General features: G+C 51.4%; 3 protein-coding genes across 10 annotated transcripts; 2 read left to right on the top strand and 1 right to left on the bottom strand.

Moving 5' to 3' along the window:
* The first annotated feature begins 21,411 nt into the window (after window positions 1-21,411).
* Window positions 21,412-54,270, top strand: GAREM2 (GRB2 associated regulator of MAPK1 subtype 2). Of its 2 annotated transcripts, XM_084829546.1 has the most exons (7): window positions 21,412-21,526; window positions 31,303-31,443; window positions 43,230-43,360; window positions 45,671-46,840; window positions 51,196-51,359; window positions 53,292-53,768; window positions 53,805-54,270. In XM_084829546.1, exons 1-7 carry the CDS (start codon window positions 21,412-21,414, stop codon window positions 54,187-54,189), a joined length of 2,583 nt encoding a protein of 860 aa, XP_084685672.1. In that variant the 3' UTR covers window positions 54,190-54,270. The 2 variants fall into 2 exon arrangements, with proteins under 2 accessions (XP_084685672.1, XP_084685671.1); XM_084829545.1 differs by having other exon boundaries at window positions 53,292-54,270.
* Window positions 54,271-55,580: 1,310 nt separating this feature from the next.
* Window positions 55,581-99,121, bottom strand: HADHA (hydroxyacyl-CoA dehydrogenase trifunctional multienzyme complex subunit alpha). Of its 2 annotated transcripts, none has more exons than XM_084829547.1 (20): window positions 99,029-99,121; window positions 87,066-87,107; window positions 80,632-80,702; window positions 79,479-79,612; window positions 76,079-76,217; window positions 75,653-75,772; window positions 75,441-75,543; window positions 74,301-74,423; window positions 74,034-74,152; window positions 72,054-72,110; window positions 70,603-70,712; window positions 70,069-70,203; window positions 68,909-69,080; window positions 66,499-66,585; window positions 63,413-63,553; window positions 62,864-62,932; window positions 62,038-62,233; window positions 59,911-60,025; window positions 58,933-59,078; window positions 55,581-58,284 (listed from the first exon to the last, which is right to left on the bottom strand). In XM_084829547.1, exons 1-20 carry the CDS (start codon window positions 99,111-99,113, stop codon window positions 58,139-58,141), a joined length of 2,310 nt encoding a protein of 769 aa, XP_084685673.1. In that variant the 5' UTR covers window positions 99,114-99,121; the 3' UTR covers window positions 55,581-58,138. The 2 variants fall into 2 exon arrangements, with proteins under 2 accessions (XP_084685673.1, XP_084685674.1); XM_084829548.1 differs by having other exon boundaries at window positions 80,632-80,698.
* Window positions 99,122-99,432: 311 nt separating this feature from the next.
* HADHB (hydroxyacyl-CoA dehydrogenase trifunctional multienzyme complex subunit beta) lies at window positions 99,433-119,160 on the top strand. Of its 6 annotated transcripts, none has more exons than XM_084829550.1 (16): window positions 99,433-99,497; window positions 100,863-100,937; window positions 101,985-102,026; window positions 103,398-103,494; window positions 103,683-103,727; window positions 105,103-105,202; window positions 109,669-109,756; window positions 110,638-110,825; window positions 111,582-111,762; window positions 113,226-113,347; window positions 115,310-115,389; window positions 115,517-115,564; window positions 116,399-116,486; window positions 117,600-117,674; window positions 118,204-118,368; window positions 118,603-119,160. In XM_084829550.1, the coding sequence occupies exons 2-16, from the start codon at window positions 100,871-100,873 to the stop codon at window positions 118,636-118,638; spliced, it is 1,422 nt and encodes a 473-aa protein (XP_084685676.1). In that variant the 5' UTR covers window positions 99,433-99,497; window positions 100,863-100,870; the 3' UTR covers window positions 118,639-119,160. The 6 variants fall into 6 exon arrangements, with proteins under 6 accessions (XP_084685676.1, XP_084685680.1, XP_084685679.1 ...); XM_084829554.1 differs by having other exon boundaries at window positions 99,433-99,619; XM_084829553.1 differs by having other exon boundaries at window positions 99,433-100,027.
* The last annotated feature ends 1,581 nt before the right edge of the window (window positions 119,161-120,741 follow it).

Below are 120,741 nucleotides of genomic sequence, written 5' to 3'. Positions count from 1 at the left end.
ATCTAGCTTTCTGAGGTAAAACGTGAAGTATCTACTAACCTTTGTCTAGCAAATGTCAGGCCAACTACTATCCCCCCCCCCCACATAGTTATTGAGGTTTATGATATGGAAGAGTTAATTGCATGCACTAGTTTTCTATGGAGGATGATGTGGCTATCGTCTATCTTTGTGTATGACTATGCCATGCGGTTCCCAAATCTACAGCCATTAATATGAATTTGGTTTTCTTTGCTGCTCCAGGCAGATGACTCAGTAGCCTAGTAAATATTTAAAGTGGGGATGGGCGGGGGGAAGAGGGCAGGTGACTTGAATGATCACACCCCTAGAACGCTCTCGTCTGTGTTACATTCTTCACAATAAAAATCCCTTGTTTACAAGCCTGGGCAATCGTAACTTCTTTCAACTGATACTGAGGAATGGCAAGGAAAAACAGCATTTTTAAAAAATGGTGCGAGCAGACAAGCATTTGGGGGGCCTGTGGAGATGGGACTTGCTTTTCCAGTTTGCTGCCTTGCCTCTTATTCTAAGCTCTGCTAGAAATGCAAACAAGACACCTGTGTTGAAACAATGCAGGGGTGTCGTTCATTTCTGGAGGTGCTGGGACGAGGGGTCAAAGGCTTCTTTTGAGGCTCATGCTGAATTGGGTGCCTTGCTGGGACAGCATTCTTTCCACTGTTTGACCTGCCTGAAGCCACGGAGGACTTGTGCAGCAGAGTCTCCCGCAAACTCCTCCTCCTCTTCTCCCTCTCCACCCCCCGCCCCCAAATGTACTCCCAGATGTGAGCTTGAGGCTGAACATTTTGCATTTGTTCTTAAGAAGTTTCCTCTATGAGTTAAATCAGCTCATGATACTAATTTTAATTGTAATAAAATGAAAGTGTTTGGGACTCTAGCCTTGATCTGGTGCACCTGCATAGTAATTCCTCTCTCCTTCCTCTTGTGTTTGGCAGTCTGTCTCTTACTGTGCTTGTTAACCTTTCCCAGCTGAATGGCTGTTAAAGCAAAGGCAAAAACCCATGGACCTGAAGGGACAAATCAGTGCAGTTTTGTTCCTCACATATTGATGTACTGATTAGTGTTGTAAATAAAAATGGCTACCTTTTCAGATCTGCACTTTCTAACATTATCAAAAAAGGGAATATGGAGTATGCATCAAATTTTTTGTATAATCTTTGTTTAAACGTGCGCTTTTTATTTGCTTTCTGGGGCTTGGCCCTCCTGTATGAGTCTCTTTAAGATCCTTTGTAAAAGCTGTGTTCATCAAGCAGTTAAATATACAACAGTCCACTCTCTGGTACTACTAGCTAAGAATTCATATTCTACTTAACGAGTTAAATAAACTGAAATATTTCTAGCTGGTCTAGTTTTGTTCCTATTGAAAATGTGGTCTGGGTTTGATTTATTTTCAGAGTCCCATCTTCTATTTAAAGAGGCATAGAGGGCAACATGTGGACAAGCCCTGGGTGCCTGTTCATCATCAGATGGCTGATCTACTGGAAAAAGGCAAAACGAGTCCTGAAAAGCTCGTTTCTCAGTGGCGCACATGCAAGACAGCACAAGGCCCATTTAGTTGGAAGTTTGGCTTCCCTTTTGGTTGCACAGGCAGGAAGGGCTCCCTGTCTCATGGCAGAGCCTTCTGAGGTGGGAACACATTCCACTTCTTTGCACTCAAGGAACTCTTGGACTAACCCACAGTGGAGAGGGACAGCAGACATACTTATGGTACCTTGCCCATGACACATCTCAGTGCCATCATAGGAATGTGTGGCTACTTCATTAAGATCATTGTTGCCACCAACTACCCCTATCAGCTCTTCAACTGTCAGTCCACATCAGTTTTCTCTGCTTGTTGCCCTGATTACTTCACAGTTAGCCCATTATCCAGCAACCTCACCCTCTGCCCCCATCCTGTGGAAGTGCTTGGTCCCATATTATAGCTGTACCCCAAGACCAGCACTCCTTTATGAATATACAGTGGAGGTGAGGAATCGATTTCAGGGATTAGACCTGATAGAGTGCCTGAGGAACTATGGATGGAGGTCCGTAACATTGTTCAGGAGGCAGCAACTCAATCCATCCCAAAGAAAAAGAAATGCGAGAAAGCAAAGTGGCTGTCTGATGAGGCTTTACAAGTAGCTGAAGAAAGAAGGGAAGCAATAAGCAAGGGAGAAAGGGGAAGATATATCCAACTGAATGCAGAGTTCCAGAGAATAGCAAGGAGAGACAAGAAGGCCTTCTTAAATGAACAATGCAAAGAAATGGAGGAAAACAACAGAATGGGAAAGACTAGAGATCTCTTCCAGAAAATTGGAGATCTCAAGGGAACATTTTGTGCAAAGACGGGCATGATAAAGGACAAAGAAGGCAGGGACCTAACAGAAGCAGATGAGATTAAGAAGAGGTGGCAAGAATACACAGAAGAACTATACAGGAAAGATCTGAATGTCCCTGATAGCCATGATAGTGCGGTCACTGAACTTGAGCCGGACATCCTCGAGAGTGAAGTCAAGTGGGCCTTAGGAAGCATTACTAATAACAAAGCTAGCGGAGATGACAGTATTCCAGCTGAGCTATTTAAAATCCTAAAAGATGATGCTGTTAAAGTGCTGCACTCAATATGCCAACACATTTGGAACACTCAACAGTGGCCACAAGACTGGAAAAGGTCAGTTTACATTTCAATTCCAAAGAAGGGCAACGCCAAAGAGTGTTCAAACTACCGTACAATTGCGCTCATTTCATATGCCAGCAAGGGTATGCTCAAAATCCTACAAGCTAGGCTTCTGCAGTATGCGAACCGAGAACTACTGGAAGTACAAGCTGGGTTTTGAAAAGGCAGAGGAACTAGAGATCAAATCGCCAACATTCGCTGGATCATGGAGAAAGCAAGAGAATTCCAGAACGTCTATTTCTGCTTCATTGGCTATGCTAAAGCCGTTGATTGTGTGGATCACAACAAACTGTGGTAAATTCTGAAAGAGATGGGAGTACCAGACCACCTTACCTGTCTCCTGAGAAACCTGTACGAGGGTCAAGAAGCAACAGTAAGAACCGGACATGGAACAACTGATTGGTTCCAAATTGGGAAAGAAGTACGACAAGGCTGTATATTGTCGCCCTGATTATTTAATTTATATGCAGAGTACATCATAAGAAACACCGGGTTGGATGAATCACAGCTTGGAATCAAGATTGCCGGGAGAATTATCAACAACCTCAGATACGCAGACGATACCACCCTAGCGGATCCTTGGATCCTCAAGTTCTGAACAACTTTCACCCAGTCCCAAATCTGCCATTTTGGGGCAAGGTGATAGAGCGGGTGGTGGCGATGCAGTTGAAGGCACACTTGGAAGAAAGCGATTATCTAGACCCATTTCAGGCGGGCTTCAGGCTTGGGCATGGGACAGAAACAGCCTTGGTCGCCTTGGTGGATGATATGAGGAGGGCTCTGGATAGGGGTGAATGCTCCTTCCTTGTTCTCCTTGACCTCTCAGTGGCTTTTGATACCATTGACCACGGTATCCTCCTGGACCGCCTGGAGGGGTTGGGCATTGGAGACACCGTATTGCGGTGGTTCCGGTCCTTCCTCTCCGGCAGGTACCAGAGGATAGCACTGGGAGAGGAGGTTTCGGACCTGTGGCCGCTCGCTTGTGGGCTGCCACAGGGTTCCATCCTCTCCCCGATGCTATTTAACATCTATGTGAAGCCGCTGGGGGCTATCATCTGGAGGTTTGGGGTGCGGTGTCATCAATATGCGGATGACATGCAGCTCTACCTCTCGTTCAAATCTTCACCAAGGTGGGCCGTAGAATCCCTTTCCAAATGTCTGGAGATGGTGACTGGCTGGATGGGGAGGAATAAGCTGAAGCTGAACCCTGACAAGACTGAGGTACTTTTGGTGGGAGACAAGAGGAGGCTGGGGGATGTTGACCTGGTGTTGAATGGGGTATGGCTACCCTTGAAAGACCAGGTCCGCAGCCTGGGGGTCATTTTGGACTCCCAGCTGTCCGTGGAGGCTCAGGTGTCAGCTGTGAGCCGGACAGCGCTGTATCAACTCCATCTGATACGGTGGCTGTGCCCCTTCCTTCCCGACCATCGGCTCCCATCTGTAGTACATGCCCTGGTCTCCTCTCGTTTAGACCACTGTAATGCGCTCTACGTGGGGTTACCCTTGAAGACAGTTCGGAAGCTGCAGCTGGTACAGAACGTGACGGCTTGCCTGATTAAAGGCAGCCACCGGCGAGATCACATCACTCCAGTGCTGAAGGAGTTGCACTGGTTACCAGTTGTTTTCCGGGCCAAATTCAAGGTGTTGGTTTTGACCTTTAAAACCCTATATGGTTCCGGCCCAGCCTATCTTAAGGAGCGCCTCCAGCAACACCAGACAGGCTGCTTAACAAGATCAGCCTTGGATGGCCTTCTCTCTGTCCCATCAGCCAGAACAGCTAGACTGGTGGGAACGAGGGAGAGGGTCTTTTCTGTGGTGGCCCCCACTCTGTGGAACTCCCTCCCTAGGGAATTCCGCCACGCCTGCTCTTTAATGAGCTTCCGCCATGCATTAAAAACGTGGTTGTTCAGACAGGCATTTGTGGTGGGGTCGGGTATTTTAGAAAATGTTTTTATTGTAGAATTTTATTGTTTTAAACTGTTTTATTATATGCTGTACATTGCCCAGAGTGGCCGGGTGACAAGCCAGATGGGCGATTAATAAATTTAATAAATAAATAAATAAATAAATAATGGCAGAAAGCGAAGAGGATCTAAAGAGCCTCTTGTTGGGTGAAAGTGAAGAGTGCAAAAGCTGGTTTGAAACTCAACATTAAAAAAACTAAGATCATGGCATCTGGCCCCATCACTTCCTGGCATATGGAAGGGGAAGAAATGGAAGCAGTGACAGATGTTATTTTCTTGGGCTCCAAGATCATCGCAGACGGTGACTGCAGCCATGAAATTAAAAGACGCTTGCTCCTTGGGAGGAAAGCTATGGCAAACCAAGACAGCATAGTAAGAAGCAGAGGCATCACTTTGCCGACAAAGGTCCGTCTAATCAAAGCTATGGTTTTCCTAGTAGTAATGTATGGCTGTGAGAGCTGGACTATATGGAAGGCTGAGCACCGAAGAATTGATGCCTTCGAACTGTGGTGCTGGAGAAGACTCTTACGAGTCCCCTGGACTGCAAGGAGGTCAAATCAGTCCATCCTAAAGGAAATCAACCCTGACTGCTCACTGGAAGGACAGATACTGAAGCTGAAGCTCAAATATTTTGGCCACCTGATGCGAAGAGAAAACTCCCTGGAAAAGACCCTGATGCTGGGAAAGACTGAAGGCAAAAGGAGAAGGGGACGGCAGAGGATGAGATGGCTAGATAGCATCGCTGATGCAATGAATATGAACTTGAGCACACTCAGGGAGAGAGCGGAGGACAGGAAGGCCTGGCATGCTATGGTTCATGGGGTCACGAAGAGTCAGACACGACTGAATGACTGAACAGCAGCAACAACAAACACCGGCACAGGGCAAGAACAGTAAATGGTTGGTAGGGCAGCGTACCCTCTGCCTCTGTCAAGGACCAAGTCCTCCAGCAACCACACCACTGTTCCCAGGTGCCCCAGCACCATCACTGCTGCAAGGGAAGCACCTACTAGGATGCTGCTTCATAGCTACAATCCTTTGTCCCTTTCTAAAATTTGAAAAAAGGTTTCCAAAGTTATAAATGAAACTCATTACACATAAGATTCAATCCCCAGTGTCTCCTGCCAGGGCTAGGAAAGAATGGTGTCTGAAGCCCTGGAGAGCCATTGCTGCCAGTCTCTGTTGACCGTACTGGGCTAGATGGATTAAGGATCTGACTCAGTAGAAGGCAGCTTCCGAGGTTCCTAATATCACTGCATAAGGTGAGTGTGCGAGGTACATCTACTACATCATGATTTCACAAAATATATCAATTTTTTTTAAAATGTTACTGGAGTCTACATTTATAATAGGATAATTTTTTGAACATAATATACCTCTGGTCTTCATATTTCCTGGAAATGTTCATTAGTTTCTGATAAAAGGAGTTAAACTGATTGCTTTCTTAGCCGCTCAGTTTTGTTGGTTTGGAATGATGATCTCTAGTGTCCTATACGGGTGCATCTTGCTGCGTTAATGGAGGAAGTTCATTAACAGGTTGCATATGCATAATTCAGTGGACATGTGTTCTAGAGGAAGCTGCGGTTGAAACGGGACATAGCCACCATTCTTCAGTAGCTCTCAGCTCTCCTACAATCAGAACTGTGTTTGTCGGTGCAATTGTTCTCTCCCCAGCACATGTCCAGGATAAGCTACCAAGATGGAGACCAGTTGCCCTCCGTGGTTGATGTTAATTGAGATGAAGGGGTAACATCTGGCCACAGTTGTCACTTTCAGTGCAGCTTCTTGCCTAGTACGTGTGTTCTTACCGCACTGTGGCATTTGTTTTTCTACTGGAAAATCTGGTGGTGGGAGGAGGCATCGTTGCCTTCGTTGGCGAAGGACGTCCATGGAGATGGTCTCTGCTTCGCTGTGGCAGCCCACCTAGGGGAGGAGGCCCTCCCATTCGCTCCAGCCTCCCTTGGGGGTGGGCAGGAAAATGACTCTCGAATGCTTCAGTTGTCCCAACCCAGCAGCTGCCTGTGGGGAGACCGGGGGGGGGGGTGTCACTGTGGGAGACGCCTTCCCAGTGCCAGCTCCCCAGTCAGGGTGGGAAAGGCAAGCTCAGAACTGAGGGGGGCTGAGGAGCCAAAGGGAGCAATAATGAGAGGGGAAAGGGATGGACCCATGCTGTGCCTCCCCACCCCAAGTTCATCAGCCTTCGGTTAGTATTCAACAGCTGCTGCTACCTTGGGTCCCGTCTTTTAGCATGGCCAAGCAAGGGAGCGACTGGCTGTGGCAATGCCCCCTTCCAAGGATGGCTGGCAGCCCTGTCCAGTTGCAACCCCTGCACGGCTGCCACTGCCTCTCGAGCAGCCCCAGAACTCCTTCCATTCTGTTCATAAGAAGCAAATCAAGTTTCAGTTCTGGTAGTTTTGTGAGCGTTTCTGCTATGGCCAGGGCCTTCCTGGAGTGATAAAGCAAACCCTGCCTGTTGTCCCTACAAGGATGAGACTGATGAGCTGCAGAAGGGAAGCAGAATTCTCAAGGGCCAGCAGCAGCTCCCCTATGGGGGAAGGCTACAACATTTGGGGCTGCTGTTTAAAAATAAGCATGGCGGGAAGGAAGTGGATACTGAGAAGTTCCCCCTTCTCTGCTCTCATATAATACTAGAACCCAATGGGGTCATCCAATAAAGCTGAATGATGGGAGATTAAGGACAAAATAAAATACTTCTTCACACAAGCACATAGTCAAACTATGGAATTGGCTACCAAAAGATGTAGTGATCACTGCCACTTTGGACAGCTTTAAAAAGGGGTTGGACAAATTCATAGAGGAGAAGGCTATCAATAGCTACTAGTCAGGATGGCCATATATTACCTTCAGTATCACAGGCAGTGCGCCTCTGAGTGCCAGTTGCTGGGGAATATGAATGGGAGGGTGCTGTGGTGCTGGTTGGCCATTGTGAACAGCATGCTGGACTAGGGAGCCCTGGCCTGATCCAGCTTCAGGGCCCAGTTCTACCAAGGATGCCCTCTTCACACAAGAGCTAAAGACACTCTAAGGGGCACTCGGTGGCTTCTCCACAATCAGGAACTTGCTTTCCCCAAACGAGGCTGCATCTATAGGGGACACCTATAACCACCACATAGCCTGGTCTTCCTGAATCTGGTGCCCTCCTCATGTGTTAGGGACATTGGAAGCTGCCTTATACCGAGTCAGACCCTTGGTCCATCTAGCCCAGGGCTGTTGAGACTGACTGGTAGCAATGGGTCTCCAGGGTTTCAGACTGGAGTTTTCCAGCCTTGCCCAGAGATGCCAGGATGTTAGCCTGCAACTCATGTAATTCCCAGTCAGTCTGGCCATTTGGAGGGCACAGGTTGGGGAAAGCTAACATAATCCATCACAATTTCATACTTTGTGGTCATAGTTCACTTGTGAGGGATGGGGGACGACCATGTAAAAATTACACACATACCAGTAGAGATGTGTGGATTTTGTAAAATGCATTCTGTCTGCATGTTGTGAATTATCCGATGCCTTTCATTCTGTCGTCCGCTCATTTATGGAATCAGATTTTTTTACAATTTCCCAAATTTGTGCAAATTGCATTGCAAAAATGAGCAAATCCTCCTCCAAATGTGAAAATCCCTCCCCCCAAATGTGCATTTTTATGCTTTAGCTTATGGGGAAAATGCACATTTTTGGATGGGCTTTTTATTTCATGTATTTTTCTACGACTAAATTTGCATAAAATTCTGGAAAGTTAAAAACTAGTCAGCAAGTCTGTGGAATCTGTGCAATTCAGGGAAAACTCAGTCTGCTGCAGAATCCATGGGTCAGATCCATAGAAATCCAAACTCAATTGATTCTGTTGTGGATTTCTCTGACTTCCTTACATGCCATACACAGATAGGACTGTGTTACAAAAGTGGGCTACATACTTTCTCTTTGGCTGTGCTTTGGCTGCTGGGATTTTAATCCTGCTGCTCGTTGTGCTCTGTTTTGTTTCCCATCATTTTAAAAGTGGAGGTGGTGGTAGTAATATTTGTTTAATATAATATTTATTTATTTAATTTATTAATCGCCCATCTGGCTGGTCACCCAGCCACTCTGGCTGATGTACAATAAAATAAACAGTTTAAAACAATAACAATCTACATTAAAAAGAAATCTGTTTTACATACAAAAAATATTAAAAATCACAGACACACACACACATATATATAATACAATATAACATCACAAAAATTGAATTTACAGTAACAAAGGTAAGATTAAAAGAAACAATAAAAAGACAGTAAAATGGAGCAGCAACATGAAGATCAGTTATAAGCCAGCAAAAGCTTGTGTGATAAGCCTGTTTGTAGGAGGTGTTTAAAACACAAAGTCAGACAAAACCGTCCGAAATCATCCAAAAATCCAGAATCATCCAAAATCACACTTTTTTGTATAGCCTCTGAAGAAGGCCCAGAAATATATGGTACAGGGCCGAAACACATCGAGCTACTCTGAGGAATAAGGTAAGGTGTCCCCAGCCAGTCGTGTCCGACTCTAGGGTGCGGTGCTCATCCCCGTTTCTAAGCCGAAGAGCCAGCGCTGTCCGAAGACGCTTCCGTGGTCATGTGGCCGGCAGGACTGAACACCGAGGTGCACGGAACGCTGTTACCTTTCCCGCCGAAGTGGTACCTATTCATCTACTTGCAATGTCTTGCTTTCGAACTGCTAGGTTGGCAGGAGCTGGGACTGAAGACGGGAGCTCACTCCGTCACGCAGCACTCGGGTCTCGAACTGCTGACCTGCCGACCTTCCAGTCTGCAGTTCAGCGTCTTAACCACTAAGCCACCGCGGTCCCACTCTGAGGAATGCCCCCTCCTTTTTCTTTTTAACATCTTGGGACTTTGTCTCTCCTTTCCACTGTGTGGAATTTAAAATGTACCACATTTTCTGCCTCCTGAACTGTTTGGGGGAGAGGGTGGGTGCCGCTACTGAGAAGGCCCACTTTTGAGAAGTTATGCTGGATGTGCCCGATCTCGTCTGATCTTGGAAGCTAAGCAGGGTCAGCCCTGGTTAGTACTTGGATGGGAGACCGCCTGGGAGTCAGGCTTCCTGCATGGAGCAAGGGGTTGGACTCGACGGTCTTGTAGGCCCCTTCCCACACTATGATTCTATGATACTTTCTATGTGGCACGGTTCTGTCAGTCACGGAACGGTTGACAAGGTCTCCTCTGAAGATCTTGGGGGTGGGCTGGGTGTATATAGGGGAAGGCTGTCTGCCAGGTGTCCTGGTCCTGAGTTATTTAGGGCTTTTCATGTCAATAGCAGAACCTTGAGCGTGGCTCGGTAGCTAATAGGCAGCCAGTGCTGTTCTTTTAATGCAGGTGTAATGTGTACCTGGCTGGGTGCCCCACTGAGCATCTCTGTGCTAGCTGCAGCTTTTGAACCAGCTGCAAGGGCAGCACTTTAAAAGTGTACATGGAGCTAGGTGAGCCGGAAATATTAAATTTACCATACTTCATAAATGTATCAAGTATGCATCTCTTCTTTCCGCCAGCAAGCTCAAGATAATGTACTGGGGGGTTCCAAGAGGTCTCCCATGTACACGTTGACCAGACCCGTTTTATTTATTTATTTATTAGATTTATTAGCTGCCCATCTGGCCAGCTGGCTGGCCACTCTAGGCGGCATACAATATTAATAACAAATTTACATAATCAACTGAACAAAACAACATAACAAAACAACACTAAAAACTCTGTTGTTCAGCCGTTCAGTCGTGTCCGACTCTTCGTGACCCCATGGACCACAGCACGCCAGGCCTTCCTGTCCTCCGCTCTCTCCCGGAGCGTGCTCAAGTCCATATTCATTGCATCGGTGATGCTATCTAGCCATCTCATCCTCTGCCGTCCCCTTCTCCTTTTGCCTTCGGTCTTTCCCAGCATCAGGGTCTTTTCCAGGGAGTTTTCTCTTCGCATTAGGTGGCCAAAATATTTGAGCTTCAGCTTCAGTATCTGTCCTTCCAATGAGCACTCAGGGTTGATTTCCTTTAGGATGGACTGATTTGACCTCCTTGCAGTCCAGGGGACGCGTAAGAGTCTCCTCCAGCACCACGGTTCGAAGGCATCGATTCTTCGGCGCTCGGCCCAAATGCCCCCCTGAACAGCCAGGTTTTTAAAGCCTGGTGCCTGATGGCCCTGTCAGTATTCAACTTTTCTGCAAACAGCCATACATGAACGTAGGAAGCTGCCTTGTAGGGAGTCCGACCAGTGGCCCATCTAGCCCAGTGTTGGGCGTGGTGATGGGCAACAGCTCTCTGGAATCTCAAGCAGAGAGAGGGGGAATAAATTTCCCCTCCCCGATCATTTCCTTTACTTAGAGATAAGTTGCATTACTCCAATAAAACTTGACCTCCAATAGAACTATAGTGGAATTGTTCTTGCTGCCTGCAGACCTGCAGTTAGACAGCAGAGGGTACTGTTCTTCCATTTACCACGAGGCAAGGTTCTGTGCTGGAACATCAGAAGAGCCAGGGTCCGTCTAGTCCAGCGCAATGCGTTCACGCAGTGGCCAGCCAGATTCCTCTGGGAAGCCCACAAGCAGGACTGGGGTGCAACAGCCCATGTTACCCAGCAACTGGTGTACATAGCAACTGGTGTTTTTGCTGCAACAGGCTAACAAGCGCAGCTAGCAGCTACGGTTGTTGTTGTTCAGTCGTTCAGTCGTGTCCGACTCTTCGTGACCCCATGGACCATAGCACGCCAGGCCTTCCTGTCCTGCGCTCTCTCCCGGAGCGTGCTCAACTCCATATTCATTGCATCTGTGATGCTATCCAGCCATCTCATCCTCTGCCGTCCCCTTCTCCTTTGGCCTTCTGTCTTTCCCAGCATCAGGGTCTTTTCCAGAGCGGTTCCTCTTCGCATTAGGTGGCCAAAATATTTGAGCTTCAGCTTCAGCATCTGTCCTTCCAATGAGCACTCAGGGTTGATTTCCTTTAGGATGGACAGATTGGACCTCCTTGCAGTCCAGGGGACTCGTAAGAGTCTTCTCCAGCACCACAGTCCGAAAGCATCAATTCTTCGGCGCTCAGCCTTCCTTATAGTCCAGCTCTCACAGCCATACGTTGCTACTGGGAAAACGATAGCTTTGATTATACGAACCTTTGTCGGCAAGGTGATGTCTCTGCTTCTTACTATGCTGTCTAGGCTGGCCATAGCTTTCCTCCCAAGGAGCAAGCGTCTAAATCCTACCTCCAAACCATGCTATCTGTGCTGGAAACAATAGCCAAACTAGTGTTGATCCCAAACTGATCAGCTTTCAGAACTCAGTGGTGAGGCGTGCCCTAGGGCTATTCTGAGGGTGAACTTTGACATGAGTAGAGGTCAATTCCATATCTCAACTCGGATTATAGCCCATTCCATCCCATGCCTGTTGCACTCTTGCTCTGAAGACTATGATGCTTGCCACACCATAAAAGAGAGCTTCCTTCAGAAAATGGAAGTCTTGCCCAAGTGAGGAAAGCAAAAGGGAGCACAAGCTTGTACAAAGGCAATGCAAGCAGACAATAAGAGATGCCAAAAAGCATTTTGAAGAGCATATTACTAACAACATCAAGGCTGACAATAAAGAATTCTTTAAACATAACAGAAGCAGAAAACCAGCTAGGGAGGCAGTTGGACCACTGGATGACAATGGAGTTAAAGGAGGACTGAAGGAGGACAAGGAGATTGCAGAGAAGCTGAATGAATTCTTTTCATCTGTCTTCACTGCAGAAGATATAGGACAGATACCTGTGCCTGAACTGATGTTTTCAGGAAGGGAGTCTGAGGAACTGAGGCAAATAGTGGTGACAAAAGATGAAGTTCTCAACCTTATCGATAAATTGAAAGCAAATAAATCACCGGGCCCAGATGGTATCCATCCTAGAGTTCTCAAAGAACTCAAATATGAAATTGCTGATCTTCTAACCAAAATATGTAAAATGTCCCTAAGATCAGCCTCTGTACCAGAGAACTGGAAGATGGCCAATGCAACACCAATTTTCAAAAGGGGGATCCAGGAAATTACAGGCCCGTTAGTTTAACATCTGTTCTGGGTAAATTGGTTGAAGCCATTATTAAAGATAACATTAGTAAGCATACAGTCAGGGCCAGAAATATTGGAACAAGGATAACTGTTTTGGCAGTTGGCCTCTGTACACCACCACATTGAAGTTGAAAGGAAACATACCCAGATGGGAGCGAAGTCAGGACTTTCAGCTGTAATTCAAGGGGTTTGACTAAAGTGGGGCACTAACCATTCAGGAAGTACAGCCAGTGGCATACACACACACCCATCATTGGTGGCTCATAAGCAATGGAACAAATGGCTGACAAGCAGCTGCATGGCCAGGTGTGGCCTGTTTCCTGGATGCACCGTGACCAGTCAAGCAGATAAAGGCCTGGAGGTGGTTCTGAGTGTTACATTTGCATTTGGTAGCTGTTCACTGGAACCCCCAACATGAGGTCCGTGGGCATGAAGGAGGCCATCATTAGGCTGAGGAAACAAAATAAACCTATCCGAGGGATAGCAAAAACAGTGGGAGTGGCCAATACAACAGTCTGGAACATCCTGAAAAAGAAGGAATTAACTGGAAAGCTCAGCAACAGCAAAAGGCCTGGAAGACCGCGGAAGACAACTAAAGTGGATGACCACAGAATGCTGCTCATGGTGAAGAGGAACCCTTTCACAACATCTAGCCAGGGCAAGAACACTCTTGCAGAGGTGGGTATGTCATTGTCAACATCTAGTCAAGAGACGGCTTTATGAATGTAAATACAGAGGCTTCACAACAAGGTGCAAGCCACTGGTAACGCTCAAGAACAGACAGGCCAGATTAGCCTTTGCCAGCAAACACCTAAAAAAGCCTGCCCAGTTCTGGAATATGATTCTTTGGACTGATGAAACCAAAATTACCTTGTACCAGAATGATGGGAAGAGAAAAGTATGGAGAAGGAAAGGAACAGCTCATGATCCAAAGCATACCACATCATCTGTCAAACATGGTGGAGGCAATGTTATGGCATGGGCATGTATGGCTGCCAATGCAGCCGGGTCACTGGTGGTTATTGATGACCTGACTGCTGATAAAAGCAGCAGGATGAATTCTGAAGTGTATAGGGCTATACTTTCTGCTCAGATTCAGCCGAATGCCGCCAAACTGATAGGGCGCCGCTTCATATTGCAGATGGATAATGACCCAAAACATACAGCAAAAGCTACCCAAGAGTTTCTCAAGGCAAAGAAGTGGGATGTTCTTCAATGGCCAAGTCAGTCGCCTGATCTCAACCCAACAGAGCATGCTTTTCACTTCCTGAAGGCAGAAAGACCCACAAACAAGCAGCAGCTGAAGGCAGCTGCAGTAAAGGCCTGGCAAAGCATCTCGAGGGAGGAAACTCAGCATTTGGTCATGTCCATGGGTTCCAGACTTCAGGCAGTCATTGACTGCAAAGGATTTTCATCCAGGTATTGAAGGCGATCCTTAAGTTTGAAATGATGTTGGTTTGTTCCATTACTTATGAGCCCCCAATGATGGGTGTGTGTGTATGCCACTGGCTGTACTTCTTCAATGGTTAGTGCCCCACTTTTGTCAAACCCCTTGAATTACAGCTGGAAGTCCTGACTTGGCTGCCATCTGGGTGTGCTTCCTTTCAACTTCAATGTGGTGGTGTACAGAGGCCAAATGCCAAAACAGTTATCCTTGTTCCAAAATTTCTTGCCCTGACTGTATAGAAGGACAAGCCCTGCTGAAAAAGAATCAACATGGCTTCCGCAAAGGTAAGTCCTGTCTCACTAACCTTGTAGAATTCTTTGAGAGTGTCAGTAAACATGTAGACAGGGGTGATCCGGTAAACATTGTTTACTTGGACTTCCAAAAGGCTTTTGATAAAGTCCCTCACCAAAGACTCCTGAGCAAACATAGCAGGCATGGAATAAGAAGACAGGTCCTCTTATGGATCAGTACTGGGTTAAAGAACAAAAAGCAGAGAGCAGGAATAAATGGTAAATTCTCCCAGGGGAGAGAAGTAAATAGTGGGGTCCCACAGGGTTCTGTATTAGGACCAAAGCTTTTCAACCTGTTCAGAAATGATCTGTAATTTGGAGTGAGCAGTGAAGTGGCCAAGTTTGCTGATGACACCAAATTATTTAGGGTGGTTAAAACAAAAAGGGATTTTAGAGAGCTCCAAAAGTATCTCTCCGAACTGGGAAAATGGGCATCTAAATGGCAAATGTGGTTCAATGTAAGCAAGTATAAAGTGATGCACGTTGGGGCAAAAAATCCCAACTTCCAGTATAGCCTGATGGGATCTGAGCTAGTGGTGACTGACCAGGAAAGAGATCTTGGGGTTGTGGTGGACAGCTCAATGAAGATGTCAACCGGGTGTGCGGCCGCTGTAAAAAAGGCAAACTCCATGTTAGGCATAATTAGAAAAGGAATTGAGAATAACACTGCCAACATCATACTGCTCCTAAATAAATCTATGGTGCAGCCACACTTGGAATACTGTGTCCAGTTTTGGTCACCACACTTAAAAAAAGATATTGTGGAGCTGGAAAAGGTGCAGGAAAGGGCAACTAAGGGCGCAACCCTAAGTAGATAGGCGGCCACCTTCGACCTCAGAGGCGACCACCTATCCAAAGCAAGGCGGGAGAGGAATGGGGGGGATTGTTCCCTCTGCACCTCCCCTGCCTTGCTCTTTTTCACTGGACAGCTGTTTTCGGCTGTCTAGCAGCAGGGGGGCAGGCTCGGAGAGAAAGCTGCCATAGGACACATTGGATGTGTCGCACATGCAGCTCTGCTCTCCCTGCCCTGGAATGCCCCCCAGCCCCGCCCTCTTTCAGTCGCTCTGCGCTCATCTCCCGAGCGTGGAGGATGGGGCTTCTCCATGCTGCCTCCAAGGCAGAGCAGACGAGTTGGGAGGTCGGTTCTCCGGGAACTGACCTCGGAGTGTGGGCTACAAGGCCGGTTCCCGGAATAGAGCATATCCTATGGCCCGCTAGACAGTGTCTAGCGGGCCATAGGATTGCTCTCTAAAATGCTCAAGGGTCTGGAGCATCTCTGGTATGAGAGAAGGTTACAACAGCTGGGATTGTTTAGCTTGGAAAAAAGGAGGGTAAGGGGAGACATGATAGACATGTTAAAAATTATGCATGGTGTAGAGATTGTGGATAGGGAGACATTATTCTCCCCCTCTCAAACTACTACAACCCAATGGGGTCATCCTATGAAGCTGATTGGTGGGGGATTCAGGACAGATAAAAGGAAGTCCATCTTCACACAGCGTATAGTTAGAACTATGGAATTCGCTACCACAGGATGTGGTGGTGGCTACCAATTTGGATGGCTTTAAAAAAAGTTGGACAAATTCCTGGAGGAAATGGCTACTAGTCCTGATTTATTTATTTCTATACCACCCAATAGCTGAAGCTCTCTGAATGGTTCACAAAAATTATAACCAAAAAGTACACAGTAAAACAGTACAAAAATATAAAAGCATTAAAACTACAATATAACAACAGAACCAGAATAAAGCTAGAATAAAACCTAGCAGCAATGCAGAGATTTAAAATACAGATTTAAAACAGCAAAGCTAAAAGACTAGAAAGCTAAAATACTAAAATGCCTGGGAGAATAAAAAGGTCTTCACCTAGTGCCGGAAGGAATACAACATAGGCGCTAGGCAAACCTCTCTAGGGAGCTCATTCCATAGCGGGGTGCCACAGCAGAAAGGGGCCTCTTCCTAGTAGCCACCCGCCTCACTTCCTTTGGCAGGGGCTCACGGAGAAGGACCACTGAGGATGATCTTAAGGTCCAGGCAGGCACATATGGGAGGAGGCGATCCTTCAGGTAACCTGGCCCCAAGCTGTTTAGGGCTTCAAATGTTAACAGCAGCACTTTGAATCGGGCCCAGAAATGGACCGGCAGCTAGTGCAGCTGGAAAAGTACTGGCGTAATATGAGCTCGCAGGCCAGTCCCTCTTAACAATCTTGCTGCCCCATTTTGGACCAGCTGAAGTTTCCGGACCGTTTTCAAAGGCAGCCCCACGTATAACGCATTGCAGTAATCCAGACGAGAGGTTATCAGAGCATGGATAACTGTAGCTAGGCTATCTCTGTCCAGATAAGGGCGTAGTTGGTATACCAGCCTAAGCTGATAAAAAGTGCTCCGTGCCACTGAGTTCACCTGTGCCTCAAGTGACAGTTCTGGATCCAGGAGCACCCCCAAACTACGAACCTGATCCTTTAGGGGGAGTGCAACCCCCGCCAGGACAGGTTGAATATCACCTAGCTGGGCAGACGAACCACCCACTAAGGGCACCTCTGTCTTGTCTGGATTGAGTTTCGGTTTGTTTGTTTGTTTGTTTATTGCATTTATACCCTGCCTTTTTCCCTCTTGCAAGGAACCCAAGGCGGCTTACATTATCCTCCTCCTCTCCATTTTATCCTCACAACAACAACCCTGTGCGGTGGGTTGGGCTGAGAGTCTGTGACTGGCCCAAAGTCACCTAGTGAGCTTCCATGGCCGAGTGGGGACTAGAACCTGGATCTCCGCTGGACGACACTGAGAAGATGCAGTGCTGGTGGAAAAGAACTGCCTCTTTGCCACCCTCACCACCACAGAGTTGGCTCGATAATGAGCTCTAACCTGTGTTTGGTCAGACTCTGCACGAGTTTTCCTCCACCTGCGTTCTAGCCGTCTCCCCTCTTGCTTCATTGCCCTCAGCTTGGGTGTATACCAAGGAGCTGGCCGGGGATGTTTCTGGGGGGAGGGACGGATTGCCTCGTCCCCCCCCCAGCGGATGGCCCCAGCGGAACAGGGTAAGTAATCCGTACACCCCTAATAATGAGCTCTAACCTGTGTTTGGTCAGACTCAGCACGAGTTTTCCTCCACCTGCGTTCTAGCTGTCTCCCCTCTTGCTTCATTGCCCTCAGCTCGGGTGTATACCAAGGAGCTGGCCGGGCTCTGCTCAGAGGGAGAGGGCGCTTGGGCGCGATCGTGTCAGCCACCCGAGTCATCTTTGCATTCCACAGAGCGACCTGGGCTTCGACAGGAGCACCAGCCATACCAGCAGGAAAATCCCCCAGAGCCCAGATGACCATGTGCTCCCTCCAGAACCAGAGGCAGTGAGCCTATATACACCACTGCTGGGGAACCTGGGCGGGCGGGGTGCCGTTGCACTCCTGCCCTCCTTGTGGGTTCCTGGTCTGCAGCTAGTGGACCCCTGTGTGAACAGAATGCTGGCCTAGATGGACCCTTGGTCTGACCCAGCAGGGCTCTTCTTGTGTTCTTATGGACCGCTTTTACTGAGAAGAACAGAGTTAAAACTATGGAATTGACTACTACAAGTTGCAGCGATGGCTGCGCACTTAGGCGGCTTTAAAAGGGGGTTAGACATATTCATGGAGATAAGGCTGTTGATGGCTGCTACTAGTCATGATGGGAAATGTTGTCTCCAGTGTGCCTGGCTGTGCACCTAATGCATCTCAGCGCCAGCTGCTGGGGAACCCAAGCAGAAGGATGCTGTTGTGCTCCTGTGCTGCTTGTGGGCTCCCCAGTGGGGCCCCTGGTTGGCCACTGTGGGAACAGAATGCTGGACTAGACAGGCCTCTGGTCAGATCTGGCTGGGGTCTTCTTATAGCCTCTCAAGCCTATGAGGGGGTAACTCTTCCAGCTCCTGAAAACACCTGTTCTAGGATGGAGTATAGAAATGTGTTTTCTGAGAGCAAGAGAACAGCAAGAGAACAGAACAGAACCCCAAGACAAATGGGACCAGTCCAAGGGTCACACCAATGGATAGTTAGCTAGAAAAACATATACAGAAAATGAGAAAATACATTTATATGGGCCAAAACGGTGCTGAAAATGATGTATGCAAGCTTTTGAATCACACAGAGCTCCTCCTTCTGTTTTAAATCAAAGCAAAAGAAGGATCTGAGTTCCTTGGTTGGTCTCCTGAATAAACTCACCAGTCATGGGATAAGGGGACAGCTCCTTTGGGGGATCACAGAATCATAGAATAGTAGGGTTGGAAGGGGCCTACAACGCCATCGAGTCCAACCCCCTGCTCAATGCAGGAATCCAAGTCAGAGCATCCCTGACAGATGGCTGTCCAGCCTCGTCTTGAACGCCTCCAGTGTGGGAGAGCCCACCGCCTCCCTCGGTCATGGGTTCCATTGGCGTATTGCTCTAACAGTCAGGAGGTTTTTCCTGATGTTCAGCCGGAATCTGGCTTCCTGTCACTTGAGCCCATTATTCCGTGTCCTGCACTCTGGGATGATCGAGAAGAGATCCTGGCCTTCCTCTCTGTGACAACCTTTCAAGTACTTGAAGAGTGCTATCATCTCTCCCCTCAGTCTTCTCTTCTCAAGGCTAAACATGCCCAGTTCTTTCAGTCTCTCCTCACATTCTTTCCAGTCCTCTGATCATCTTTGTTGCCCTCCTCTGAACCCTCTCCAGTTTGTCTGCATCCTTCTTGAAGTGTGGTGCCCAGAACTGGACACAGTACTCCAGATGAGGCCTACCCAGTGCTGAGTAGGGGGGAACTAGTACTTCCCGGGATTTGGAAGCTATGCTTCTATTAACGCAGCCCAAAAAAGCATTTGCCTTTTTTGCAGCCACATCACATTGTTGGCTCATATTCAGCTTGTGATTGACAACAATTCCAAGATCTTTCTCGCTTGTAGTGTTGTTGAGCCATGTATCCCCCATCTTGTAACTGTGCATTTGTTTGTTTTTTTTCCTAGGTGCAGAACTTGGCATTTATCCCTATTAAATGTCATTCTGTTGTTTTCTGCCATCAGTACTTGGGTAAAGAACAGGAAGTAGAGCAGCCTTCCCCACCTGGGCACCCTGCAGATGTTTTGGACTGTAACTCCCATAATTTCCAGTCATTGACCATGCTGGCTGGGAACTATGGAAGTTGTATTCTGACACATTTGCAGGGCACCAGGTTGGGGAAGGCTGAAACTGAGCATAGAAATGAATGCTCCTGGTGGAGGGAAGTCAGCAGTTGAGTCCCATAGAGATCTGTGTTGGGACTGCTGTTGTTTAACATCTCCATACCTGGAGCAGTGAGGTGGCCAAGTCTGTCGATGATGCCAAATTATTCAGGGTGATAAAAGCAAAAAAGGGGCTGTGAAGAGCTTCAGAGGGGTCTCTCCAAACTGGACAACGAAGCACCAGTGTGAATTTAAAGTGATGCTCATGGGACAAAATAAAGCAAAGCTAATTTCATATATACATAGATGGAGTCTGAACTGGTGTCAGAAGGGAGATGCAAACTGTATCTACCCGTGTTTCTCAGTCTGTGGGACGGGACCCATGGGTGGGTCTTGGTGCAGCAGACTGTCTGGCGTTTCTTTGCATGACTGCCCTGTGCCATGGTGGCTCTGTGCACACTGCGCAGCAGGCTGGGTAGAGAGCAAGGCTAATATTTATAATAACAACAATAATTTAAAAACTGGGAATAAAGAGGAAGGAGTTAAGAGAAGGAAGCTGTTACAGGAGGAAGTGATTGTAAAAGCAGTAGGAGGGAGGGATGAAAGAAACTGGCCGTGGAGGGTAGGGTACAAGTGAAGCGCAAAAGAAGGAGGGGGCAAGAAATGACAGGATGAGCAAGAAGACTTTGAGAGGCATGTGGGGGGGGGGAGAAAAGAAATATAAAATAGTGTTCTCTACTTAGACCAGGGGTCCCTAACCTTTTGGGGTTCGTAGGCACATTTGGAATTTCGAGAGAGAGTCGTGGGCACTCTCACAAAATGGCTGCCGTGGGGGGGCTGCTCTTCCCTAAAGCGGCTGTCTGGTGGGCATGGCCGGTCCCAAAACACTCATTTCCTAGAAGGCAAACTGGCGAAACTAATAGAAAAGTAACTAGCTTGAGAAACTAAGCACTCTGCTTTGCAGCATGGCAATCTCCCAGGCAAAAAATAATTCCAAATAATCTTAAGAAATAAAATTAAAGCCGGGAGGGGCAGGGAGCCTGGTGGGTGCCGAGAGCAGTGCCGGTGGGCACGCTGGCGCCGCCTTGGAAACCCGGGCTTAGAGCCTCTGGCTCGGCAGATCCCTCCCGAAGAGGGGAGGCGGAATCGCGGTGCCCCCAGAGCCCCTGCGGGTGCGCAACCTGAGGAAAGCCGAGCTACGGAACTCTCTGCTGCGAGGAAGAGCCGCGGCGAAGAGCGGAGCAGCTCCCAAAGCGGGGTGGCAGCGGCGGCTCTCCGGAGAGCGCCGTCCCAGCCCGCCCGGAGGCGCTGCCGCGGCCTTCTGCGCGCAAGGCGGCCCCTCGCGGCCCTGCGGGCGTCCGCGCCTCGGGCGCCCCTCCCGGGCGGAAGCGCCGAGCCCCGCCGCGGGAGAGAGGCGGGCGGGCGGGCGAGCGGGCGACCCCGGCCCGGCCCGGCCCGGGAGGGGCGTGGGGCCTCCGTCGCTCCGGGGGCGGGTCTGGCCAGGCCCAGCCCAGCCGCGCCCCGCCCCGCCCCGCCCGCCCGGCGGCCGGCCGGCCGGAGAGGCGAGCGGGCCAGGCATGGTGGCGGCCGGAGGCAGCGCCACCTGGCCGGCTGCGCGCCGGGGCGCCGTGCCCGGGAGGAGCCGGCCCTGCGGGCCGGGGCGGACGCCGTCGCCGCTGTGCTGCCCCGGCGCGTCGCGGCGCCCGCCGGAGGAGGAGCGGCTCCGGCCCGGCTGCTGAGTCGCGGCTGCCGCTGGGCTCGACGGCGCGGGCGAGGTGGAGGGCGATGCCGCTGCGGCGACGGGTCGGGCGGCCAGCATGGAGCGACTGGCGGCGGCGCTGGGCCGCCTGGCGTGGAGCTCCGGCCCGCCGCTGCCGCTCGACCTCATCGTGGCCAAGTGCCGCCTGCCCGTCCTCGTGCGCCCCGGACCCGGTGCGTCCGCGCCCGCCCGCCCGCCCGCCCGCGGGGCTCGGGCAGCCTTGGGGTGGGGGCGTGCTGCGGGAGGCGCCGCCGGAGAGCTCGGGGGAGCCCTTCCCGGAGCCGCGGAGCGAGGGCCGCCGTGGGAAGGGGCGGGGGCCGGGCCGGGCCGGCAGGCCGGCAGGCTTCGGCGCTCACTGCGGCGGAGCTGGGCTGCCCTGCTCTCTGCAGAGCTGCCCACCCCCGAGCGACCCGCCCCGGCGCACGGCCCCTCGAGGAAGCCCCGCGGAACGGCCCGGCGAGGCTCTCGCGCAGCTCCCGGCCAGTTCTGCGCGACTTGCGCAGGCTAGTGGCCCGGGGCTGCGATCCTTAAGGGCCCCCGCGGCTTTTGCTCCGGCGACGGCGGCGTTTTTCTTCGCGGTAAGTCCGCGTGGGAACGGAGCATCCCGGAGGATGCGAGGCTGGATTCAGCGCTCTGGTCCCCGTTTGCGGCGGTGTAACGTGCTTCACACGCGCCGCTATGCTCCGGAGAAGCGCAACAGGTGGGGCTGTGTCGTCCCCCCCACCCGCCGCCGCCGCCGCCGCCGCCGCCGCCGCCGCGCCATGGTGCCCAAAATGTGTTCGCCTTGAAGGCACCGATGGACTCAGCGCGGTGGTTCTCCTGTTAATTTTGCTGGGTGGCAGGATGAGCTCTTGGTGCGCACTTTTTGCGTGGGGGGGGGAGACGGCGGCAGAGGTGTCTGTCCCTCTTTGTGGTGGGCTCTGTTTCAGCGTTGGGGTTCCTCCCACCTCCTGGGTTTCCCAAAAGCCTTCCTGGCTGCTTTTATGGGGCTCTGTGCAGATGTGAAAAGATGTTATGTGATTGGAGGGGGGGGGGCGTTTAATGGTTTTATTGCATTCCCTGGCAACTCTCGGTCCGCCTCCCCTTTTCTCATTTCTGCTCCCCTCGATTCGCCCCCTCCCCTGCCCCGATTTCTGTCCCTCCGATTGCTGGAGAGGGATTGGTTGCAGATGTCCCTGCAAATGCGGGGGGGGGGGCAGGGGGTGTTTCTGTGGCAGGCTGCCCAGGCTGCTTGGGGCTTTGTACACTGTGAGAAGAACAGGGAGTTTAGCCACCAGTGATGCTGTGAATACTAATGGGAGGGGAAACCGGCATGTTTGCCTCCACCCCACCCCCTTGCTTGTGAATGAGATTGGGAGGGGGCAGGGAGGGGAAAGCACCCAGCATTTCTTCTTTCCTCCGCAAATCCCTCCATTGGTGGGGTGGGGGAGCCGAGTGAGCCCTGCCCGCCCCCCTAGCCAGGAGGAGACAGACAGTTGCCCGTTTTCTGCTCTCTGGCCCTCCCCTCCCCACCCTTTGTGCTGTTGTGCTGGGGGTCGTCTTGCAGCCCTGGAGCTCCCACTGCTTTACTTCAGGCAGGCTGGCATCACGGTCTCTGTGCCGCCCGCTGGCTCTGTTGAATCTGTGGATTTGGAAAGGCTGGGAGGGACCCCACGGCTTCTCTGTTCCAAGCTGCCCCGTTTCTTAACTTGGTAGCCATAAATGGGCCTCCAGCATTCTGCTGCCACTCCAGTTGCCACCCGTGTTCTGTGCCGGCAGCCAGCAAGCGTACAGAGCAGTTGGCTTCTTTGGAGCTTTACGATCTGCGTTTCAGCTCATGCAAGAGCCACGAAGGGACAGGCCAGCAGGTCACATCCCCACCTCAGAGCTTGCCTGCCCTGGGCCTGAGAGACTTGAGCCCGTGTTGCTCCAGGCTCTGGGCGGTTCTCATGCCAGCTCCAGGCACTTGACCTAGCTTCCTGTCTTTCTCGTGCCAGCAGCCTCGAAAGCAAGGCCCCCATGGGCCGGAATTAAGGCTCGGCTCTGCCGTGGTTGCTCCATGTTGATGCCATGAGGAAGCAGAGCCTTCCCGGTGGAAAGAGCTCTTGGCGGCATGGCCAGTGCAAGCCTCCTAGAGTGCCATGGGCAGAGAGCACAGCGCAAGGATTGCCTGGAGCGCGAGGAGGGTGCTTCGCAACGGAGGTGGCTTGAGGGGAGGGAGGCACAACAGGTGCACTGGAGTTGGGGCCCACACCTATTCTTTGCAACATCTCAAGTGTGGCTTGGCTCATTTGCTCGAGCCATCTGTTCTGCTCTGAAAACACCGTGCTGTGGCATCCCTCCTCTGCTTGCAGCACACAGTCCTCTGCATTATGTAGGGCAGCCTGCCAGAGGTTCAGGCCTAGGGAGTCTATGGGTGAAGGGATGAGCTGGGATCTCTTGATTCTACAGCTGACCAGGCATCTGGCTGTCCCCTGTTGTGATCAGGATGTTGGTCTAGTCCATCCTTCAACTCCCATAAATCCCAAGCAGCAATGGCCATGCTGGCTGGGAATTATGGGAGTTGCAGTCCAACACATCTGGCAGATGCACCAGGGTGGGGAAGGATGGACTAGATGGTCCTTTCGTCTTGGTATGTTCCTTCTGAGAAGACTGAGGGGAGATATGATGGCGGTCTTCAAGTCCTTGAAAGGTTGTCACAGAGAGGAAGGCCAGGATCTCTTCTCGGTCATCCCAGACTGCAGGACACGGAAGAATGGGCTCAAGGTACAGGAAGCCAGATTCCGGCTGAACATCAGGAAAAACTTCCTGACTGTTAGAGCAATATGACAACGGAACCAGTTACCTAGGGAGGCGGTGGGCTCTCCCACACTGGAGGCGTTCAAGACGAGGCTGGACAGCCATCTGCCAGGGATGCTCTGACTTGGATTCCTGCATTGAGCAGGGGGCTGGGCTCGATGGCCTCGTAGGCCCCTTCCAACCCTACTGTTCTATGATTCTATGATTCCTGCCTTGGTTCAGGCGTTGACCCAGCGCTCCTGGCATCTTCTGCCTTGTTTGCAATGTGTGTAGAGGCCTGCAGAACTTGTCATGTGAAGAAAGATGGAAGGAGTTGGGCTTGTTGAGTGCGAGAGATGAGAAGACCAGGGCCAGACCGGATGGTGAACTTCTGAAGAGATGCCTTGAGGAGGAAGGGGGCCGGGCAAGAGGCGGGGAGGGACCCCCTGTTCTCTTCAGCTGCAGTTTGAGACGGTCATTTTGTGGCCAAACGTTTGGTGGGACAGGAGGAAGGCTGCCCTGCAGACACGAACTATGGCACCAGTTTCCTTGTGGAGCCCTCCTTGTGGGAGGAGTGGTTACCCTGTGCTGGAAAAGCCTCTGCCAGGCGGCGACGCTGGAGAGCGGCTGCCAGTCAGCGCAGACGGTCCCGGGCCTGGTGGGCCAGTGCTGCAGTTTGGTCTCAGTGGCTGCCGGCCCTGACGGCTAGACGCTGCCCCACTGACCGTGCCAGTCGACGGGGGCGTGAGTGGGAGAGTCTGCTGGCTCCAGATCTTGGGCCCCTGGGCAAGGCGCCCTCCACGGCCCCTCCCTCAGTGAGCCCACCTTCTCCCCCCATGGTCTTCAGCTGCTCCTCGTCCTTTTTCTCTGCAGGTTTCCACTTGCTGGCTCGGCGGGCGGAGAGCCAGGGAGCAGGCAGCCTGCATCATCCGCCGCTCCTCCTCCTCGCCACTCCTGCTCCCAGAGCTGGAGGCAGCAGGGGGACATGCAGGCTGCGAGGGGGCAGAGAGGCAGCTCCAGGGCCCCTTGGGAGTGGGCCCCTGCTGGGGGTGGGCCCTCGGCAGGTGCCCAACCAGGCCTGCCCTGGATGCCAGCTGTGGGGAGGGTGCGGTAGCACCCATACCTTGCTTTTGGGCTTCCCACTGGGGCATCTGGTTGGCTGCTCTGGGAACAGAGCATTGGACTGGATGGACTAATCCAACCCTACTGTTCTATGATTCTGTGACTAGTGAGCCTCTGTGCACCACTGCTGGGGAACCTGGGCAGGAGGGTGCTGCTGCACTCATGCCCTGCTTGCGGGTTCCCAGTCAGGAGCTGGTTGGCCACGGTGTGAACAGAATGCTGGACTAGGTGGACCCTGGGTCTGACCAGCATCAGGGCTCTTCTTATGTTCTTAGGACTGTTGGGGTCATCCAGCAGAGCTTTTCATAGGTTCTTTGGTTATGGGGCAGCTTCCTGTGAGGGCTTCAAGACCAGGCTAGGCAAACCTTGTAGGTCATTCATCTACATATCTTGCCTTTCTTTCTGTGGAAAGCCAAAGTGGCTAACAATGGACCTAGAGAAGAATGGGTATAATGCGGTATACACTTCTGCAAAACAGCACCAAGAAAACGTGGGTTGGATTGGTGCAGATAAACATTGCACATGAGGCCGTGGGACTCTGAGCATATGCAGGCTAGGGGAGAAGGCGTCTCCATGCTGTCATGCACTGCAAGCATCTGAGGCTTTGAGTATCCTTGAAAGCCAAAGGGAAAAGGTGGCTGTTTGCTGTGGGCCTCTCCAAGGACATCCAGCTCTTCTGCTTGCTGTGGATGGGTGGCTTCCTGCTCACCTGGCAAAGATGCATCTGGTGCTTCCACTGGCAGCGGGTGGACTGGGTGAGCTCTGGGTGATAAATAACAGGCCTCTTTCAGGGTGGGGGTGCAAAGGCCACGGAGAAACCATTCCAGCGGACAGGGTGGTTAATTATTTTTCTGTGCAAAGTGTTGATGCTTACGAGTGTTGGGGAGGGGCGTTTCTCATTCTGCCACCCCTTCCCTGTGTTTTATGCTTGGCAGGGGGTTAGTTCTCAGCCTGCTGGAAAGGGTCTTTCATCCTGGCTCCCCACCCCCCACCCCTTGCAGTGTCTCCAGTTGCCAGACTTTCAGTTCCCTTGTGACCGACTTGCATCTAAGGAGAGGCCAGAGTAACAGCTTCCGTGCTTTTTGTCTGAGAACCTTGTGGTCCTGTCCCACCCTGCTTTTCTGGTCTGCTGCTGGCTCTGAGCTCCCGTTTCTGAATGCAAAGGAAGAATTAGCGCAGATCTTTTGGGAGAAGCGGGCGCCAGAATCCATGTGGGCGCAGAAAAGAAAGGGGGTGGGTGGGAGAGCCCTCAGGACAGGCTCCTTACGTCTAGTTAGGTAGAGGAAAAGGCTGGACACCTTTGCCACCTACAGCATTCATGCATTTATTTGGAACCAAATGCCCTGGAATCTGTATTTATTCAGTAGTTTTATATTCCACCCGTCTCCCATTCCTGAAAATCATGATACATCAAAATACAACAGTATTTTAATAACAGTATTTAACAGCAGTGATAACTCTCTCTAGGACTGCACCTGAACAACTTTACGTCGGTGTCCAGGTGCCTGAACAAATAAAAATGCCTTCAATCTTTGTCCAAGTGATTGAATGCTGCCTTGGGCTGTGTATTCTGGGAAGCCTGAGTTCAAATCCCACCTTCTTGGCCGTGTGTATGTTGTGCTGTTTCATGTATGGTGAAATTCCTGCATCCGCATAGGAACTTATATGCATATGAGAGAAATATAATTTATGCACAGTGCTTTTAAGGTTTGATTGTCTGCATGGGAGAAATGTGCTTTGAGTGGCACGTGCGCTGAGTCTCTGGAATATGCATGCATGGTGCAAGATGTGCATTTGCCAGCACAATCACTGCCTCTGACAAAACGGGCTGCAGTCCGCGTAAGAGTGAGCCACAGAATGGGTTCGTCTGAAACCAGGACAAACTTCAGCTGCCATCATCCCTCGCCACTGGCTGTGCTGGGTAGGACTGATGGGAACTGCAGTCCAACCACATCTGTGGGCCACATGTTCCTCACTCCTGGTCTGAAAGGATTTGTTTTTAACGGATTAATATGGTTATCCAAACAACCAACATGTGAATCAAGCCTCCCAGATTCAGCTTTTGTTTTCCCCACTCACTTGTAAAATGAACATAGGTGTCACCTTTCTGCCCATGATGGTGTTGGGATGCCAAGCAAAATGAGGTTGTTTGTCTATTGAATGCCATGAATATGTGAGATATTGACCAAAAATTGACTAATAAGTAGTCCTAGGATACTATACGAGGCAAGCTCAGGTGTCTTCCACAACAGCGCTAGGCACACCTGGGCAAAGTGCTCATGGCTGACACTGGGAATAGCCAGTGCCTTCCTTTACAGGGCGGAAACAGGCATCATGGCCGAGAGGCGGTGCCCCTGCCTTTGAGGTAGCCTGATGGCAGGTAGGCAGTTGCCCTCTGTGGGCTGATGGTTGAAGGGCGAAGGGCCATGGAAGGACACTCACCTTTAGATCCCTTCTTGCCTTCAGGACTCCTGCCGGGAAAAGCGGCCACTTCAAGACGCCCACTGGCATTCCACGCTTGCTCCAGGGCCCCTGCTGGCGAGACGGCGGAGAGAGGAGGCACTGGAGGCGAAAATCGTGGCTCCCTGGGCCAGTAGAGGGGTCTAGATGGGCCTTTGGTTGAACCCACGGAGGCAGTTCTTCCTCGGCTCTCGCTGGCGTGGCGTGGTCCTGGCACAGCTGAATTGCACAGGAGCCGCCAGGCTGCTGCTCTCCGGGCGTGCTGCTGCTTCCTCGGCTCCTTTGCCACGAGACCGGGCACATACGGGGGGGGGGGGGGCTGTGTCTGTTTCATAACGTGGTGTTCAGGGTTCGTGAGCCCGTCTGCACGTGTGGCAGGCTCAGGCCTTTGGCCTGGGCTGCCAGCTGCTAGAGCCGTGGGCTGAGCCTGGTTTTCAAACTTCTGGGTGCGGGTGCAGGTGCAGCTGCTTCTGCCGCCCGCGGCCACAGCAGCAGCGATGCAGGCCAGCCCACTCCTTGGTCTTGCTGCCAAGGCTTGGCTTTCACTAGTGACCATCGCTGGTGTGGGTGAGGCGCCGCTTGGGAAGTGGAGCAGCTGTGGCCAGCCTCCTGGCACCTCTTGGCACAAGCCCCAGGGGAGACTGGCCATTTTGCTGCTCCCCAAGAAAGGGCTGGCAAGGGGGATGAGACCGAGGCCTGAAGAAGCCCTCCCTGGACAGATCCATCTGGCTGAGAAAGCGATCTGCCCATCAAACAAGAAGCCCTGGGCTTAAATCTGCCCCACATTCACTGGGCGCCCTATGCCAGCCTCTCTGTCTCTCTCCCTCTCCCCCAGCCCACCCCTCTCAGCCTCAAGCCTGGTCTCTCCAGTGGTGTGACAACATAGACTGACCTTGCGGCAGCGTGAGGTTCCTGGCATCGTGCGTCTGAAGTCCTTCATGAGGTCACATCCGCCTGCTCCCGCTCTGAGAGTGAGCCACTGTGCTGTAGTGGTTCGAGCAGGTGGGGGCAGCGTGCGGCCCTCCGGATGTTTTGGCCTGCGCCTCCCATCAGCCCTAGCCAGCAGGACCAGTGGTCAGGGTTGATGGGAGTTGCAGGCCAAAAATCCAGAGGGCTGCACGTTGCCACCCCCATGGTCCTGATCCCCACTCAGCTGTAAAGCTCCCGGGGTGACCCTTGGCGTGGGTGTGGGTGCAACCTCCCTCACAGGGATTTTCTTGAAGATAAAATGCTGGGGGAGAACTTTTAAACACAAGGCAAAGGCCTTTTCCTGCATGAAAGCATTTTGCCCCTGACTTGTTCATTTTGGTGTTTTTAGGTTAGATTTTTGTATTTGTATTTTAAATTGTTTCATTGTGGTAGTCGGGTTTTATTGGTGTTTCACTAGCACTTGTTTAATATTGTAAGCCGCTCTGTGTTCCTTTTGGAGGAAAGGGCAGGGGGATAAGAATTTTAAATGCCTGCTTCTAAATTTAAGAATTTTCCAGAGCAGAAATGGGGAAAAGAGGTAGCTCCTAGGCACAGATTTAAAGGGATTCTGTTTTGGCCCTCAGGCGAGAGCAGTGGAGTTTCATTTCCAGGGCTGTGCTTCTGTGGGGAAGGCATTCCTTGCCCTTCCTTTCTACCATAGGTTTGCTGTTGATGAGGAAAAACTATTCTTGATGTAAAACAGAGGAAGGATCTGGGTACATTCATACAGATGGTGCCATTTAGAACACCAAAACAGAGCAAACCTCGGAACACCTCAATAATTCAGAGTGTGTAAAAGTGAGCAGCAGTCAAGAGGAATCCTTGAAGTGGCCTTCAGGAATCCTCGGTAGAGAGTCTCTTGGCTTAGCGGGAAGCCCAAAATCCACCTGGGCAGGGCTCCCTCCCTCCTCCTTTGCGTGGCACGGAGAAGGGGGCCCAGGCATTCACCTGCCCACTGTCGCATCGTGAGCGCACTTGCCCAGTGCACATTCCTTTTCAGGGCCAGGCACGGCTTGCTGGCTGCATTGGTGGGCAGGAAGAGGTCCCATTGAGAAATGTGCCCTGGCTCTGCGGGCAACCTGTGTTTCCTCAGCTGCGGCCGCCTGGCATTGGGCCTGCCCAAATTGTTTGCCCACTGTGCCTCCCTGGCCCACCACAGTGGGGCTGGCTTAGCCTAGCTACAGCCCTCCATCACAGGCCCAGATTCAGGTCAATAAAGCGGCTCTTCCAGATGGGCCTTTAGGGCTGCCACTCTGGCCATTGAGCACGAACAAAGGGCTGTTTCCAGGGCAACCGGTCTCTTGGCAGCAGAAGCCTGCCACTCTGTTGGGCTTGGCTGGGGGAGGAGGTGGAAGATGAGTCCCACTGTTTGAAGAGGCATCTGGGGGAGCACAGGGCCGGAGGGAGGCAGAGGCTCCACTGCCGCTCCAGCCACCCAGGAGCGCCCGTCCTTTCCTGCGTGGTGCTCAGATGGGCGTTCGACTCTCCTGCATGTGCAGGGCGATGGGACGAGTGCGCGGTCATGTTCACCGGGCAGCAGGTTGGATTTCGACGTGGCTCTGGTGTCTCCTCTGTCACGCTAGGTTAGTGTCATATGTGGAATTCTGCTGTGAGGAAAGGCAACAACACTCGGGGCTTTTTAGCTTAGAAGGCAAATCCCGGTGCATGATAGAGGTGCATCGTATTACACCTGGTGTGGAGAAAGTGGATAGGGAGAACATTTTTCTCCCTCTCTCATAATACCAGAACCCAACAGGGCCATCCCATGAGGCTGAATGGTGGGAGAGTCAGGCCAGATAAACGGAAGGGCTTCTTCACACAGGGCAGAGTGAAACTGTAGAATTCACTTCCACAAGATGCAGTGATGGCCACCATTTTGGATGGCTTTAAAGGGGGATTAGACAAGTTCATGGAGGAGGAGAAGGCTATCCATGGCTACTAGTCATGATGGCTCTGTGCTCCCTCCAGTATCCCAGGGGGCATGCCCCCAAGTACCAGCTTTTGCACTTATGGCCTGCTTGTGGGCTTCCCACTGGGGCACCTGGCTGGCCACTCTGGGAACAGGATGCTGGGCTAGGGAGGCCTTTGGCCCGGTCCAGCATGGCTCTGCTTGTGTTATTAGATTATTCTTCCACCAGCCACGTCACACTCCTGCAGATGGATGCCCCTGCACTGCTTGAGCTGTTAAGGGGCCTCCCTGGCATATCCGTGTTGCCTCGCTCCAGTCCATCGCCGGTCATGTTATGGCGAGATGGGCTTGTGAATCTCAGCAGGCGGGAGAGCATTGGTTGATGGGAGTCCAAGCTGCCTGCTGGTCTTCGACCTGATAACTCCTGCAGTGAGGCCCTTGTGCAGAGGGACTCTGGCGTTGCACACAGTGCGCCTGGCCAGCTGGGGAGGCGGCCGCCACCTCTGCGCGTGCGCGGGAGCACCTTCCAGCGCCATCTTTACTTACTCTTTATGCCTCCTTTCACCTCGCCAAGGCTGTCCTGGAGGCTCCCAGAATCCTCATGATCAGAGAGGTGAACCGCGGCCTCTCTTCTCTGTTTCTGGTGGGCCGTAGTGCCAGAGAGGTATTGGGGGGGGGGCCCCACCGGGCGGCGACACTGAGCGCTCACACCTTCTCTCATTCCTGCCACAGGAGAGTACGTGGAAGGGGTCAGCGGCCAGGATGTGCTCCTTCTCCACTCCTGCCGACAGTGGACCACGGTGACAGCCCACAGCCTGGAGGAGGGGCACTACGTCGTCGGGCCCAAGATTGACATACCCCTCCAGCACCCAGGTAACAGGGCGGAGAGAAAGGGAGGGGGCGAGGGAGGAGCTGGGTGGCGCCAGCCAGGGGGATGCAGAGACACGGTGTCATTGGCGGCTGCATTTACCTTAAACTAAGACCTTTACGGCCACAAATGGCATCCTGGACGCCATTTGCATCCGCAGTCAGTCAGTACCCCTCAGCCAGCGATACGGCATGGTGGCTGTATTGCCGGCGCTTCAGAACTGGCCCGTGGCTCCGCAGAATTGCTGTGGAGCAGAGCTGGCCAAAGAGGTTTCTGGGAGGAGGAATGGCTTGCCTCCCCCCCATGGGTGGATTCCCCACGGACTGGCAGGTAGGGAATCCACCCATCCCTACACCAGAGTCTATCTGGTCCAGCATTCTGTTCAGACCGTGGCCAAGCAGCTGCCCAGGGGAAACCCACAAGCAGGACATGAGCACAACAGCACCCTCCCACCTATGTTCCCCAGCAACTGGTGCACATAGGCATGCTGCCTGATACTGGAAGTGACATAGAGCCATCAGGATTAGTATCCATGGATAGCCTTCTCCTCCAGGAATTTGTCTAACTCCCTTTTAAAGCCATCCTAATTGGTGGCCATCCCTACATTTTGTAGTGCAGGCTGCAAGGAATTATAGCAGGCAGCCCTGGCCATCCCTGAGGCTTCCAATGACCTACCATTTGGAGGGGCTGATGGTCACCTGCCCCGCCAAGGCAAAGTGGCACAGTGGGGCTGTGTATGGCCTTAACATGTTAAACCTATATGATTACTTAAATTAGACTTTCTCAGTTGTGTTTAGCTGCCATGACACAAAGTGTTATGCTGAAAATTCATTAGTCATAATAAGAATTATGAGTATGTAAGGAAATATATAATATCATTTTCTTTAGCACCATTTGCAGCTTACCTCCTGCAGATTGGTCCAAGATTGGTGCTTTCTTCCTCTTTTCTCCCCCCCCCCAGCTGGTGTTGCACCACCCAATCACTTCTCTCCAAGGCTTGAAATAAGAGTATCCCCATTGTTATGATGTGTGCTTTAATTTACATGGATGTGCATCTCGCATACATGTAAACCAAACACATACCTGAGGTATCTTTCGGCGTTGAACTCTGGGCGCTTAGGAAAACCTGATACCCCAAAAGCCGAGGGAGTCAGAGACCACAACAAGGTCTTTGAAAGCAGTTCTTTGTTTTATTAAAGAATAATTTAAAATGAATTAAAACCACACATCAAGGGAATGAGAACGATACATCAACACTGAGAAGGTTAAGGACAATCAAGCATTTGAAGTCAGTAGTGAGGCTAGGTGTGCTGGAATGCATAGAAAATTGTGTGTGTGCGTGTGTAAAATGGGGTTGATGGAAGCATAACACCTGAAAGAGCAGATGTGACTCTTAGCATGGTGTGTGTGTAGCTGAGGAAGGGGGAAAGTGGGGGAAAGGCCTTTCAGCTTGGGATGATCTGAACAGGAGAGAAACAGACTCTTTGGGGGAGTTGTGAGAGAGTTTGAAGGAGGGGTTAGAACAAAGGCAGGGCTGTTGAAGGAAAGTGGATGAAGAAAGAGCTAAAGCCTAGGAGTTTGGGGGTTTGGTGTGGGGTGGAATATTAGGAGAAGATAGAAGGAAATAGAAGATAATGCAAAGATTTTCCTCTCCTTATCTGCTGACTTGTGAAGTGATGGGAAGCTCTGTTGTGCTTCTTCTCTGGAAAAGAAGGAGAGACAGAGGGGAGGAAATGGGGAGGGGATTGCTCTTCTGAGCAGAAAGGATGGAAGGAATCCTCTTTCCTTCTCTCTGTCTCTGCATAAATCTATGGATTCGGGTTGCTGATTTATCCTCTCAGGATTTAGTAATCAAAATCAAAACAAAACCAGTCTTTCTTCTAAGATTGCTCATTGATGCTAGATGGATTTTTAGGTGGCAGACATAAAGGGAAGGAAGAAGACAATGAGATTGTCTTTCTTTCCTGATGTGAGGAAAGCATGGGAGTTGATGGGTGCACATCTCCAGCTATCACAGGTCCAGGTGAGCAATAGAGCCAGGGGGATTTGGGTGACTCCCTTAAACAAAGGTGACAAAAGAGCAATGTAGGCATGCTTGCTTACACAATATTGGGTTTTCAGGGTCTCACAGCTTTATCTTCATTGAAATCTTGAAATCTTCATTTTTCCTTCTATTTTCTGGAGGTTAGAAATCAGTGTAAAATATTCCATGGTGGGGACTCCTGTGGTTGTTGTCCTGAGGCATGATCTGAAATTTGCAAGTGTTAACGTGGGGGAATTAAGGCAATCAGGGCCAGAAAGTTGCATGCAAGAAGTCTGCAGTTCCACTTAGAATCATAGAATCATAGAATAGTAGGGTTGGAGGGGGCCTACAAGGCCATCGAGTCCAACCCCCTGCTCAGTGCAGGAATCCAAGTCAGAGCATCCCTGACAGGTGGCTGTCCAGCCTTGTCCTGAATGCCTCCAGTGTGGGAGAGCCCACCGCCTCCCTCGTTCATGGGTTCCATTGTCGTATTGCTCTAACAGTCAGGAAGTTTCTCCTGATGTTCAGCCGGAATCTGGCTTCCTGTCACTTGAGCCGTGTCCTGCACTCTGGGATGATCGAGAAGAGATCCTGGCCTTCCTCCCTGTGACAACCTTTCAAGTACTTGAAGAGCGCTACTATATCTCCCCTCAGTCTTCTCTCCTCAAGGCTAAACCTGCGCAGTTCTTTCAGTCTCTCTTCATAGGGCTTTGTTTCCAGTCCCCTGATCATCTTTGTTGCCTTCCTCTGAACCCTCTCCAGTTTGTCTGCATCCTTCTTAAAGTGTGGTGCCCAGAACTGGACACAGTACTCCAGATGAGGCCTAACCAGTGCTGAGTAGAGGGGAACGAGTACTTCCTGGGATTTGGAAGCTATGCTTCTATTTATGCAACCCAAAAGAGCATTTGCCTTTTTTGCAGCCACATCACATTGTTGGCTCATATTCAGCTTGTGATCAATGATAACATTCCAAGATCCTTCTCGCTTGTAGTGCTGTTGAGCCACGTTGAGCAACTTGGGTTGTGCAAAGCCTCAATATCCTGTGGAACTTGCTTTTCTGCTCTTCTCCAAGACCAACCCCCCCCCCAGCCCCCTTCCAGATACAGGCCCTATCTTCCCCAAACAGCAGAATTTTGGGGTACTTTGTAATACTGTCCTAAGTAGCTCTCCAAGTTGGGTCTCATGAGCTTCCCACGCCAAGCCTGAGAGAGCCTCGATAATGGGGAACAGTCACACATTTTAAAGCTTTCTTGCATCTGGGGAGGAAATGTTGTGCGTAGGTGGGTTCCTAAGGCCCACTTCTCCCATTATTTTGAAGAGAACTGCTGCAATGTGGCTCCGTCCCACGCTGCAGAGGCCACAGAAGCAACTCCCACTTGGCCACTCCCCATGTCGGTGTGGCCTCAGCTTCTGTGAAGATACTTCGAGGAAGGACATGATGGCTTGCCGCAGCGCTCTCCACCGGAATGTTACAGATTGACACTAGATGTTGCTTCCTTCCTCCTGTTTGCCTTTTGTTTGCACTGTTTGCATTTTGGGGCTGGGTGGGTGAACTCAGTTGCGTAACCCTTTTTGCTTCGCTGTACAGCCAGCCAGACAGGCGCCCGGTGTGAGTCACTGCTGGCAAAGCAGCCTAGTGGTGTGGTGGCTGTTCCAGGTGGGAGTGGGGTGAGCCCTGAACTGACCCCCTGCCCCAGTTATGTCCAAGCCTGTTTCCAAGGAATAAAATAGCTCAGCCTTCCCCAATCTGGGGCCCTTCAGATGTGTTGGACTACAACCCCCAGTAGTCCAACACATCTGGAGGGCCCCAGGTTGGGGAAGGCTGAAATAGCTCATCATCCCTTTTGTGGCTCCGTGTGACCTCCAGTACCAGAGCCAGTAGGCCTGTATACACCTGTTGCTGGGGAACATGGGCAGGAAGGTGCTGTTGCGCTCGTGCTCTGCTTGTGGGTTTTCCATCTGGGCAACTGTGTGAACAGAACGCTGGACTAGGCGGACCTTGGTCTGACCCAGCACAGCTCTTCTTAGGGTCTTGTGGGGGTGTTAATTCTGCTCCTGATATCAAATCCTAGCCACAGAAATGGAGATCCCTGCAGCCCAGGCTGTGAACCCCCCCTGCGGACAAAGGCCCAGGAGCCCAACAACGTACCAGTCTGGGCTGCTGTCGCTGCTGCCCCGTGTGCTGCCTGGCTAGGGAGGGAGGGATTCTGGCTTGGCATCTCTGGGGGCCTTGGTGGGCCTGGCCGTTTCCTCTCTCAGCTTCTGCTCTGGGGTGCAGTTCTGCCCATTCCTTCCTGCTGGCCTTCAGCCTATTCATCTCTGGAGGGCTGGCTTGGCTGTGAGTGATTCCATGTTCAGTTCTCAGGCGATGTTACACAGGTGGCCGGGGCAGGTGCAGCTTTGCTCCCTTTCTGCAGGTGTAAAAGGGGGAACACCAGTGACCTGCCTTGCAGGGTTGTTGTGAATTTGGAATGCCTCAGGCACAGGCCCATGCTTTCCAAGAGGCCTGTGATGGGGCCTGGTGTGGAAGGTCAGAGGGGGAGAAAGGGCAGCTCTGGCACCATGCTGGACAGATGGTGTGGAGGGGGGAGTGACCGGAGCTGGAGCGGGAATTAGCGGGGCTGAGATCATCCCTGGCCCTTAATGAGCCCACTAAGTGCTTCCCATCTTTGGTAATGATGTGCAAGAATGAATAAATAATGGGCGAGGGTCGGGCTGGGATGGCTAATCGCTGCTCCTCCGGGAGACCAATGGGACAGGAAAGGCGGAGCGGCGTGTGTTAACCTGCTTTGCTGGCCCCATTCATAAAACCGGAGCGGACAGCTCCGTCCTCCGCTTGCAAGAGGAGAGGTGGGACTTCTTCTCCGGCCCCTTGTCAGAAAAGCCTTGCTTCTGGCCAGGAGGCCGGCCAGCGGAGGACACCTTGTCGGAGGACACTCAGCGGAGGACACCTCAGGCTTGGCGTGCCAGAGCCAGCAGGCTGGGGCGCGTCCCGAACGGCAGGCCGATCTGACCCAGCAGGCGCCATGATCCACCAGATGTCCTCTGCACAGGCCTGACTTGGACGAGCAGGTGCCGTGCGAAGGCAACCGTGTCCCTTGGTTTTGGCAAGGCTTGTGCAGGAGAACTTCCCGATAGATTGTGTCCAATCCGCAGCAAGGAACAGCGGGTCTACATCCCGCTTGTGGCAACAGCTCACTGAATGTGCTAAATCTTCTCTCTCTCTCTCTCTCTGGTTTTTATCCTGCCCTTTCCCCAAAGACCTCAGGGCAGCGTCCATTGTTTCTCTCCCCCATGCACACATCCTCACAACAATCCTTTGAGGCAGGTTAGGCTGAGAGATGGTGGCTGCCCAAGCCCCCCCATGGACCGTCATGGCAGACTGGGGATTCGAACCTGGGTCTTCCTGGTGTACATCCAGTGCTCTTGCCGCTGCACCAGTCTCGCTCCCCTTCACGCCCTTTGTCCATGCTGGCTCTGTTAGGGCTACAGTCGGGGTGCGTACACTGCAGCAGCAAAGTGTCCCCTTCCGAAGGTGAAACTGAGGCTCTCAAGCAAACTGGAGAGGGAGGGTTGCAGCATCAGGAGGGTGGCGGCGGCGGCTCTTCCGGGCTAAGTAACGTGAAGCAGGGGAGCATGGGGACGCTGGTGAGCCATCGGAGGGGAAGGCGGTGGTGGTGACCATATCTGGTGGCCTTTCTGTAGGGCTTCTGGAGTGTCCCTGCACCTCACCTACATCGCTTTGGTAGCCCTTACAACGCCTCTGGAAGAGAGCTCGGCTCTGCCGAGAGGAGGCGCGCGGCCGGGTGGAGTGGGAGCGAGCCCTTGCCTCAGGCCCCCAGCACCGTGCGTAGCAGCGGGGAGATCTGGACCGGGGGCATGCTGGGCGTTTGCTCTTGCCAGCTCCGCTGCCAACCTTCTGGGATCGCGCGTTAGAAACAGATCACAGTCGGCCGCTGCGTGGACAGGATGCTGGGCGAGGCAGACCCTTGGCCTGGCCCAGCAGCAGGGCTCCCCCGATGTCCTTGATGTGCAGCAGAAGGGACTGGGGCTGGGGCTGTGCGCCCCAGCACAAACCGCCCCCCCCCCCGGAGAGCGCGCTCTGCAAAGTGCCCCAGCTGCGTCCCTGGCCCCACACTTTGCTTTGCACAAGACACCATGAATTGTCGCCCCCCCAAGCTAATATACTTACAACATGAATGAGGAACGTGAGCCTCATTGAGGCACCAGCTCGCCCAGACTCCTTGGCTGTCACATCTCCAGGTTCCGGCAGGGACAGCAGGAGGGAGTGTGGGAGGCCGAGGTGCCGGGTCGCTCGCTTCCACCCCTGGCCAGGCCATTGTCCTCTTCCCCAGCTGGTGCGTGGACGCCTCCCCACCCCACGCCTGGGTGTGGCTGCAGCCTGTTCCCACCCCAGCTCTGTCTCCAGGACAAGAAGCCTGGGGGCGCCCTGGCCCCCCTCCTCCGTTGTCAGGGCAGCTCCCAGTGTGGGCTCACTGTCTGTATGTCTGTGCTGCCTCCGCTTGGCTTCCTCGTTTGCTGGGGTGAGGGTGCTGCTGAGCAAACAGGGCCCCCGAAGCCATGTTTGCAGATGGAGGTGATCCTGGCCTGGCCTGGGGTGCCGTCTTTCTGGGGAAGGGGGCAGTGACAGCCAAGATGGATGCAGCTGTGGGTCACAGCTGCAAGACCCCTGGAGCAGGGAGTCAAGGCAGCCTGTGCGGGGCTTGATCTGAGCCTTGGTGGCTTCTTTCGGCACAGTGGGCTCGTGGTTAATGGCCGTGATTGGAGAGGGTTATTTTTATTATCCCCCTCCGCCCAAATTAGCATTATAAGGGCCATAGCACCATACCCCTATAATGCTCATTTTACAAAATGATGGGGGGGGGACACCCTTTCCAGTCACCACCATTAACCACCAGTCTACCATGTAGAAAGAAGCCACATGGACAGAAAACTTGAAAGACATTTTGAAGCAGTTGTATTTCTTCTTGTAATTTTTTTTCTTTTTTCCAGGCTTATTTATTTATAACGTTTTTATTCTGCCCTTCTTCCAAGTCGCTCAAAGCCGGGATTTGAACCCGGGTCTCCCCAGTCCTCATCCAGTGCTCCAGTGGCTAGAATGCAGTTCCTATATTGTGGTGGCTTAAGCACCTTCTGGATCTCTCCCTCCCTACGATATAGGGTCTATATGAACACCAGTCTCCAGCAGCAGTCTGTGGATGGGGTGGCAGGATGTCATCAGAGGCAGAGTAGGTTGATAGGGTGGCCACATATGTGCTGTGCTTGACAGAGGACAATTCTCTGTTTAAAGGGGCTTTCCAGACCAAGTCCAGTTTAAAAATAAAGAACCAGAGAAAGGGAGCACAGCTGGAGCCTTGAAGTGCCCCATCGACTGTTAGCACCTAGGCAGCAGATTGAGCAGCTGCATACAGGTGGGTCACCTGGTCCCACTCTTCCCCACTGTGGTGAGATAATTTGATCCAGTTCACATGTCACTCTGGGCAATCCCTGGGTTTTTTAACCCAGGAACTGCAGGAGGAGCAGAGTGCCTGATCCACATGTGTGCCACTTCCAGTTTCAGTTAACAATTAAGGGTTGTTTTGTGAGGTCTGAATCCAGAAACTCTAGGTTGTTGGTGGTTAACCCCCCCCCCCGGAGTTAACCCAACTATTACCCATGATTTGTTGCTGGGTTAATTTTGGGTTGTTTAGCACACACCCCACGGTTCTCCAGATGTACCTCTCAACTTCCTCCTATACATTTGAGAACCTCAAAAGATGCCACAAAGTGGATCCATCCAGTCCAGCACCCTGTTTTCCACAGTGGCCAACCCATCACCTCTGGCCAGACCATAAACAGGCCACACGTTCTATGACCCTCAGTACCTGACCTTCAGAGGTATTTTATTTTAGACGCTTTTAGACATATTTGCAAAGGTCAAAGCTGTTAAGAAAGAACAAAAACAATAAAACCAATATAAGAAAACCAAAATTTGAAGTGATCTTGCTAGGCTGGAGCGCTGGGCACAAAACAACAGAATGAAATTCAATAGGGATAAATGCCAAGTTGTGCACCTAGGAAAAAGAAACCAAATGCACAGTTACAAGATGGGGGATACTTGGCCAGTGTGGTGTAGTGGCTAGAGTGTTGGACTGGGAGCCAGGAGATCCAGGTTCTAGTCCCCACTTGTCCATGGAAGCTTTGGGTCAGTCACAAACTCTCAGCCCAACCCGCCTCACAGGGTTGTTGTGAGGATAAAATGGAGGAGAACTATGTACGCTGCCTTGGCTTCCTTAAGAAGGAAAAAGGCGGGATATAAATGCAGCAAACAAACAAATACTACGAGTGAGAAGGATCTTGGAATTGTGGTAGATCACAAGCTGAATATGAGCCAACAATGTGATGTGGCTGCAAAAAAGACAAATGCTCTTTTGGCCTGCATTAATAGAAGCATAGTTCCCAAATCCTGGGATGTACTAGTTCCTCAGCACTGGTTAGGCCTCATCTGGAGTACTGTGTCCAGTTCTGGGCACCACACTTTAAGAAGGATGCAGACATGCTGGAGAGGGTTCAGAGGAGGGCAACAAAGATGATCAGGGGACTGGAAACAAAGCCCTATGAAGAGAGACTGAAAGAACTGGGCATGTTTAGCCCCGAGAAGAGAAGACTGAGGGGAGATAGGACAGCGCTCTTCAAGTCCTTGAAAGGTTGTCACAGAGAGGAAGGCCGGGATCTCTTCTCCATCATCCCAGAGTGCAGGACACAGAATAATGGGCTCAACTGACAGGAAGCCAGATTCTGGCTGAACATCAGGAGAAACTTCCTGACTGTCAGAGCAATACGACAGTGGAACCCATGACCTAGGGAGGCTGTGGGCTCTCCCACACTGGAGGCGTTCAAGACGAGGCTGGACAGCCACCTGTCAGGGATGCTCTGACTTGGATTCCTGCACTGAGGGGGGGGGGGGGTTGGACTCGATGGCCTCGTAGGCCCCTTCCAGCCCTACTATTCTATGATCCTATGATGGGAGTTGGAGGCCAAAACATCTCATCAGTTGATCAGTTACTCACCACTAGTTACTGCAAGGGCAGTGTTGGTACTTTCTACGCCAGATACATTCTGAGGGAGGCTCAGGGTGCAGAGGAATTGCTGAGTTTGATGAGCATGTAAAGATGAAGGGGCCACCAGCGTCAGCTTGAGGGCAGCGCCGTGGAGCTGGCCTAGGGCGGGGGCAAATCCGCACAGATGTGCTAACGATGCCTCTGTACCCACGTCTGAGCTCACCTTCCATGCACCACGTAGCTGGAACAATACGACAGTGGAACCAGTTGCCCAGGGAGGCGGTGGGCTCTCCCACACTGGAGGCGTTCAAGACGAGGCTGGACAGCCATCCGTCAGGGATGCTCCGACTTGGATTTCTGCTCTGAGCAGGGGGTTGGGCTCGAGGGTCTTGCAGGCGCCTTCCAACCCTACGGTTCAATGATTCTATGATAAAACCGAACAGACAACGGTGGTGGGGAGGGGGGGAGCAGTGGACCCATGCCTTCTCCCTGGCGCTCTGCCTGTCAAGCCAGTGGACAGCAGCGAAGATGAGGAAGAGGGTGAGGTGCAGAGCGGCTGGCGCCTGCCCTGAGGCTGCCTCACACGCTTGGGCTCGGAGGTTTCCACCAGGCGCTTCTGCAGGCTGATAGGCTCTGAGCCGCCACGTTGCAGGAGTCCTCGCTGAGTGGGTTGGCCTCGGGGTCTCTTGGAGCCATGGGCAGCAGGCAGAGTGCTGAGCTGGAGGGGCCCTCGGTGCGTGGGGCTTGTGGCCAGTGGGGCTCTGCGCCGGGAGCTGGACATGGACTGGGGAACGCAGAGTCCAAGCAGGGCCTGGGGCTCCCCAGGACGCCGCTTCCCCCTTTGCAGGGCTGCTGTGAGAAGAACCTGGGATTCTTCTTGCGCTGGAGCCCTGAATGTCTCGGAGGGAAAGGGGGCGCGCATGTCCGCCGAATAAAAAAATTCGGTTTATCATAGAATCATGGAACAGTAGGGTGGGAAGGGGCCTTCAAGATCCTCGAAAACAAACGTTTGTTTGTTTGTCCTCTGCAGCAGCGGTTCCTGATGACAGGGGACTGGCTGCAGCCCCCACTAGCGACAGGCCCAGCCTAGCAGCAGCCCCCACGTGTGGCGGGGGGGCCGTTAAGACAAGGTGATGCTGGAGAATGAATGGGTGATGCCAGTCCAAGCCCCCTGCGGGCTGCCACGTGCTCAGACCCCAGGATGGGAAAGCGATGGGCCCGTGGATCTGCCCGTCTCTCCCTCGCTCCCTCTGTGTTCTGGGATGCCTGTGCCTCTCTACCTTCGGGGACCATGCTGGGGGTGGGGGTGGGGAGGCCTTCCCATAATGCGGCTGATCTCATGGCCGCCACCTCTTCCTTCCAAGGCTCCAAGGGCCCCAGAGGGAGGAAGGGGCTGACTAGATTCATCACTTTGGCTCCCTCCAAAAGTTGAGGAAACGCAGAGGCTGCATTCAGCAGGCCTCATCTCAGAACTTGTCTTCAGTGTCGAGAGGCACGGAGTACGCGCAGAGGAATTCCCTGGTCATTTCCAGGTGTGTGAAATGACCTTTTTGTTTCTTTTAGCCTTGCAGCCTGCCCCTTCTGAGATGCGGAATAATAAGGCATGCCTTTGCAGAGTGCCTTTTCCTCACCATTGGATAACGACAATTGGGCCTTGCTCAACTGGGCTGTAGGTGAAGGACTTCCATGTCTGAGGACCGGACTTTCTGAACGGCCCAGATCTAAATTTAGAGTAACCGTTTCCAGAGCCATGTCAGTCTGTTGCAGCAAAAACAACAAAACATCTTGTGGCACCTGAAAGACTGACACGTTTACTCTGGGATAAGCTCTCGTGGACACTTTCCTGGACACTGCCCGCTTCCTCAGATGCCTGAAGGGTTAACCTCAAACTGGCAGGTGTATGTCCATATTGGGGCTGCGGGGTGTGGAGATGGAGACTGCTGGCGCGCCCAGCAGTGACGTCTGGTGCTAGCACCCAACAACGCTTTGAGAACGGCAGCTGTTCAGGCCACGATCACTGCACCGCTTGTATTTCCGTTCCCTCTGGCAACGCACTCTGCCGGGAGTGCTGGGAGCTGCAGCCAGGCACATCTGGGGGGGGCTGCTGTGTGGCACCTGCTGCCCAAGGGGCGGCGGCGGCCAGGGCCACAGGTGGCTGGAAAGGGGCTGGACGTGTTCTTGGAGGAAAAGCCAGTCAGTGGCTCCTAGTTGTGGTAGCCTTATCCTACAGAGCCTCCATGAGGGGAAGTCTACCTCTCGATACAGAGGGCTCTTTTCTTCCTGCCCAGCCTGTGGGTTTCCTGGAGACATCTGGCTGCACCCTTGGTCAGGCCCAGCTGGGCTCTTCTGTATGTCAATGCTTGAAAAAAAGAATTGGACCAATGCATGGAAGGCAGATCTCCCCAGGCCACAATAATAGTTTGAATGGAGCTTCCACTTAAAATGCTGGAGGCAAACAACAGGGGAAGGCTGTGTCCATTGTTATCAGCTTAGGAGCTCTCCTGGGGCACCTGGCCGACCACTGCCAGAGGCAGCAGTCCAGGCCAGGTGGCCCTTCCTCTCCCAGTGGCTCGTCCTCTCCCGGCCTGTGGACTCGGCTGCCTCTCAGCCTCTAGGAAGATGAAACCTGCAGTGCACCTTCGTAGCCGCTCTCCCAGAAAGCGCATCCATTAACCAAACCTGCATGTTTTGGGTTCCAATCTTGCAGGGAAATTTAAGCTGCTGGACCAGGACAGGGATGTCCGGGAGCCTGTGCAGTACTTCAGCAGTGTGGAGGAGGTGGCGAGCATCTTTCCAGACCGGGTCTTTGTCATGGAGGCCATCACCTTCAGTGTAAAGGTCAGTTATGCTTCAGGAGGGTGGGCACATCAGCCCAGAATATTGGGGGGGCGGGGAATGCTACCTCTGATTCTCTCACTACAAGAGGGAGACTTTAAGCCAGGTTGCCCTGACCTCTTGATTGCCACTTGGTTCTGCTCATTTAACCATGAGCTGAGCTGTGTCAAAGCCCACGCTTGCAGTACCGCTGCCCTGCGTGCGCAGTAAAATAAGCTGTGCAAAACCTGAGCTGCTGGGTCAAAGCACAGCTGCTTACAAAAACCTTGGCTTGCAATTTGATTAACTACTTGAGAGCTGAACTCTCAGCCTATAAATAGGTCTAAGGACTTCCACTGCTTTATTGAATAAGCCTTGCTAAACTGAGTGCTGAGATCGCTGCGGTCAAAGGCCTTGAAAGCAGAGCAAAGCTCGTGTGCCGGTAAAATCTGCTGTCCTGAAAGCCGGTTTGGCAGCTTTGCGGCTTGCACGGACCTGCCTCGTTCGCAACCAGCAGCCAGGCTCGTAGTGGCGTGTCAGGTTCTTATGCTGCAATCCTGTACTTGGGCAGGGAGCACGTGGCCCCAGGGCCACATACACCCCCCCCAATTAAAAATCAATGCTCAGTAGCAGCTACGGAGCGCTAAAATGGACAAATTTCACTGGTTCACAATTTCGGTGGCAAACTGGCAATTGTTTTTTCTCCCCCACTACCCTTGGTACGGCCTGTGGGGAGGGCGGGCAGCGAATGGCTCCCAGACCTCCCGCAGTTGCCTACCCCTGTTATGCACACTTGCCATGGAGTAAGCGCCATTGAACTCAGTGGAGCTTACTTTTGAGTAGACATGCATAGGATTGCACAGTGAATGGTCTTGTTTGTGGCATGTATTTAGGAGTCTGCCTGGAAGGAATATTAGAATATTTAGAATATTAGAAACATTAAGGAAACATTAATGGAAACATTAAGGAAACATTAGAATATTTCCCCTGATGTTGTCAAGAAAACACGAGGTGGAGCGAGGCGTGGACAGCCAGGGGGAGCATTTAAGCCCCGGGTTCCCCCGTTTTCCAGGTGCTTTTAATCCCGGTGGGGTATCGTGCCCTTTGGGCGACACCCCATACATCCCCAAGAGGACTCCTGAAGTAAGCAGAGGCCCCTTTCCTCTTCCAGGTGCTCCTCCCTGCTCCCCAAAGACGGACACACACTAAGATGAGAATGGGATGCAATTTCCTGAGCACTGTAAAACTTTTAGGATTAAATAAATGTTAACGTTGAAGAGAGTTCCATTTCCAAGGAAGCCAGAGGAGGGATGCAGTGGGCTGTATCCAACAGTAGTCTATCTACTATCTAGTCCGAATCATTTCATAGGGTCCACTCTACCCTATGAATGCAACCTAAAGACAATAATGAATGCAACCTAAAGACAATGGAAACTGGAAGCACAGAAGTATTAAGATAAAAAAATTATCAGTGAGGAAAACAGGAGGGAGGAGAGGTTTTTAAAAATTGTGCTGTGGAAAGAAATTAAGGTATTTTCTTTAAGGTTGCTGTCCTAAACATACATACTAGGGAGTAAACTTGACTGAACACAGCGGGATTTACTTCTCAGTAAACATGCATAGGATTGCACTGGAAGTTGTAAAACTAAGACCTTCCAACTCGCTTGGTCAGACTACATTGGAAATAGCCTCTGTACTCTGTAGAGAGGACGCAGGCAGGGGTGTCTCCCTTTCGACTGGCAATGGCAGCCTTGATCCCAAAGCCAATTCAATTATCTGATCTGTGAAAACCACAAAAAAAGTCCTTTAAGTCACTCAAATAAGATAATTTGCTGGAATTTGAGACACAACCTGGCAAGTCAGCCATCTGGGCTCCACCTCCTTATCTCTTGCTGATCGGGGCAACCACATGGCGCGCGCCCTGGTCTGGTCCTGAAGGTCCCTCCCTGCTGCCCCGCCGCCCCGGGCCTCTCAAAGAGGCCTCCATTCCATTTTGTGCCACCACCAAATGCAGCCCACCGGCCAGGCCAGGGCCCCAGGGAGGCGCTTGACCCCACCTGCCACAGCCAGCTTTTTGCAGCCTTGGGCAGATGAGGCTTCAGGCCCCCGCCCGTGGCTGGTGGGTTGTGCCTTGCGTGGTTGCGCGTCAGCTGGTGCCCTGCAGCATCACAGAGCAAAGCGACAGTGAGCGCTCTGCAGAAGCCCGCCCTTTTCCGACGCCGAAAGTAGCTACAGCCAGTGCCCCCCTGCACCCCCTGCCCCACACCTTTTGTCGCGCTCTCCTTGTCAAGCCTCTTTTCCTCCCCTCCTCCCTCACCAACGGGCTCCTCCCAGGTTGTGTCGGGCGAGTTCAGTGAGGACAGCGAGGTGTACAATTTCACCCTGCACGCAGGGGACGAGCTGACGCTCATGGGCCAGGCGGAGATCCTGTGTGCGAAAGCCACAAAGGAAAAGTCGCGGTTCAGCACGCTGCTGCGGAAGCTGGGCAAGGCGGGAGTCCCTGGCGGTGGTGGGGGCGGCAAGCCACTGAAAGGCAAGATGCCCTGCCTGATCTGCCTGAACCATCGCACCAACGAGAGCCTGAGCTTGCCCTTCCAGTGCAAGGGGCGCTTCAGCACCCGCTCCCCGCTGGAGTTGCGGATGCAGGAGGGGGCCCACAGCATCCGCAGCATCGTCGAGAGGGTGCGGCTGCCCGTCAGCGTGACCGTGCCCAGCCGGCCACCCCACAACCCCTACGACCTGCACACCATCCGGGAGGGCCACTGCTACAAGCTGGCGAGCATCATCTCCAAGACGGTGGTGCTGTGCTGTGTCCTCCGCAGGGACGCGGTGGCCCCCTCACACTTCCTCCTGCTCGCCGACATGCCCCGCTTCCTGCTGCCGGAGGGGGCCCTGCGCGGGGGCGGGGGCCCCCGGCTGGAGAAGCTGCTGCGGGAGAGCGCTGCCCTTTGCCAGGAGTGCTTTGACCCCCACGAGTACTCCAGGGCAGTGCGGGCAGCCACACCGGACTTCTCGGAGGAGTGCGCCAGCCCCCGCCGCATCCGGCTCTGCCTGCAGGGCCACACCCATGACGACCTGGCCCAGTCCCTCCAGCGCCTCTCAGTCTGCCTCCGCAGCGCCGCCGAGAGCACGTGCCAGGACGCGGGCCCCGGAGGGAGGAGCCCGCGGCTGCGCCCCCCTTCCTGCCGGGAGCATGCTGCCCTCGCCCCCGAGGCCTCGGACCCTGAGCGCGAGTACGTGACGCCCGACTGGACCGAACCTGCATCCCGGACCCTGGAGCTCCCCTACGAGGAGCTGTGGGCCAGTCAGAATGCCGAGAACTACTCGGAACCCATCAGCCACCCCCCTGGGCAGGAGAGTGCCGACGAGGACCCGCAGGACCTCCTTGCCTTCGCCAGCCTCGCCTCACCGCTGGGCTCCCCACGCCGTCGCCGCTGCCAAGGCCTGCTGAGGGAGGAGCCTATGGGAGATGCCCCGCCCCCGGTCCCACCCAAATCGGAAGCGGTAAGAGGCATGTGCAGTGGAGCGCTTGGCAGGGATGAGGCGGGGCAGGGCGGGGCGGGGCGGTCAAGCGGCTCACCTGGAAAAACCAACAGGGGGACCACAGGTGGGCATCCGGCAACGCTTGCTCAGAGCCGGGTACAGGTGTTAAAAGCACGGGCAATGCTGAGCATTGGGACACATCCTGCAGGGACAAGGGAGCAGGGGGCTTCCTGCTGCCGCCCATTGAGGGGGTCCCCTCCCTTTATTGACCTCTTGGCACGAATGGGTGGTGCGGAGGGCCAGGGTGGCCTGTGTGGGGGCTAGGCAGCCAGCTCAGTGTTGGGTGGGGGCCGCCCTGCCCTTGGCCAGGAGCTGCTCCGAGCCCCTCTGGCTGCCCTGCTGTGGGATGGCTGGCCCCCGGGCCGGGGTGCCTCCTGGCATTCCGCGTTGGCACCATATCCTTGCCTCTCTCCCTGCCCTTTCCACACTACACCTGCTGAATATTGCCACCAGGTGGAGGGTGCCTCTGACTTCCGTGGCTTTAAACATTCACGGTGGCAGCTCTGAACTTGTCTAGCTTGACCTCCCCCACTCCTTCTCCTGCCTGTTACGGGTGCCACGGAACCTGAACGCGCCGGGGCAGGGGTTGAACTCCCCCTTTGGCCAGGGCCATGCATCCCCCCCCCCAACTTCCCTCTCTGACCTCCAGGATTTCTTATGCCTTGAATCGACTATTTCCATACTTCTTCACGCAGCGCATAGTTCAGCTATGGAGTTCGCCACCACAAGATGTAGTGATGGCCGCCAGTTTGGATGGCTTTAGAAGGAGGTTGGACAAATCCATGAAGGAAAAGGCTACTAGTCCATGGCTACTAGTCCTGATGGATATATATTGCCTTCAGTATCAGAGACATTCGGCTTCTGTACGTCAGTTGCTGGGGAACACGTGCAGGAGGGTGCTGTTGCGCTCATGCCCTGCTCGTGGGCTTCTCATAGGGGTATATGGTTGGCTGCCGTGGGAACTGAATGCTGGGCCAGGGAGGCCCCCTTGGGTCCGATCCTGTATGGCTGGTATGTTCTCCCTCCCTCCCTTTCTGTGCGAGCTGTATCCTTCACGCTTCCCCGCTCTTCCAACCCAGTAATGACACACTGGAGGCGTTCAAGACCAGGCTGGACAGCCATCCATCAGGGATGCTCTGACTTGGATTCCTGCGCTGAGCAGGGGGTTGGGCTCGATGGCCTTGTAGGCCCCTTCCAGCCCTACTATTCTGATTCTATGATACCAAACAGGAAAGTGTGTGTGTGTGTGTGTGTGTGTGAGGGAGAGAGTGAATAGCAAATTTATATGCCACCTTGGAGTTGTATATAGGAAAACATTTTTAAATTATGCACAGAGAAATAGAAAAAAAAATATCAATGAGCAGAGGCAGTTGGAGTGGGGGTGGGGGTATGAAAAGCTAAAATAGAGCACATTTCGTGCCACAGGCTGGCATGGATGATATCACAAGCCAGCACAGCAAAACTAACTAGCCACACGGTAAGCATATCTAGACAGAGAGGCAAGATTCCCACAGGCAGCTGCAGAGCGGCACAGAATTCTGAGCCTTTTCCTATGCCAGAGTAGCCCTTTCTCAAAGGGGTCCCAGAAGGAGGCAGGGTGCACCGAGGGAGGTCAGCCTCCTCAGGCTCTGGGGCTTTCCATATCAAAGGATGCTTGCTGAAGGGCTGGGAAATCCATATTGCCTGGGGCTTACAGTCCTGCCCACCTGCCCCTCTCCACTCTCTATCCCTCCTGGAGGCACTGTGGGTTTGACTTCGATACCAATGACCAAAGAATGGATCATGACTCGGGATGGTTGTGGTTGTTGCTATCCTGATTTCCCAGCAGGAAATGTGGGGTGATGTTTATGAGTCTATAGCAGAGGAATAACAACTGAGATCTACAACGAAGTGTTGCAGTGCCAGCCAGCTACCCCCTTTTCCAGGTTACGCCATTCCATCTCTCCCAGTTTTCTGTCCCCACCCCTGCCAACAGCCTGGCCCGATCTACACTCGCGTTTCTTTACGCTTCCAATGAGTCTTCGTTCCCCTCGTTTCCCATGACGCTCTCGCTGTTTCGTTTTGGAACCGCAATTTCCCACTGCCCTGTTACTGCTTTCATTACCCTGATATTGTGATTTCCAAGTAGATTTCATTCATGTGCTCTGCTTCTCCGCTTTCGTCACCGTACAGGGGCGTGGAATTCTCCTCCCATGCCTGTCTATATACGGCGGTGTTTGTATTTCCCTCCTGTCCAATCACAGCTCTCAACGCCCCCACGCCGTCTTCCGGCTGCTGATAGCATACCTTCCTCAGCACTCGAAGTTTTATCGCCAACAAGCAAAGGGCTACATGTGCCTGATCTCGGAAGCTCAGCAGGGTCAGCACCGTTTAGTACTTGGATGGGCGACCGCCTGGGAGTCAGGCTTCGCATTGAGCAGGGGGTTGTTCTATCCCTTCAAATGACACTAACTTTTACCTCTTTCTATCCCTTCAAATGACACTAACTTTTACCTCTTTCTATCCCGCTTTGCTTTTTTTTTTAATTAAGGAATTATCTTCGAATCTTCGAAGAATCGTAGCTTTTCCAGCCCAATTTCTCTGCACACTTGCCCAGGCAAGCCTTCGCAACCGTAATTTTTTTCACAGTCCCCTCCATGCTCGCAGCACGTTGTCCCAAATGGAAAGACGCACACACCCATCCAGGCAGACAGTCATCACTATTCACGGACTAACACCAATAAACCTGTGGACAAAAACAGGGCAGTCTTCGAAGATGCAAGCAGACCCCCCCAAACCCAAGTGCTGGGGTGCTGCTGCCACCCCTCTTCCTCGCGCCAGCTGTCAAGGGCTGGTGCAGGGAAAAGTGCCTCAGCGGGCACCCCCCCAGGCTCTCGCCCTGGCCTCCAGCAGGTGGAGCAGGGGGAGAAGAGAATAGGTGCCTCCTTCTTCCCTCCACCCCCACCTGCTACAGCGGTGGCAGGAAGGGACAAGGTGGTTGTTTTCCGCAAGGCCCGGAAAACGACCAGCCCCTCATGCGCCACTGCCGCTGTAGCAATGATGGGGGGAGGGCAAGAGGCGCTGCCTTCTTCCCTTCTTCTTGCTGAGGGAACTGGTGTCCGGGGGGCCAACCCAGCAACTTCTTGCCGAGCTTTGAGCCCCAACAGGATGCTCACGCCATTCCTACACACACACAGGGATAGAGGAAGAGAGGGACGGTGGGCGGGGAATCGGCGGAAAAGGCAAGAGTTACTGCCCCTCCAATGGGAGCCGCCTTCTTTAAAAGCAGGAAAAGAGCACAGAGCTACAGTGTGAACCATGCTTGCCCATTCGATGAAGTACTGGAACAGGGAAACAGGGTGAGTGTGAATAATCACGTTTTAATGCGATTGCATTTAACGCAACAGTCCACCGACTTCATTGTGATAGCGGACACAATGTAGATCGGCCCCCCTGTCAGCATTCAGTGTCAATGACCTGTTCCCCTCTGCAACGTCTAGCTGACCTCACCAGCCCTTCCGGTCCCACTGCGGTTCCAGAGCAGGCTTTTCTGCTCCTGCTCCACTTCCTTAGCTGCTTCTGGGCCAGGGAGAGACGCAGCAGAACAAGGAGAGGGCACAGGGCAAACTTGGGGTCACAGGGACTTGACATGGGGCTCCCATTGTCAGTGGCAGCACAGCGTTCTTTGCCATGGGTACCTCAGGCCTCAGATCCCCACATGGTCCTGACTAGCCCCAGCCCAGCCCCTGGCCGGCCCAGCCTGTGTGATCCAGGCCGTCAAGGCACTCTTGTGTCCCAAGGCGCCTCGAGGGCAAATGGCTTCAGAGGATGCCAGCCAGCCAGCCAAGCCATACGATGAAAGCAGAAGGTTCTTTGGCCAGCCCCAGGGCCACTCACCAGCTTTTGCATCCCGCAGTTTTGTTATTGGGTCACACTAACATCTTGATTCTGGAAGCTGATCTGAGCACTGAGGTGTGTTCAAAAAGGTTCTAGTGGCACTTGGATACCCCCCCCCCCGTTTCCCTAAAATGTTACAGAAATCCATAATAGAGGTGCATGTGTGGCAGGGCGGTACCCTTTTTCTGACCCCAGTGGGCACGGTCAAAGCATCTGTCGAGGGGGACCCGGTCCTCCTGCTTTATACTTTCCCCTCCGAATGCCCCCTCACCCTCGTGTCACCTTGGCAAAGTCAGGTGTGGGACGGTGTGTATTCCAGGGTCTCTGCTACACTCGCATTCAGAGGACAGTGTGCACTGCTGGCCAGCCTGCCCAAAGGCACCTTGGGCTTCCGTCAGGCTCCAGCACAGCAGGTGACCATCTCCCCCGCTCTTTTCCAGGTGAGGGAGGAGTGCCGCCTCCTCGTTGCCCCCCCCGTGCCCCCACGGGGGGGCCACGCCCTGGCCACCTCCAGCCCGCCCGTGCCGGTGCGCTTCCCCCAGCTCCAGGCAGCCACGCCACCCAGCAGCAGCCTCTCGTACTACTCATCCGGACGTCACGACGCGTGAGTGATGGACCTGGCTCACTTTGAAGGGGGTGGGGTGGAAAGCAACAGCCTTCTCCCAGAGGGCAATTAGTTGGTGAGGAGGAGAAGAGGAATTCTGTACATGCTCAAAGGCACTCCCTTCCTCATTCTTACTCCACGTATTCTGAGTCACAGTTCTAGCCCAAGTGCAGCCTTGATTTATAGGCTTGAGGTGGGCTGCTGTCCCAGAGCCTTAAAGTAGCATCTTCGCCCTGGGTTGGCTGCCTGGGTCAGACAGGCACTTACTGCTGGGGCCACGGAGATCCTGGTGCAGCCGGTTTAGCAAGATGGGTCTGTGATGCAGGATGGCAAGCAGCCGGCATCCGCGCGTGAGTCTAGATCTGCAGTTGGCCTTTGTCCAAGCCCCCCTGGGGGCGCTAGGGAGGTGCAGACTTGGCTGCAGTCCCACACCTGTTTAGATGGAACAAAGGTCCACTACTCCCAGCGCTCCCCAGCCAGCAGTGCTGTTTTCTGGGCCTGAGCGTGCCTAGGATTGCACCTTTCGCGTGTTGAAAACTTTCAATTTCTGGAACTTGTGATGTCACCAAGGGGATGTTTGTTTTTGGGGTGCACAAATCTGGTTCCAGGAACTGGCAGCTGCATTGCTGCAGAGACCAGGTTGTGGATTGTCTCCTCCTGTCTCGATCCGACAAAAATCACACACACCCCTGCTTATTTATGTATGGCAGAATTACTGAGATCTTTAATCCTTGCAGCTAGTGCTGCAGTGCAAGTAGCTCTCTTCCTTTAAGGCTCCCAGGCATGGCTGCTTGCTGGTTCTTTCACTTCCAATTGTAATTCCTGATTTCCAGGAAAACTGGTGGAAAAGCATGATTAAAGATACAGTCATCAAGCCCATAGAAGAGCAAGTCTTGTTCTGGAAGAACAGCATGTCTTCTGCCTGAGGGACACCTCCTCAGCAACCGTTTGGATGACCCGGGGGCCGCTGTATGCTTGAACTTTCAAAAAGCTTTTGACAGGGGTGCAGGGTGGAGTGTTTTGACCCTCTGTGCTGCTCGTTGTGTGCTGCCTCCAACTTTCCAGGGGCGGGGGCAGTGCATTGACTCCAGGGCGTGTCCACAGACCGTCTCCCCTTGGCATTTGCCCAATTCAGCGGCCCCTCGTAGCTTCCTAGGCAGCTTAATCTGGAGGGCCCCAAATGGAAATGGGTGCAGCAGACAGGAAGCTTTGCCTAGGGCCAGACCAGCAATCCAGTGGGCCGGCAGCCCTCTGGCCCCTCCCTCCCGATGCCAGAGGTGGCTCTGTCCGCTCCTTTCCCTGGGGGCAGGTCACCTCTGGAGCCAGAGGGTGATCCCAGAGCCTCAGTCCAGCTGAGCTACCGCCTGGCCATTGGGACATCCTGCTCCACTTTGAAAGGGCCTGGGTGTTCTCCTCTGGCATGAGGCTCTCTATGGGGAGGGCACCCCGGGAAAGGAAGCCGTGGTGTCTGATCCTAGAACAGCTATGGCTGGAAAACAGCCTTGCAGCCCCCTCCAAAGGGGGTTTGCCCTACGCATTTCACGGGAATTGTGGGGACTTGCCGCATCATGGCGAGACTCCCCTGTTTAAGGACAAAGGGTGTTGAGACCTGCCCTCGGGCTCCTGGCTGCCTCTGACCTCCAAGGCGAGTGGGGAGTGGCGGGCCTTCCAGCTTTCCGTGCTGTTCTGGGGCAAGGAGGACCACGGAGGGGCAGTGGCCACTTATAGCTCAATCAGGCTGAGGAAGGGAGGGCCGTGCTCTGCAGTGGTGGCATTCGGCCTCTGCGTGGCTGGCGCCCACGTGTGCGCGTGTCTTTGCAGCCAGGGTGCTGGGCTTGCCCACTGTGTTCCAAGGACCCGCCCCCGCTTGTGGGCCGGGGTCCCCAGGTTCGCTGGCTCTGACTCCCGGCCTCTTCTGCTCTCCCCCTCCAGGTCCAGGCCCCGGAGCGGCAGCTGCTCCCCATCTCCTGACTCCTACTCCCTCTACTGCTATCCCTGCACGTGGGCTGACTGCAAAGTCGGGGAGCCCTCCAGCCGCCAGCTGGCCAGCCCCCAGGCGCCGCCTCAACCCCTGCCTCTGCAAGGGGCCTCGTGGTCGGACCCGTGGGCATGCAGCGCCCTCAGCCCGAGCATGGCAGTGGGGAGGTCCACCCCACTGCTGGGGGGCGGCGAGGCCGGCGCGCCCAAGAGCCACGCCAGCTGCCCCCGCCCAAAGCCGCCCCCTCCCCAGAAGCGCTTTGCCCCCTTCGGCGCCCTCAACCCCTTTTCCAGCCCAGCCTGCTCGTCCAGCCCAGCTTCCTCGGGCTCGGCGGGGTGGCTGGAGCCCCTCGAGTGGCAGGAGCCGGCAGCCTCGTCCCCGGAGACCACCGTCGACCACTCCGAGGGCGCGTCCTCCCCGGAGGGGGAGCCGCGCTGCAGCCCGGCCCCTCCGCCCCGCTCCGCGAGGGCCTTCGAGCCGGCCGAGGGCATCCTCCTCCGGACAGCGGTGGCCCCGCTGCCTCCCGCCCTCGTTCACGGCGCCGAAGGGGGCGTCGCCCGCCTCTACCTGGCCCAGGGGGTCATCGAGGTGCCCCCCGCCCGGCTCAACGGGGACGGCTCGCCCTGGCAGCCCCCCGCAGACTTGTCCGCGCTGTCGCTCGAGGAGGTGTCCCGCTGCCTGCGCTTCATCGGCCTCTCCGAGGACGTGGTCAGCTGCTTCGCCCGCGAGCGCATCGACGGCAGCATCCTGGTGCAACTCACCGAGGAGATCTTGTCGGAGGACTTCCGCCTCACCAAGCTCCAGGTCAAGAAGACCATGCAGTTCATCAAGGGCTGGCGGCCCAAGATCTAGGCGGGAGGCGCCGTCCGGAGGGCGCGAGGCCGGGAGCGCCGGGGCGCGAGGCGGCGGGGGAGGCGGCGGCCGCGTGGGGCGGGGCAGCAGGGAGCAGGCGTCGCCTCCGCCGATGTTCGGGGCGAGAGGCGGGCGGGCGCTGTGGGGGCCTTTTGGCCGTGGCCAGTGGGCCGCTGGCTACCTTTGGGCAAGCGGGACTGCTGCGGGGCGGAGCTTGCGGCCGGCTGGCCCCTCACCTCGACGCTTGCAGGGGTGGGTGGCGGGGAAGCAAGGCGGCCCCCCAGGCGCGCGACGCGCTCTTCCGCCGGCCGGGCGCGCCAGGGCCAGCGCAGCCGCCTGCGGGCGGATCCCCGTCTGTGCGGCGCGGGGCCGCGCCTCTCGCGCCCCTCTCCTCCGCGCCGCTCGCCTTTCAAGCGGGGTAGGAGAGTCCCAGCCCCGCCACTGCTGCGGGGCCGCCCATTTGAGCCGAGCCTTGACAAGGCGCGGGGAGGGAGCGGCGGCGGCCCGCCAGAGCAGCGCCCGCTCCGCCTGCGCCCGGGGCCCCTCGCCAGGGCTGCGGGAGGGCGAGGGGCAGTGCCAGGCAGGGTCGCTGTTCCAGCACAAAGGTGCTTGGACCCCTCCCAGCACCTCTGCCCTGGGAACCCTGAGCCGCGACCCTGGGGCCCCTCGCAGTACCTCCGGGCCGCTCTGTACTCCCAGCGCTGCCGCACGGGGGCGAGGACCGCGTTGAAATGACTGCTATGCTATGGGGAAAAACTCCCTGCCTGCAGAAAGGCAGCACGGCAAAAAGAGCGGTGTGGGGTGACTCTGATGTGTCAATTTTCTGTGCGTGCAGACCTAAAGGAGGTGAACCCCCACGTGCCATTTGATGGGGGTGCAGTCCAGCAAAAGCTGAACTAATTGCTGCAGCGCACCGGCGGCTTCACCCTGCCCGGCCAGGCAGGCCGGGAGCGCAAGAAGCGAGTGCCGCGCTCTCGGCTGCAGGCACCATCACCCTGGGCGCCATCAAATGCTTGCTCATCCCCCTCATGTGCCCGTGGGGAGATTCCCTGGCCTCAACTGGCTGTTCCAAGGCATTTGCCCCTGCCACAGGCAGCTGGAGCAGGGCCTTTCTGGCAGCAGTGACCCGTAACTGCACTTTAGCACAACCTGTAGACAGTTGGTGGTTTTCTCTGCACTCCCACCCTGTCCGTCTCTAAGCAGTTCACTACCGCCGCCCTGGCCAGGGTGGTTTCGCTGCGCTGCTACAGCCTGCTGCTTTTCTTGCCCGCAGCACGCCACTTCCGCCGTCGCAGCCTGTGTCGCCTAAGGGCACGACGGACTGCCTTAATTTCTTCTTTTAGCACAGGATGGGGATGCCCAGTTCATGCCTAGCGGACTGCAAAATATTTGCCAGCTGTTTCTACTTTAATCACTGCCATAGTCAAATAAACCAGTTTTATTTAAAAACCGGAACGTGCTTGTGTGGAAGGTGAGCGGCGGCTCTGGAGCGCCAGCAGCAGCCGCATTCGCAAGGCGCTGGCAGGACGAGCAGCCCTGCAGCGGGATCAGGCCAAAGGCCTCTCTGGCCTCATGCCCGCTTCCCACAGGAGTTGGCCAGATGCCCCTGGGAAGCCCACCAGCGGGACAGGAGGCGGGCAAGAGCCCATGCCTGCCACCACTCCGAGCAACAGGCAGCAGGAAGCGTGCTGCCTCCGCCCTCAGTGGCAGCGTGTAGCCGCGAAGGGCTTCCTCCGCCGTGCGTTTGCCAAGTGCCCCTTTGGAGCCATCCAAGGTAGCAGCCGTCACAGCTTGCTGTAGCAAATCCCATAGCTGAACTTTGCACTGTGTGACGGGACCGCTTCCTTTGAGCTGCCCTGAAGCTCCACTGGATGCCTGTGGGGCCAGTCTTACGAGAGAGGAAGTGACTGTCCGCTTGCCTTCCTTGAACTCTGGGAGGAGCAGGCTATGCAGGGTTTCTAACCCTGATGGCTGTGTACTACCTCCAGAATCAGAAGCGGCATGCCTCTATATGCCAGTTGCTGGGGCACACCAGGGGCGGGGTGCGCTTGCACACGCGTCCTGCCTGTTTCCGGTGGGCCCTTGGTCTGACCCAGCATGGCTATTCCTATGAAGCACACCTCCCATGTTAATGCCCATTCCCCAGTTTGGAGAGAGAGTTTCTGAATAGTTTCTTTTTGTTTTTAGCACCCTGAATAATTTGATGTCATTTCCTGTTCATTTCATTTAGTAGTGTGCGATACCACCCGATGGCCAACGCTCTCTGGCAGATTACAGTGATGGTCACCCACAAATGTGGCCACCTCACTGTTCATCCCTGACTCCAGGCGATATCTGAGCTAGTTCAAAAGCCCTCATCGCTGTACAGATCCTAGCAGGACCCATGTCTGACATCCTTGTAGCACAAGACAAGGAGGGGCCATGGTGGAGCAACTACTGTCTGCAGAGGAGTCCACATTCAATTCCTGGCATCTCCAATTAGAGGAACTGGGGAGCAGGTGATGGCAAGACTTCTGCCCAAGATCCAGGAGAGCTGCTGTCAGAGGTCACAATGCTGGGCTCAGGACGGAGGGATCCGGGTCGCAGGGCAGCGCCGTACATCCAACTATATTAGCCCCACACAACCTGTCCTCTTGTCTTGGCCAAGCCATTTACTGTATGTGTGAAGGACATCCAAATGCTGCAGTCCCAGCCTTTTCAGCCATGCCTCTGGCTTTTGAGACGACAGCAAGCATTGCCACACACTTTCAGGAATATCTTCCACAAAGGTCAGGGTAGAAACTTTTAGAATAGCGGATTCACAACAAGCCGAGTTCTGCACCTCGCATAGACTCCCAAGCTGTCTGGGGTCAGGTAGGAGCACTCAGCCCATGGAAAAAACCTTCACAACCCTGCAGTTCATTGCTCCAGAAGTAGAGCCCATCTCTGTGAGCCCTTAGCAGAGTAGCTGCTCCACCTATGTCCAGCCAAACACTACAGGGGAAGGCAAAAGCCTTTTAAGCCCTTGCTCCATATTCAGGGGGAAGCTGCCTTTGACACGGTCACACCTTGCTCTCCAGGGACAAGCAGGTCAGTGAGCAGACAGAAGTAATCACACAGCACATTCACAGGCAGGGCAGAAAAAGACAGTGGGAGAGGATGATAATAAATTCAAGGTGGGGAAAAGCTCCGGCATGGCTGACGCCCCAAATTCTACACGGGTGGAACGTTGTTGGCTGAGTGAGGATCCGTTGCATTCCTCCTTTAGGGTCCCCTTCTTGTTGCTGTTATGGGTTTTAAGTCGGAAAGGGGTGGCTGCAGGAGTGAGGGAGGAAAGGGAGTCATCCCAACATGAGAAAGTGACAACAGAGGCTCCAGCCAGATTGTGCACATAACCCCCCACTCCTTATACTGAATTCCCAACCTAGCAGGCATGTGCATTATGTCCCTCCCACCCCCCTGCACCCAAGATCTGTTGGCGGCTTCCTCTACAGCTTTAAGACAGCCACCAAAGAAAGTACCCTGGGTTGTTCATCCATTTCTGAAGTCCCTCAGATGTTCCACTGCAAGAGGAACCCGGAAAATCCCCTTTGAGCGTCACTTCAGGCAAAATTTCAGTGGCAACTCTAGCCCCGAATAAATGACAAGAGAGACGATCTACAGAACGAGACATTGGAATTTACTGTTGGGGAGTCGCTCTGTGTTTGTTAGGGCTGCAGGTCTGTCCAGGGGGCAGAAACAGCAGTGTTCTCCCTAGTGCTGCTGCTGGCACTGGGATGGCAAGAAAACCCCAATCACTTTGCCTGATCATGGGAAGCCAACATTCAGCCTCAGGAGGGCAGGGAGTGGTAGTGCCTGAGCGGCTAAGGCACTTAAAGGGTTAAGACCCGTGGCCCCCAGGTAACGGGCAAGGCCATCACTTGCAGGGCTCCCCTCTTCTCCAGGCCAGTGGACAGCACTTTGGACAAATTCACTTATGGAATTTCCTGCTGGAGTCCTTGGCGTGGTCAAGTAGCAGCTGGCATGGCGTGAACTGGCTCCCATAGACATCCTCATACTTCCTCATGCGCTCTACCAGCCGCTGAGCCCCATAGTAGTCGGCATAGCGGAAGGGACCTGCCACAACATCGGGGAAGGGAAGGAGAGCGGAGAGGGAAAAAGAAAGGCTTCCTAAGCAAGGGTGTACCAATGCCACAAACATCTTGGAGACTTCTGCCCTGAACTGCCAACAGATGTGGGTCAAATGACCACAAACTTTGTACACATGATCCCACTTTGGTAGAGGCAGGAATCTGGGAGGAGGAGGAGGAGGAGAGGTGGGTGATGAGTGGGAATGGTACTCTAGAGAATGGGCAAGGAGCATCTCTCCCCTTGGTTGCTGGTGCCACCATTCAGCTGTAGCATCTGCCTCTGCTGGGAATTTTTTCCTCCCAGAACACACGGGGTCAGGGCATTTCTAGAAGAGCTGCTGCTAGGATGACTGCCTGGGCATCTACTTTGAACACTCCATGGCCCTGGGTGGGGGCTCAGAAACACCACTGCCTTTGGGAGCAGGCATATGGTGCCATCAGGCAACCCTGCTGCTAATTTCACACTAGCAACTAAGAAACTGCAACCCCGTAGCCACCGCCACCACCTCGAAGGATGCTCGTGATTTTTGTTTTTATTTTTTTAAACTGTTGCCAGCCCCTCTGACGCCCTGTCTGGCTATTGAGCGAGATACACCATTAAGCGATGAATGGAAAACTGAATGGAGCCACTTACCTCCCAAGCACGGCGGGAAGCCCAGGCCAAATACGGCCCCGATGTCTCCCTCCACGGGGTTGCTGAGGATGCCCTCTTGCAGGGTCAGGACAGCCTCATTCACAAACCGGGACACCAAGCGCATCTGGACATCTTCCTCTGCAGAGCTGGAAACAGGCAGGGCAGCTGTCCAGTAGCCATCCCACACATAGCTGCTGGGACACGGGCTCCTGCCCTCCCCTGGGGGAACCGGGAGGAGACGCTCCTTGGGCTGCACAAGGTGGGCTTTGGCTCAGTCCCCAGCATGTCCAGTGAAATGGACCTCAGGGACAGGTGACGGCAGGAGAGGCCTCCTTTCTGCCAGAATTGTGTTGGAATAGAAGGGCAGGCAGAAGATAGATTCACTGGCAGATCTCTGGGTGACTTGCAGTGGATCACCCACAACAAAAAGGCTCTTCCCCTTCCCCATTTAGTCAACTGAAATGAAGGAAGCTTGGAGGAAAACCAAGAGTGGACTTTTGTGTGAGAGGGCCATGAGCTCAGTTCCCGTACTGAAGTCAAACTCTGAGGCTGAGCACATGCTCGGAGCACCCTGTGCCTTGATTCTAAGCGCATTTCTCCCTACTCCCCAACACGGCCCATCGCCTGTGCCTGGCTCTGGCAGGTGGGCCTTGGGGGCTCCAGTGAAAAACAAAGATCCCATCATGCTGCAGTCTGCCAACCAGTCCTGGGCTACACAGACAAATGGACTTGGCATTATATCTCCCTGCTTTGCATGCAGAAGTTCTCAGGTTCAAACCCTGCCATCTCCAGCGAAAGGAGTTCAGGTAGCAGGTGATGGGAAGGGCCCCATCTCTCAACACCTGAGCGGTGGAGAGCAGCTGCTAGTCAGAGCAGACAGAACTGGACTAGATGGACCAGTGCCCTGGCTCTGTGTAAGGCAGCGGCATGGGGACCTCCATCTCGCCCAAGAAGCACTTCCTTTTTCACTTGACTTACACTTCTGGCTTGGCCCCCACTTTGAACCGCTCCAGGATTTCATCCATGCCAGTGTTAACACTCCGGTTCTTCAGCCCTTCCTGGTAGATGTAGAAGCCCTTCCCAGCTTTTCGGCCTGCCAAAGAAAGGACAGGGTGTGATACAGAAGGGTGAGTGAAAAGGACAAAAAGTGCCAGGGAGGACAAGTACAGAGAGGCTTGGACAGAGATCCTAAGAGATGAAATATTGTGTGCGGGGGTATTGTTCAGTCACAACAATGCACAAAAGCCTTGGCAACACTGCTCTGACATTCACAAGCAGCAGCTGCAAGATGAACAGACACTCTCCTCCACACAATTAATCTATGGAACTCTTTGCCACATGTCACAATGGCCACTAGCATTACAGGATTTTTAAAAAACAACTCAGGAGAGGTGTATTAGCGGCTAGCAGGCATGACTGCCCAAACCTAGGAGATGCTGGGTGAGGACTAACAAGAGACCGATCTCTCCTACCTGCTGCGCATCTACCTGCTGATCAGGCAATGCTGCCAGACTTCACCCCGCACAGAGATCGGAGGCTCCCTGGGAGCAAGGAGCAACATCCCTGAGTACAGTTTGTGGTGGGAGTCATAAGAAGTTTCCCTTCTGCTAGGCCAAGCTGATCAATCCCCGAGTCCTGTTGGACCAACACCGCTTCTGAACTTATCCTCAGGTCCGTCTTGGCAGTGGCGCTGGTTGCACACAGCAGAGACTGGGAAAGCCCATCCTTGAGGGGCACCAGCCTGCCAGTATCTTCTCTGGCTGCGGAAGAGAGGCCTCTCCTGACCAGGAATGGCCTCAACATCCGCAGGATTGACCAGGGACCTCTGCAAGCAGCTGAGGCAACACTAGGCCACCACTTTGCCACAAGGTTTGGTTGCCACGGAGGACGGCAGTGGCTCAGAGGCAGACAAGGCTATCCCCAAGAAGCCCGATCCACCAGGCAGTTCTGCTGCACAAGCCTTTCAAAATGAGCAAGAGCTGTGCAAGAGCCTGGGGAGCCTGCCATCCTCGCGGCTCTGCTCTCGGCCCATATGCCTGGGGGCCCGGAAGCATCACCCTTAAATCATCAGTCCGTCAGGGACTGGCTGCCTGGATCCCCCCTCCCCCCTCCGCCTTCACCACTTTAAAAAGCACCTGGATGCGCTTCTCTTCTCCTGTTGATTTCAGACTTCGGACTATTACATTCTCCCCCGCACATTCCCCCACCTCCCTGCCACTTTCTCTTACCATTTCTGCTTTTAAAAAGTGGTTTAAAGATGGTTGTCCTATATTTTATTGTATCATTTTTATGTAAGCCATCCCAAGTGCCATTTGCCAGGGATCTTATATCAACGTAGTTGCCCATGTCGCTTTAACAGCCGCAACAGCATTGCAAGTAGGTCAGGTCTCCGGGGGTGTAAAATGCACACCACTCCCCAGACCCAGTAACCCCCCGCCCCGCCCCATTGCAGATGCCGTCGTAACAGCACAACAGAGAATAACAAGTGACTGGGAACCTGTTTAATTGGCAGAATCAAGGAGTGAACCCAGAGGTCAGGACCAGTTCTGATACCTGGAGGAAGTACGGTCTGATCCAGTCACTGCTTCCTGGCAGCAATACAGGCCAGTGCAGCAGCTGGGAGATTGCTCCCAGGAAGCAGCACTGAGAATGGTGGATGCACCAGGTGGAGACAAGCCACTTTCGCAGAGTTGTCCAGGGGCACCTCCATTCTGCACGCAAAACGGCTCCAGAGGCAGCCCAGACCCCTCCGGAGAGCCAGCCCTGGGCAAAAGCAGTGTCTACCCTGGCATGTTTCATATTTATACCCTGCTTTCCAGCCAAAACTGGCTCACAAAGCAGGTCACACTTAAAATCCACACACAAAGTACAATATAATTAGGGAGAAGCTGCTGGGGGGCATCTCTTCTGGTCCTGGTAGGAGCTGGTGACACAAGCCAAATCCCAGGCTCTTTCTGCCAGGAGGGAGGGGGCAGACGGAGCTGCTGCTGGACTCAGGGCCAGGACAAGGGCCAATGGGCCAGCCCACAGAAGCAGTCCCCCCCACAGATCGGCACTCGGTGACAGAAGCCCCGGGCCCCCAGCCCTGACACCACAGGCACTTACCCAGAAAGCCCTTGTCCACCATGGCTTTCATCAGCTCCACGTTCCCACCTTTAAACCGCTCCCCAAAAGCTTTGCCAAGATCCTCAGCAACGTGCGTGGCAACATCGACACCCACTTCATCGATCAGGGTGGCAGCCCCAACGGGGAAGCCGAAACCCGTGGAAAGGGAGTCCACTTTCTTGGGATTGAAGCCTTCCTGCATGGGACGGAGTTGGATAGGGGAGGATGGAAAGGGAGAAACCAGTGGCCACACTAGAACTGTTTCCTACCTAGGGTCACCTTCAAGTACTTATGCCCTTGCACAGGAGATCTTGTGCATATCACGGTGTGTGTGTGTGCTATGAAGCGGAAGGGGAGGCTGAGGAGGGGCAGCCAGAAGCTGGGAGGTGGAGAGTTGTTTTGAGAGAGCACCTGAAGTTTCAGTATGACTCGGACTATCACAGGGAGGCAGTAAAGCATCCTACGGTGGGAAGCGTGTCACGGAGACAGATCCATTTAGCGCAGGTTCCTCTAATCGAATGGGGGTGGGGATTGCCAGGAGGAACCTGGCCCATCCTGTGTGTGTCGAGGAGCCAGGCACGTGCTGGCCTGCAGGGAAAGCCCTCCTCTGCTCAGATCTGAAGCTTCTCCATGCCACAAGGCTGGAGGTGGACGTGCTGGGACTGAGGAAGCGTGGCACGGCAGCAAGGGCTGTGTGGAGCCGACCTGTTTGCAAACTATGTGTCAAGCTGAGGTCGCGCCATCCATAAGGCCCCCCACCCCCCAATCCTAGTGGCACCATTAGGGAAGCGTTCTGGGATCCCAGCTCTTTGCAACTGGCACCAACCTGGAGAACTCGGACGATTTCAGCCAGCATGGGTGCAAGACACCTGGTTGTGTAGAAACCTGGACCATCCTGGGGAGGAGGAAGCAGACATTTGAAGTCAAGTTGCCCAGGCTGTCCCTCCCATGCAGGCACATCTGCTCATGGCAGGATCTTTCAGCAGCTAACAGCGGCAGTTCAACCAAGGTTCTCAAACAGATTCCATACAAAACTTCTTGCCTGGGTCGACTTTTAGCGACCAGTGGAGCAGGGGTAGACTTTGCCCTAAGGCCAAAGTATTCCCTGGGGTTGCTGGGTCAGGGCAGATGGATAAGCTGGGGTAGAAAGGGGCCATTCTGAATTGCAGAGGCGCCAAAACCGGGTTTCTTATTCTTAGCTGCCTGAGAAAGGGGACGTTGGCACTCGCAGCAGCCTCCCCACAACCAACCCAGGCAGCACTTCGTCTTGCCTCACCATCCTCAGCAAGTTAGAGGAAAGTTTAACTCCAGTGCTTCTTGCTTGAAGACAACGGCTCCATCTGGAAGCCATTTTAAAAAAACAACAGCTCCTCACCTTCACCACAATGATGACCTTCCCTTGCTTGAGGCCGACGGCAACAGCAGAGGCTGCCGTGTCCGGGGATGTTTTGTCGGTGGTGATGATCTCTAGCAGCTGCATCTTGTCAACAGGAGAGAAGTAGTGCATCCCAATCACCTAAAGCACAACAGCAGGCATATTGGATCAGGATTAGACCCTCTTGCATAGCAGGTGACTCTCTCAGTGCCTTGCTGGAAGCTGGAACAACTCAACCTCTCACAATGGGCAACCAATGCCTGCTGACAGCCAACCTTGACCTAACTTTGAACCCAGAAGTCTGAGCAGGTCTCTTGGTCGAACCGCAGTACCTGACTGCAATGCCTAATGGAGTGCCTCTCCCAGCACGAACCTATCTGAACACTACGTTCATCATCTAAGGCCCTCCTTCAGGTGCCTCCTCCAAGGGAGGCTCAGAAGGCGGCAAGAAGGGACATGGCCTTCTTGGTGGTGGCCCCTCAATTTGGAACAAGCTCCCCAGCAAGGCCAGCCTGGTGCCATCATTGTTACCTTTTCGGTTAAGACCTCCCTCTTCTCTCAGGCATTTGGCAGCATATGATGAGGTTTTAATCAGGTCCTGGATTTTTCTTACTGTTGATTGCTTAAAATTGTTAATATATATGTGTGTCTGTGTATGTGCTGTCTGTTTATGTTTGAATGTAAGTGGCTTTGTATACTATGTATAATGTATTTTTAATTATTTTTAATCTTTGTAAACTGCCCAGAGAGCTTCGGTTATTGGCTGGTAGAGGACTGTAATGAATGAATGAATGAATGAATGAAATGAATGAACCACCTCCAGGATTGAAACTGGGGTGCGTGTGTGTGTGTGTCTGCCTAGTCAGGTGGCCTTTTTGGCCCCTCCAACTGTATTTGCAGAAAGGGTTGCAGCTGTACATTCTACAACTGGGAGCCAGAAACCAAGAACCTCCTCCTCCAGCCCCTGGCTGTCCTGACTGTAACAGCATCATGGACTGATGGGAGAAGAAGTGCTTTCTCTAAGGTCACACTGGACACCAGCCATTTAGGCCAAATAAGCTACCCTCTCCCCCACGGGAGGGTTCAAAGCTGAGCGTCACAGTGCATGCTTTGCATGCGGAAGGTCCCTGGCAGGATCTCTAGGTAATCAACTAGGAAGGTAAGTGATAATCTGATTTAACACACAAAAAATAGTAAATTTGCCCATCACTCAATATATGGTGTCAGATAGCTTAGAATTTCACAACAGCTGTTCATTCTTCACTGGAAATGCCATGTTTGCCTTTATTCCCTAATACAAGAAACAAAAGAGCCTCCTAAACTCTCAGTCTCACCAACGAATCAACGAAAGCTTTTGTTAATTTTTCTACCAATTGAAAAGATTAAAGCTGGCAGCTCAAGTTCGGATCTGCTGAATGAAGAGGTGTGGGAGAGGAAAAGGAGCTGCTTCGCACAGGGGAACAAACGCCAGGATTGTGTTTTGCTTCTCAGAAGAGAAGACGCGGACCTGGCAAGGGAGGGGGAGAGGGAGCATGGCAAAACTTCTTGGCACGGAGCGCTTTCATAGAATCCTAGAGTTGGAAGAGGCCATTTCAGCCATAGACTCTAACTGCTTGCTCACTGCAGGAATCCAGTTTAAAGCATGCCAGACAGATGGAGAGCCCCCCCACTGCCCCCCCCGCCGGCAGCTGGTTCCATTGTCTGACTGCTCTGACCGTTAGGAAGGTTTTCCTGATGTTCAACTGAAATCTGCCTTCCTGTAACTGATGCCTGTTATTTCGTGTCCTACAGTCTTGGAGGAGAGAGAACAGGTTGCGGCCCCCTTCTCTATGACAACCCTTCAGGTACCTGAAAACTGCTATCATATCCCACCCCGTCTGCTCTTCTCAAGGCTAAACATACCCAGTCCCTTCCATCTTTCCTTGTAGGCTTTGGTTTCTAGTCCCCTGATCATCTTTATTGCCCTTCAGAGCTTGTTCCAATTTATATGAATTTATTTATTATTATTATTTATTATTGCATTTATATCCCGCCTTTTTTCCTCTTTCAAGGAACCCAAGGCGGCTTACATTATCCTCCTCCTCTCTGTTGTATCCTCACAACAACAACCCTGTGAGGTAGGTTGGGCTGAGAGTCTGTGACTGGCCCAAAGTCACCCAGTGAGCTTCCATGGCCAAGTGGGGACTAGAACCCGGACCTCCCGGCTCCCAATCCGTTACTCTCACCACTACACTACACTGGCTCTGAATCCATATGAATATGAATCCTTCTTAAAGTGTGGTGGCCAGAATTGGACACAGTATTTGAGGTGAAATCTGATCAGAGCAAAATACAGTGGAACTATTACTTCCTGCGATTTAGAAACCATTACTTCTATTGATGCAATCTAAAATTACACACTGCTGACACATAGTCAGCTTGTGGTTGACTACAACTCCAAGATCCTTTTCATACCTACTGTTGCTAAGCCAGGCATCCCTCATCTTGTACCTGTGCAATTGATTTCTCTTTCCTAAATGAAGAATTTTGCACTTGTCACAGTTGAATTTCATTCTGTCACTTTCTGGCCTGTTTTCTAACCTATCAAGATCATTTAGAATTTTGTTTTTATCCCACCCAATTTTGCGTCATCCGCCAATTTGATAAGTATTCCCTGGACCTTGGGGTGGGGGTGGGGGGCAGGGGCCGAGAAGAAAGCAGAGAGAGAACAGGCTCGTCCTCAGTATCCAGAGCACACCTTTCCTTCTCGGAAGGGACAAATGGGCTCTGAAGACACATGAAGCAGCCACTTTGCTGAAGCTAAGCAGGTCTGAGTCTGGTCAGTGCTTGGAGAGGAGACCACCTGGGAACCACATGTAGCCACCTTGAGTTCCTCAACGGAAGAAAGGTGGGGTATAAATGTACTAAGTAAGTACGTAAGTAAGTAAGTAAGTAATACACATTCATGGAAGACGGTGGAGAGTGTACAGATCTTCCAGTAAGGCCATGCGATGCAGTGACAGGGAAGCGCGCCCCACGACAGATGCTCGGCTAGGCTTCAGAATTAATTTCCCATGACATGGAATGCAGTGGCCCTGGGGACTCACCTTATCTGGCCTTTTGCTGGCTGCAGCTATCTGACTGATGGGGAGAGCAGAGGTGTTGCTGGCGAAGATACAATGAGGAGGGATCAGCTGGGAAGACAAAAGCAGACATTAAGTGGGGGTACCAACATGGTTAGAATGGGCTGAGATTTACGAAAGACAAGCACCTTGTGTCATGTTTCCCTTGCCCCCCCTTTCCGTATGCACTCACACACACAAATAGAGAGGCTTCAGCCTCACGCCTTTAATTCATTATCAACAGGTCCATTACAGATGCAAATCCTCAAAGACTCTCAGGCTACAAAGGAATGCCTCCAGGGGATTCAGATGGGAACAGTGAAGTTGCCTGCAGTTTGAAGTGAGGCTTGCTGGCTAGACTAACTGAGGGAGGGATGTCCTGCCCTTCTGGTGATGCTTCCCTAGTCGCCTCTCACGCATCACTAACCGGGTGGACAGTCTGAGCTCCGCCCCTGGAGTTTCCCTCTTAGCTCTGCACTGCAGTCCAGCATCTCTTAGGTCACAGCCCCCGCTCTCCTCCTCCTCCCCGTCCTCCTCCTGGCTTCTCACAGAGGAGGGCAAGGGGTGGGGGGGCTTCAGGCTCGGCCATCTGGGAGTTAGTAACCTGAGAAGCACGCCCATATCTGAACTGGCTTGGGAAAACACATCCCTCGGTTCTGGCTGTTCCTCTTCTGAATCTGAGCTGCTATCTCCCTGCGCTCAGAATTAATCCTGACACTGCTCATTGGAAGGACAGATACTGAAGCTGAAGCTCAAATATTTTGGCCACCTAATGTGAAGAGAAAAGTCACTGGAAAAGACCCTGATGCTAGGAAAGATTGAAGGCAAAAGGAGAAGGGGACGGCAGAGGATGAGATGGCTAGATGGCTGAGAGCCAGTGTAGTGTAGTGGTGAGAGTGACGGACTGGGAGCTGGGAGATCCGGGTTCTAGTCCCCACTTGGCCATGGAAGCTCACTGGGTGACTTTGGGCCAGTCACAGGCTCTCAGCCCAACCTACCTCACAGGGTTGTTATTGTGAGGATACAACAGAGAGGAGGAGGAGGATAATGTAAGCCGCCTTGGGTTCCTTGCAAGAGGAATAAGGGCGGGATATAAATGCAATAATAAATAAATAATAAATAGATAGCATCATCGATGCAATGAATATGGACTTGAGCACACTCCGGGAGAAAGCGCAGGACAGGAAGGCCTGGCGTGCTATGGTCCATGGGGTCACGAAGGGTCGGACACGACTGAATGACTGAACAACAATTGGCTGCGTGAAGATGTGCAGCCATTTCATGCAACCTATGCTGCATAGAGGCGTGATTGACACCAGGTAGCAACTGCAGTAGCAGAGGTGGGATTTGCTGGCCAATGAATTTATGAAGAATAGTATCTGTAGGACACAGGGCAGAGATGCAAGAGGTTTGACATGCTGTGCAATACACTGCAGTCTTTACATGGCATTAACAATTGTATCACTCCATTGTTTGGGAAAAACCTCCTCACCTTGCAGTGAGAAAGAGCAAGTTATCCAAGCAGTGGTCATCTGTGCTAAGAGCAAGAACGCCACAGCAGGCTTTCCTGTGTGTCTGTGTGATTAGGCATATCCTGTTCTCAGCTCTTCATAAACCCTTGGGCTCAACCCCTTGCATCTCCCCCCACTCCCATCTGCAGCTGCATTTCCTCACATTCATCCTTCAGTACCTTGGGGTGCCTCCTCCCCCCACCACTCTCACCAGTGTAATGTCTTTATATTGTGAGCTCCTCAGGGCAGGGAACAGACGTGTTTTTGTTTATGAAGTGCCATCAATGTGTTGTATACGTGATTGTTATAAAGTCATTGCCTTACTCAGTTTTAGCACACCTTAAGAATGTTAGTGGGGGTATTCCCTCCCTATCATGCCCCCACCAATTTTTTTACACTAAATTAAAAGAAATCAAAGTAAATCTTCCTCTTTAGACAGGAACGTGCCATTTTGGGATAGTTCATCCCACGGCAGTCTCAGCACAGCCATGAGCTCTGCCCCTTGGCCTACAGCAGCCTTCCCCAACCTGGTGCCCTCCAGATATTTTGGACCACAGCTCCCAGGATTCCTGACCTCTGGCCATGCTGGCTGGGAGTTATGGGAGTTGCAGTCCAGCAGATCTGGGGAACACCAGGCTGGGGAAGGCCAGCCTCCAGCTGGAAGCACAGGAAGTGAGCGCTGCTGGGAGCCACACAGCGCTGGGGGGATTCGCGTGCATCGCCCAGTGTTCAGCCCATAATTCCAAGCAGCCACCACATGGACTAGATGGGGACCCACACAGGCTTGCGTGGCTGCTGCATCACTGGCCAGGACAGGTGCCCCGGATGAGCACACCATGACTGGCCTTACCACAGCTCCATCACGTCTCCAGGCTCCTACTCACCGCCTCCACCTCCTTCAGCACTTTATGCTTGATGCTGATGTCCTCAAAGACAGCTTCGATCACCATGTCGGCCTTCCCAAAGTCTTTGTAATCCAGCTGCCCTGTCAGGTCGCTGAGGATCACATCCCTCTCGAATGAAGTCAAATTCTTCTTCTTCACTTTGTCATTCAAGCTGGGAAACAGCAGGTGGGGGTGGGAGGGGGGTGAAATCAGGCTGCAGGGCTACGGCCTGGCTCAGAAGAAGCTGCCCAAGCCCACAAACGTCTTCACGATGAGGGAGGTTTGCCTGGCACTTATGTCTTTTTGCGCTAGGCAGAGGCCCTCCTGGTCCCCAAGGCTTCACAACCTCTTATATTTTATATGTTGCTTCTATTTTTTTAAGCTCTGCATGATATTTTGTTATTTTGTTTTAATTTTCAATTGTATTGTTTTATTGTCAGTTTTGGGAAGCCACTTTGGAAATGAATACCGTGCAGGTTGCAGTACAAATATAGACAAAGGTGATGGAATACACAAGCTGTTGCGGGCCAAGAACTTGCTTCTAAAGGGCCTGGCTTTCAAATGCTAAGCCTGATGCACATGCTGATCCTAATTGGTGGCTCAGACACTCCAAAAAGACGAGGGAGGATGGTGGGAGAGGAAGGAACCAAGCCAAACGAAGAGCACACCTGAAAGAGGTATTCCCACTGAGAAAAACTATCCCAGATGAGATGAAACATGAAGATTGCTACCCTCTTAGTTTGTTTCATTGCTTCCAGGGTATGTTGTCAGCAGACGTGCCTCCATCAGGGATGCTTTGACCTCCACAAGACCAAACCAGTCTGGGGGCAGAAATGCCTCTCTGCACAGCGGTTTGCCTCCCAGCCCCTTGGCAAGGCCAGCAGCTTCTGCTCCTCCTTTGCAGACAGCAAGGAGGAACTAATTTGGAAAGATGCAGACACAAGCCACGTTCTTAGATTCCAATGCAAGGAATGCTACGCCTCAAAGTGGAAGTCACACTCACTACCCAGCCACCCTCCCCAGCCCCACCCATATGTTCCAGGCACAGAAAGCTGTCAAGACACACTCAGCAATGAGGCAGAGAAATTCAGGCTCCAATTTAACACCCCCCCCGCCCCCAGCCCAAATAGACCACCATGTTGGAATGTAAATGAGCCTACCCTTTGTAGACTTGCTGCTGTCCCCTGCTCAAGCCTTCCAGGGTGGTGTCCTTCAGGATGGTCTTCATCCCTTTGTCCACAGAGACCTGAGCAATTCCTGCACCCATCAAGCCAGCTCCCAGGATAGCAAGATTCCTGCATGGAGAGGGAGCCAAGGAAGGATGGATGGGGACACAACCCCTCCCCCCCAACATTCCCCAGCTGATGCTGAGAGACATGCTGCCTCGGATACTGGAGGTAGCATAGAGGCATCAGGACTCGTAGCCACTGACACCCTTCTCCTCCATGAACTTCTTCAAGCCCCTTTTAAAGCCGTCCAAGGTGGGCACCATCATCTTGTGGTAGCAAATTGCATCGTCTGACTGCATGAAGTCTTTCCTTTTTTCCTCCCTGCATCTCCCACCATTGACCCAATACACCTTTGCTCCTCCAGTTCCATTCCCACATCTTGTAGTAGAGAATTCTGCAGTTTAACTATTTCTGAAGCCCAAAGACAGCCACAGTTCTCTGTAGCCAGTCTGCAGCTGGGCTTACTTGACTGGCTGCTTCGGTTCCCCAAACTTGTTCTTCTTGCACTGCACCTGCCCATGGTAGAGCCCCATCAGAGCCTTGGATTCAGAGGTCATTCCCAGTTCCCCGAATTTCTACAAGAGGTGGCGGTGGCGGGGTGGTGGTGGCAGGGAGAAGAAAAGAGAAAGGCACAGTCAGAGGTTTTGGCCATGGGATCACAGTACAATGCCCACATAGCAGAGGAATAATACACAGGCACTGTCGAGTTTCACCCCAGAGCCCCAGCTAGAAACACACAGTGGAGGCAGGAACATGACTACTTAACATTTGCCCCTCTCCAAACCACACAGCCCAATTTCCGCACTGCTCACGTGCAAGCCCCTGGCATTTCCCCTCCACGCTTGCTGCTTTGCTCATCTACCAGGGATCGTGCCACTTCTGCAGCGGTATAGCACCTGTCACCGCTGGGTTCTAAATCTGCATTCACAAGCAGCCGCATTGGCAAGAGCCGCCTCCTTCCTCACCTGGCAGCATGTGCATCTTTTGCCAATACTGGGGAGAAATTCTGCATGCACTACAGCTGTTTCATTCAAAACCCATGGGGAAAGGTGCCAAGAATATTGGATAAGGGCTCCGTTGAGGTGTCTAATGTGTAACCCACTTTGGACAGGGTACTTCTGAGAATGTACCAAGAGCAGCATTGCTCAAATTCGGGGGGGGGGGGGGCTCCAGCCCACCTCCTGATGCCATCCCCTCCTTTGTGCAATCCAGAATCTTAAGGGAAGGGTTAGGGCGCCGGCAGCTGCTGCAAGCAGCACAGAGGAGTGCCAAGGCCAAAGACATGCCCTTCCTGCCGAGCCACCAGGGATGGGCAGCTGCCGCAAACGGCAACGCAGCAGATGCCAGGGGCAGCACACATCCTGCCTCATGGTCTGGGTTCATTTCCAAGCACAGGGAGGCCTTATCTGGAAAGTCACATTCTTGGAGAAGCCCAAAGGTTTGCATGTCAAAGCAAAGCGTATCTATATATTATTTGTGTAACATATTTCTTGGCCGCCTTTCAGGGCAGAAGCCCTCCCAAGGAGGCTTACAACAATAAAATACATAAAAACAGTTAAAATATTAATAGTGATAAAAACATAAAAACAACACTAAAGACCAACAATAAAATCAGCAACAACAGCAGTCATATCAAAAAACGACCAGGGTAAAATAATACGTTTTCAAGGCCTTCTTAAAAGTCAGCAATGACGGAGCATGGCGGACCTCGGATGGCAGCTTGTTCCAAAGGTGTGGGGCCACTGCAGACAAGGCCCTTTCATGGGTGATCACCCATCTGACTGCTCTCACGGGTGGGCAAAAGAGAAGGGCCTCTCTTTCTGATCTTGAAGTGTGGGCAGGCTGATATGGGTGAAGTAACTTGAAGTAAATTCAAGTAACTTGAACATTAAAGCACAAGACCAAAGCTCCTTTACCTGGGATTCAAGAAGGTAGCCAGCTTCATTGCCTTGTTCCAGGCCAGTCTTTACAACCTAAGTCAAAGAGGCACAAGAACCGTGTTTCTTCCATATATTGCTCTACCAGCTTTCAGTTCAACACTTCCAGCGTGGTTTACAATAACTAATACAAACTAAAAAGGTATAAAATACACCAGAGGACATTTTACCCAGCCTGCCTGCACTTCCAGGTGTCAGAGGGTGGCCTGCCTGCCCTTCTGGCCAGGAGAACCCGAGACCCAGTCCAGGGGTATCTTCGCAGGATCCACAGGCCCTGTCACAGAGTAGACAGGGACTCTTGGGGACCTGTACCTGCACTTGCGCTGACCATGTAGTGCAGCGTATCCAGGTTATCTGCATTGCCCTGGAGAGTGCACAAGGCAGATGCCAACCTTCCAGGCCATTACCTTGGAAAAGCTTCAGTACGATGGCCTTGCTTTTGGCCCGAGGAAATGCACCACCCCAAGGAAGCACCTTGTGCCAGCTTGTGCTTGGGAGTTGCTTTGTGTTCACGTTCCAAAGCAAAGATCAACATAACCTGTGTTACTTGAAGGGACAAGAGAGATCACAGGGACAGCCTCCTCATACGAGAAACCCCTTTAGACCAACCTTCTCTAACTTGGTGCCCTCCAGATATGTTGGACTGCAACTCCCATCACTCACATTGGCCATGCTGGCTGGGAATGATGGGAGTTGCAGTCCCACAAATCTGGAGGGCTGTGGAAGGATGCCTAAGACCGAACAGCAGCCATTTTTTGCAAGCTCTGTAGGTATCCAGGAAGCCAACAAGGGCTTTCAGGTTAAACTTTGCACTATACAAATGAAGGCCTTGATCCCAATGCGATGTGGAAGCCCTGCAGAAGCTGCTTCTGGAATCCTTTTCTAGCCAGCCTACCTTCCTAAAACCAGAATGTTTTGATGCCTCTGTTTACAGGGGATCGATTCCCTTCAGCTTTGGGATGCTTGCCTATTGAAGAACTATGTCCCCCCCGCCCCGCAAACTGTAAAGAATTTGGCTTCCAGAGCAGTAACCAATGTATTGGTAAAGACTCAAGGGCAGCTTTCACTCTTTAAGAGCAGCAAGTTGCTAGCTCTCATGGCTGTAGAAAAGAGGTAGAGTAGGGGTTTAATAGCTCAGTAGCACTTAAGCCATATTGTGCCATACGCCAGATGATGGTTCAAGCAACTGTCTCTCAGTTGCCATTCATGTCGTGCATAAAACTTAGTTCTTGCAGCAGCTAGGCCTCGTCCACTCCCAAGATCTCAGAGAACCAGCCTGATCGCATTCTCATTTTAATCTCCGAATGATTTGTTTTTATACCACTATTTTTATCTGCTGGCTTGAGATGTTATTGTCTTGTGTTTTATATGGGCATAATCTGCCTTGGAATTTTTTTTTTGCGGGACTGGATATAAATAATAAAATAGAGGAGTTTGGCAACAGATAAGCATGCAGAAAGCATGCAGATAGCTAACCCAGGTGTGCTCTACAAGGCATAAACCTGCCAGCACACCTTCCCCTTCAGCAGGTGCTGATGAGGATGGAGCCTATGTCCTCCCCTCACGCTGACAACTTCCTGCCTGAAATTCATGAAGGTGAGGATTAGTTTCAGAAGGTGAGACCATGTCTGTAGGGCTAGCAGGCAGCAGGGAGGATGGATTCCTGCCTAACTGGGCAAACCTCTGAACTGCTACAGGAATCAGAATGAATATATTCGACAAGCTCAGCCTGGTATCAACAGAAACAAGAATAGTTTCCTCATAGAATCAAAGTGAGTTCGGTCCAAGGTCCTTTTGTCCAAACCCTGCTGAAAAGCAGGACCAGAGACGCCACACAGCCCAGCCTAAGGGTATTCAAGGCTGAAAACTAACCCTTCCTCCCATCGCATGCGCACACACACGCACACTCCCCATCTGCCCTTGCCACGTGTGGATGACCTCTGAGGAAACTGACATTACCGCAATGATGTTCACGGGAGCTGGGTAGAGTCCTTTTGTTTGCTTCTGAACTTTTCCCTCCACCGTTTTGTAGACTTGTTGCCGGACAAAGGGAATCGCCATGGCATAATCCATCACCTCTGCAAGACAACGCAGAGTCACTGGACAAAACGACAAAGCCACCCCTGGCTACAGCACAGTGGTGAGCCCCAGGGAGGACCACGCCAAGGCACCTTGCCCACAGTCCAAAGCAAGGCAAGCTCACCCGCCAGCACTGCTCCCACTCACTCTGAATCAGCCCCTTGGCCTTCTTTCGAGAAATCGACTTGCTGGCTAGTCCTCTGGCAAAAGTGATGGCCACCTCTTCCAGGTATTCCAGCGTCCGCTCCTCGGGGCTTTTGATACCTGGACCTGCACATGCCAAGACATGAAGTGCACCCAAGGGGTCTGTATTCTTTGACAACGTGCTGATTTCCTAACGGAAGAGTTATACTCCAGGAAGGAAAACCCCAAGACCATGAACAACCATCTGAGACTTCCATTCCGTCTTACCCCCAAGGCCCTACCCTCCTTGCCTCGGGGCCTTATTTCAGCTGTGAGCCTGCAGGCAGGGACCTGGGCTTTACTGTGCAATTCCATGGATGGATGGCGGTGACAGCCATTTGGGGCAAAGGGGTGCCTTTTTGTCCCCCCCATTCCACTTTGCTCCTTGGCACCCCTCCGTCCACACATTCTGGACTAGCCTCCCACCCCACATCGCCTGCCCCCACTCTTCCCAATCTGCACTCCCAGGTCCTGGGCTGGCTGCTGCTTGGTGGGAAAGGCAAGGCACTAGGCATGCAATCCCCAGCTCACTCCTTTGTGGAGGGCCACCCATGCTTAGCTCCTTATAACCGCAAACGTGTCAGCCGGACTGGCGACATGCAGATGCTGTGGGTTTAATGGCCTCTGTTGTATTTACAGGGAATGTTATTTTTGGTTGCTTTGGGTGGAATAGTTTTTTTGTTTTTTACTGTTCAATGTGTTGCACTGTATTTTCAGCTCCACCTGGTCATGTGAAAGCCTGTCATTGGGTTAATTCCCCCACCAAGGACTCCTCATGCTATTCATATTGATTTCATACAAACACAAACAGAGGTGCCACTTTCCTCACTGACCAACTGACCCACCACAAGTGGAAACAAACTGTTTCTCTGGAATTACAGGGATGGGCACCCACAGCCCTGTTGGCTGTGTGAATGCTCGGGACTGCTGGGGATGACCATGGCAGGCCGGCCACTCGACCAGCCCTGAAATGGAGGGCCAGTATCACTGGGAACAAGAGCACCGCAAACCCTGCCAAGACACGGCTGTGCAGAGAAGGGGAACGGCCAAGGCAAGATGCTCTTCTGTGAGCAGATGTGGGTGTGTGGAGGGCCTCAGCCTAACCTAGTGGGTCGACCAGCTGGTCCACCAGCCCCATCTTCTTTGCTCTGTCAGCACGAATATTTCTTCCAGTCAGCATCATGTCAAAGGCAGCAGGAAGCCCCACCTGAGACACAGGAAAAGGTTTCACACACCAGAAACAGGGACATGGGAAAGGCAGAATCCCTCCGTTCCCCAGGCTCGCTGGAGGTCAACAGAAAGCCTCCTCCACTCACCATCTTTGGCAGCCTTTGAGTTCCGCCGGCCCCTGGCAGCAGCCCCAGCAGCACCTCAGGCGAGCCCAGGACTGTCTTTTTGTCCTTGGTTGCTATTCTGTACTGGCAAGCGATGGCAACCTGAGGAGAGCAGCATCAGAACACACCACTATGCACACAATTCATCTTTCCCACACCCTTTTGCTTAGAGAAGGGCCAGGACCCACCTGAGTCTCTGCCCTGAGATCCGCACTCCCTGAGAGCAATTCCACCCTAGGCTGTTCCTAGGATTTTCCTGTTCACATGCTGAATGCAGCTGCCACCGTCCGATTTGCTAGGGCCTTGAGCCCGGGAGTGAGGCCGGCCGGCCAGCCTCCTAAGCCCTCTACAGGCTTGACCCTAGCAAGTGCCCCATTGCCCTGAGTTCTTGGAAGCCCTTCACCATACCTCTAGCCCTCCGCCAACGCATGAACCACTGATGGCAGCAACAATGGGCTTGGAGGACTTCTCAAGGTTCGCCAACATCTTCTGCCCTTCCTGAGAAAGTTGAGAGATTTCTTGGCTAGACTTGCAGTCCTCAATCATGCTACAGGAAGGTTGAAAAAGAAAAGAGAAGCCAGATTTGTAGGGATGGGCAAAGCCCCCGACGTCTGTTCTGTGGGTGGTCCACCATGGGGAATCCGGGCCGCTTAAAACTTCTTTGTCAACTGCCCAGAGAGCTTTGGCTATTGGACAGTATAGAAATGTAATTAACAACTGGATTGCCCTGGAGCGTCTGACTGATTCTGCGGGGCAGTCTTCTGTGTTTAAAAAAGGCATGATATGCTAATGGTGGCTGCCATTAGCCTATTGTGGGAAAACTACAGTCATATTTTACACCATTTGCAACCATAAAGCGCTTGTTTCTACATGAATTGCAGCTGTAAAGCACTTATGGCCACAATTTGCATAGAAGTAAGTGCTTTAGGGCCACAAATGGCGTAAAATATGCAAATTACGGCAGTAACTTTCATACAGTAGGCTAATGGCAGCCTTTTTTAAAGCTGGAAAACTGCCCCACACAAAATCTGGACGCTGTGCAGGTAAGGGAGTAGGTCCACTGCATACTCTACAGGTCAGATTCTTGGTAACCCAGCTTCATTGGAGTTGGCAGCAGATATCTGCAGCATCCCTACATATTTGTGACCATGGATTTCTACCCCTCAAAGCTGGAAAAGTTCTACACTGATGGAACTGCCTCTGAAGACACACTGTGCTACTTCATACAATACTTTGTGAACGCCACAATGCGTGTTGAGTAAATGTGTGTTGCAGCTTGTCTCATCACTCCATCATATACTCTGCCATTCATTCATTCATTCATTCATTCATTTATTTAATTTCTATACCACCCAATAGCCAAAGCTCTCTGGGCAGTTCACAAAAATTAAAGCCACAAGGTGCAGTATAAAACAATATAAAATATGAAAGCTTAAAACCACAGTATCACAGTACAGCCACAATAAAACCTAGCAGCAATGCAGAGATTTAAAATACAGAGCTAAAACACTAGGAAGCTAAAATGCTAAAATACTAGGAAAATAAAAAGGTCCTCACCTGGCACCGAAAGGAATACAACGTATGCACCAGGTGAACCTCTGTAGGGAGCTCATTCCACAGCTGAGGAGCCACAGCAGAAAAGTCCCTCTTCCTGGTAGCCACCCACCTCACTTCCTTTGGCAGGGACTCCCAGAGAAGGACCCCTGAAAATGATCTTAGGGTCCGAGCAGGCACATATGGGAGGAGGTGATCCTTCAGATAACCTGGCCCCAAGCCATTTAGGATTTTGAATGTGAATACCAGCACTTTGACTCAGGCCCAGACATGGACTGGCAGCCAGTGCAGCTGGAAAAGTACTGACATAATATGATGTCATTGGCCAGTCCATGTTAACAATCTCACTGCCCTATTTTGGACCTGCTGAAGTTTCCAGACCATCTTCAAAGGAAGCCCCATGTATAACACACTGCAGTAATCCAGATGAGAGGTTATCCAAGTATGGATCACTGTAGCTAGGCTCTCTCTGCCCAGATAAGGGCGTAGTCGGTATGTCAGCCTAAGCTGACAAAAGTGCTCCATGCCACCAAGTCCACCTGTACCTCAAGTGACAGTTCCGGGTCCTAGAGCACCCCCAAACTATGAACCTGATTAGAGTGCAATCCTCTCCAGAACAGGCTGAACATCACCTAGGCTGGCAGACGAATCACACACTAGCAGTACCTCCATCTTGTCTGGATTGAGTCTCAGTTTATTGGCCCTCATCCAGTCCATTATCATGCCAAGGCACTGATTCAAATCAGCCACTGCCTCACCTGGGTTTGATGAAAAAGAGAGGTAGAGCTGGGTGTCATCCACATATTGATGGCACCTCAGCCCAAACCTCCAGATAACTTCCCCCAGCCGTTTCATGTAGATGTTGAACAGCATAGGGAATAAAATAGAGACCTGTGGAACCCCATGGCACAATTGCCAAGGCACAGAGCAATAATCTCCCAGCAGCACCTTCTGGAATCGGCCAACCAAGGAGGAGTGGAACCACTGCAGTGCACTGCCTCCAACTCCCAGCTCAGACAACCTATCCAGACGGAAACCATGGTCGATGGTATTGAAAGATGCTGAGAGGTCCAGGAGAATCAACAGGGATGCCCTCCCGCTGTTCCTCCCCCTGCAAAGGTTATCCCACAGGGTGAGCAAGGCAGCTTTCATTCCAAAACCAGGCCTGAAGACCAACTGAAATGGATCTAGATAATCTGTTTCATTCAAGAGTGCCTGGAGTTGTCCTGCAACCACCTGCTCAAGTATCTTGCCCAGGAAGGGGATGTTGGCTACCAGCCTGTAGTTGTTAACATCCACCAGGCCCAGGTTAGGCTTTTTCAGGAGTGGCCTGATTACCACCTCTTTTAAAGGGGTGTCATCTGTATCTTCTGCTACGGCACAGATCTACTGACCCAATCACTGGCACATCCAAACACTGTCACCTGGCCTGATCTTTCAAGGCACTTCCAGGAGATATTTGCTGAAGAACTGCCATTCGTTCTTACATGGTCCTAACATCTCACATGGGAGACAGAAATTTCCCCTAGGGCGGCCTGTCACTAGCAGGTAAAAGTGCGAAGAAAGGCCACTTTATTGTACAACAAAGAGGCGCAAAGGCTCTGGCCCTCGTGCACGCCTCCATTTAATCAGCACTCTGCAAAACGAGCCTCCCAGCCAAGTACAGCGGGGGTGGCAGCCGTTCTAATCAGCCGCGGCTTCAGCCATTCCAGTACTCTCCCACAGAGGGCAGCAGGGTCATGCCCTCCTCGCTCCCTATTCTCTGCCACCCTCCCCCCAGCTCAGCCTGCACCTCTGAGTCCTCTGGACCCATCTGCTCTCTAAGCCTCTTTTCCGCAGATCCCCCGGCTGTCTATGCGCTGGGCTGCACAGCTAGACCAGGGAGGGAACCAGAGGGCAAATAGTCTTTTGGGGGAAATGTTCAGCCCCAGTATATGAAATATGAATAGAGAGGGGTACAGATCTAAGTGCTCAGGGGGCCAACCCCAGAGCTAGTGATATCAGAGACTGATGGGGGCAGCCATCTCTTCTCTCCCAAAGGTTTCTGCAACCAGCACCTGAAGGCATGTTGTGGGCCCAGGTGGCTCTGTACCCTCTGTCAAGCCTGATAAGCTGGTGATTCTTTTTGGAGAGAGACCCACCATGACAGCCTCTGCAAAATCCTGTCCAAAGGGACAGGGTACATGCTCCACCACAACAAGAACCTGCCCGTTTCTTCCCTGCCCCGGTAAGGATTCTCCTCTGTGGAACTTACTTGATGTCTGCCCCAGCAATGAAGCAACCAGGCTTGGCCGAGATTAGGACCGCACTATTGATAGCATCATTGGCCCATATTTCATTCATTATATCTGCGAATTCTGCTTGCAGTTGCCTGGACAGAGTGTTTACCTGGAACAAACAAATAGACTAGTTAAAGCCACGGTAGACAACAGGAAAGCTTTAGCACCAGACAGAGACCACTCATTGACTGCTCTTCCCACTAGAGGGGTTAATGCTCAGGAAGGTGGCAATGCTCAACCATTACACACACATGTTTTGGTGCTTGTAAAGTTACTCTTAAACAGCAGCCACCGCCATGCACTTCAGAGGCAGGGACAATAAAATCCACAGCGACCGGAATGGAGGGAGACATTTTACATCAGCTGTTAGGTCTGGTCATGTTTTAGAAATGGCTGAGTTAATAGCTATAAAAAGCCCCTCACCCATAAAATGTTCAATGGATGTCTGATACGCACATCTGAACAGCTTACTGACCAGAAGAACATCATGAAGCAAACTAACCTCTTGGGGGAAAAAAAAACTAGCCACAAATGGCTCTTGATAACCTGCACTCCTCTGACATTTCTGTTCCCTACTAGCTTTGCAGGCAGGCACCCGTATCTGAGAAATTCTGCAAAGACCTCTAGCACCCCTTTCCATGCAAGGGAAACAGATGCAAGGCATGCACTGCGTCACCCACAAAACAGTAATTTCTGTCGGTGAAGGCCAGTGATAAATGCCTGGATTTGGACTTCAAAGACCTGGATTGGAATCTCATCTGAGCCAGGGAGCTTGGAGCATCTGTTCAATCGGATTAATCAAGGCCTACCCCACAGCAGTGGGGTAAATAGAGAACAAGAAGCAGTTGGCATGTAGGAAGCATTTTATAACTCAGAAGCAGATACCGTGTCCTCTCGTTTTCTTTGAGGGAATGCTCCCATGTGCTGGGATATCACAACTCCCATTTTGTCGGACAAACCCCTTCCCTCTTTAATAGCTCCAAGACAGCCTCACACCCCTTTCAACTTCTCTACACAAAAATCTCCTTTGGCATCTTCTCTTCATTGAGCTCTGGGACCACTGCTCCATCCCTGCTAAGTCCCAGCTTAAACCACATGCAACCACAGGAAACCAGTGGGAAAGCCTACCTTGGAATTTGGAGAGTTAAAACGCACAACTGCAACATCTCCTTTGATGTCATAGTTAACATGGGTTCTAGCTGGGGAGAAAGACAAGAGATGCAGTCAGGATACTTCAGGATGCATTCAGGTTTGGGGAAAAATGATCTGCGGGTGAGGGAGCCAGTAGTGACTCCTTTGGCATGGACAGATTATTATCTGATCAGTTTTGACCTTCAGGCCACCTGTAACCTCGGCAGGGGTAGGGGACCAAATCTGATGGTCCGACCCTGGAGACTGATGAATCCAGATAGATTTTGGAGGTCTCTTGGGGATTTTCCTGCAGGCTTAGCCGGTAGTCCTGCCGAGGTCCCAGTCACCGCTTGGAATGAGGAGATGACCCGGGCTATCGATATGACTGTGCCCAAACGTCCTCGACCTAGTTGTGGAACCATGTCAACTCCTTGGTATTCTGAGGAGATGAGGGCAATTAAACGACTGTGTCGATGATTAGAGTGCAAATGGAGGAAGATTTGGAACAAATACGATTGAACACAGGTAAGAACGCACTTGCCACATTATTCTGTGGCGGTAAAGAAATCCTACTTCTCCGCCACCATTGCATCTGCTCAGTGTTGTCCAGTGGCACTCTTTTGTGTGGTTAAGGGCCTCTTGGGTGTAGGCCTTGGAATACAAGAACCCGAACCCCCAAAGGCCCGCTGTGAACAATTTGCCAGACGCTTCACAGATAAAATAGGTCGTATTCATGCCAACTTGGATGGCACTGTTTTGACAGAGTCTGATATGGACGGGGCTGGTGCACCATCTAGTCATGTTATGGCTACCTTTTGGCTTGCGCACCCTGAGGATGTGGACAAACTGCCTGGACGCCTGAGGCCTACTACTTGCCCTTTAGATCCTTGCCCATCCTGGCTTGTGAAATCTGCCAGAGCTGGGCTGGATATCTGGACTTCTGAGGTAGCAAATGCCTCCGTGAGGGACGGTGAGATCCCTGCCGCTTTGAAAGAAGCTGTAGTGAGGTCCTTGCTGAAGAAGCCAAATTTAGATCCTATGGTTCCAGATAATTACCGCCCTGTGTCAAATTTGCCATTCTTGGGCAAAGTGCTGGAGCGTGTGGTAGCCTCACAACTCCAAGCCGTTTTGGATAAAACTGATTACATAGATCCATTCCAATCAGGTTTCAGGCCTGGTTATGGGAAGGGAACAGCCTTGGTCATCCTGGTTGATGACTGACGCCAGGAAATGGGTAGGGGGTGTACAGCCCTGTTGGTACTTCTGGACCTCTCAGTGGTTTTCCATACCATTGACCATGGTATCCTTCTGGCCCCTTCATGGATCACTGCCTTGTTGTGGCGAAGGGGCTTGCGTAACTCAGTGAAGCCATAAGCTATGCCGTGCAGGGCCACCCAAGACGGACAGGTCATGGCGGAGAGTTCTGACAAAATGTGGTCCACTGGAGAAGGAAATGGCAACCCACTCCAGTATTCTTGCCAAGAAAACCCCATGGAACGTATCACAAGGCTAAAAGATATGACGCCGGAAGATGAGCCCCTCAGGTCGGAAGGTGTCCAATATGCTACTGGGGAAGAGCAGAGGGTATTTCCAAGTAGCGCCAGAAAGAGTGAAGCGGCTGGGCCAAACCCGAAAGGACACTCAGCTGTGGATGTGTCTGGCGGTGAAAAGAAAATCCGATGCTGTAAAGAACAAAATTGTTTAGGAACCTGGAATGTCAGATCAATGAATCAAGGTAAGCTGGAGGTGGTCAAACATGAGATGGCAAGATTGAACATCGACACCTTGGGAATCAGCGAACTAAAATGGACAGGCATGGGCGAATTTAATTCAGGTGACCATCATATCTACTATTGTGGCCAAGAATCCCTTAGAAGAAATGGAGTAGCACTCATAGTCAACAAAAGGGTGGGAAAAGCAGTACTGGGGTACAATCTTAAAAATGATAGAATGATCTCAGTACGAATCCAAGGCAAACCATTCAACATCACAGTAATTCAAGTCTATGCCCCAACCACTGAGGCCGAAGAAGCTGAGGTTGATCGGTTCTATGAAGACCTACAACACCTTCTAGAACTAACACCAAAAAAAGATGTCCTCTTCATCATAGGGGATTGGAATGCTAAAGTAGGAAGTCAAGAAATCACCGGGATAACAGGCAGGCATGGCCTTGGTGTACAAAATGAAGCAGGACAAAAGCTAATAGAGTTTTGCCAAGAGAACATGCTGATCATAGCAAACACTCTTTTCCAACAGCACAAGAGGCGACTCTACACATGGACATCACCAGATGGTCAATATCGAAATCAGATTGATTATGTCCTTTGCAGCCAAAGATGGAGAAGCTCCATACAGTCAGTAAAAACAAGACCTGGAGCTGACTGTGGCTCAGATCATGAGCTGCTTCTTGCAAAATTTCGGCTTAAATTGAAGAACGTCGGGAAAACCACTAAACCGTTCAGGTATGACCTAAATCATATCCCTGATGAATATACAGTGGAGGTGAGGAATAGATTTCAGGCATTAGACCTGATAGACAGAGTGCCTGAGGAACTATGGACGGAGGTCCGTAACATTGTTCAGGAGGCAGCAACAAAATCCGTCCCAAAGAAAAAGAAATGCAAGAAAGCCAAGTGGCTGTCTGATGAGGCTTTACAAGTAGCTCACGAAAGAAGGGAAGCGAAAAGCAAGGGAGAAAGGGGAAGATATACCCAACTGAATGCAGAGTTCCAGAGAATAGCAAGGAGAGACAAGAAGGCCTTCTTAAATGAACAATGCAAAGAAATCGAGGAAAACAACAGAATGGGAAAGACTAGAGATCTCTTCAAGAAAATTGGAGATCTCAAGGGAACGTTTTGTGCAATGACGGGCATGATAAAGGACAAAGAAGGCAGGGACCTAACAGAAGCAGATGAGATTAAGAAGAGGTGGCAAGAATACACAGAAGAACTATACAGGAAAGATCTGAATGTCCCTGATAGCCATGATAGTGCGGTCACTGAACTTGAGCCGGACATCCTAGAGAGTGAAGTCAAGTGGGCCTTAGGAAGCATTAGTAACAACAAAGCTAGCGGAGATGACAGTATTCCAGCCGAGCTATTTAAAATCCTAAAAGATGATGCTGTTAAAGTGCTGCATTCAATATGCCAACAAATCTGGAACACTCAACAGTGGCCACAAGACTGGAAAAGGTCAGTTTACATTCCAATTCCAAAGAAGGGCAACGCCAAAGAGTGTTCAAACTACCGCACCATTGCGCTCATTTCACATGCCAGCAAGGTGATGCTCAAAATCCTACAAGCTAGGCTTCAGCAGTATGCGAACCGAGAACTACCGGAAGTACAAGCTGGGTTTCGAAGAGGCAGAGGAACTAGAGATCAAATCGCCAACATTCGCTGCATCATGGAGAAAGCAAGAGAATTCCAGAAAAACGTCTATTTCTGCTTCATTGACTACGCTAAAGCCTTTGATTGTGTGGATCACAACAAACTGTGGCAAATTCTGAAAGTGATGGGAGTACCAGACCACCTTACCTGTCTCCTGAGAAACCTGTACAAGGGTCAAGAAGCAACAGTAAGAACCAGACATGGAACAACCGATTGGTTCAAAATTGGGAAAGGAGTACGACAAGGCTGCATATTGTCACCCTGCTTATTTAACTTATATGCAGAGTACATCATGAGAAATGCCGGGTTGGATGAATCACAGGTCGGAATTAAGATTGCCGGGAGAATTATCAACAACCTCCGATATGCAGACGATACCACCCTAATGGCAGAAAGCGAAGAGGATCTCAAGAGCCTCTTGTTGAGGGTGAAAGAGGAGAGTGCAAAAGCTGGTTTGAAACTCAACATTAAAAAAACTAAGATCATGTCATCTGGCCCTATCACTTCCTGGCATATAGAAGGGGAAGAAATGGAAGCAGTGACAGATTTTACTTTCTTGGGCTCCAAAATCACCGCAGATGGTGACTGTAGCCATGAAATTAAAAGACGCTTGCTCCTTGGGAGGAAAGCTATGGCCAACCTAGACAGCATAGTAAGAAGCAGAGACATCACCTTGCCGACAAAGGTCCGTCTAATCAAAGCTATGGTTTTCCCAGTAGTAATGTATGGCTGTGAGAGCTGGACTATAAGGAAGGCTGAGCGCCGAAGAATTGATGCTTTCGAACTGTGGTGCTGGAGAAGACTCTTACGAGTCCCCTGGACTGCAAGGAGGTCAAATCAGTCCATCCTAAAGGAAATCAACCCTGAGTGCTCATTGGAAGGACAGATAATGAAGCTGAAGCTCCAATATTTTGGCCACCTAATGCGAAGAGAAAACTCCCTGGAAAAGACCCTGATGCTGGGAAAGACTGAAGGCAAAAGGAGAAGGGGACGGCAGAGGATGAGATGGCTAGATAGAATCACCGATGCAATGAATATGAACTTGAGCACGCTCCGGGAGAGAGCGCAGGACAGGAAGGCCTGGCGTGCTATGGTCCATGGGGTCACGAAGAGTCGGACACGACTGAACGACTGAACAACAACAACATCCTTCTGGATCGTTTATCTGGATTGGGCTTGGGAGGCACAGTTTTAAAGTGGTTCCAGTCCTTCCTGGAGGGGCGGTCTCAGAAGGTGGTGTCTCGGGACTTCTGTTCCACCCCCTGGCCATTAGCCTGTGCGGTGCCGCAAGCCTCCATTCTTCCCCCCATGCTTTTTAACATCTACATGAAACTGCTGGGGGACGTCGTCAGGAGGTTTGGGCTGAAATGTCATCTGTATGTGGCTGATACTCAGCTCTACCTCTTGATTCCATCTGCACATCCCAGGGAGGCTGTGGAACTCTTGAACCAATGTCTGGAGGCTGCTTTGGGATGGATGAGGGTGAACAAGCTGAAACTTAATCCAGACAAGATGGAGGTACTGTGGGAACTACTTCGGATGGGGCACGCCTGGAGTCCACCTGGACTCTAAGCTAACTGGGGAAGCCCAGGTAGCTGCAGTGTCCAGGAGTGCTTTTTACCACCTTAGGCTGGTATGCCAGCTGCGGCCCTATCTGGTGAATCAGACCTTGCCTCAGTTATCCACGCACTAGTGACGTCCAGGCTGGACTACTGTAATGCGCTATGTGTGGGGCTGCCTTTGAAGATGGTCCAGAAACTCCAGCTCATGCAGAATGCAGCCGTCCTAGTATTGGTGGGGGCGAGGCGATTCAATCACATAATGCCTATACTGTGCCAGCTGCACTGATTACTGGTGTGTTTCTGAGTCCAATTTGAAGTGCTGGTATTGAACTTTAAAGCCTTAAATGGTTTGGGACCAAGTTACTTGAAGGACTGCCTTCACCCATATCAGCCTGCCCTGGTTTAAGATCAGAAAGAGAGGCCCTTCTCATTTGCCCACCTATGAGAGTAGTCAGGTGGCTGACGACATGTGAGAGGGCCTTCTCTGCAGTGGCCCCACACCTTTGGAACAAGTTGCCATCGGAGGTCTGCCATGCTCCATCACTGCAGGCATTTAAGAAGGCCTTAAAAATGTATTATTTTACCCTGGCCTTCTCTTGATATGACTGCTGTTGTTGCTGTTGCTGCCGTTATTGTTGATGATTTTATTGTTGGCTTTTATTGTTGTTTTTATTGCTTTGAATATTTTAACTGTTTTTATGTATTGTATTGCTGAAAGCTGCCTTGGGTGAGCTTCTGCCCTGAAAGGTGACCAAGAAATATTTTAAATAAATTTCCCCAGACTGCATTTAGGAGTCAAGCTCAAAACCATGCCTGGAGCTTGGGTTGTGCACAGCCATTCATGTTCGGCTGGATGTTTTCTGCAGTGCCTAATCCAGCATTTGTAGGGACTCAAAGCTTAGTTTTTATCTTGGAGGAGGAGCACAGTTCTCTGAGAAGAAGAGGAGAGAAGTGGGCAGCTCAGACTTAGAACTGGAGAAAGCCCTGGACGGGGTTCACCATGAAGATACTTGGTTCACTGTGTGCATGTGCTGCTCACTCCCACACCTTTCAGCCATCCCAGATTGTGAAACATTTTTTTTCATTTTGCAGTTGTCCCACTTTCTATCCTAGGTTTTGCAAGTGCCACCATATAGTCATACTTTGCTACCGGAAGAACCCCCCCAAGCCCACAACATTTAGAGGACAAAAAGGAACATGCCAGATGAAAGATGTCCTTTGTAACGTGACACATCAGATGGACAGTTCCTCCTACACAAGGTTCTACTATCTTTTACACATTTATTGTCCCCCAGGTGTTGTGCTGCAGTCCTCTTTCCATTATTTTTATTATAACTGTGAATTCCAAAAAATGTAGAAAACAGATAAATATCACCCTGCAAAACCCCCAGCAAGTTTTCTGCCTTTGCCTAATTTCTTTCAATCAGGGCAGAATTTCAATTGCCTCAACCAGCCCCCACCAGACCCAAGTATTTATACTTACATTTAACAGGGGAGGAGATGCTGAGGTGTCGGCAGGAATAACCTAGAAGAGAGATTTCTGGAGTTATGCAGGGATGAGAAAAAATATTTCAAATTGTTTAGGTATCTAGGAGAAGCACCAGGATTCTTTCCATCCTTGAATTTATAGGACTAGATGAACCTCGTAAAGCAAACATCTCTCTTGCCTATCCGTCATTTATGAAGTGATACATATTGTTACTGAGAAGCTCAGCCATTATGGCTTTTGGACATTAGTGTTGGACATCACCTTAGCTCCGATAACTATGTTGTTCCAGGAGATTGTTCAAGCAAGAAGTGTGTGGGCAGCCAAGACAAGAAAGTTCCAGATAGCAGAGTATGAGCAGAGGTAGGTAAACTTTGGGGGCCCGTGGGCACATTTGGCAGTTTTACAGACTGTCAATCACAAAATGGCTAGACACAAAGGACAAATAACCTACCCAAAAGGTCACACATGATCAGCACAGACATCATTTATTTGACCCCAGCTTGAGCATGCCCAGAGACATAATATCCTTTGTGTTCTTTGCTTGTACCATAAAACTACCCCTGATGAGCTGCGACTCCCATTATCCCTCAATATGGGCTATGCCAGCTGGGGCTGAGGGGAGGGCCATATGTTTCTCACCCCTGGTCTAAACAGTGTGATCGCAGGACCTAGCATATACTGACATTTAACTAGGGCACAGAACTTGTACTAGCCACAGAATCTTAGAGCAATTCCTAGAGCAAAATACCTCCCACAATCCCAAATGCAATGTGGCTTCTATCAACTAAGCAGGGCGGCTGTTCAATGGCTTGCTGCTTTGTGTCAATCACCTGTGCAGAACGGCTTCTCCTTAAATACTGGATGCGGCTCCAACCTTAGCTAAGACAGTCCATATTTGCTGTGATGCATTTCCCTGCACAGATGCAGCTTCCAACCTTGCCTTGCTATTCCCTGTAATTCAGTTCATGTTTATCCATTTTGGCCATCATTCCTTCTAATACCAGTTCAAAAACCTAATGGGGAAACCTGCCCCCCATGAAAACCAGCCCCATAAGAAATACTTCAAAGTTATGAATGAAAGTTATCTCCAAGGGACTGTAACATGTCAGAAGGGGTCCTTCAGATTGGACGTAGGATATCTTTTGTCTTCCCACGCTGAAGCCATCTCTGAGAAGGTAGCACAATACAAGTCCCCCATTACATGATTTGCGTGTTTCATTTATATTCCGCTTTTCTGCCCCTTGTAAAGAACCCAAGGCAGCGTACAAGGGATCCCCATCCATGGCACCTCTGGGGGCTTCCAACAGCGCCCACAAAATTCTCCACTCCCTGCCCCCTTCAAAACAATATATTTCAAATACAAACCTTGAAAAATGTCAGGGCAGCAGGTTCTCCTTCCTGTTCCTGCACCTGCTACAGATCAGCTGCTGGTGGGAAGGCAAGGAAGGAAAGAGCTCCCCACCCAATCTTCCGCCCACGCAGACCCCCCTTTGCTCACTCTCTCCCCCCACTCCCAGTCTCTAGCTCGCTATTTCTCTCCCCACAATGCCTTTCCTCACTATTTCTCTCCCTTTCTATCCTCCAGCCTTGCTCCCTCTCTCCCCTCTGCCCCTTTGCCTTGCTCTTTCCCCCTCTCTCCTAGCCTCTAGCTCACTTTTGTCTAACCAGGTCACCAGTACAGCCATTACTTGACTTGCCACATCCTCCATGGGAGCCATTTTCTGGTGGTGCCCACAGCAGTTTCTCAAATTCCCAAATGTGCCCACAGGCCTAAAAAGGTTGGGGTCCCCTGGTGTCCATGGTCGTCCTCCTCTCCATTTTATGCCCACAACAACCCTGTGAGGTAGGTTAGGTTGAAAGTCAGTGACTGGCCAAAGTCACCCAGTGAGCTTCATGGCTGAGTGGGGACTAGAGCCCGGAATTCCGCAGCCCCACTCCAACCACTACACCACACTGTGCTGGGACACATGGCATGCCTCACTATAAGGAAAGGACATAAATTCTCCTATTGCTTTAACAACAAAAGGCAGGCAAGTAAGAATGATTTCACGTGTGTCAAGATGATTGATCACTTGAGTGACAGGTGCTTAGAGACCTTTGGACAATCTTTCATTTGGACAGGCTACATGCCATTCTGCTGCTGGTTAAGTGAAACTCCACTGTGACATCTTTTATCACGGCAAATCACTACAGCTTTGCTGCAGCTGAGGGCCTTTCTATGTTGTCAGAAGGTCTCCCCGGTGCAGTTTTTGGTTGCCCCTGAGGCAACTTGAATACTCAGTGTTGCTTTGTACACTTGTTGCACAAAATAACATTGAACAGTCTCTGGCTGGTGCAACTTCAGCTTTTTGTGCATAGTCCTACATTCATGGAATTTTGGTGCAATAAAAGATGGCCTTACATTCTCTGAGGTCAGAAAGGGCAAATTATTCATCTTAACTCATCTGGCATTTCATCATGCTCTGCCTTTTCCAAGCATGGATTTCTAAGCATTTGAATTCTAAGCCATGCTAAGTAAGAGAAACTCTGGAACTTGAACTTATTCTTACCTTGCTTCAACAAGACACAAAGCAGCACAGAAGATCACCCCAAAGGCTCCGAAGCCTGGTCCCAAGAGAAGAATCTCACATGTCCAGGTAAAACCATCTAAAAGAGCCTCCATGGCTGAGTTCAGACATGTGCTGCTTTGTAACTCAGTCACATGCTCCAGGCCCAGAGCTGGAGGTGCGCCACGCCCTCTGGCCTACATTTCCACAGTAGTGGAAAGGACCTTTCCCCTACATTCCACCATGCCCAGAAAAGCAGGCTCACCGGAGCCAGGACAGTGTCCTGCTGACACCCTAAAGGGGTCTCTTCTGGGGAGTGCTGGACGCCTACTACCTCTACCAGGGCCAGCTCAGAAAGAGAAAGACGCTGCAGATTTTGCATGCCTGGGAATGGACTGTTTGCAAACGCTTCAGGGGACCTAATGCCCTGCCACTTTCTTGTCCAGGCATTCAGCTGGCCTCAGAAAATAGAGCCCATTTGCTACTTAAGCAGGACCCAGATTGACAGAGCTCACCTTGCTGTCTTTACAACCAATTATTTCAAAATCAGACACTCGATTCCATAATACTAGAGTACCAGAGTAGCCATATGCCAGAGAGCAGCTATGTGCTGCTATTAGGATACCCATCGCTTAATTCTTTACTGCTTACACATCCAGAGGAGGCAGGAAAGAAGAGCAGGCATGTTGTATCCGCAACTGCTAGCTAAAGCCAGAGCAGCTTATGGGCTTGTCAGCACTAGCTGATGGACTAGCAGATACCAGGTCATAGGCAATTTATATGCCAACCATGAAATTTTATGTAGCAGCACAGCATTAGGTACCATTGTGTAACAGCCTTTCTCCCCACTCTCCTTTCCATTATCTTTCTTTTTTCAGACTACAAGCCCTTCAGATCAAGGACCTTCCTTGCATGGAATCAAAGATTTCTTCCACTGCTATTTAAAAGAAACTCACTAGTCAAATTATTTTCATGCAGCACAAATGGCGGCACCTTTGAGGAGGAGATGCCTAGCCTCAGCACCAAACTGCAGCAAAAAAAAGCATACAGCCTTGAGTACAGGAGTAGCAACACAGTCTTTAGAGGCAATTTCCCACTGGGAGATTACAAGAATTTAGCAAGAACAAGATGATAAAATGGACTTCAGTTTGAAGTTAACCAAGCCTTAGAGTGGCCATCATGTTCAGTGGGGGGAAGACTGAGCAAAGGAATGAAATCCACAAAGGATTATATAAACACAGCATGAGTCTGCCCATATAAAGACCACCTTTAGAGGTTCACCTCCAGGCACCCCCATCATCTGGTGCAGCCTTCCCCAGCCTGGCGCCCTCCAGATACATTGGACTACGACTCCCATCTTCCCCCATCAGTATGGCCATTAGCTGTACTGGCTGGGGGTGGGAGGGGGTTGTAGTCCAGCACATTTAGAGGGCACCAGATTGGGGAAGGCTGATCTAGCAGCTGGGGAGAGGGTCTTTTTGGTGGTGACATGGAGTGCTCTCCCTGGGCAGGCTTGCCTGGTGTCCACTCTGATGTCTTCTTGGTGGCAGGTGAAGACCTTTCTATCTTTCCAGGCTTTTAACCTGATGCTGGGAAAGACTGAAGGCAAAAGGAGAAGGGGACGGCAGAGGATGAGATGGCTAGATAGCATCACCGATGCAATGAATATGAACTTGAGCACGCTCCGGGAGAGAGCGCAGGACAGGAAGGCCTGGCGTGCTATGGTCCATGGGGTCACGAAGAGTCGGACACGACTGAACGACTGAACAACAACAACTAACTCGCAGGGTCATCCCACGAAGCCAATTAGCAGGAGATTCACAACTGACAAAAGAAAGTCCTTCTTCACAGAGCACCTTGTTAGCTTACAGAATTCCCTGCCACAAGATGTGGTATGTCTCTGATTGCATTTTTCTTTTAATTTTTTTGTAAGCTCCCCTGGGAATAATACAGTGACTTGTACCTTGTAACACTGCTGTGTTTTATTGTTTTATAAACTTTTTGCTAAACCACTTCAGGGGTTTTGAAGGAAGAAGTGGCATATAAATATTTTAAATAAATAATAAAAGGACCAGATATAAATGTATAAAAGAAACAAACACAGCGATGAAGAAGACAAAGAAGTATGAAGAGAAAGAAAAATAGCATATGCTGCAGGGACTTTGATCTCTGGGCCTTTTGCATCATCAAAGAATTACTATGCTTATGATCCTTCTTGCAAAACATTGACCCCCAGCCTGGAGGGGCTCCGAGAGACAGACATTGGACCTTGGCCAGGAGAGCTCACCTACATCTTTCATTGAGTCATTGGTTCCTTGCCACTCCCTGGAAGTAAGATGAAGGGCAAAGCACATGACAGAGCCTGCTTTCTCATCCTCTCTCCTCCCCGCCCCTTCTGCTTTGCCTCACCCTTAGACCATTCTCTCCCATGCTCTTCAGGAAACTGTCTTGTTCTGAATGACTCCATAAAGCTTGCAGCCTTGCTTATGAATTTGCAAAGGCCTGTACAACTTGTGACCTGCCAAGTGGAATGCAGCCCACCAGGGGCTCGAGAAATCTCCTGGCTTTGCTGCCTGCCTGGGATTGCCAAAAGGAGAGGGAGGCATGGCAAAGCACGCAACACACACCTAGTGCCATGCATGCAGCTGTGGGGACTGGGGGTGGCGATACATGTGGCAGAGACCAGAATTCAAGGTACAGGCCATTCTCCATATTTCCTACCCAGTACTTCAAATACTCATACAAGAGTAGTTACACAGGAGAATCTCAAACCATGTTTTAGTTCTCTCATAGTCAGGCTGTTTAAAAAACATTTTTAAAACATGGATTTTTAAATCGGATTGTTTAAAAATAAATAAATAATTCTCTTATTAAAAAATTAACATAATTTGTTTATTTTATTACATTCCTATACTGCCCACTAGCCAAAGTTATAATTAAGTCTCATCATAAAAACTCTAAACTTATACTTACAGTCTCATAAAAATGAAATAATGGCCTCTGTCATACTTACACACACTAGTGGGAAATTCAATCAATCATGGACATTCATTTCAGTTTTTAATTTTATGAAAATGGCTCTGTCCAGCCTAAATACCAGCTCTTGCTTCTTGAAATTTCTGGGCTTTCAGCTTCTACTTCTCTAACTAAAGTAACATGCGCAAAGACACAGGTGGGATAAAATTGTCCTGTGCTTATGTGGCAGTGGAGCTACGCCAAGCAAGGCAGAGGAGTTAGTCGAACATGACAAGACAGTGGGGTTTTTCAGACAATCAGCAGGGGAAAGAACATAGCATCAGTTGTTTCCCCTGCCCCCACACATGCCGGTTGCACAACCAGGATTACCTTATTTACCCACATTGCAGGTTGCTGTGTTGTCCAAACCCAGTGATTTTTCACCCACCCTACAACCCCTATTGCAAGCAGCTCTTCTCTCCCTTGCCTCAACTACACCATTTTCATTCACTGAAATGCACTTTGGTAAAAGTCAACATTGCAACAAGTCAGAAACACACGTGGCCACTAAGTCTTACATGATGAGCCCGATTCCCATCTTGACAGCTCCTGCTCAGGGCTCTTTAAAAGAAAGAAAAACAACTGTGCAGATTTCTCATTCGAATTAGCCTTTCCTGATAAACAAACTGCTACATGAGCCATTCCTGTGACCTACTCTGTTCTTCTTCAGCAAAGGAGATTGTTACCTTGTCGTGATGCTGGAGCTTGAGCACCTCAATGACGTCATGAGCTAAACCGTGAAGGGACACCCAAGATGGGAAGGTCATGGCAGAGAGGTCAGACTAAATACGATCCCTGGGGAAGGAAACGGCAACCCACCCCAGTGTTCTTGCCATGAAAACTAAATGGATCAGTACAACCAGAGATATGTCGGTATACCATCGGAAGATGGGACTCCCAGGTCGGAAGATGGTCAAAATGCTACTGGGGAGGAACAGAGGATAAGTTCAACTAGCCCCAGATGGGATGACGCAGCTAGCTCAAAGCCGAAAGGACGGCTAGCAGCCGATGGTGCTGGTGGTGAACGACGAATCCGATGTTCTAAAGATCAACACACCATAGGAACCTGGAATGTAAGATCTATGAGCCAGGGCAAATTGGATGCGGTTACTGGGTAGATGTCAAGATTAAATAAAGACATTTTGGGTGTCAGTGAACTGAAATGGACTGGAATGGGCCACTTCACATCAAAGGACCACCAGATCTACTACTGTGGACAAGAGGACCACAGAAGAAATGGAGTAGCCTTCATAATTAATAATAAAGTGGCTAAAGCAGTGCTTGGATACAATCCAAAAAATGACAGAATGATCTCAATTCGAATTCAGGGTAAGCCATTTAACATCACAGTGATCCAAATATACGCCCCAACCACAGATGCTGAAGAAGCAGAAGTAGATCAGTTCTATGAGGATCTGCAGCACCTACTGGATAGTACGCCAAAAAAAGATGTTATTTTCATTACAGGAGACTGGAACGCTAAGGTGGGTAGTCAAACGACACCTGGAATTACAGGCAAGCATGGTCTGGGAGAACAAAATGAAGCAGGACATAGGCTGATAGAATTTTGCCAAGAAAACTCACTGTGCATAACAAACACTCTCTTCCAACAACCTAAGAGACAACTTTATACATGGACTTCACCAGACGGTCGACACCGAAATCAGATTGACTACATCCTTTGTAGCCAAAGGTGGCGGACATCTATGCAGTTGGTAAAAACAAGACCTGGAGCTGATTGTAGTTCAGATCTCGAACTTCTTATTGCACAATTTAGAATCAGACTAAAGAGAATAGGGAAGACCAGCAGATTAGTTAGATATGAGCTCACGAATATTCCTCATGAATATGCAGTGGAGGTGAAGAATAGATTTGAGGGAATAGATTTAGTAGATAGGGCCCCGGAAGAACTATGGACAGAAGTTTGCAACATTGTTCAGGAGGCGGCAACAAAAAACGTCTCAAAGAAAAAGGAAACCAAGAAGTCAAGATGGCTGTCTGCTGAGACACTGGAAGTAGCCCCAGAAAGAAGGAAAGCAAAAGGCAACAGTGATAGGGGGAGATATGCCCAATTAAATGCAAAATTCCAGAGGTTAGCCAGAAGAGATAAGGAATTGTTTTTAAACAAGCAATGCACAGAAGCGGAAGAAGATAATAGAATAGGAAGGACAAGAGACCTCTTCCAGAAAATTAGAAACATCGGAGGCAAATTCCAGGCAAGAATGGGTATGATCAAAAACAAAGATGGCAAGGACCTAACAGAAGCAGAAGAGGTGGCAAGAATATATGGAAGATCTGTATAGGAAGGATAATCATATCGGGGATAGATTTGACGGTGTGGTCAGTGAGTTAGAGCCAGACATCCTGAAGAGTGAGGTTGAATGGGCCTTAAGAAGCATTGCTAATAACAAGGCAGCAGGAGATGACGGTATCCCAGCTGAACTGTTTAAAATCTTGCAAAATGATGCCGTCAAGGTGATGCATGCCATATGCCAGCAAATTTGGAAAACACAAGAATGGCCAACAGATTGGAAAAAATCAACCTATATCCCTATACCAAAAAAGGGAAGCACCAAAGAATGTTCAAACTATCGAACAGTGGCACTTATTTCACATGCCAGTAATGCTCAAGATCTTGCAAGGTAGACTCCAGCAATTCATGGAACAAGAATTGCCAGATGTACAAGCTGGGTTTTGAAAAGGCAGAGGAACTAGAGACCAAATTGCCAATATCCGCTGGATAGTGGAGAAAGCCAGGGAGTTTCAGAAAAACATCTATTTCTGTTTTATTGACTATTCTAAAGCCTTTGACTGTGTGGATCATGACAAATTGTGGCAAGTTCTTGGTGGGATGGGGATACTAAGTCATCTTGTCTGCCTCCTGAGGAATCTGTATAACGATCAAGTCGCAATGGTAAGAACAGACCACAAAACAACGGACTGGTTTAAGATTGGGAAAGGAGTATGGCAAGGTTGTATACTCTCACCCTACCTATTCAACCTGTATGCAGAACACATCATGCGACGTGCTGGGCTTGATGAAGCCAAGGCTGGAGTTAAAATCGCTGGAAGAAACATTAACAATCTCAGATATGCAGATGATACCACTTTGATGGCTGAAAGCGAGGAGGAGCTGAGGAACCTCATGACGAAGGTGAAAGGAGAAAGTGCAAAAGCTGGGTTGCAGTTAAACCTCCAAAAAACCAAGATTATGGCAACGAGCTGGATTGATCACTGGCAAATAGAGGGAGAAAACGTGGAGGCAGTGACAGACTTTGTCTTTCTAGGCGCAAAGATTACTGCAGATGCTGACTGCAGCCAGGAAATCAGAAGACGTTTACTTCTTGGGAGGACAGCAATGACAAATCTTGATAAAATAGTGAAGAGCAGAGACATCACACTGACAACAAAGGTCCGCATAGTTAAAGCAATGGTATTCCCTGTAGTAACCTATGGCTGCGAGAGCTGGACCATAAGGAAGGCTGAGCAAAGGAAGATCGATGCTTTTGAACTGCGGTGCTGGAGGAAAATTCTGAGAGTGCCTTGGACTGCAAGAAGATCAAACCAGTCCATTCTCCAGGAAATCAAGCCAGACTGCTCGCCGGAGGCAATGATATTAAAGGCAAAACTGAAGTACTTTGGCCGCATCATGAGAAGACAGGACATCCTGGAGAAGATGCTGATGCTAGGGAAAGTGGAAGGCAAAAGGAAGAGGGGCCGACCAAGGGCAAGGTGGATGGATGATATTCTGGAGGCGACGGACTCGATCCTGGGGGAGCTGGGGGTGGCGACGGCTGACAGGAAGCTCTGGCGTGGGCTGGTCTATGAAGTCACGAAGAGTCGGAAGTGACTGAACGAATAAACAACAACAACAAACTCTGTTCTTAGAACAACAATGATTTAGGTAGAGTCCCAAGCCAAATCTCTCGAACTCCTAAAGGGCTGCACCAAAATGCATTTACCATTTTGATGATTCACAGTTCTCTTTCATCATCCAAACCACCCTATGCACGAACACAAAAAGCTGCCTTGTACTGAGGGAGACCCTTCGTCCATCAAGCCCAATGCTGTCAACACTGACTGGCAGCAGCGCTCCAGTGGTACAGGCAGGAGTCTTTCCAGCGTCCCCTGAAGATGCTGGGGATTGAATCTGGGACCTTATGCACATTCAAAATGTCCAAATAAAAATTTTCTGTCAACCCCCACATGATTACTTCATACCCTGCTTGTGGCTTTTGCAAAGACAGCTGGCTGATCGCTGCTGGAGACACAATGCTGGACTAGATGGATCATTTGTCTGGTCAGCAACAGAGCTCTTATTACTGCCTGTCCCAGAATAGTATAAAAGTTTAAATGCTTTTAAAAGACAATAGGAGAAATTCATCAGTAACACCCATTCATCAGTAACACCCCCATTAGCAACTATTAGCCATGAAAGCTAAATGGAACCACCAGGTTCAGAGTCCATAAGCTTCCTTGTACCAGATTCCGTGGACCTGGAGGTCTGTTGCTTTCATGCCCTGCTTGCAGGCTTTCCAAAAGCCTGGCTGCTCATTCAGATCAAGTGGGGAAGCCCTTCTCAGTGTCTCAGCTAGGTGGAAGCATGATTGGTTGGGACAAGGGATGGGGCTTTCCCAGTGACCATACCACAACAGTGGAACAATCTGCCCCCATCAAGTTCAAATGACCCCCTTTCCAACTGCCTTCTGCCAGCATGTGAAGGCATCTTTATTTTGGCAGACTTTTAATCTGGCCCAGATTTATGTGATTTTTTTTAAAAAATTGTGTTTTATCTGCTATACCTTTCTCCTACGTTTTGGTTGTTGCTGTCTTTGAATATGTTGCTGTCTTTGAATTTTAATTATTTTAAGCCACCTTGTAATACATATGTATTAGAAAGGCAGGGTATATTTTTATAATACATAAATAAAAGCATATGGTTGACAGTTGATGGACTAGGTTACATTTGGTCTGATACAGGAGGGCTCTTCTTATATTCTTATTGCCTGTCCCAGAATAGTGTAAAAGCTTAGATGGCTTTAAAAGGGATTAGACACACCCATAGGGGACCAGTCTATCAAAGGCTGTTAGCTATCACAACTATATGAAACCTTTTTGTTCAGAGGCAGAATGTCACCCAATGCCAGCTGCTGGGGTCAAACAATGGGGAAAGACTATTGATTTCATGCCTTACTCATGGGCTTTTCCAAAGCATCTAGCTGGCCACTGTTGGACTGGGGTGCAAGTATCAGAGGCTGCTCAACGCTCCCCTCCCCATTCTGCCTGAACAGAACCCTTCAACACTTTACAACAATCACTCGTGGGGGGAACTATCCAAGAGAGATCATGCTGGGAAGCAGCTTTCTACTGACCAATTTAATGAAGAGGCCTTTCTAGAGACCCTCACTGCCACAAGGTGTGATAGCCACTGGCTTACACAGCCACAGAATGGAATTAGTCAATGAACAGCTCTAAAGTAGATTAGACACATTCATGGAGGGTATTGACTGCTATTGGCCACGAAACTGAAATAGAACCCTCAGGTTCAGAGTTCTATTTCATAAGAAATACCGGTTTGCACCAAAGATGTAATGCAAAAGGTGGGTTTTGAAATGGGATATGAAGGAAGTAAGAGATCTGGCACTGCACAGGTTTTCTGGGAGGCAGGTACAAGTATACAGGGCAGCACAGGAGAAAGGATAGAGACTTCTGAGGGAGCAGGAGATCCTTCAAATGGCGGAGGAGCTGGGGGAGTGACGACATACTGGGATAAATGGTGAGAGATTCATTACAGGCAATAGGAAGTGCTTCTTCACACTGTCAAACTATGAAATTCACTTCCACAAGTTACAGCAACGCCGCTCAACTTGGACAGCTTTAAAAGGGGATTGGACAAATGCATGGAGACCATCAGTGTCTACTAGTCATAATGGTTATATATTGCCTCTAGTAGTACCGGAGGCACTACGCCTCTCAATGCCAGTTGCTGGGGAACATGGGAGGGAGGGTGCAGTTGCAGTCGTGTCCTGCTTGTGGGCTGCCCTCGTTGAGGCAGCTGGCTGGCTACTGTGGGAACAGAACGCTGGACTGGAGAGGCCGCCTTGGGCCTGATCCTGCACACCTCTTAGGCCTTTAAGAGCAGGGGGAGCAAGGGCATGGACGAGCGAGGGGCACGTGACTGTCCAGGACCACCCCCCCCCAGGGATGTGAGGAGGGCATTACCACGTCAAGGGGGGAGGTCTGGCCCGGGGGAAGGGGCAGAGGGGGCGCCCGGCAGAGCCGGAAATCTCCCGCCCCCCTTTTCTCCTCTCTTGCACTAGGAGACGGCGGGCAGGGCTGGGGCGCCCCCGTTCACCCGGCCGGCCGGCCTGCCTCCAGCCTCCCTCCGTCTCTCACCTGGGTGGCGGCACCGGGCCGGACAGTACTTGGCGGCGGCCGTGAAGCGCGCCCAGCTCCCGATGGCCCGGACAGCAGCCGCCATCTTGGCCCAGAGGAGAGGTCGAGCGGACTGAGGGAGGCGACCCTGGCGGCGGGCGGGGCGGGGCGTTTCCGCGCCGCCCCGGTCTCGCCATGGGGCCGCCGCCGCGACGCCTGGCCCAAGCCCCAGCACGGTGTCCTCCGCCTCGCCGCCGCCGCCGGGCTCTTCGTTGCCCCTTCTCCTCTGGGAGACGATCCCGCTGTTTGAGAGGAGGCGGCCCGCAAAGTCCCCTCAGCTGCTTCGGGCGGAGGCGCGCCGGATCAGGCAGCGCTGAGGCGGCCGGGGGCCTCCTCGAAGCGTCGCGCTCGAGGCCAGCGAGGGCGTGGCTTCGGGAGTCGGGCGGCGAAGGAGGCTGCGGGGTCGTCGGGCGCAGCCGCAGCCGCGGAGGTGAGGCGGCGGAGAAGGTCCTGCAGGCCTCCCGGGGCGCCCCCCCGGCGCCGCGAGGCTGCGGGTTCGAATCCCGGCAGGGCCGGGGCCGCGTGCGTGTGGCGGGGCTGAGCCTTCCAGGGGTGCGGGGAGTATTACCCGTCCACAGCAGCCTTCCCTAGCGTGGGGCCCTCCCGATGTGTTGGCCTGCCACCTCCGTCACCCCAGCCAGCATGAGCAAATGATGGGCGCTGCAGCCCAGCACATCTGGAGGGCGCCCGGTTGGGAAGGCTGATTTGCAGCATTGTGCTGCGCAGCCGGGGTGGCAGAAGGCAGATCTCCAGATGTGTTGGACCTCAACTCCCAGAAGCCCCTGCCAGCTTGGCTAGTGGTCAGGAATGCTAGGAGCTGACCCCAAATATCTGGAGAGCTGCTTTCTGCCTACCCCTGCTCTACAGCCCGAGCAAACACGTGAGCTGGTCCCAGGGAGCTGACAGCACAAGCGTTGACCATCGAGTGAACAGAGAGGAGAAAGTGTCCCAGCATGGCATGTAATGATACTAGAAACAAAAAAAGCTGCCCTATGCCGAGTCTGACCCTTGGTCTGTTTAGCCCGGTGTTGTTGCCACTGACTGGCAGCCATGGCTGTCTAGGATTTGGGGCCAGGGATTGAACCTAGGACTTTCTGTGTGCAGAGCTGGTGCTGTACCGCTGTCCTTCCCCTCCCCAATTTATGTCACTTGCTAAGAATGTTCAGTGCGTTTAATGTACTATCTGTTGGCCTATTTACAACAACCCTGTAAGATAGGCTGCCGCTATGATCATCCCTGTACTGCACTCTGGGAGTGACATACCTAAGACCATTTAGTGAATTCACAGCAGAGGTGAGGCTCAAACTGGGGGCTCCATGATTCGTAGCTTGGTATCCAGAGCCATAGCACTCCGTCACCTTCACATGTTATGAAATTGTTGGACGCATAGTTCACTGTGTAACATCTGAGAGCTTAACTCATCTTTAATGGATATTTTCTTTTCACAGCTTGTGGGCTACAAACAGCCCATGTGCCAATTTTGTGAGATGAGTGGCTCTTACAGACATAACCGTGCTAAGAGCCAGGCATGGTTGATCATGGCAGAAATAAAAAAGTGATTGAGGAACATTTCATGTTCTTAAAGCAGAGTGAGAAGGCTGAATCGGGACCTTGTTTAGTAGGCTTCTCTTTGGTTGTATTTGAGACAACAGGTTACATAACCTTTTGAGCAACATTGCTGCCCATTGTATTTTGGATGGGTATGTGAACCAGGCTGGATGCCTGCCATCAATATTGCTAACAAGCCAACCAAGATAAATGACTTGGCTTTCTAATCCTGCTCTTCCCCTTTCAGATTTCAAAATGACATCCATGCTGACGTGCGCTGTCAAAACCCTTCCTGCTGTCTCACCATGGGCTGCCAGATTCTGTAAGTTCTGCTCGTTTGGTTAATCGCCAGATGTGTACAAAATATTAGTTAGTGGATTATATCTTATTCTGATATTGGCATCATGTTGTGATGTGTTTGTTGAATTGTTGACTTTGTTTAATTTGTTGACATATTTTGTAATTGTGTCCTATTATGATGCTGTATTTTTATATCTATTTTATGTGTATTGTGAGCTGCTTTGAGCACAACCCACCATGAAAAAGTAGCATATAATTGAATTAAACCAAGGTGCTGATTGTCCTGGCTGAAACTACTCCATTTCTTAAAAACACCTATGTCTGAATATCTGTGTGGAACCTGAGTTTCTGCCTGGCAGTCTGTAAGCCAGGAAAACCAATTGCACAATAGGCCTTTATATATCAGAGGTGACCTGTTCTCCTTATTCTTAACACATCATAACCCAAGTCCAGTCCAAACAGGAGTTATGGCTTGATTTTTTTGCCATTGTCATTGCTAAATGTTGGGGGGGGGGTGGGTTTGAGCCTTAGGGAGCAATCCTATGTGGAGAGTCAACCCCCCCCCCCGAACTTGGAGGCCATCACCTATCCAGTGCACAGTGGGAGGAATGCAGAGGGGATCCTCTTGTCTGCGCTCCAGCTGCCCCGCATTCGCAGCTAGACGACCGATTTCTGCTGTCTTGCTACAGGACATCGGAATGCAGGGTGGGGAGACCAGACAAGGTATAGGGAGTGTCGTGTCGGCACTTCCACGCTCCCCACCCCCGGGAACACCCCCTTTGCCCTGCTTTGTGCTGCTTTTATGAGCCTGGAGCCCGGGGACAATCTGCGCTACCTACAAGGGGGCAGTGGTGGGGCGGTGAGGCAGTTCTTTGGGAACCAGCCCCAGAGCGTGGGCTCAGAGGCTGGTTCCCGGGAAAACCGACCTATCCTATGGCCGTCTAGCCACTGTCTAGTGGCCGTAGGGTAGCACCCTTAGTTATTCAGATAATCTCTGGTGCTGGGTGGAAGGCAGAAAAAAAATTGCTTTTTTTTTACATTTGGGTATTCTATTTTCCTTCTGTTTCAGCTGTGAGGTCCCTCAGCTGTTCATCTCAATTGCATGCAGCAGGTAAAGCAAAAACATCACTAAGTTAATTGAACTACGTTGCAGCTGTACTTGCACCCCCGAAATACCTCAGAAATTAGAATATGAAAGGATCTTTTTAAAACGAAGGGGATATTTTGTTAAAGCTGTGGGTTGTATCCATTGCTAATCCTACTTAGAGTAGACCCATTGAAATAAATTAAGGTAGATGAACATTGGATACAACCCTGTAAGTGCACACATTTTAGCATTAAATATTTAAACCAATGTATGTATATATGTGCATTCTGGTGGAGGTATGTGTTTCCAGACTTGGGGGCCTGTCCGTGACTGATAAAGATTGTTTTTCTGACCTGTACGTTTTCAACCATGAGGGCGCAATCCTGTGTAAGTTTAGACAGACAAAGGTCCCACAACTGACCTTGTGTAGTCTGCCACAGCTGACAGACAAAGGTCCCACAACATGTAAGAATGTATTAGATATGGTGTAGCAGGCTATTGAGAAGGTGGATTCAAGACCAGCAGCACGATAAGCACTTGTGTTCTCCACACAGCCAAGCCACCTAGTCCCTTTGCTATGCTTTTTGTTACCACTGACTTAGGGTTACACGCATCACTACACAAGGGATGCACTTCCTAGACTGTGGCAGCATAAAACTGATTTAGTTCCCATGTGCGTGCTCACTGCAAAGTCTTATCCATGTGGAATATGTAAAAGCTGGTCTTCTGCCATAGAACATACATACATCCATAGAATGAGAACAATGTTGTGCAATGGAAGCTTTGGCAGAAACACACCTCTTATGAATACATGTTCATTAAGGGTCCCTGTTACACTGTGCTTGCCTTCTTGGGGTCCAAGTGCTGGGTTGTTTGTCATTCATGCAGAAGCTGTAACCAAATTTCAGAACTGCCACGCTTTTCTAAATCTGTGTTCTTCTAAGATTTATTTCTAAGTGCTGTGGTTCTCCATTTTGTAAGTAGCTAAACTGCCCAGAAAGGATACTTCAGTCTTGAGCCTCAACCCTTTAACTCTTGAACATCTGAAGAATAGATCATACTGTTTAGCTTTTTTATAGCATGTTTGAGTTTTCAGGGAGCCTCATGTACAATATTTCAGTAGGCTGGGCTTTGCCAAATAACAGGAGCACCTGCTAAGTGGGGAGTACTTCCAAGAGTGGATGCTGACTCTGGTGGGGAATTACTTAGGTCTTGGTTTAAAGTTGGGAAGGGCTCTCTTCCAATATTGTGTGCCTGCTTCATTTTTAAAAACAGGAAGCTCACTCTAGATCTGCATTGACTATGCAGTCAATTCAGCTATTGGGTAGTGTAGAAATGCAATCAATACATTTAGAAACCATTCTTTAAAGTTTAAAAAGCATTCTCTTCCTGCAGCTCAGCCCAAGAGTAAGAAAACATTAACTAAAACTGGGGTGAAGAATGTGGTGGTGGTGGACGGTGTCCGCATCCCATTTTTGCAATCAGGAACCACGTAAGTATGAAATCCTTCCTCGGCAGAAGCACTCATGCAGGCTGGGAAGACTCTGGTTTTGGCATAGAAAGCATCCGTGAAACTCATTGTTCCATTTTTTCACCTTGCAACGAGTAAAAAATAAATACAAATCTTGCCTTCTTCAGCCATTAATATTTGTGTGTGGTTTTCCTCCTCATGATCCTCAGGTATGCAGACTTGATGCCCCACGACTTGGCGAGAGCAGCACTGAAGTAAGTAGTGAATGAATGGGGAGTGGAGCACCCAAGTGGCTGTGACTTTGTTCAGGGATTTCTCTGTAATTGGGGACTGAGATAATCTTCTTGTGTTCTTCTCCCACACATGCATCTTTGCCTGGAACAGCCTTCTTCTCTTTGTCAAGCTGCTTCATTCTCCTCCTAGTCCTTCCTCAATACAGCCTCTTTTGACCCACCTTTACCGTATGGAACAAGCTACATTCATGCATCTGTCTGTCCCCCACCTCTCTCAACCCAGTGTTGTCCTTTTGTTGGAGACCAGAGGCCTTTGGAGCAAGTTTTGTGTGACTCCTGCAATCTGTGCCATGCCCAGTACACTGTGAATATCAAATAAATATGGATGAGGAGGCATTTTGGGGAGAGTTTGGACCGACCAGTTCTTATTTTTAGAAAAGGGTGTAATCTGCCCTGAGGCTCGGTGACTGAAAGTGAGATAGAAATGCAAACAAAGGTCTCAAGGCCCTTTGTGCTGCTTATCCCAGAGTCCTGTTTACTCTGAGACGGCAACAAAATGCCACGGCAATCCTTCCTTCTTGGATGTTTCAGAGTTTTCCTGCAGGATATGTTGATGAAGTCATAGAGAGTATCTCCTCCATGTCTGGACAGGTTTTGCTCATAGGTGCAAAATGGGAGTTATGTGCAACCAAATGTCCAAACCATAGCTAGACAATTGGCTTGGTTGAATCTTTTAGTGATATTGCTGGTTGTTACTATTATTTATTACATTTCTGTACCGCCCAATAGCCAAAGCTCTCTGGGTATGATTAGAAAGTGAATAGAAACAAAATGGAAGTTATGGCAATAAATGTAACTAGGAAAGCATCACCTCAGATAACTTAAATTTCTCAATTTAAATAGGCCAAAATGTCTAAGAATATAATTGAAAAATTACTCTTCATTACTGAAGAAAATACAAGAAAATCTTTCAGTCTGGACTAGCTTTCTTTTAAAAACATATTGTGAAAATAAATATCCTGTCTAAATTTTATTCCAAAATGTACCAGAGTATACTGGAGAAAGCTTTACTTGGATGGCAGGAGTTGGTCTCTAGATTTATTTGGAATGACAAAAATATTAGCAGGGTACCACATTATTATGGGGAATGAGGTGGATCGGGAGTTAAACATGTATGATTACTGAGCACAGAGGTTGGTTTTCAATCTAGGCCCAGCTCACCCTCCGTGACCGAACCAGCTAATGTGGAATGGCCCTGTGTGGATAACGTTAGCTTTGACTGGGTGCCTTCATTGGCACTGCCCTTCTCCTGAATGTGCCTTTTGATCGATAGTGCCTGGTGATGCTCTTGATCTGGCATACCCATGATTTTGTTCCTCTTGACATCTTCCCTCAGAGGCTTGCTGAATCGGACTGATGTGCCAAAGGAAGCTGTTGAATACATTGTGTTTGGCACCGTTATCCAGGAGGTGAAAACAAGCAATGTTGCTAGAGAGGTATGTTAAATGATGGGAGAGACGCTTGACAGCCTCACTGAGATGGTGCATGCATGAGAGGGAGGGAGGGAGGGAGGGAGGGGAAGAGGACTTCCTGCAGGATTTGGCCTGTTTGGTGATGCACACGAATCTTGAGCTGTGCTTCTCTCTGCAGTTGTCAGAATCCTGGTGGTGTGTTTTATGAGCTGGTGTCCACAACTGGACATGCCCTGGTGAGTGGCCCCCAGCCTCTAGCTGGAGAAGTACAAAAAGGCCCAAACCCCTTCCTGAGCTTGGCGCTGAGGTCATGATGTATTCATGCTGGGCTTCAGTGCAGGGTGTCTGTGGGGATGACCACTCCCCAGCCCCATGTTCAGGAGGAGGACTAGGTCTTCATTCCTCTTTGGAGGCACTTCGAGGGCCCTGGCAGCGCCGTATGACGTGGACAAGCTCTAGGCGTCCTCCTGAGCTGGTGCGGATTGTCTCTGACCTTGGGCTGTGCTCCAGAGGTGCTCCAGCTGCCTCAGAAGCATAGGGTGGCATTGGAGCCAAGACACCTTCCCCCTCCCACACACGCACACATTTTTGGCAGGCTGTCGACGAGCCGGTCAAGATGTGTGGATCTCTGTTTACAAAAATGTGCCACAAGAAGGAATAAACTTGTAAATCAGGCTATGGTAAGAGCAACCCAAATGCAAGGAACAAAAGATCCCCAACTGAAACCTGTGTGGTGCTTCACCTTGAAAGGAGGCATACAAATATTTTTTATCAAATAATAATCATGTGTGCGTGCAAACCCCGCCCCCCCAAATCTGATATTGAATCCATGTGATGGATTTCAGCTGTTGTAAGTAAAAAAAGAGAGCCATGAATGAATTATTGTGGTTGTGGCACATAAATCTGTTCATGTAGTGTGTGTAAATGAAAGGGCTACATACCACTTCCACCCGTCTTCTGCACATCCTGCCCAAACTGATGGTCCCACCCCTCTTGCTCGCTCTCCGTATTGAGTGGGGCCCATGGTTTTTTGCATTTGGTCGGCTCATCTGCTGGGTAGTATGCGCTGTTGTGCAAGGCAAAAGAGGGTCAGGGTAGGCGCATGAGCCCTTGCCCTGATGCATGGCGTGCGCTGCGGTGCTGCGCAAGCGCAGGTCATTCCAAGTGGTGCGAGGGCCCTGGGAGTCATGGGCGCTTGCGAGGCCTGCATGCTGATGTTTTCAGAGAGGAAGAGGGTGGGGAAGGCAGCCCTGAACACCTCAGCTGGACTGGGAAGATGACTGCGAAGTGCGGGAATTCTGATACCAAGGCCTGGAGCCCAAACAGATCTGCCAAGCAGAGTAGGGCAAGGGGGGCGAGCGCTGGTCCAGCGTATCAGGCTCTCTGTGCAAAATCCCTTCGGGCCAAATTCCCATTTCTTCTGTCTTCTGTACAGAGCTTAATCCAGGGTTCTGTGGAGTTGCTGCCGTTGCTGTTTTGGGATGACATTCAGAGTGTGTGTCTACATGTTTGTTCCCTCTTGGATTCAAGGAAAGCCCCTGTCAGTGAACTTTGAACTAGCCAACTGGGTTCCGCTCCAGATTTATGGAAGCATTTCATGGGGATAGTCTGTGTGTTGTCATGAAAACTGGAAATCATCAGTATTTTTCAGCACATTTTGCTCATGAACGTTGATGATGTCAGCAGACACACATTTGCCTTTGTGAAGCCAAGCAAGCAAGGCCAGGGAGCCACTGTTTGGGGAGTGCTGGTGCAGTTCGACACTGTGGTAATCTGCTCCTGATGTGTATTTCTCACATGCCTTCGCCTGCCACAGCCTCTTCCTGGCCTGCTTGCTTGTGGGCTGTGTTGTCTGAGCAAGCCTGCCGCTTACTTTCAACTTCCAGCTCCATCTTGAACTTTGATCCAGCTGGCGTGTGCCAGTTTGGGGGTGTTGTTCCGTGGCTGGCAATGTGTATCCAAGGAAAGATTACTCCGGCATTGCCCTGCTGTGTCACAGGAACAGACGGAGTCAGACCGTTGGCCCATCCCAGGATGGTCTGCTCTGCCTAGCAACAGTTTTCCCAGCGCTCGAGTGGAGACTGCCCTTTCCCAGCCGTGCTGTCACCTGAGACCCTGCAGACGGGGGTTGCCGCCAGGGACTGAGCCACGGACCTTCTGCCTGCTGAGCACCTGCTCTCCCCCTGAGCTCTGCCCCCTCCCCAAGCCATGTCAGAATTTCCATTAGGTGGTGACAGCTTGCTGCTTCTGTCACTTCTTCTTCCAAAGAGAGACCGGCATCTATGATGCATTCATTCCAGTGGACATACTTTCCAGCAGACACTGAATTTCCCTGTATGGGCTTTATTTAAATACATGTTGTAAAAATAGGACTATATAATAACCTTTCACATTTTTCAGGTATATTATGTTCACCATCAGAGCAATAATAGTTCACCATTCTTTCCACGGCAGAATTAGGTCACTTGAGCTGAGACATCTTGCCAAGGACACTCAGCATGGGAACACCATTGATTTCACTGGAAGAGGGGGGGCTCCTTGAGACACTCTCTCCCGGCACATCTGCGGTGACTCTGGCAGTTGCACCCTTGCCGGTCAAAATGTCTAAAGGCTTCGACCTGTATGGGTGTCTCTGACACTGCGGTTAGCAGCCACACACCTCCCAAGGGATGTGACCTACACAGTTGCTAACCATCAGCAGTCCTTAGACATCCTTTGACAAAGTCCCTCACCAAAGACTCCTGAGCAAATGTAGCAGGCATGGAGTAAGAGGACAGGTCCTCTTATGGATCAGTACCGGGTTAGAGAACAAAAAGCAGAGAGCAGGAATAAATGGTAAATTCTCCCAGGGGAGAGAAGTAAATAGTGGGGTCCCACAGGGATCTGTATTAGGACCAAAGCTTTTCAACCTGTTCATACATGATCTGGAATTTGGAGTGAGCAGTGAAGTGGCCAAGTTTGTTGATGACACCCAATTATTTAGGGTGGTTAAAACAAAAAGGGATTGTGAAGAGCTCCAAAAGTATCTCTCCAAACTGGGAGGATGGGCATCTAAATGGCAAATGCAGTTCAATGTAAGCAAGTGTAAAGTGATGCACGTTGAGGCAAAGAATCCCAACTTCAAGTATAGCCTGATGGGATCTGAGCTAGCGGTGACTGACCAGGAAAGAGATCTTGGGGTTGTGGTGGACAGCTCAATGAAGATGTCGACCCAGTGTGCAGCCGCTGTAAAAAAGGCAAACTCCATGTTAGGCATAATTAGAAAAGGAATTGAAACTAAAACTGCGAACATCATACTGTCCCTATACAAATCTGTGGTGCGACCACACTTGGAATATTGTGTCCAGTTCCGGTCACCACACCTAAAAAAAAGTTACTGTAGAGCTGGAAAGGGTGCGGAAAAGAGCAACTAAAATGACCAAGGCGCTGGAACTTCTCCCCTATGAGGGAAGGTTACAACAGCTGGGATTGTTTAGCTTGGAAAAAGAAGGTAAGGGAAGACATGATAGGGGTGTACAAAATGATGCATGGTGTGGAGAATGTGGATAGGGAGACTTTTTTCTCACTCTCTCAAAATGATAGAACCCGGGATCATCCTATGAAGCTGATTGTGGGAGATTCAGGACAGATAAGAGGAAGTCCTTCTTCACACAGCGCATAGTTAAACTATGGAACTCGCTACCACAGGAAATAATGATGGCTACCAATTTGGATGGCTTTAAAAGAGGGTTGGACAAATTCCTGGAGGAAAAGGCTATCAATAGCTACTAGTCTTAATGGCTGTATGCTGCCTCCAGTACCAGAGGCCGTGAGCCTATGTACACCAGCTGGTGGGGAACATGGGTGGGAGGGTGCTGTTGCGCTCGTGTCCTGCTTGTGGGTTCCTGGTTGTCAGCTTGTCGGCCACTGTGTGAACAGAATGCTGGGCTAGATGGACCCTTGGTCTGATCCAGCAGGGCTCTTTTTCTGTTCTTATACTCTGACTGGTGGGGGAGCATCCATGTGGGCTACTGCAACCATGCTGGCAAGAGAATGTCTACAGGGATTCTGTGGCTATTGGGGTTTGAACCCAGGTTTCCTGGGCCAAGGCCTTACATCCATGAAGCCACTCTGGTTCTCAGTAACAAACATGAAAGATTAGAGAGGGCTGTAATTAAGTCAGTTCTCCCAGTTAAGAAGCAGAGGCTCCAGAGGTGTGCTTACAAAGTAGATTGATTCAATGACTACCAACCTGCTCTTGAAAAGCAGCAAAATAGAAGCAGCTGTACACTGTGGGTCTGGATGGCCCTGCGAGTGGCTTCACTCCTCAGCGCAGCCTCAGAATTTATGAAGCAGCGAGGCCCGGACTCTCAGCCCAGCTTCCCTGTCAAGGTTTCTGTGAAACCAACTGTGACGCAAGTTGGAAGTCGCTTTGCATCACAAGAAGATCTGCAGAAACAAGCTGCACCTTGATGCTCTGCTCAATTTCTCTTTTGTGTGCCCGGCTGTAGGCTGCCCTGGGAGCTGGGTTCTCCAACAAAACTCCAGCTCACACAGTCACCATGGCTTGCATCTCTTCAAACCAGGCAATGACAACAGGTACTGTGCCCCAAAGGGGGCTCCACTTTGGATTGGGGGAGGCGCGCGTGGCTTGGTGGTGGACATGCAAAAGGACTCGAGGGTGTTTCTCCAACAGGATGCAGGGTGTTGCCGGGATCGCTGATTACTATCCGTTTCATTCAGGAGCCACCTCCTCTTGTTAAAAGTTCCCAGTTTAGACCAGACCAGTTAAAAAGACTAACAGACCAGCTAACAGTTGATAAGACTTGAGCAGCCATTGGGGAGGGCTCAGACCAAAGCTAGAAGTGCAAATCTTCAGTAAGTGATACCGCTTCTACGGATTGATTCATGAATTACCAGCCATCTGCCTAGTTCTGTGCCTCTGGGATGTATAACAGGGTCCTGCCACTCACTTAATACAACAGATGGATCAGATCCAAGCAAGACGAGGGCTCGGGTGGCCAAAGGCAGGGAGTATGGCGAGACCAAGGCTTAAAAGCACAAATCTGAGCATGCACCCATTTACAATGGAGGGTAAGAAACTATGGAGTAAACTTTGAGCTGGGGCAGAAGTGGCTGGGAAAGCTGGGCTTTGGGTGAGGATTTAAAGAAACTGGGTGTGCTGCAAAAGTGCTTTGGGAGAAAATTCAGGTCTGTCCTGTCAGTTTTTTTAATGCTGTGGTTTTCTTGTATGTTACCTCTGGTGTACTTTTCCAAAAGTTCTATAAAAGTGTAAGATGGGCCGGGGTGGAGACAGCTTCAAGAAGGGCCATTTCTGAGGGGCGTGCAAGGCTAGTGAAAGGCTAGGTTGTGGGAAGGCCTGCCTGCCTGCCTTCCCTCCCAGGCTGGAGGAGGAGCAGCGTTTTGCTTCTGAAAACGCAACTCCCTGGCATGTGCCATCTTGCTCCCAACTTTTGTAGGAGTTGGTCTCATTGCCTCTGGCCAGATGGACGTGGTGGTTGCTGGTGGTGTTGAGCTGATGTCAGACGTTCCCATCAGGCACAGCCGGAAGATGAGGAAGACCATGCTTGGCCTCACAAGGGCAAAAAGCTTGGGCCAGAGGCTGTCGCTGATCTCCAGAATCCGTCCCGATTACTTTGCTCCGGAGGTAGGAACAAGCAAACAAGATCCTGCCGCCACTTCTCTGTTGGCTAGCTTGTTCAGAAAAGGGGCGCGGACAAATGGCGTGACAGCTCATTGGGGAACAGACTGCTGTGGCAATGGGCGGTTGCTGGGCTGGGACACCAAGCGTCTCTGTCCTCTGAGCGCCCGTCTTCAGCTCTGCTGCAGAGATGGTGGTGGCACAGCACAGTTTTCCAAGTGACTGCTAGGCTGGTGTTCAGTTCCCAGCAATCACGACAGCAGAGAATTTGCTAGCAAAGCTGTCCACCATTGACGCAGAGCCGCTTGACCTTCACAGCCACAGTGAGAGCTGGCCATGAGGGTGCAGGGTCTTGGCGCTGGAGAGAGACCCTGTGTGTTAGCACAGAGGAAGCAGAAGAAGGGGGAGGCTCTGGGGAAGCCTTTGCTTATAGGAAGAAGCGGGTCTGGAGGAGGGAGGAGAGACATGACCAAGGCCGTCCAGGCCTGGGTGGTGGAAGGTACTGAGGCTTGTTGGGTGAAGGAAGCAAGCAAAGGCAGCTGATGGTGGTGAACCTTGTGGAGGGACCAAGGTTGGGGAGTGAGGGTTGGAATTAAGACCAATGAAAGGTGGGCTAGGTAGACTCTGGAGAGGCTGCATGTAAGCGCCAAACTTTTTAGATTGCTGAATTCTGGGGGTTGTACTCTGTGGTTGGGCTTTTGGGCCTCCTGCACTTGGCCCTGGGAGATGATCTTCTCTGAGCCCTTTTCTGGCTTCCTCCAGCTTCCAGCAGTGGCCGAGTTCTCCACCAGCGAGACCATGGGCCATTCGGCAGACCGGCTATCCGCTGCCTTTGCCATCTCACGCTTGGAGCAGGACGAGTATGCCCTACGGTCACACAGCCTGGCCAAGAAGGCCCAGGACGATGGGCTCCTCACAGACGTGGTACCGTTCAAAGTGCCAGGTGAAGTGGTTGGTCAGAGGAGCCCAGGAAAACCTCGTGCAGTGATGGATTTAGGAACTCAAATGCCAAAGGGAGCTGCAGCGGGGAGAACTGATTTCTGTCCTTGTCTAAAAATCCTCGGCTGTATAAGTCTTCAAGGCTGAGAGAGAGAAAAGGAGAAGCCCTATTTCCTTTCCTTTCACTTTCCCCAAGACCCTAGACTTTCCGCCTTACCCCCTGCTCCTCCCTTCAGTTCAAACAGCCTTCTCACTTCCAGGCTCATGCAGCCCTTCCATGGATAAACAGAGGTCCAAATCTTAAATATGCCTCCCTCCTGCTTTGTCCACTTGCACCCAAATATCAAGAAGGGATGGGAGAGTTGAAACTCTTGCTGAGACTCTCTGTAATCTAGCCCTGGATAATTTTAAGGCCATTTAAAAAAAAACACCAAAACTGAAAGGCCTCCCTGCCCCTGCAGCCAAGAGAGCTTTGGCTATTGGGCGGTATAGAAATGAAATAAATAAATAAATACTTTGGGCGTCTGGATGTTGTGGAGCAGCAACATGAGAGCAAATCCATTTGGCTTGCATGATAGGACAGCCATCTTGGATGTATCTATCCTGAGCTGATGCAAGATGCACTGGTGGTTCTGTAATTTATATAGCTGAGCAGCAGCATTTTTAAAAATTGCTTTTTACATGGAAAGATCCCTTCTAAGGCTAAACAGCCTCACCAGGCTCAAGAGCAAATTTTAATCCAAACTTAAAATGCAAAATGCTCCATCACCTCTGACCAAAAGGTCGCACCAGGTACCCATGGAATAATTTCTCCTGGAGGTTCTGTAGCAGGATCAAATGCCCCCCATAAGCAGCCCCCTTTGGTGCTCCCTGGAGTCTTCAGGACAGACTCTTTGCAAGCCAGCCACCCTTATTCCTTGTGCCCTTACAGGAGCGTCCTGCCTTTCCCTTGCTGGCGTCTACCTTTTTCAAAGCATGCAGAACTCTTTCCCCAGACCAGAGCGCTGCCCTGCGTGGCGGCGTTTGGGGCCGTGTCCACGCCGTAATGCGCTGAGGGATTTTATGCCGGTGGCGGCACCTCTGGCAGCGGCCAGCATGGCTGCCTGTCACAGAAAGGCCTCTGCCACTTGCCTGGCTTTGAGCTGAAGTTTTGGTGACTGCCCCTGGCTGAGCTGTTCTGATCTTGAGCGTCTGACTGCCGTAGGCCAAACTGCTGTGGCCCGAGAGAGAGGCAGAGTGCACACAAGGCCTTAGGAAAGGTGGGCCAGAAGGATGAGACGAAGGGCGGAAAAGGGGGTGGTCTGTAGGAACGGAGTGCAGAGAAGGCCGGAGGCCGTGGGAGAGACTGGGCAAGACAGCGCAGCTAGGAACTGCGGTGGTGGGGAGGGCTGCAGTTCACACGCTGACTTGAAATGAGGTGGCTCAATCTCGACCTATGGGCCTCTTTAAAATTCTTGGTTCTTCTAGGCAAGGACACCGTCATGCGGGATAACGGAGTGCGTCCATCATCGCTTGAGCAGATGGGTAGATTGAAAGCTGCTTTTGTCAAGCCTTATGGGACAGTCACAGCTGCCAACTCCTCTTTCCTGGTAATGTGCACGTACATTTTCCTCTCCAACAAGTAAATTTTGTAGCTTTTTAACTGAACCAGAGTTGTCATAGCTGGAATTCTAGACCAGAGCCCTCTGGTCCAAGATTTTGTTAATCAGCGTGAATCAGGATATGACCCCTCAAAAATATTTCCATTTGAAAATGTAAAGGCATTTGCCTTTACGCAGAATGCATTGTAACGTGCTGGTTCAGTCGTAATGCCAAGCCTTGGTCTGATGTTACACGAGCGAGCGTTGGGCTCCTCCTCTCCCTGGCTTCCCACAGTTTGCTCTTGCATCCCAGTGAGCCAGACTGTGCTTGGCTTGCAGTCCACAATTGGGCTACGCTTTCTAGTTCTAGCTTGCCAGCAAACCGTAATTCGCTCAAGCCTGGATTTGCCACAAAAGGGAGCGCCCGCCCGCCCTCGCCCTGCTCACTCACCTTGGCTGGCTCGACGATTTCTGAGCTGTTTCCTCAAAAAGCAGAAGTGGCCTGGCTCCTTTTCCGAACGTGCTAACTCGCCCCCCCCCCCCGCATCACTCGCAAGGCTCGGGCAGCGGCAGCAGCACTCCAGGTGTGAGAAGAGGGGAGGAGGGAGATTTTCCCTTCTCGGTGCTGTGGTAGTGCCCCAGGAACAAAAGCCCTGAGGGAAGCCTCTGTTCTCACGAGCCGCCGTGGCTTTTTGCCCTGGCGTGCTCCCGGTGGAAATGGGAGTGGAGGGGGGCTGGCACGCGATTCCTCGTTCCTCCCCTTGCGGCCAGAGCACTGCTTCTGCAGCCCCGGCCCAGTCAGGGCTTTAGAAGAGAGGGAGTTCAAGGGTGGGGGTGGGAGGGGTCTCTGGGGGAAATCAGCTGCGTGTCATCTCCAGCTCCCATCTTGGGGGTTTGCCCTGCCCACCCCCTTTTGCTGCTGGCTGGGCCCGAGCCAGGCAAGCTTTGCCGGTATCTCTAAATCAATACTGTCCTCTCACTTCTACAAGGAAATAAATGGAAGCCGGCTCTTGACACATTTTCTTGGGCTTTGTGCACTGCGTCTTAATCTAACAATTTCACTTTGCTTAGACACTATTTATAGGCTATTTACCAGACACGAGGAAGTGACTCTCCAAGTTTAAGCACTTCTTGGTTTCATCAGGTGTTGGCAGTGGCTCTTTTGGCTGCTGTCACGAAGTCTGGTAGCAAGGCAGAATGCTGCTCTAGCGCACTCTCACTTGGACAGGCAACAGGCAACACTTGAGGAGTAAATAGTACATCCTGTTTTTCTCATTTCTGTTCACCTTCCTGCCACAACGGGCACTCCGTCAGCGTGTGGTACCCAGCCCCTTCCCCACCACTCTCGTCTTGCCGCTCAGAGCTCCCCCCCGACCAATAAATATGTGCCCTCTTAAGCCTTGCCCAGGGCTCGTCCTGTTCCTGTGTTTCCCCTCCCCCCTGCTTTGGTTCTGTTGACACCTTCCCTGCAGGCCTCTGCCTCCCGCCAGCATCCGTCCCCGGCGTCTTCACTCTGGGCTCACTCTGGGCCCGTCAGCCGCCTTGCCCCTGGGCTCCCTCTGCCTCAGCCTCTCCGGGCGCCAGTCTTCTCCCCGCTCACCTCTCTGCCAGGCTCCTCCTTTCACCTCCAGAGACAGTGTCTCTCTGTCCGTCCGCACAGGCGGCGCTTCTCTGCCCCGGACTGGCCTTTCCCTTCCCTGACACAAGGTGTGTCAGCATCGCACCCGAGTGGCGTGGCACAGATGCAGGCTAGCTGCCTCTGTGAGAAGCGAGGCCTTGGTCTGCTCTTCCAGTAGGATGGCTGTGAGCTTTAAACCCCACTCTGGACTTCCTTGGACATAGGCTCACTTGCCAAATGCGGTGTCCTCCCCCGCACTGCAATCTAGCGCATCCGTCTGTTTTCAGAGTCTGGTGGGGCGGGCCCCATTCCGCTCCCTCACCTGACGGGACTTCCTTGGCTGCCTTTTTCAGACTGACGGCGCGTCGGCAGTCCTGTTGATGTCCGAAGAGAAGGCTTTGGCGATGGGGTACAAACCAAAGGCCTACCTCAGGCAAGTGGAAGCCATACCCTGCCTCTTCCTGCCATCCTTTTTGCTGGCATGGTGTGCCCTGCATGCCTCTGCCACCACCACCCCCTGCACTTTTAATGGCCCTCTCTTCCTCTCTTCTTTCCCTCAGGGATTTTGTCTATGTATCCCAGGACCCAAAGGACCAGCTGTTGCTCGGGTAGGTGGTGGCTACAAACTCTGGCTGCCTTTCACAAAGCCATTTCTGCCCTTCTTCCAAGGCACAGCATCTCTACACAGAGCTCCCAACCCCACCCTCCCTAGTTCTAGGCAGCTTCATAGGTCCCCAGGATGTCTGGGGCTGGGCCGCTGACGGTTGTTTCCTCCAGGACACACATCCCCCCCGCCTGCGTGCTTGTTCTTTCCCCCTACACATCCCTCCTTCACGGGGTGGGGCCATGCTGAGAGCAGCTCCTCTCCCACAGTCACCTGGGGAATTAGCCAAGTTGGGCCAGGCAAGTATCAAGTTGCTAACTGCTGGCAAGAAATACCAGCTCACCAGCACCCACGCTCCAGTTTGGGTGCCTGGATTTGGGAACTGGGGCTTTTAGAAGCAGTGATTGAGGAATGCAAATGTGAGTCCTGGCAGCTTTGCAGAAACTGCATAAAACCTTCTTGCAATTGGGGGTTGCTTTGGTGAGGGTGTCTCTTGATCTGTGGTGTCTCCTTCCCCCCACCTGCCCCACCCCACCCAGTCTAGTGAATATAGTCTGCATCAAGCTCTTTTTGCCATTTCTGCAGTCTGTACAGCTCCTGGCACACCAGCGGTGATAGATGAATCTTTAGTAGCTGGAGAAATCATTGTGTTCTCCACTCTGAGTCATTTAGAGGAGGGTGGGATGCAGATGTAAATGAATCAAACCAAGAAAGGGCCTCCTCTCGGTGCTGGGGAAAGAGGCAGGTGCCCTCGGCATTTACAGCCCTGCTTGATGGGCAGGGGGCCTCTCCCAGGCACAAGGCCTAGAACACACCTCTCGGTTTCCTTCTCTCTCAGGCCCACCTATGCGACTCCCAAAGTTCTGGACCGGGCTGGCCTCACAATGGCAGACATCGACGCCTTCGAGTTCCATGAGGCCTTTGCAGTGAGTGTTTCTTAAGCCACATGCAGGAACAGGCATTGTGAGATGCCCCTCTCCATAGCAGGAAGATGGATGGATATATTACTTTTCAGTCATTATATACCACTCAATAGCAAACATTTTCTGGACGGTTTATGAGCAAAACTTTAAAACCATAAAATGCAACATGAGAATAAAATCTAAAACAGCAAGAGCATGAAAGCAGCAGCAGATTGTGCCTGGCCCTGTTCTTCATCGCCCTCGTCTCTGGTTGCAGAATGCCATCAGCTGGGGCTCCCCATGCTGAGTGGGGCTTCTGGCACTTGAGGGAAGAGGCACCACCCCTTGGCAGGAGCTTGGATCTCACACCGCAGCCCCTCTGGTGTTGCACCAGGACTGTCCAGAGTCCTAACGTGCCTTTCCTAATCCGTAAGAAATACAAAATCCAAGTTATGCAAGTGAACTTATATTGTGCAAAGATGCCTGTTTTCCCTTAGATAGTTGAGTCTCCGGATTGAGTACTGGGGGGCAGGGGGGTCCTTCATGAGCTGTTCCTGGTCCAGTTACCTCAGGTAGACTCTTCCAAGATAAACCTAAACCTGGCTTGAGGATTTGGCTCGTGACATTCCTTATTGGGTTCAGCTCTTGGCTCTGCCACAGGCCCTCTACATGCCCATGAGGGGCCTTGGCTCAGTGACAGAGCCCTGCTTGGCATGCAGAAGGCCTCAGGTTCGATCCCCAGCAGTACCTCCAGCTAGGGCTGGTAAAAATCCTGCCTGAAAGCCCGGAGAGCCTTGCTGCCAGTCAGTGTCGACAGTACTGGCCTAGATGGACCAAGGGCTTGGCTCAGTAGAAGGCAGATTTTGATGTGCCTTGGGCAGAGAGCAAGCTGGCATCTCCCAGGCTTTGAAATGCCATGTGGTCTTCACTGATAAAAGGCTGTGAGAATGGCTAAGAGGAGAAGCACTTTGGATGGGGTCTCTCCTGGCTGTGTCCTCCATTGGGCACCTCCATCTTTAGTTGCTCGTTTTGCGCCCCACCTCGCAGAGGCATATGGCACATCCTTTGAATTCAGAAACTTCATATGGTTTGACTTTGCTGCTGCTTCTACAGAGCCTTCTTTTCTTTCCCTCTTAGGGGCAAATTTTAGCGAATATGAAGGCGATGGATTCAGATTGGTTTGCCCAGAACTACATGGGCAGAAAGTCTAAGGTATGGTTGTGGTCAGCAATTTCGTTGTAAATCTGTGTCTACGTTATATTTGTATAGCATCACCTTTCCCTTGCCAGCATCTCTAGTGCCCAGTCCTACCTACCCGTTTGCTTGGCTTTCGAACTCTACTGCAAATCGTAAACACTCTGGCACAAAGGCCACATCAACACATAGGGCAGCCTTCCCCAGCCTAGTGTCCTCAGATGGGCTGCTACTTCCAGACTCCCCCAGCTTGGCTGGGGAATTCTGGAAGGTGTAGGCCAACTTATAGGATATGGCTGAAACTAGAGGCATGGCTTTAATAGTCCAGGCCTTCTCTTTGCCTCCTGCTGCTTGCCAGCTGTGGGGAGCTTCATTCCTGCAGAGGTCTTTACATGGCTGACCTGGAAACACCATCTGGACTGACTGTGTTACCTACTCTCTTCTTCCAAGATGATTTTTCATAATCTGCTTCTCCCCAACATAGGTGGAGTAGGAGAACATTTATAAAGCACAGGCATGAGTTACACTATTATTTTTCTGCTTGCAGGTTGGAGCTCCCCCTCTGGAAAAATTCAATAAGTGGGGTGGGTCCCTGTCACTGGGACATCCCTTTGGTGCCACCGGCTGCCGTTTGGTAATGACGGCTGCCCACAGGCTCAAGAAAGAGGGGGGGCAGTACGGCCTGGTGGCGGCGTGTGCTGCAGGAGGGCAGGTAAGAAGCCTGCAGCAGCCTTTTGTGGTGACCTGCTGCCCACCTTGCAGTTGGCACATTTTCTGCTCCTCACAGGGTATCGACATGACAGCTGTGAGAAGGCTGGCCTTGGTAACCCTATTTCCCCAGAATTCCCTTTACCTTTCCTCTTTCCTGCCTACAGTATGGGCTCTGGGAGGGGGATTCTTGTTCCTCCTTTAACTAGTCCTTCTTGTTCCGCTTTTCCCACTGCAGGGCCATGCAATGATTGTGGAGCTTTACCCCCAGTAGAGGCAGGAAGAAGTGCTGCTACACCGCTCGCCCGTGATCCTGCCGAGACAACCATACTATTCCAGTGCACTAATCCAAAATCTGTTTCTGGTCGTTCATAGAAAGGACTCACAGTGGCCTTTGTAAATGTTTTCTCATTTCCTGCAAAAGCCGATTATCAGTTAGCAGATGGACCCTCAAGCATTCTATCTAGATATTACTTATATCAATAAGGGCTTTCTGCCATTTATCCAAAATGTAGCGGCAACCCCTTTCTTCTCAGGAGAACAGTGTTGGGATGCAGAGTATTCCAGTGCTAAAAGCAGAAGCAGTCTAGCAACGAGTGGCCCAGTTTTTTAAAGCAAAGCTTGTTGTACAAAGGAGGTCACTTTTTTTAGAGGGCAACTCACAATCTGAACCGCATTGAAATAGGGTGGGTTTTTTTACATGGGAAGGCCCAGCACAAAGGAAGTGGACTGTTAGTAATGTGCGCTGACAGACACTGCATCTAACATCAGCCTTAATAAAAGGAGAATTGTGGGACGTAGCGGTGTGTTCTCTTCAGCTGTTTTCACAGTTCTCCTTGGCACAGCAGGCCCTCACCTTCCCACTGCACATGTCACGATGGGACCTCAGTCCATGTCTAGGATGGGGAAGAACCACGGGCCAGTTCACACAGAGCGGTAGCATAGCGTGAGTTAATTAGCCCACAAGTAACCTGTAGCATGCGTGGGTTAAACAACCCAGAGTTAACCTAAGAACTAATCCTACGTTAACGTTGGGTTGTAACCCACGAATAACCAGCAGTGTCCAGGTTTGCGCATCACAGATCAACCTACAGTCAGCCCAGTTGGAGGCTGCGTATTCCAACCGGCACACAACCTGGCAAAGCATGGGCTTTTAATTAACCCACTTTTTTAAAAAAAACAACCATGATTAGAAACCCACAATTTGCCATAGGTACATACAAACGGGGTAATTTTCTGTCTGCATTTCCACGCTCCATGCCACAAGGGAATCTACTGTACCCCACTCTGCTCATTTACACCAATTCCATTATACAGAATCATACTTCAGTTTTTATAAACTCTTGCAGTGACATACATTCAAAGCATTTGCTGCTTTTGAAGTTTTACTTCTTGACACTTCCTTACCTTCTTCTATTGGTATAGTGGCAAGCCAGCCCTGGATCAACCATCCTGATAAGCTCAAATTTAAAGGCAGAACCAGCTTTTCACACTTTATAAAATAGAGCTCCTGGTTTTCAAACACGCCAAGATGATTTGATTTGTGGGGAGTGTGACAGAGGAAAAATACAGCTGCCATGCTCAGTTGAAGCTTAGAGCTGTTTTCTTCTGAGGAACACCTCATGAATGGCTTCCTTCTTCCACCTGCCTGCTTCCCCTGCAGCACCAAGCCCTGTCCTCTCTAACGTTCCACTGAACGCCCACAGGCAGCCAACGTGCACCTCACAGAATGGAAGCTGGGTTTGTGGGAGTGGAACTGGGCAGAGGAGAGCCCTGCTCAGGTACTCCACCCAGTGCCTTAGCATGGGTTCCTCCACTGTCGTTGCGCAACCAACTTGGGGCCCCTAGCAAGGCCTGCTCTCCAGGCTTAGTAGATGTTCAGAGACAAGCAAAAGCACCTTGCTGTCCGCAAGCAAAGGCTGAGCCGATAATTCCGACAGATCTGGGCAATTCTGCCACCCTGTGCTCTGGCTTGCAATCTGGTCCCTGCATGTTTGCTCCGCTTAGGAGCACAGCTCCTGTGCTGGCGGTGTGTTTTCTTTCCACCCCCACTTCCCCTCTGTGGGAGATAGAGGCTTTGCTCCATTGGGGTAAAAGGGGATCTGACACCCACTTTCCCCTGCCTGCATAGGTTTGGGAGTGAGCTTGGCTAACAAGATGTGGGGCAGGGCATGGATTGCGAGTATAAAAGCTGGGCCTTTGAACTAGCCCCTAGTCATGGGGGCAGGCAAGAGGGTCGGCTGAATAGGGATTTGACGCCCACCTGCAGGCAGTCATGGAGTAGGCCACAAGGGCAGGGATGCCCCTTCGGTGGTGCGTGGTGGTCTTCTGAACTGCACGCGTGAGGTCCTGTAGCTACAGTCGGGGTTGGCCAGAG

This window comes from Heloderma suspectum, chromosome 1 (genome assembly GCF_057233095.1).
Source record: "Heloderma suspectum isolate Gila_16-S chromosome 1, 16-S_ref, whole genome shotgun sequence".
NCBI lineage: Eukaryota > Metazoa > Chordata > Lepidosauria > Squamata > Helodermatidae > Heloderma > Heloderma suspectum.
Note: the sequence above shows the minus strand (reverse complement) of the source record. Positions and strands in the feature narration are given on the sequence as shown.

Coding starts and splice junctions, on each gene's coding strand:
- HADHA (XM_084829547.1), bottom strand. CDS start 99,113: ATGGCGGCTGCTGTCCGGGCCATCGGGAGCTGGGCGCGCTTCACGGCC. Junction 75,773..76,078: donor GCGTTGGCGGAGGGCTAGAG/GTATGGTGAAGG, acceptor TGCTCTCCTCAG/GTTGCCATCGCTTGCCAGTA. Junction 72,111..74,033: donor CTCCCGTGAACATCATTGCG/GTAATGTCAGTT, acceptor TCTTTGACTTAG/GTTGTAAAGACTGGCCTGGA.
- HADHB (XM_084829551.1), top strand. Junction 100,938..101,984: donor ACCATGGGCTGCCAGATTCT/GTAAGTTCTGCT, acceptor CTTCTGTTTCAG/CTGTGAGGTCCCTCAGCTGT. Junction 111,763..113,225: donor GGTACCGTTCAAAGTGCCAG/GTGAAGTGGTTG, acceptor TGGTTCTTCTAG/GCAAGGACACCGTCATGCGG.
- GAREM2 (XM_084829545.1), top strand. CDS start 21,412: ATGGAGCGACTGGCGGCGGCGCTGGGCCGCCTGGCGTGGAGCTCCGGC. Junction 31,444..43,229: donor CATACCCCTCCAGCACCCAG/GTAACAGGGCGG, acceptor CCAATCTTGCAG/GGAAATTTAAGCTGCTGGAC. Junction 51,360..53,291: donor TCATCCGGACGTCACGACGC/GTGAGTGATGGA, acceptor CTCCCCCTCCAG/GTCCAGGCCCCGGAGCGGCA.